Source organism: Ranitomeya imitator, chromosome 1, assembly GCF_032444005.1.
Source record: "Ranitomeya imitator isolate aRanImi1 chromosome 1, aRanImi1.pri, whole genome shotgun sequence".
NCBI classification, from domain to species: Eukaryota; Metazoa; Chordata; class Amphibia; order Anura; family Dendrobatidae; genus Ranitomeya; species Ranitomeya imitator.
The window spans coordinates 640751897-640896075 of NC_091282.1; positions in this window are offsets into that span (position 1 = coordinate 640751897).

Below are 144179 nucleotides of genomic sequence, written 5' to 3' on the forward strand. Positions count from 1 at the left end.
GCGGGAGAGTGGTACCGCCCTTTTTATCTGTAGGTTTCCTGTCCTTGGTGACCGGATCCCCTCTCTCCGTGGTGCCGTCATGGGCTCAGAGAAATACTGTTATCGGTAAGAACCATATTTTTTTCCTTTTTTTAGAGCAGTTCTTCCACTGCGGCAGTGGGTGAGCAGGAGCAGCGGGTTCACGGTCAGGTGGCAAGGCGGCAGCGTGTAAGTATACCTGGCTGACTGTTTACTGTATCCTCACTTTAGTATTCTTGAATCTTCCTTCCTTTACTTTCCTCTTTCTTTACATTTTTCTTCTGGACTCCTTTTTTATCTTGACTTTCATTATTCATGCCATTTCTCAGCCTCTGTTTTCTTTCTTTTCCTTATGTTAATGTACCCAACATTAATATCTTTATTTATTTTTTAGGTTCCAGAACGAGATGAGGACATCATTGAAAATGACCTCCTCATCTCCCTGGTCCATGAGCGAGTCCCGTTGTGGGACACCCGTGTTCCCCAGCACTCGGACAACGTGACGATCCGGCGGCTATGGAATGAGGTGGCCAAAGCGATGTGGGATAGCTGGGACAACACCCCGACTCGGGTCCGAAATGCATTTTGTAAGTATTGCAATGCAGTGTAATGCAGCAGAGACCTTGGCCGTGCTCACTAAACTGTGTGTGATGACAGAAACTCTCAGGAGTTTCTCTCAATCACACACAGTTGTGTGAGCATGGCCAAAAGTTAATTGTCTAACCATTATTTTTTGTTTTTTCAACGGTGTCAAAGTCAAAACACGTTGGCGTTCGATGAAGGACCACTTCAACAAGGACCTGCATCAAGAGAGCCGTGTTCCCAGTGGTTCTGGAGCAAGGATCCGAAAATATAAATACCACCGCATTCTGGCATTTTTAAGACCGGTCCTTGCCCAGAGATCGTAAGTATTTTTTTGGTATATTAGGTTGTGTTGTATTGCCATAATCTGTTTGTTTCTATTCCACAGGAGTTGGCGTTTTGTAAATTTTTGGTATTAATTTTTTTTTCTTTTTTTCACAGCACATGGAGCAGCACTGTTGACCCAGGTTCTGGAGCGGTCCTTCATCAGACAGCCATGGACCCATCCCAGCCATCTAGTAGCGCTGCAGCAAGTGGGCCTGCCACACTAACTGGAGACCAGGAAGCTGGTCCATCAGGTGCTCCCCTTTCCCCTGCCTCTGCCCCTTTTTTTGGGCTCCTCCCGGCAGGGGCAGAGGGCATCGGACAGGTCACTCATGCCCGAGTTTTTGCACTTGAGCTCGGTTTTTCACGATGAACTCAAGGCTTTGGGTGACCGAATGGATACTGCCATTAGCCATATGAATACACGTATCCAGGAGGTCACCAAAAGCCTTGACCAAGTAAAAGCCGACCTCCAGAGGCCAGCACATCATTTTCTTAATCAAATTGAACAGGACATGTTGGAACACCTTACTCCTGATCTCCATCTTAGGCCGGGATCACACACAGCGAGATACGGCCCAGTCTCGCAGGTTAAAACAAAGCTCTGGCACCAGCACTCCAGAGTGGAGCGTGCGGCCACACAGCAATACATGGAGCTGCACGCTCCGCTCCGGAGTGCCGGTGCAAGAGCTTGTTTTTAACCTGCGAGACTCGGCCGTATCTCACTGTAGTGTGACTCCGGCCTTAGTGTCATGCAGGCCTGCAATGCTGCTTACGTGCAGGCTATGAAGCAGAGTCAGTAGTTTCAGCAGACAGTGGCGGCATATCCACCTGTGCCTACACTGTCACGCTTGACCTCAATGCCGACCTCTGCTGCATACCACTGCACGGCCACCTCCATTTCAAGCACTGCCGGACACCACTACAGCACCACCACCATGCCGAGTGCTGTAGGACAGCCCACCGGCACCACCATGACAACTGCTGCTCCTGCTTGGACCTCCTCCACTGACACCACCATGCAGCAGCAGGAACCTGGCATGGCCTTCCGCTCCACCACCACGATGCAGCAGGACCCTCGCATTCCCATCCCCTCAGCCACCACGATGCAGCAGGACCCTGGCATTCCCTTCCGCTCTGCCACCACAATGCAGCAGGACCCTGGCATTCCCTTCCGCTCCGCCACCACGATGCATCAGGACCTTGGCATTCCCTTCCGCTCCGCCACCACGATGCAGCAGGACCCTGGCATGGCCTTCCGCTCCGCCACAACGATGCAGCAGGACCCTGGCATGGCCTTCCAAACTCCTACCGCAACCATGCAGCAGCAGCAGCGGGAAAAAGACAGTGACAGTTTGGCCACTATGACCAGGCCGCAAGAAATGAGCCCGCCGAGGCTCCCCAGACAGCAGCACCGATCCCAAAAAGGAAAAAAAAAGCGGACTATTTTTATTCCTCCCCCTCACCTCCCAATGTGTCTGTTATGTCAGGTTTGTATCACCCTTCCAGTGTGTCTCAGCCCTCTCATGCGTCAAGCACCATCCCCGATCTGCCACACCCCAGTAATTTAATTGCCCCTTCTCCTGCCACCCCTGCGTCATCCACAGTGACTCAAGCTTCACAGCTACATACCCCCGTTTCCAGCACTCTACCCCAAGCAGGCGCAGTTAATTTTTTTTTGTTATAAAAATAAATAATAATGTTTTTTGCCCCCCAAAATGTTTGGTTAATTGTGTATTTCGCTGCATACAATGCAGAACTATACTCAACAGGCCATGTGTCCAAAAACTCATTAGTTAGGACACCTGACCTGGTGAGTACAGAACTGCCTTGTATTTTCTCTTATGCGATGGAAATCTATTTCACACAAAGTGAAGGGACGATGGCGGTCATACAAGGCATATCTCTGCTCACCTGGACATGTGTCAGAAATAGTAAATTCATAAGGCTGTTATATGTGCATCATGAATTCATTATTTCTGACACCTGACTTGATAAGTATAGATCTGTTTTGTATTAAACAGCTATCGTCTCTTCAGTCTGCGTCCAATAGATACTGCAGAACAGAATCAGGATGCAATGACGTCAACAACCTTACCACTAACAACCTAAGTGGTTTGTAGAAGAAATACATAGGAGACACGGTCAAGATACCAAAAATATAAAGTTTATTAACAACAAATATTAGTAACATTTAAAACGTAACTGGTACAGACCCAAACCCAACAGGCCTTTTTACACAATATTGCCCTGCCATGCCACACGTCCAATATCAGAATAAAAAAAGGCAGCAAATTGGTTCCGCATGTGGCCAACTTCAGCAGTTGACCGCAGTGGGTGATGCTGGTAATCTGGCAATGGGTTTGCAACTGGTTCATCCAGTTCAATGTTGGGTCACTCCTTAGCCATTATGTAATTGTGGAGAACCATACAGGCTTTGACCACCTCATCGACTGTCTCCATTTTTAGATTAATGGCTGTTGCAAGAATGCGCCATTTTGAGACTAGAATCCCAAAGGTACACTCTACTGTTCTTCGGGCTGTAGTTAAAGAGCCTTTTAGTGTGGCTCAAGCCCCGACTGAATTATGGCTTCAGTAGGTTTTCACACATCTGAAAGGCCTCATCCCCAACCATAACCAATGGCATCGGTGGACCTTGAGTGTTGGGGAGAGGTCGTGGCCGTGGAAAATTACAATTTTTGCCATACACACGGCGCCCCATATCCGAGTTCTTGAAAGTCTGGGAATCGTTGCCACGGCCAAAAGCTCCAATGTCCACGGCGATGAAGCGACAGTCCGCATCTGCTATTGCCATGAGCACAACAGAAATTTTTTTTTTTTATAGTTGAAGTACTCCGATCCTGTTCTGGCTGGTTTGATAATGCGGATGTGCTTTCTTTCCACCACTCCAAAACAGTTGGGGAAATCACACACACTCCAGAATTTTTCAGCAATTTCAATCCACATGTCCACGGTGGGTATGGGTATAAACTCATCCCGGAGAACATTCCACAAAGCCCGGCAGGTGTCTGCAACTATTCCGGACAGAGTGGAAATTCCAAGCCGGTATTGGAAGTGGAGGGATGATAAACTCTCTCCGGTTGCCAGAAATCTGTAACAAAATAAATAAAAAAAACTTTACAATCAATTCTATTTATGGTGTTGTACTGCTAAAGACATAAATGAAAATACAAAGAATACATGTCAGAACAACCAAACTGGCATTTGTTTAGAATTGTAACGTACCTTAATGTAACCAGCAGACGTTCTTCTGGTGGAATCGCTCTACGGAGCTGGGTGTCCTGTCTCCGGATGGCTCCTTGGACACGATCAAGCAAATCCCGGAAAGAGTCTTGCGACATCCTTGTGTATTCCAGGAATTTGTCCGGGTTGGCATTAAGCTTGACATATAGCGTGTGATAGGCTCCACGGCTCTCACGTAGTTCGATAATGGGGTGTCGCCAAAAACGCCTACGCCGTGTCCTCCATCTTTCGCGATTTCTGTGTTGCTCCCAAGCAAACGCACAGGCAAGAAACAGCTTGATGCTTAAATCCAGGTTGAAATAAAAGCTCTCCATGCGAAGATTCATCATGACACAGGATACAGTAGCACACTGTTAAGATTTCAGCAGTCCTAGGGTCTATATATAGATATCCCATAATACACGCCCTCTGTAGTCCCATTGGCGGTGTCTGGTTATCTAGATTTTTCTCCTGTAAAATTTTCCACCGCACAAAAAAGGCAAACACATGACAAAACGCATAAAGTGTGAAAACGCGGCGTTTTATTAACCGCATGCGTTCCCGCATGTGTCTGAAAACGCTGCGTTTGCACGTGTTTCTATGGATTTTTTCCTGCACTTTGCGGATGCGGATTCGAACGCAGATGTGAAACTAGCCTTAGTCTGGTGCAGACAGTATGGAGGACAGACAGGAAAGGAGCAGAGGAGAGGAACAGGGCTTAGAAGGGAACTGTGACCGGGCACTCTCAGAGCCGAAGCGCAGAAACCGGGTACCGGGAGCCCAAGGCTAGAGTGAAATTACGTCTGTGGCACAGCAGCATCCTGGAGCCTGGAGTCACCGTGTAGAGACCCCAGAAAGTACGGCTCAAGCTGCCTGCCATACAGGTACCTGTCCCAGGACAGGAGAAAGAACTGAAAGAATTAGAACTTTGTTTGGAACACTTCAGGCAGCAAGGGACTTTTGCAAGCGCATAATGGAAGGCTCCTAACCTGACTTGCCAAGGGGATTCCGCTTCTTTCCGGGCTGCCTGGACTCCTATGTACCTGTTGCCGGTGCCGTGGACTGTGGGCTGCCAACTACAGTAAACCAGGTAAATACTTACAACTTGTGTCCTTTACTCATTTACCGGCAACCATCATCACCACCATACACCTTAGGACCCCTGGGGACTTTGCTTCACCTGTGGGAAGTGTACCATCAGTGCTGTAATAACATCCCCAGAGGACTCCTTTAACGCAGCATTGGTCCCACTATTGACCGAACACCACAGGTGGCGTCACGACAGACTTATAAACACTTTTCCCTTAAAAGCCGTCCCCTTAATTGGGCGTCCAGGGCCACGAACCGGGTCGCAGCCACCGTGACTTCCCCTTTAAGACCAGACCCGGTATCGAGTACCCCGCTGCCCTGCCGGGGCGTCCCACTATCTGGGCATTGTCTGGCACTGTGTACCTGTACAATGTATGGCACTATCTGCATTGTCTGTTACTGTGTGTCTGTACACTCTATGGTGCTTTCTGGGCATTGTCTGGCACTTTGTATCTGAGCACTGTATGGTACTATCTGGTCACTGTGTATCTGTACAATGTATGGCGCTATCTGGGCATTGTGTATCTGTACTCTGTATGGCACTATGGCACTATCTGCATTGTCTGTCACTGTGTGTCTGTACACTGTATGGTGCTTTCTGGGCATTGTCTGGCACTTTGTATCTGAGCACTCTATGGCACTATCTGGGCACTGTGTATCTGTACTCTGTATGTGGGCATTGTCTGGCACTTTGTATCTGGGCACTGTATGGCGCTGAGCATTGTCTGTCACTTTGTCTCTGTACACTGTATGGCACTATCTGGGCATTGTCTGGCACTGTGTATCTGTACACTGTATGGCGCTATCATGGCATTGTCTGTCACTTTGTATCTGGACACTGTATTTTCGCTATCTGGGCATTGTCTGTAATTTTTTATCTGTACACTGTATGGCACTATCTGGGCACTGTATGGCACTGTGTATCTGTACACTGTATAGCACTATCTGAACATTGTATGGCGCTGTGTATCTGTACACTGTAAGGCGCTATGTATTTGTGCACTGTATGGTGCTATCTGGGCATTGTATGGCGCTGTGTATCTGTGCACTGTATGGTGCTAACTGGGCATTGTCTGGCACTGTGCATCTGTACACTGTATGGCGCTATCTGAACACTATGTATTTGTACACTGTATGGTGCTATCTGAGCACTGTCTGTCACTGTATCTGTGCACTGTATGACGCTATCTGGGCATTGTCTGTCACTTTGTATCTGTACACTGTATGGCACTATTTGAGCATTGTCTGGCGCTGTGCATCTGTACACTTTATGGCGCTATCTGGGCATTGTATGTCACTGTGTATCTGTTCACTGTATGGCGCTATCTGGGCATAGTCTGTCACTGTATCTGTACACTGTATGGCGCTATCTGGGCACTGTGTATTTGTACACTGTATGGTGCTATCTGGGCATTGTCTGGCACTGTGTATCTGTGCACTGTATGGCGCTATCTGGGCATTGTTTGGCACTTTGTATCTGTACACTGTATGGCGCTATCTTGGCATTGTCTGTCACTTTGTATCTGTACACTGTATGGCACTATCTGGGCACTGTATGGCGCTGTGTATCTGTACACTGTATGGCACTTTCTGGGCACTATCTAGCGCTATGTATATGTGCACTGTATGGCGCTATCTGGGCATTGTATGACGCTGTGTATCTGTGCACTGTATGGTGCTATCTGGGCATTGTCGGGCACTGTGCATCTGTACACTGTATGGCTCTATCAGAACACTATGTATTTGTACACTGTATGACGCTATCGAGGCATTGTCTGGCACTGTGTATCTGTGCATTGTATGGCGCTATCTGGGCATTGTCTGGCACTGCGTATCTGTACACTGTATGGTGCTATCTGAGCACTGTCTGTCACTGTATCTGTACACTGTATGACACTATCTGGGCATTGTCTGGCACTGTGCATCTGTACACTGTATGGTGCTTTCTGGGCATTGTATGTCACTGTGTATCTGTTCACTGTATGGCGCTATCGAGGCATAGTCTGTCATTGCATCTGTACACTGTATGGCGCTATCTGGGCACTGTGTATTTGTAAACTGTATGGTGCTATCTGGGCATTGTTTGGCACTGTGTATCTGTACACTGTATGGCGCTATCTGGGCATTGTTTGGCACTTTGTCTCTGTACACTGTATGGCACTTTCTGGGCATTGTCTGGCACTGTGTATCTGTACACTGTATGGCGCTATCTGGGCATTGTCTGTCACTTTTTATCTGTACACTGTATGGCACTATCTGGGCACTGTATGGCGCTGTGTATCTGTACACTGTATGGCGCTATCTGGACATTGTATGGCGCTGTGTATCTGTACACTGTATGGCGCCTTCTGGGCACTGTCTGGCACTATGTATTTGTGCACTTGTGATGCCCGAGAGACCGGGGTACCCAGCACCGGACCAATGGGGTCTGTCTCTTGAGGGGGATGTCACGGGTGGCTTGACCCGGTGCTGTGGCCTCAGGCAATGCACAGTGTAAAGGGTATCGTGAGGGAACAGGCACTTACTTGATCAGCAGCAGGTTCTCCCAGCGGTGATGATCCCAATCCTGGATAGATGGCTATTGTCCAAATGAAAGACTGAGGCACTGAAACGTTTAACCAGTTTACTTTAACAAAAAAGGATTTACAACCAGTCCTGTCACCGGAGTCTGTATGGGAACTCTGAGTTACTTTGACCCTGCCGGGGTCTTCGCCTCTTATTGTACGCAATATCTGTGTGGCCCTGCTGCTGTATGTGAACTGGCTGCCGGCCCAATCTGTCCCCTCCGGGTCCTGGTTCGACGGGCAACCCGAGTCCTTTTATCGGCTTACCCCCTCCGGGAGTACCACTGAACTCTGTGTCTGTTGCTGCGTCCGGCCCTAGTGAAGCTGATATCACCTCACGTTTTTCCGGTTGCTGTATTATATGTAATGAATACAGCCACGGATCCGGTATCCGTCTTTGCGCCTGTTCTGGGTAGTGATTAATGCTACCCGGTTCTCACAATGTCCTTTTTCTCTATCCCTCTTCTCCTCAGGCCGGTGATTTGGGCCTGGAAACCGTCATAGGGCTGTTAGAAATTCAGCTGTATGACCTCTCACTTTCAGCTCCTTAGCCCAACTGCCAGTTCTTCTCTCAGACCAGAATAGATCAAGGGGAGTCTCTGGAGCTCCCCCTTCTGGCCGGAGGTGGTAGTGCAGTCTTGCTATTTTAGTATTTGTATCCAGTGTCAGTAACTGTTTTTGTGGCAAATACCCCTAGGGGTGCCACATTCCCCCTTAGTTAAGAACAGTACTCCGGGACTGTGGGACGATAACATTTTGAAATAACAATTAATATGTACAGAGTCTTAAAAATGAAAAGTTACAAAAACCACTCAAGGAAACAAAAATAGAGTTCTGTAAAAAGTCACTTCAAATAGCGTCCATGAATACAGTTCTATCCTTGAAGGTACTAGGAAAGGCACTGCACTTTGTGTCCAAGAATTTAGTTCCATTTTTCCAACGGAGTTACCAATATAAAGTCTAAAGAAAGTTCAAAAAGAGCAAAAAGCAAAGTTCAAAAAGCAGTCTTTCCGGAGCTTTGATTTAGTGCCTCCGGGCTGATAAAAAGTTCAAGAATATGCAAGAAGTTCATACAGACAAGTCTCTGTAGGTACTGGGCTTAAACGTTGCAGAATGATAACAATGACTATAGTTTTATAGTTGGTAATCCGCATACCTGGCCGGTAATTGACCCTGGGTACTACGCTGTGATCTACCTAATAGCGGTGTCTCTTCATGTGGTGTACTACTGTCTACTGCGGATGTAGTATCTGCCCACTCTGCTAAAGATAATTCCACGACTATGGAATTGGCAAGTCCACCGTGAATGGGATTACTCTGATCAGGAATCTGTTCTTCCTGACCTGGAACCTCCCGTAGTACGGGGTCAACCTCTTCCTGTCTTGGGACTTCTGGTATTGGGTTCGGTGTTGGGTAAAAGGCCACCATGGGAACCACTACTGCACCATGGTATGTTAGTAGGGTTTTGGGAAAGTCTCCTATACAAGTGTGATACATTTCCTCTTCTTTTTCCTTTACTGGTTGAACCTGTATGGGTTGAATAACTTCTGGTTCTGGCTGGACAACTTCTGGCTCTTTCAATGCTTCCGGACATAATTTAAGATTGTCTCTTGACACTAGTACAGATGTTAAGCCCCCGTTTTTGCTAATGAGGCACATTTTAGGATTATCCATTCTTGTTGGTAAAACTGTGTAGGGTACGGCTTCCCACTGATTGTCTAGTTTATTGGTTCGACGATTTCTCTTGAGCACTTGGTCACCCGGTCTTAATGGGGTCGCTAGAGCATTCTGGTTGAAAGTTCGCTCTTGTCTTTCTCTAGTTTGCTGAAGGCTTCTTTCCACACTCTCTTGCACTTGGCGATACTGCTTTTGCCGTATGATATCCCAATTGGAGTCTTGGACTTCTGCGTCTGGTTTCAGAATTCCCATTTCTAGATCGATTGGTAATTGGCCGGGTCTTGCACGCATAAGGTAAGCTGGGGTGCAATTGGTGGAGCTCACCGGGATATGATTATACAGATCCACCAAGTCAGGCAATTTCTCTGGCCATTGATTCCTTTCTGTCTCAGGTAAAGTCTTTAGTAGTTCTATTACAATATGGTTCATCTTCTCGCATAAACCGTTTGTTTGTGGATGATAGGCCGTCGTCCGGATCTTTTTGCAACCATACATATTACAGAATTCTCTGAAGATCTCTGATTCAAAGGCTGTACCTTGGTCGGTGAGAACCTGTTCCGGATATCCATGGGGTCTACAAAAGTACATTTGGAACGCTTTGGCTGCTGTTTTTGCTGTCAGATCTTTTACGGGTACTACTACCAAGAAGCGTGAATAATGGTCCACGATGGTCAAGGCATAGACATAGCCGGACCGGCTTGGTGTCAACTTCATGTGGTCCATGTCTACAAGTTCAAGTGGTTGTTTGGTGATTATGGGCTGCAGTGGTGCTCTTTGGTTCTTTTGATCGTTTCTTCTGAGGTTGCACGGGCCACAATTTCTGCACCACTGTTCGATTGATTTTCTCATCCCGACCCAATAAAATCTTTCTCTTAGAAGTACTTCTAACTTTTCCAACCGAAGTGACCAGCACCATTATGGTAAGCTTCGAGGACCATCTTGACATCTTGTTTAGGCATGATAATCTGCCAAACCAATTCATGTGTTTTCGGATTGGTGTACCTTCTACAGAGCTTCCCTTGATACAGGAACATTTTGCCTCACTCTTTCCAGAGTTGATGCGTCTCTTCTGGGGCATCCTCATCGGGATATGCACTTTGCTCAGTTAACAGTTCCTTCACCAACTTCACAGCCGGATTGCTTTCTTGGGTGTCAGCCCATCTATGGTGTGCTAACGGATTAAAATTCACCTCTTGTTGTTTCTGATAGGTACTTGACTGATGATGTTTTGCCTTGGGATGATGGAAGGCTGGTAGTTCAATTTCTTCAAGCTCCCCCGTTTCTTCTTCTACATCTCTCAAGTGTGGCATCCGGGATAGGGCATCGACATTTCCATTCTTGCGACCTGCTCGATACTTGATCTTGAAGTTGTAATTAGATAACCGGGCTATCCATCGCTGTTCTAACGCACCTAATTTGGCTGTGTCCAGGTGGGTCAACGGATTGTTGTCAGTATAGACAATAAATTCTGCAGCAGCCAGATAGTGTTTGAAACGTTCAGTCACAGCCCAAACTACTGCCAGTAGTTCCAATTTGAAGGAGCTATAATTTTCTGGATTTCTTTCAGTAGGCCGGAGCTTTCTACTTGCAAAGGCGATGACTTTCTCCCGACCTTCTTGCTTTTGTGACAGCACCGCTCCTAGTCCCACATTACTGGCATCGGTGTAGAGGATGAAAGGTTGATGGTAATCTGGGTATGCCAGAACCTCTTCTCCGGTTAGTGCCTTCTTTAGTTGTTCAAAGGAGTCTTCCCTTTCATCGTTCCACTGAAAAGGAGGGTTTCGGTTTGAAGGTTTCTTCGTCTGCCCTACCAAGGCGTCTTGCAAGGGTGCTGCCAATTTGGTAAATCCTTTTATAAATCTGCGATAGTAACCCACCAATCCCAGGAATTGCCTCACTTCTTTTGCGTTGGTAGGTCTTGGCCAATCCCTTATGGCGCTTATTTTCTCGGGATCCGGTGCTACTCCCTCCGAACTCACGATGTGTCCCAGGTACTGTACCTTTGGCTTGAGAAGGTGACATTTGGATGGCTTGACTTTCATGCCATACCTGGATAAGGCTTCGAACACTTCTGCCAGGTCTATTAAGTGTTGTTCATAAGTCTTTGAGTAGACGATCACATCATCTAGGTACAGGAGGACGGTCTCGAAGTTCTTGTGTCCGAGGCAGCATTCCATCAGCCGCTGGAAGGTACCGGATGCGTTGCAGAGTCCGAATGGCATGCGATTAAATTCACATAGACCCATTGGTGTGGTGAATGCCGTCTTTTCCTTATCTCTCTCAGCCACAGGGACTTGCCAATACCCGCTTGTTAAGTCTAAGGTGGAAAAATAATTAGCAGATTTCAAAGCAGTCAAGGACTCTTCTATCCTAGGCAAGGGGTAGGCGTCTTTATGGGTGATGTTATTAATCCGCCGGTAGTCTACGCACATTCTCATGGTTCCGTCCTTTTTTTTGACAAGCACTAGAGGGGCCGCCCAGGGGCTACAGCTGTCTCTTATTACCCCGGCCTGTTTCATCTCCCTCAGCATATCTTTTGCACATTGATAGTGAGCGGGCGGTATGGGTCTATATCTTTCTTTTATTGGGGGATGGTCACTGGTGGGGATTGTGTGTTCTACCCCTTCTATCCGTCCGAAGTCCAATGGGTGTTTACTGAAGACTTGTTCATATTCCGTCACTAGCCTATACACCCCTTGTTTTTGATGGGTAGGTGTTGAATTTATGCCCACGTGTAGCTGTTGACACCAATCCTCCAATTCTCCGTCTGAGCCGTTGCCTTCCACCTGACAGGTTGGTTCTAAGGGCTCAATGGTTGTGATGGCATTGTTGTCAACAGTATATAGCTTTGGCACTGTAGCATACCTTGGCAAAGTGACCTCTTCCTCTCCACAGTTCAAAAGTCGTACCGGCACTCGTCCCCGGTGTACCTCGACTACCCCTCGTGCTGTGAGTATAGTGGGCCTGCTGTCGGTGTACACTGGTTCTATTAAGGCTTGATAATCTCGTCCCTTAGTACCAATGGCTGCTCTACACCATACCAGCATTTCTGTTTTTGGTGGGATTACAATAGACGTTGGATCACTTACCCTCACACTGCCGATTTCTCCACCTGCAACTTCTACCTGTTGCCTTAACATCAATACTTTTATTTCCCTTTGGAGAACTCTCTGCTGGCAGGATTGGGCAGTTTCAGCAATTTGCTGTAAGACAGAAATAACTTCGGAAAAGCAGTTCTCTAACACATTCATTCCTATCAATACAGTTGGTTCACAGTTCCGCCGGTCAACATCAACAACAATTATACCCTGTTTCTTCAATTCTACTTTACCAATCTTTATGGTCATCTCCCTGAATCCTAGTTTCGGTACCAACTTACCATTACTGGCCCATATATCTAGTTCAACATCAGAGGGCCCTTTATCAATATCTGCATCAGCCCAGTACCTCTTATAAAGGATATACGGTATAGATGAAATCTGGGAACCTGTGTCCAGCAAAGCGTTGAGGGGAATTCCGTCCAGCACGATAGGGATAATGGGTCGTCCTCCGATGTACCTGTCGTGCCAGGGTGTTGGGCCTTGAAAGTTCATTCTTGCGAAGCGGCCCGCATTCACAGGGGATTCCCGTTTAAATCACAATCTCGTGCAAAGTGGCCTGGCTGCTGGCAACGGCGGCAAATGGGCTGTCCATCCGGTTGGTAGCGGTCGCGGGGTCGTCCTCTCCATGTCGGGTATCTCCGGGGTCTCATCCATGGAACATCCTCTCTACGGTTTGCGAACTCTATCTTGGGTCCTCTCATCTCCTGCATGGTTTTAGCCATTGAAGCAAAAACATCAGTTAAAGAGTCAAGCTTTTGTTGAAGAGCCTCATTAGTACTGGGCCCCAGGGGCTTAGCAATGGCCCCGGACATAGCTGATGTCACTGGCACTCCCTGCTGTTGAGGTGCCTCTGCCATAGGTTGCGCAGGATCCTGATCCCGAGGTGCCTCTGCCAGCTGGAGACGTATAGCGCTCTCCTTTAATTGAGCAAATGTCAATTCAGGGTTCTTAAAAACAAGCATGCTCACATGCCCCCGGTGAGAAGGGGTGTAGAGTCATAACATAGTAACATAGTAACATAGTTAGTAAGGCCGAAAAAAGACATTTGTCCATCCAGTTCAGCCTATATTCCATCATAATAAATCCCCAGATCTACGTCCTTCTACAGAACCTAATTGTATGATACAATATTGTTCTGCTCCAGGAAGACATCCAGGCCTCTCTTGAACCCCTCGACTGAGTTCGCCATCACCACCTCCTCAGGCAAGCAATTCCAGATTCTCACTGCCCTAACAGTAAAGAATCCTCTTCTATGTTGGTGGAAAAACCTTCTCTCCTCCAGACGCAAAGAATGCCCCCTTGTGCCCGTCACCTTCCTTGGTATAAACAGATCCTCAGCGAGATATTTGTATTGTCCCCTTATATACTTATACATGGTTATTAGATCGCCCCTCAGTCGTCTTTTTTCTAGACTAAATAATCCTAATTTCGCTAATCTATCTGGGTATTGTAGTTCTCCCATCCCCTTTATTAATTTTGTTGCCCTCCTTTGTACTCTCTCTAGTTCCATTATATCCTTCCTGAGCACCGGTGACCAAAACTGGACACAGTACTCCATGTGCGGTCTAACTAGGGATTTGTACAGAGGCAGTATAATGCTCTCATCATGTGTATCCAGACCTCTTTTAATGCACCCCATGATCCTGTTTGCCTTGGCAGCTGCTGCCTGGCACTGGCTGCTCCAGGTAAGTTTATCATTAACTAGGATCCCCAAGTCCTTCTCCCTGTCAGATTTACCCAGTGGTTTCCCATTCAGTGTGTAATGGTGATATTGATTCCTTCTTCCCATGTGTATAACCTTACATTTATCATTGTTAAACCTCATCTGCCACCTTTCAGCCCAAGTTTCCAACTTATCCAGATCCATCTGTAGCAGAATACTATCTTCTCTTGTATTAACTGCTTTACATAGTTTTGTATCATCTGCAAATATCGATATTTTACTGTGTAAACCTTCTACCAGATCATTAATGAATATGTTGAAGAGAACAGGTCCCAATACTGACCCCTGCGGTACCCCACTGGTCACAGCGACCCAGTTAGAGACTATACCATTTATAACCACCCTCTGCTTTCTATCACTAAGCCAGTTACTAACCCATTTACACACATTTTCCCCCAGACCAAGCATTCTCATTTTGTGTACCAACCTCTTGTGCGGCACGGTATCAAACGCTTTGGAAAAATCGAGATATACCACGTCCAATGACTCACCGTGGTCCAGCCTATAGCTTACCTCTTCATAAAAACTGATTAGATTGGTTTGACAGGAGCGATTTCTCATAAACCCATGCTGATATGGAGTTAAACAGTTATTCTCATTGAGATAATCCAGAATAACATCCCTCAGAAACCCTTCAAATATTTTACCAACAATAGAGGTTAGACTTACTGGCCTATAATTTCCAGGTTCACTTTTAGAGCCCTTTTTGAATATTGGCACCACATTTGCTCTGCGCCAATCCTGTGGAACAGACCCTGTCGCTATAGAGTCCCTAAAAATAAGAAATAATGGTTTATCTATTACATTACTTAGTTCTCTTAGTACTCGTGGGTGTATGCCATCCGGACCCGGAGATTTATCTATTTTAATCTTATTTAGCCGGTTTCGCACCTCTTCTTGGGTTAGATTGGTGACCCTTAATATAGGGTTTTCATTGTTTCTTGGGATTTCACCTAGCATTTCATTTTCCACCGTAAATACCGTGGAGAAGAAGGTGTTTAATATGTTAGCTTTTTCCTCGTCATCTACAACCATTCTTTCCTCACTATTTTTTAAGGGGCCTACATTTTCAGTTTTTATTCTTTTACTATTGATATAGTTGAAGAACAGTTTGGGATTAGTTTTACTCTCCTTAGCAATGTGCTTCTCTGTTTCCTTTTTGGCAGCTTTAATTAGTTTTTTAGATAAAGTATTTTTCTCCCTATAGTTTTTTAGAGCTTCAATGGTGCCATCCTGCTTTAGTAGTGCAAATGCTTTCTTTTTACTGTTAATTGCCTGTCTTACTTCTTTGTTTAGCCACATTGGGTTTTTCCTATTTCTAGTCCTTTTATTCCCACAAGGTATAAACCGCTTACACTGCCTATTTAGGATGTTCTTAAACATTTCCCATTTATTATCTGTATTCTTATTTCTGAGGATATTGTCCCAGTCTACCAGATTAAGGGCATCTCTAAGCTTGTCAAACTTTGCCTTCCTAAAGTTCAGTGTTTTTGTGACTCCCTGACAAGTCCCCCTAGTGAAAGACAGGTGAAACTGTACAATATTGTGGTCGCTATTTCCTAGATGGCCGACCACCTGCAGATTTGTTATTCTGTCAGGTCTATTAGATAGTATTAGGTCTAAAAGTGCTGCTCCTCTGGTTGGATTCTGCACCAATTGTGAAAGATAATTTTTCTTGGTTATTAGCAGAAACCTGTTGCCTTTATGGGTTTCACAGGTTTCTGTTTCCCAGTTAATATCCGGGTAGTTAAAGTCCCCCATAACCAGGACCTCATTATGGGTTGCAGCTTCATCTATCTGCTTTAGAAGTAGACTTTCCATGGTTTCTGTTATATTTGGGGGTTTGTAACAGACCCCAATGAGAATTTTGTTACCATTTTTCCCTCCATGAATTTCGACCCATATGGACTCGACATCCTCATTTCCTTCGCTAATATCCTCCCTTAAAGTGGACTTTAGACAAGACTTTACATAGAGACAAACCCCTCCTCCTCTCCGATTTTTACGATCCTTTCTAAACAGACTGTAACCCTGTAAGTTAACTGCCCAGTCATAGCTTTCATCTAACCATGTCTCGGTTATTCCCACTATGTCAAAGTTACCTGTAGATATTTCTGCTTCTAGTTCTTCCATCTTGTTTGTCAGGCTTCTGGCGTTTGCGAGCATGCAGTTTAGAGGATTTTGTTTTGTTCCAATCTCCTCACTGTGGATTGTTTTAGAAATGTTCTTACCTCCCTTCTGAGTATGTTTTCCTGGATCTTCTTTGTTCAAGTCTAATGTTTTTCTTCCCGTCCCCTCTTCTTCTAGTTTAACGCCCTCCATAAATTGATCTCTTAGCAGTTTATCAGCTCCGGTGTTAAAAATGGGTTCAGCCAGTGTAAGTGATTTAAGGGCTTCCTGCAGGTTTAAGGCAAAGTCTCTCATGCCCTCATTAACTTTTTGTTTGCAATTAAAGAATCGTATTTTAGCTTTGCTGCTGGCAGTGGTTTCAAATGTAGCTTTTCATCCAGCAAATATGCGTTCAACAGTGCCTTTTAGATCAGCTGCCCATGCTGTGACTTCTCGCTTAGCATGGCCACTTAACTGCATCATCAGGAGACTAACACGCTGAACTTCACCCACGGGGAACATGTTAAAATGGGCCAGCATCTTTTCTCTGAAATCGTCAAGGGTATTAGGCTCACCTTCATACATTGGAAGCCACGGGCCACCTGGGGTATATGGCATCAGCACCGGCATGATGGGCGCCACTCCTTGCACCGCTGCACTACCAGACGCTCTATCGACACTCTGTCTTTCAGCTGCATTAGTGCCTTCGGGTGCTGCGGCGTCTCCGTGCTGCGACATACTGTGCCCCCTTAGTTAATCCGGACCCTTCCGGTCCTCCGCTTCCGTCGGGATAGTGTAGATTCGTTCTGCTGTGCAGCAGGATTGGTTTTCCCCTTGCTCTGACGTCAGAGCGCTCAGCTTGGTTTCACCCACAATGACACGCCCCCTGCTGCTCCCGCCCGCCGCGCGCTCTGTAATGGCGGATTCTGAAGTTTTTCAGTTAGACTGGGGCTCAGGTAATGGCATAGCTCAATTAACAGTCTCGCGCCTAACGGTTATGAGGTGATTACCTCAGGGGATGGCGGCCATCTTTACTCCATTATAACCAATGGGGAAAAGTCACTTTCAATAGTTTTTAATGGGAAATGGAATTTTCTTTAATAAAGTCAATTTTCACGATTTTTCATCCAAGTTTTCAAAGTTTTGGGCTCCAATCACGGCACACAATACCCGGTATATGGGCTGGCTCTATCCTGTTCGTGACGCCAAATGTGACGCCCGAGAGACCGGGGTACCCAGCACCGGACCAATGGGGTCTGTCTCTTGAGGGGGATGTCACGGGTGGCTTGACCCGGTGCTGTGGCCTCAGGCAATGCACAGTGTAAAGGGTATCGTGAGGGAACAGGCACTTACTTGATCAGCAGCAGGTTCTCCCAGCGGTGATGATCCCAATCCTGGATAGATGGCTATTGTCCAAATGAAAGACTGAGGCACTGAAACGTTTAACCAGTTTACTTTAACAAAAAGGGATTTACAACCAGTCCTGTCACCGGAGTCTGTATGGGAACTCTGAGTTACTTTGACCCTGCCGGGGTCTTCGCCTCTTATTGTACGCAATATCTGTGTGGCCCTGCTGCTGTATGTGAACTGGCTGCCGGCCCAATCTGTCCCCTCCGGGTCCTGGTTCGACGGGCAACCCGAGTCCTTTTATCGGCTTACCCCCTCCGGGAGTACCCCTGGACTCTGTGTCTGTTGCTGCGTCCGGCCCTAGTGAAGATGATATCACCTCACGTTTTTCCGGTTGCTGTATTATATGTAATGAATACAGCCACGGATCCGGTATCCGTCTTTGCGCCTGTTCTGGGTAGTGATTAATGCTACCCGGTTCTCACAATGTCCTTTTTCTCTATCCCTCTTCTCCTCAGGCCAGTGATTTGGGCCTGGAAACCGTCATAGGGCTGTTAGAAATTCAGCTGTATGACCTCTCACTTTCAGCTCCTTAGCCCAACTGCCAGTTCTTCTCTCAGACCAGAATGGATCAAGGGGAGTCTCTGGAGCTCCCCCTTCTGGCCGGAGGTGGTAGTGCAGTCTTGCTATTTTAGTATTTGTATCCAGTGTCAGTAACTGTTTTTGTGGCAAATACCCCTAGGGGTGCCACACACGTATGGCGCTATCTGGGCATTGTATGGCGCTGTGCATCTGTACACTGTATGGCGCTATCTGAACACTATGTATTTGTACACTGTATGACGCCATCGGGGTATTGTCTGGCACTGTGCATGTGTGCACTGTATGGCGCTATCTGGGCATTGTCTGTCACTTTTTATCTGTACACTGTATGGCACTATCTGGGCATTGTCTGGCACTGTGTATCTGTACACTGTATGGTGCTATCTGAGCAATGTCTGTCACTGTATATGTACACTGTATGACGCTATCTGGCCATTGTCTGTCACTTTGTATCTACACTGTATGGCGCTATCTGGACATTGTCTGGCACTGTGCATCTGCATACTGTGTGGCACTATCTGGGCATTGTCTGGTACTGTGTATCTGTATACTGTATGGCACTACCTATGCACTGTCTGGCACTGTGCATCTGTACACTGTATGGCGCTATCTGGGCATTGTATATCACTGTGTATCTGTACACTATATGGCGCTATCGGGGCACTGTGTATTTGTACACTGTATGGCGCTATCTGGGCATTGTCTGGTACTGTGTATCTGTATACTGTATGGCACTACCTATGCACTGTCTGGCACTGTGCATCTGTACACTGTATGGCGCTATCTGGGCATTGTATATCACTGTGTATCTGTACACTATATGGCGCTATCTGGGCATAGTCTGTAACTGTATCTGTACACTGTTTGGCGCTATCTGGACACTGTGTATTTGTACACTGTATGGTGCTATCGGGGCATTGTTTGGCACTTTGTATCTGTACACTGTATGGCACTTTCTGGGCATTGTCTGACACTGTTTTTTTGGAAGTGCATTGAACAGTAAGGTGGATTGCTGTTAAGGGAACTAGAGAAATTTTTTTTTTATAAATCTTCAGCATAGCGAGTGTGAGCGAGCTGAGTGTGGCCTGAGCGTAAGTGTGGACAGCGGCAAGTGTGACTTGTGATTCAGTGACTTTGGAGTCAGGGAGTTTCTAAGGGAGGAATTACTGAATTGCTGTCTGTTTTTTATTAATACCTTGTATTTATTTATTTTTTTATTATTTAACTTTTCTGTCTGGTGCAATCCCCATTAGGAAATGTGCTCCACTCTTGTTAATGCCATCCAGTGCACATCTTGCCACATGTATGCAGTCCTTGAGCAGCCGGTCGAGGGTGCATACTGCTCTGCGAGATGTCAGCACGTTGTGCATTTGGAAACCCAGATTCTGGATCTAAATGTGCAGCTGGCAACACTGAGATCCATAGATAATATGGAGAGGAGTCTTCTGCTCACGGAGCAGACGCTCAATGGGACAGATGGGGGGGATGGTAGGATGGAGCTGCAGGATGGTCAAATAGCAAGCTGGGTGACAGTTAGGAAGCGGGGTAGAGGGAAGAGTGCCAGGGAGGCTAGTCCTGATCTGGAACACCCCAATAAGTTTGCTAAGTTGGCAGATGAGGGGGGTGCCAGTACAGGGGTAGCACTGCTGCAGCCAGGCATGTCCTCTGAAAGCCAGAGGAGTGACTGCTCCAGTAAGGAGGGGAATAGGAGAGCAGGGCAGGCCAGACAGGTGCTGGTAGTGGGGGACTCAATTATTAGGGGAACAGAGAGGGCAATATCTCACAAAGACAGGGATCGTCGAACGGTGTGCTGCCTACCTGGCGCTCAAGTCCAACACATCGCTGATCGGGTGGACAGATTATTGGGAGGGGCTGGTGAGGACCCAGCGGTCATGGTGCACATTGGCACAAATGACAAAGTTAGAGGTAGGTGGAAGGTCCTTAAAGATGATTTCAGGGAATTAGGCCGCAAGCTGAAAGCAAGGACCTCCAACATGGTATTTTCCGAAATACTGCCTGTACCACGGGCCACGCCAGAGAGGCAACGGGAGATTAGGGAGGTTAATAAGTGGCTCAAGAATTGGTGTAGGAAGGAGGGGTTTGGGTTCCTTCAGAACTGGGCCGACTTCTCAGTTGGCTACAGGCTCTACGCTAGGGACGGGCTGCATCTCAATGGGGAAGGTGCAGCTGTGCTGGGGGAGAAAATGGCTAGAAGGTTGGAGGAGTGTTTAAACTAGGAATTGGGGGGGAGGGTATTCATTTTATAGGAGGGGAAGATAGTGCAGATAGAGACCTGGGCACAAATAAGGAAGTTGGGGGTGGCGGTGGCATGGGGGGTGGGGTTAGAACAGTTAATAATTTAAGAAATAGAGGTGCAGAGAGGAACATCAAGTGCATGTATACTAATGCCAAAATGGACGAATTAGAACTAATGTTGTTGGAGCATAATTATGACATGGTGGGGATATCTGAAACGTGGCTGGATGAGAGCCATGACTGGGCTGTTAACTTGCAGGGCTATAGTCTGTTCAGAAATGACCGTACAGATAAGCGAGGGGGAGGTGTGTGTCTATATGTAAAATCATCCTTAAAACCCATCCTGCGTGATAATATAGGTGAATTTAATGAAAATGTAGAATCCCTGTGGGTGGAGATAAGGGGAGGGGGAAAAAATAATAAATTACTGATAGGGGTTTGTTATAAATCTCCAAAAATAATGGAAGCAATGGAGAATATCCTCATAAAGCAAATAGATGAAGCTGCGACTCAAGGAGAAGTCATTATTATGTGGGACTTCAACTACCCTGAAATAGATTGGGGATCAGAAACCTGCAGTTCCAGCAAAGGTAATCGTTTTTTGACAACTCTGAGAGACAATTACCTTTCACAACTGGTTCAGGACCCAACAAGGAGGGGGGCACTGCTAGACCTAATAATAACCAACAGGCCAGACCGCATATCAAATATAAGGGTTGGGGGTCACTTGGGAAATAGTGATCACAAAATAATAAGTTTTCATGTATCCTTTAAAAAGATGTGTAATAGAGGGGTTACAAGGACACTAAACTTCAGGAGGGCAAATTTCCAACGGATGAGAGATGATCTTGGTGCAATTAACTGGGACGATATCCTGAGACACAAAAATACACAAAGAAAATGGGAGACGTTTATTAGCATCCTGGATAGGACCTGTGCACAGTATATACCGTATGGGAATAAACATACTAGAAATAGGAGGAAACCAATAAGGCCAAATAGAGCTGTAAGGTGCGCAATAAGTGACAAAAAGAAAGCATTTAGAGAATTAAAGGAAGCAGGTAGTGAGGAGGCATTAAATAAATACAAAAAATTTAATAAATTCTGTAAAAAGCAAATCAAGGCAGCAAAGATTGAGACAGAGAGACTCATTGCCAGAGAGAGTAAAAATAATCCTAAAATATTCTTTAACTACATAAATAGTAAGAAACTAAAAAATGATAGTGTTGGCCCCCTTAAAAATAGTCTGGGGGAAATGGTGGATGAGGATGAGGAAAAAGCCAATATGCTAAATGCCTTTTTTTCATCAGTATTTACACAAGAAAATCCCATGGCAGACAAAATGACTAGTGATAAAAATTCCCAATTAAATGTCACCTGCTTAACCCAGCAGGAAGTGCGGCGGCGTCTAAAAATCACTAAAATTGACAAATCTCCGGGCCCGGATGGGATACACCCTCCAGTACTGCAGGAATTAAGTACAGTCATTGATAGACCATTATTTTAACCCCTTCCTGACCCATGACGCCACGTAGGCGTCATGAAAGTTGGTGCCAATGGAAAGATCGCGTCCCTGCAGATCGGGTGAAAGGGTTAACTCCCATTTCACCCGATCTGCAGGGTCAGGGGGAGTGGTAGTTTAGCCCAGGGGGGGTGGCTTCACCCCCCCCCCCCCCCGTGGCTACGATCGCTCTGATTGGCTGTTGAAAGTGAAACTGCCAATCAGAGCGATTTGTAATATTTCACCTATTATAACTGGTGAAATATTACAATCCAGCCATGGCCGATGCTGCAATATCATCGGCCATGGCTGGAAACACTAATGTGCCCCCACCCCACCGATCGCCCCCCCCAGCCCTCCGATCTGTCCGGTACACTGCTCCGGCTCCCCTCTGTCCTGTGCTCCGCTCACCCTGTGCTCCGATCACCCTCCCCGTGCTCCAATCACCCCCCCTGCACTCCGATCCACCCCCCCGTGCTCCGTTCCACCCCCCCATGCTCCGTTCCACCCCCGTGCTCCGATCCACCCCTCCCGCGCTCCGATCCACCCCCCATGCTCCGATCCCCCCCCCCATGCTCCCCCCCACCCCATCATACTTACCGATCCTGCCGGGGTCCGTCCGTCTTCTCCCTGGGCGCCGCCATCTTCCAAAATGGCGGGCGCATGCGCAGTGCGCCCGCCAAATCTGCCGGCCGGCAGATTCGTTCCAAAGTGCATTTTGATCACTGAGATAGATTATATCTCAGTGATCAAAATAAAAAAAATAATAAATGACCCCCCCCCTTTGTCACCCCCATAGGTAGGGACAATAAAAAAATAAAGAATTTTTTTTTTCCACTAATGTTAGAATAGGGTTAGGGTTAGGGCTAGGGTTAGGGGTAGGGTTAGGGTTAGGGATAGGGTTAGGGCTAGGGTTAGGACTAGGGTTAGGGCTAGGGTTAGGGGTAGGGCTAGGGTTAGGGCTAGGGTTAGGGGTATTGGTAGGGTTAGGGCTAGGGTTAGGGTTTCGGTATGTGCACACGTATTCTGGTCCTCTGTGGATTTTTCCGCTGCTGATTTGATAAATCCGCAGTGCTAAACCGTTGCGGATTTATGGCGGATCTACCGCGTTTTTTCTGCGCATTTCACTGCGGTTTTACAACTGCGATTTTCTATTTGAGCAGTTGTAAAACCGCTGCGCAATCCACACAAAGAAGTGACATGCTGCGGAATGTAAACCGCTGTGTTTCCGTGCAGTTTTTCTGCAGCATGTGTACAGCGATTTTTGTTTCCCATAGGTTTACATTGAACTGTAAACTCATGGGAAACTGCTGCGGATCCGCAGCGTTTTCCGCAGCGTGTGCACATACATTTAGAATTAGGCCATGTGCACACGGTGCGGATTTGGCTGAGGATCCGCAGCGGATTGGCCACTGCGGATTCGCAGCAGTGTTCCATCAGGTTTACAGTACCATGTAAACCTATGGAAAACCAAATCCGCTGTGCCCATGGTGCGGAAAATATCGCGCAGAAACGCTGCGTTGTATTTTCCGCAGCATGTCAATTCTTTGTGCGGATTCCGCAGCGTTTTACACCTGTTCCTCAATAGGAATCCGCAGGAGAAATCCGCACAAAAAACACTGGAAATCCGCGGAAAATCCGCAGGTAAAACGCAGTGCCTTTTACCCGCGGATTTTTAAAAAATGATGCTGAAAAATCTCACACGAATCCGCAACGTGGGCACATAGCCTTAGGGTTAGGGTTGGAATTAGGGTTGTGGTTAGGGGTGTGATTAGGGTTATGGCTACAGTTGGGATTAGAGTTATGGGTGTGTTGGGGTTAGTGTTGGAGGTAGAATTGAGGGGTTACCACTGTTTAGGCACATCAGGGGTCTCCAAACGCAACATGGCGCCACCATTGATTCCAGCCAATCTCGTATTCAAAAAGTCAAATGGTGCTCCCTCACTTCCGAGCCCCGACGTGTGCCCAAACAGTGGTTTACCCCCACATATGGGGTACCAGCATACTCAGGATAAACTGCGCAACAATTACTGGGGTCCAATTTCTCCTGTTACCCTTGTGAAAATAAAAAAAATGCTTGCTAAAACATCATTTTTGAGGAAAGAAAAATGATTTTTTATTTTCACGGCTCTGCGTTGTAAATGTCTGTGAAGCACTTGGGGGTTCAAAGTGCTCACCACATATCTAGATAAGTTCCTTGGGGGGTCTAGTTTCTAAAATGGGGTCACTTGTGGGGGGTTTCTACTGTTTAGGCACACCAGGGGCTCTGCAAACGCAACGTGACGCCCGCAGACCATTCCATCAAAGTCTGCATTTCAAAAGTCACTACTTCCCTTCTGAGCCCCGACGTGTGCCCAAACAGTGGTATACCTCCACACATGGGGTATCAGCGTACTCAGGAGAAACTGGACAACAACTTTTGTGGTCCAATTTCTCCTGTAACCCTTGGGAAAATAAAAAATTCTGGGCTAAATAATTATTTTTGAGGAAAGAAAACGTATTTATTATTTTCACGGCTCTGCATTATAAACTTCTATGAAGCACTTGGTGGTTCAAAGTGCTCACCACACATCTAGATAAGTTCCTTTCGGGGTCTAGTTTCCAAAATGGGGTCACTTGTGGGGGGTTTCTACTGTTTAGCCACATCAGGGGCTCTGCAAATGCAACGTGACGCCTGCAGAGCATTCCATCAAAGTCTGCATTTCAAAACGTCACTACTTCAATTCCGAGCCCCGGCATGTGCCCAAACAGTAGTTTATCCCCACATATGGGGTATCACCGTACTCAGGAGAAACTGGACAACAACTATTGGGGTCAAATTTCTCCTGTTACCCTTTCAAAAATAAAAAATTGCAGGCTAAAAGATCATTTTTGAGAAAAAAATTTTTTTTTTTTTTCATGGCTCTGCGTTATAAATTTCCGGGAAGCACTTGGGGGTTCAAAGTCCTCACCACACATCTAGATTAGTTCCTTTGGGGGTCTAGTTTCCAAAAAGGGTCATTTGTAGGGGATCTCCAATGTTTAGGCACACAGGGGCTCTCCAAACGTGACATGGTGTCCGCTAATGATTGGAGCTAATTTTCCATTTAAAAAGCCAAATGGCGTGCCTTCCCTTCCGAGCCCTGCCGTGCGCCCAAACAGTGGTTTACCCCCACATATGGGGTATCAGCGTACTCAGGACAAACTGGACAACAACATTTGGGGTCCAATTTCTCCTATTACCCTTGGCAAAATAGGAAATTCCAGGCTAAAAATCATTTTTGAGGAAAGAAAAATTATTTTTTTATTTTCATGGCTCTACGTTATAAACTTCTGTGAAGCACCTGGGGGTTTAAAGTGCTCATTATGCATCTAGATAAGTTCCTTGGGGGGTCTAGTTTCCAAAATGGGGTCACTTGTGGGGGAGCTCCAATGTTTAGGCACACAGGGGCTCTCCAAACGCGACATGGTGTCCGCTAACAATTGGAGCTAATTTTCCATTCAAAAAGTCAAATGACGCGCCTTCCATTCTGAGCCCTGCCGTGTGCCCAAACAGTGGTTTACCCCCACATATGAGGTATCGGCGTACTCGGGAGAAATTGCCCAACAAATTTTATGATCCATTTTATCCTATTGCCCATGTGAAAATGAAAAAATTGAGGCGAAAAGAATTTTTTTTTGTGAAAAAAAAGTACTTTTTCATTTTAACAGATCAATTTGTGAAGCACCTGAGGGTTTAAAGTGCTCACTAGGCATCTAGATAAGTTCCTTGGGGGGTCTAGTTTCCAAAATGGGGTCACTTGTGGGGGAGCGCCAAAGTTTAGGCACACAGGGGCTCTCCAAACGCGACATGTTGTCCGCTAACGATGGAGATAATTTTTCATTCAAAAAGTCAAATGGCGCTCCTTCCCTTCCGAGCTTTACCATGTGCCCAAACAGTGGTTTACCCCCACATGTGAGGTATTGGTGTACTCAGGAGAAATTGCCCAACAAATTTTAGGATCCATTTTCTCCTGTTGCCCATGTGAAAATGAAAAAATTGAGGCTAAAAGAATTTTTTTGTGAAAAAAAAGTACTTTTTCATTTTTACGGATCAATTTGTGAAGCACCTGGGGGTTCAAAGTGCTCACTATGCATCTAGATAAGTTCCTTGGGGCATCTAGTTTCCAAAATGGGGTCACTTGTGGGGGAGCTCCAATTTTTAGGCACGCGGGGGCTCTCCAAACGTGACATGGTGTCCGCTAAAGAGTGGAGCCAATTTTTCATTCAAAAAGTCAAATGGCGCTCCTTCCCTTCCAAGCCCTGCCGTGCGCCCAAACAGTGGTTTACCCCCACATATGAAGTATCAGCGTACTCAGGACAAATTGGACAACAACTTTCGTGGTTCAGTTTCTCCTTTTACCATTGGGAAAATAAAAAAATTGTTGCTAAAAGATAATTTTTGTGACTAAAAAGTTAAATGTTCATTTTTTCCTTCCATGTTGCTTCTGCTGCTGTGAAGTACCTGAAGGGTTAATAAACTTCTTGAATGTGGTTTTGAGTACCTTGAGGGGTGCATTTTTTAGAATTTGTCACGATCGCCGATACTTACCTGTCCGGCCGGCGCGCTCCCAACGTCCCTTCTTCTTCTGGTCGGCTCGGCTTCTCTGCTTCTCGGCGCATCTGCGGTCCGCGCATGCGCCATAGGGTCTCTTCCGCCGCTCTGCCTGCTGGGAGGTTGTGTCCCGGTGGCTCCGCCTCCAATATGGCGGCGCCCACCGGGTATTTCTGTTCGGCGCTTCCTCAGGTAAGCGCCTGTGTATCTTCGCTGTAGCGTTCCTGCTAGCGCCAGCGTTGTATTTGGGCCCATCCTTTAGGATACCTCTCTGTGTTCCATTTCTTCGGTTTCTCCCTGTTCCTCCGGTTATCCTCTGATCCCTGTTCCTGCTGGTTCCTGGTTCTGCCTTGTCCTAATATTAGTGTTTTTTCCTTTACAGCTCTCCGCCTCGTCTCCCTCTGCGTTCCTGCTCCGCTGCTTCACCCAGTCGTCCCTTTGGCTCCGGCAGTTGCGGTTCCATCCTCCTTGGGCCTGCTCCTAACACTCCCTGTATAGGGGGTGCATCCATCAGGTTTGCTTGCCCTGGGGGGCTCTGGGACCGTGACCCAGAGGGTCCACTATTGGGTTCACTACGTCTCGTCATCTCACCCCCGTGTAGCCATGGATCCCGCTGGAGCCTCGGCTGCTCAGAAAGAATTGCTCTTTCTTCGTGAGAATCAGTCCCGTATGATGGCCTTCATGAAGTCTATGGACTCCCGTTTGTCCTCACTTAGGGCAGCACGGTGGCGCAGTGGTTAGCACAGCAGCCTTGCAGCGCTGGGGTCCTGGGTTCTAATCCCACCTAGGACAACATCTGCAAAGAGTTTGTATGTTCTCTCCGTGTTTGCGTGGGTTTTCCTCCGGGCACTCCGGTTTCCTCCCACATTCCAAAGACATACTGATAGGGATTCTAGATTGTGAGCCCCATCGGGGACAGTGATGATAATGTGTGCAAACTGTAAAGCGCTGCGGAATATGTTAGCGCTATATAAAAATAAAGATTATTATTATTATTACTTCAGTCTTCCGATCCCGGGAATGCGTCTTTGTTGCTTAATTTGCAGCAAGAACTGGCGCAGCAGCACGACACACAAACGCAAATTTTGTCTTATATGGCCGCGATAGATTCTCGCCTCCTCTCTCTGCAGACTTCTGCATCTACACCCGCTCCGGTCCCCGCTTCTCACGCACCACCTCGTCTGTCCAAACCCCCACGTTATAATGGAGACCCCAAATTATGTCGGGGTTTCTTAAATCAGTGCCGTCTCCACTTTGAGCTCTTGCCCTTACAATATCCCACCGATCGGGCTAAGATAGCTTTCATAATTTCTCATCTTGAGGGGGATGCGTTGGCGTGGGTAAATCCTCTCTGGGAGCGTGACGACCATCTGATGTCACACTTAGCCGATTTCTTTGAAACCTTCCGTCGAGTTTTCGATGAACCTGGTCGTCTGGCCTCTACTACCGAGTCTCTATTCAGTTTACAACAGGGGACTCCATCTGTGGGTCAGCACGCTATTCAGTTCCACACGTTATCGTCTGACCTTGGGTGGAATAATGAGGCCTTGGTGGGGGCATTTTGGCGGGGATTGTCCGGACGCATTAAGGATGAGTTGGCGGGTCGAGATACTCCTACCAATTTGGAGGATTTGATATCCCTGGCTACCCGTATAGACCTCCGATTTCAAGAGCGTGAGCGTGAGAGAAGGATTCCTCGTCCTTCCCTGCCATTACGAAGACCACCTAGTCCCAGACCCAGGGCATCTACTATTGTACCAGCGCCTGAGCCTATGCAAGTGGACCGGCTCAAGATGTCTGAGCAATGGCGCCAGGAGAGGCGCACCCAAGGCTTGTGTTTCTACTGTGGTAGTGCTTCCCATCTCCTCCGTGCTTGCCCTGATTGTCCGGAAAACTCCTCCGCCTAGGTCAGGTAAGAGAGGCCTCCCTAGGTGCATGTGATACCTCTCAACCCCTTACGCTTTCCGTCCTACTTCATGTCTCTGGTAAACGCTATTCTTTGCTTGCCTACATTGACTCGGGTGCAGCCGGGAGTTTTATTAGACAAGAGGAGGTTGTTAGATTTTCTGTTCCCGTTAGGACCCTAGAAAGTCCTCTTTTTCTTGCTTCGGTGGACGGCAAACCCTTGCAGGAGACTGTAACCCAAGTCACTCAGGTAGTAGAGCTGCAAGTAGGGGTTTTACATAAGGAGAAAATTGCGTTTTACGTTTTAGCCAATATTTCTCATCCAGTCCTTTTAGGTTTACCCTGGTTGCGGACCCACGAGCCCGCATTTGATTGGCATAATGGCAATATTCTTTGTTGGGGGAATTCCTGTCGGGCTCGGTGTCTGTCGTCAGTACGTCCTGTGGGTGACTCTTCCTCTTCCCTTATTCTTTCTGGTCTGCCTTCTGTCTACTCTTCTTTTTCTGATGTTTTCAATAAGAAGGAAGCGGACAGTCTTCCCCCACATCGATCCTATGACTGTCCCATAGACCTGGTTCCTGGTACCATGACTCCGCGAGGAAGAATCTACCCCCTCTCCCCTGCAGAGACTCAAGCCATGTCGGACTACGTTCAGGAGAACCTTGCCAAAGGTTTCATTCGGATATCCTCTTCGCCAGCAGGAGCCGGTTTCTTTTTCGTCAAGAAAAAGACGGCTCTCTTCGTCCATGTATAGATTACAGAGGTTTGAACAACATAACGGTGAAGAACAAATATCCATTGCCATTAATCTCTGAGCTCTTTGACCGTTTAAGAGGAGCACGAGTGTTCACTAAGCTGGATCTCCGTGGTGCATACAATCTGGTACGAATTCGTGCAGGAGATGAATGGAAGACCGCGTTTAACACTCGAGACGGCCATTATGAGAACTTGGTTATGCCTTTTGGACTCTGTAACGCTCCTGCTGTATTCCAAGAATTCGTAAATGACATCTTCAGAGATTGTCTGTATGTTAGTGTCGTGGTTTATCTAGACGACATTCTCATCTTCTCTCCGAATCTCTCCACTCATCGACGTGACGTCCGTCTAGTTTTACAACGTCTCCGTGAGAATCATCTTTTTGCCAAGATTGAAAAATGTGTTTTCGAACAGTCAAGTGTACCTTTCCTGGGATATATCGTTTCTGATGCCGGTCTGAAAATGGATCCAGCCAAAGTGTCTGCGGTTCTGGATTGGCCACGACCAGTAGGAGTTAAAGCCATTCAACGTTTCCTCGGCTTCGCCAATTACTATAGGCAATTCATCCCACATTTTTCTTCATTAACCAAGCCCATCTCGGCTCTTACTCGCAAAGGAATTGATTCCAACAACTGGTCAACAGTCGCAAAATGCATTTCTAACTTTGAAACAGAGATTTGCTGAAGCTCCGGTGCTTCATCGTCCTGATGTCAACAGACCCTTTGTTCTTGAAGTGGATGCATCTTCCTTGGGAGTCGGAGCAGTCCTCTTACAAAAGTCAGCTTCTGGACGTATTGTCACGTGTGGTTTCTTCTCCAAGTCATTTTCGTCTTCGGAACGAAACTACTCCATCGGAGACAAGGAACTGTCAGCCATTAAGTTGGCCTTAGAGGAGTGGCGTTATCTCCTCGAGGGGGCTGTTCACCCCTTCACTATATTTACGGACCATAAGAATCTAGCCTATGTGCAGTCGGCCCAAAGACTTAATCCTCGACAAGCTAGATGGTCCCTGTTTTTTGGACGTTTTGATTTTGAACTCCATTTTCGTCCTGGTGACAAGAATGTCAGAGCTGATGCTCTCTCACGGTCCTTTCAGCCGTTTGATGAAGTGGAGACTCCTGCACATATTATTGACCCTGCTAGGATCATTTCCGTTACTCCTTTAGAAGTAATCTCTTTACCTCCTGGGAAGACCTTCATGGCAAGCGCGGACAAAAAGAGAGTTCTACTCTGGGGTCATTCTTCCAAATTTGCTGGACATGCTGGAATTAAGAAGACCCTTTCTCTTATTGCTCGCCACTATTGGTGGCCGTCCCTTCGTCAAGATGTCCGAGATTTCATCGCTTCGTGTCCTTCTTGTGCTAAAAACAAGGTTCCCCGGCAATTACCTTCCGGACTCTTACATCCGCTACCAGTACCTTCTACTCCTTGGAGTCATATCGCCATGGACTTTATCACGGATCTCCCTCGCTCCTTTAATTGCTCCGTTATCCTGGTGGTTGTCGATCGATTTTCCAAAATGGCTCACTTCATACCCTTATCTGGTTTGCCATCTGCCCCCGAACTGGCGAAGATCTTCATCCGCCATATCTTCCGACTTCACGGCTTCCCTCTTCATATTGTTTCGGATCGAGGAGTCCAGTTCACGGCTCGATTCTGGAGAGCTCTGTGTGGCTTAATGAAAGTAACTCTAGATTTATCCTCCGCTTATCATCCTCAGTCTAATGGCCAAGTGGAGCGCGTCAATCAAATTCTCACGTCCTATCTACGACATTTCTCCAATGCTCATCATAACGATTGGGTTTCCTTGCTTCCATGGGCGGAATTTGCCTATAACAATCATCCTAATGAATCTTCTTCTAAATCTCCTTTCTTTGTGGTCTTTGGGCAACACCCTGGCATTCCTTTTCCCATTTCCAGCACTACAGGCATACCGGCGGCTGATTCTCTGTCCCTGGAGCTCTCCAAAATTTGGCTAGAGACTAAAGGTACCGTCACACTGGACGATATCGCTAGCGATCTGTGACATTGCAGCGTCCTGGCTAGCGATATCGTCCAGTGTGACACGCAGCAGCGATCAGAATCCTGCTGTGATATCGCTGGTCGGGGCAGAAAGGCCAGGACTTTATTTAGTCGCTGGCTCTCCCGCTGACATCGCTGAATCGGCGTGTGTGACGCCGATTCAGCGATGTCTTCGCTGGTAACCAGGGTAAACATCGGGTTACTAAGCGCAGGGCCGCGCTTAGTAACCCGATGTTTACCCTGGTTACCAGCGTTAAAGTAAAAAAAACAACCACTACATACTTACCTACCGCTGTCTGTCCCCGGCGCTGTGCTTCTCTGCTCTGGCTGTGAGCGCCGGGCAGCCGGAAAGCAGAGCGGTGACGTCACCGCTCTGCTTTCCGGCCACTGTGCTTACACAGGGCAGAGAAGCACAGCGCCGGAGGACAGACAGCGGTAGGTAAGTATGTAGTGGTTGTTTTTTTTACTTTTAGGATGGTAACCACGGTAAACATCGGGTTACTAAGCGCGGCCCTCTGCTTAGTAACCCGATGTTTACCCTGGTTACCGGCATCGTTGGTCGCTGGAGAACTGCCTGTGTGACAGCTCTCCAGCGACCAAACAGCGACGCTGCAGCGATCCGGATCGTTGTCGGTATCGCTGCAGCGTCGCTTAGTGTGACGGTACCTTAAGGAGTCACTTCTAAAGGCTAGTGATCGTATGAAAAGGTTTGCAGATAAGAGACGACTAGATGCTCCTCCATATCTACCGGGGGATAAGGTTTGGCTCTCCTCTCGGTACATTAGGCTAAAAATCCCTTCTCATAAATTAGGTCCTCGCTACATTGGTCCTTTTGAAATTTCTAGCCGAATCAATGAGGTGGCATATAAGTTAAAATTACCGGCTTTTTTGCGTGTGCCTAATGCCTTTCATGTCTCGCTTCTTAAACCTGCTGTATTTAATCGTTTTCACTCTTCGTCATCTTTTGTCCCATCCTTTTCCTCTTCCGACGATCAGTTCGAGGTGAGGGATATTTTAGCTCAAAAGACGGTTAAGGGCCGAACGCTATTTCTAATTGACTGGAAGGGATTTGGTCCTGAAGAGAGATCATGGGAACCTCGAGAGACATCAATGCACCCCATATTTTGAAGAGGTTTCTTTCCAGCTCTAAAAGAAGGGGGAGTAAGAAAGGGAGTACTGTCACAATCGCCGATACTTACCTGTCCGGCCGGCGCGCTCCCAACGTCCCTTCTTCTTCTGGTCGGCTCGGCTTCTCTGCTTCTCGGCGCATCTGCGGTCCGCGCATGCGCCATAGGGTCTCTTCCGCCGCTCTGCCTGCTGGGAGGTTGTGACCCGGTGGCTCCGCCTCCAATATGGCGGCGCCCACCGGGTATTTCTGTTCGGCGCTTCCTCAGGTAAGCGCCTGTGTATCTTCGCTGTAGCGTTCCTGCTAGCGCCAGCGTTGTATTTGGGCCCATCCTTTAGGATACCTCTCTGTGTTCCGTTTCTTCGGTTTCTCCCTGTTCCTCCGGTTATCCTCTGATCCCTGTTCCTGCTGGTTCCTGGTTCTGCCTTGTCCTAATATTAGTGTTTTTTCCTTTACAGCTCTCCGCCTCGTCTCCCTCTGCATTCCTGCTCCGCTGCTTCACCCAGCCGTCCCTTTGGCTCCGGCAGTTGCGGTTCCATCCTCCTTGGGCCTGCTCCTAACACTCCCTGTATAGGGGGTGCATCCATCAGGTTTGCTCGCCCTGGGGGGCTCTGGGACCGTGACCCAGAGGGTCCACTATTGGGTTCACTACGTCTCGTCATCTCACCCCCGTGTAGCGTAATAGTATACACAGGCCATGGATCCCGCTGGAGCCTCGGCTGCTCAGAAAGAATTGCTCTTTCTTCGTGAGAATCAGTCCCGTATGATGGCCTTCATGAAGTCTATGGACTCCCGTTTATCCTCACTTAGGGCAGCACGGTGGCGCAGTGGTTAGCACAGCAGCCTTGCAGCGCTGGGGTCCTGGGTTCTAATCCCACCTAGGACAACATCTGCAAAGAGTTTGTATGTTCTCTCCGTGTTTGCGTGGGTTTTCCTCCGGGCACTCCGGTTTCCTCCCACATTCCAAAGACATACTGATAGGGATTCTAGATTGTGAGCCCCATCGGGGACAGTGATGATAATGTGTGCAAACTGTAAAGCGCTGCGGAATATGTTAGCGCTATATAAAAATAAAGATTATTATTATTATTACTTCAGTCTTCCTATCCCGGGAATGCGTCTTTGTTGCTTAATTTGCAGCAAGAACTGGCGCAGCAGCACGACACACAAACGCAAATTTTGTCTTATATGGCCGCGATAGATTCTCGCCTCCTCTCTCTGCAGACTTCTGCATCTACTCCCGCTCCGGTCCCCGCTTCTCACGCACCACCTCGTCTGTCCAAACCCCCACGTTATAATGGAGACCCCAAATTATGTCGGGGTTTCTTAAATCAGTGCCGTCTCCACTTTGAGCTCTTGCCCTTACAATATCCCACCGATCGGGCTAAGATAGCTTTCATAATTTCTCATCTTGAGGGGGATGCGTTGGCGTGGGTAAATCCTCTCTGGGAGCGTGACGACCATCTGATGTCACACTTAGCCGATTTCTTTGAAACCTTCCGTCGAGTTTTCGACGAACCTGGTCGTCTGGCCTCTACTACCGAGTCTCTATTCAGTTTACAACAGGGGACTCCATCTGTGGGTCAGCACGCTATTCAGTTCCACACGTTATCGTCTGACCTTGGGTGGAATAATGAGGCCTTGGTGGGGGCATTTTGGCGGGGATTGTCCGGACGCATTAAGGATGAGTTGGCGGGTCGAGATACTCCTACCAATTTGGAGGATTTGATATCCCTGGCTACCCGTATAGACCTCCGATTTCAAGAGCGTGCGCGTGAGAGAAGGATTCCTCGTCCTTCCCTGCCATTACGAAGACCACCTAGTCCCAGACCTAGGGCATCTACTATTGTACCAGCGCCTGAGCCTATGCAAGTGGACCGGCTCAAGATGTCTGAGCAATGGCGCCAGGAGAGGCGCACCCAAGGCTTGTGTTTCTACTGTGGTAGTGCTTCCCATCTCCTCCGTGCTTGCCCTGATTGTCCGGAAAACTCCTCCGCCTAGGTCAGGTAAGAGAGGCCTCCCTAGGTGCATGTGATACCTCTCAACCCCTTACGCTTTCCGTCCTACTTCATGTCTCTGGTAAACGCTATTCTTTGCTTGCCTACATTGACTCGGGTGCAGCCGGGAGTTTTATTAGACAAGAGGAGGTTGTTAGATTTTCTGTTCCCGTTAGGACCCTAGAAAGTCCTCTTTTTCTTGCTTCGGTGGACGGCAAACCCTTGCAGGAGACTGTAACCCAAGTCACTCAGGTAGTAGAGCTGCAAGTAGGGGTTTTACATAAGGAGAAAATTGCGTTTTACGTTTTAGCCAATATTTCTCATCCAGTCCTTTTAGGTTTACCCTGGTTGCGGACCCATGAGCCCGCATTTGATTGGCATAATGGCAATATTCTTTGTTGGGGGAATTCCTGTCGGGCTCGGTGTCTGTCGTCAGTACGTCCTGTGGGTGACTCTTCCTCTTCCCTTATTCTTTCTGGTCTGCCTTCTGTCTACTCTTCTTTTTCTGATGTTTTCAATAAGAAGGAAGCGGACAGTCTTCCCCCACATCGATCCTATGACTGTCCCATAGACCTGGTTCCTGGTACCATGACTCCGCGAGGAAGAATCTACCCCCTCTCCCCTGCAGAGACTCAAGCCATGTCGGAGTACGTTCAGGAGAACCTTGCCAAAGGTTTCATTCGGATATCCTCTTCGCCAGCAGGAGCCGGTTTCTTTTTCGTCAAGAAAAAAGACGGCTCTCTTCGTCCATGTATAGATTACAGAGGTTTGAACAACATAACGGTGAAGAACAAATATCCATTGCCATTAATCTCTGAGCTCTTTGACCGTTTAAGAGGAGCACGAGTGTTCACTAAGCTGGATCTCCGTGGTGCATACAATCTGGTACGAATTCGTGCAGGAGATGAATGGAAGACCGCGTTTAACACTCGAGACGGCTATTATGAGTACTTGGTTATGCCTTTTGGACTCTGTAACGCTCCTGCTGTATTCCAAGAATTCGTAAATGACATCTTCAGAGATTGTCTGTATGTTAGTGTCGTGGTTTATCTAGACGACATTCTCATCTTCTCTCCGAATCTCTCCACTCATCGACGTGACGTCCGTCTGGTTTTACAACGTCTCCGTGAGAATCATCTTTTTGCCAAGATTGAAAAATGTGTTTTCGAACAGTCAAGTGTACCTTTCCTGGGATATATCGTTTCTGATGCCGGTCTGAAAATGGATCCAGCCAAAGTGTCTGCGGTTCTGGATTGGCCACGACCAGTAGGAGTTAAAGCCATTCAACGTTTCCTCGGCTTCGCCAATTACTATAGGCAATTCATCCCACATTTTTCTTCATTAACCAAGCCCATCTCGGCTCTTACTCGCAAAGGAATTGATTCCAACAACTGGTCAACAGTCGCAAAATGCATTTCTAACTTTGAAACAGAGATTTGCTGAAGCTCCGGTGCTTCATCGTCCTGATGTCAACAGACCCTTTGTTCTTGAAGTGGATGCATCTTCCTTGGGAGTCGGAGCAGTCCTCTTACAAAAGTCAGCTTCTGGACGTATTGTCACGTGTGGTTTCTTCTCCAAGTCATTTTCGTCTTCGGAACGAAACTACTCCATCGGAGACAAGGAACTGTCAGCCATTAAGTTGGCCTTAGAGGAGTGGCGTTATCTCCTCGAGGGGGCTGTTCACCCCTTCACTATATTTACGGACCATAAGAATCTAGCCTATGTGCAGTCGGCCCAAAGACTTAATCCTCGACAAGCTAGATGGTCCCTGTTTTTTGGACGTTTTGATTTTGAACTCCATTTTCGTCCTGGTGACAAGAATGTCAGAGCTGATGCTCTCTCACGGTCCTTTCAGCCGTTTGATGAAGTGGAGACTCCTGCACATATTATTGACCCTGCTAGGATCATTTCCGTTACTCCTTTAGAAGTAATCTCTTTACCTCCTGGGAAGACCTTCATGGCAAGCGCGGACAAAAAGAGAGTTCTACTCTGGGGTCATTCTTCCAAATTTGCTAGACATGCTGGAATTAAGAAGACCCTTTCTCTTATTGCTCGCCACTATTGGTGGCCGTCCCTTCATCAAGATGTCCGAGATTTCATCGCTTCGTGTCCTTCTTGTGCTAAAAACAAGGTTCCCCGGCAATTACCTTCCGGACTCTTACATCCGCTACCAGTACCTTCTACTCCTTGGAGTCATATCGCCATGGACTTTATCACGGATCTCCCTCGCTCCTTTAATTGCTCCGTTATCCTGGTGGTTGTCGATCGATTTTCCAAAATGGCTCACTTCATACCCTTATCTGGTTTGCCATCTGCCCCCGAACTGGCGAAGATCTTCATCCGCCATATCTTCCGACTTCACGGCTTCCCTCTTCATATTGTTTCTGATCGAGGAGTCCAGTTCACGGCTCGATTCTGGAGAGCTCTGTGTGGCTTAATGAAAGTAACTCTAGATTTATCCTCCGCTTATCATCCTCAGTCTAATGGCCAAGTGGAGCGCGTCAATCAAATTCTCACGTCCTATCTACAACATTTCTCCAATGCTCATCATAACGATTGGGTTTCCTTGCTTCCATGGGCGGAATTTGCCTATAACAATCATCCTAATGAATCTTCTTCTAAATCTCCTTTCTTTGTGGTCTTTGGGCAACACCCTGGCATTCCTTTTCCCATTTCCAGCACTACAGGCATACCGGCGGCTGATTCTCTGTCCCTGGAGCTCTCCAAAATTTGGCTAGAGACTAAAGGTACCGTCACACTGGACGATATCGCTAGCGATCTGTGACATTGCAGCGTCCTGGCTAGCGATATCGTCCAGTGTGACACGCAGCAGCGATCAGAATCCTGCTGTGATATCGCTGGTCGGGGCAGAAAGGCCAGGACTTTATTTAGTCGCTGGCTCTCCCGCTGACATCGCTGAATCGGCGTGTGTGACGCCGATTCAGCGATGTCTTCGCTGGTAACCAGGGTAAACATCGGGTTACTAAGCGCAGGGCCGCGCTTAGTAACCCGATGTTTACCCTGGTTACCAGCGTTAAAGTAAAAAAAACAACCACTACATACTTACCTACCGCTGTCTGTCCCCGGCGCTGTGCTTCTCTGCTCTGGCTGTGAGCGCCGGGCAGCCGGAAAGCAGAGCGGTGACGTCACCGCTCTGCTTTCCGGCCACTGTGCTTACACAGGGCAGAGAAGCACAGCGCCGGAGGACAGACAGCGGTAGGTAAGTATGTAGTGGTTGTTTTTTTTACTTTTAGGATGGTAACCACGGTAAACATCGGGTTACTAAGCGCGGCCCTGCGCTTAGTAACCCGATGTTTACCCTGGTTACCGGCATCGTTGGTCGCTGGAGAACTGTCTGTGTGACAGCTCTCCAGCGACCAAACAGCGACGCTGCAGCGATCCGGATCGTTGTCGGTATCGCTGCAGCGTCGCTTAGTGTGACGGTACCTTAAGGAGTCACTTCTAAAGGCTAGTGATCGTATGAAAAGGTTTGCAGATAAGAGACGACTAGATGCTCCTCCATATCTACCAGGGGATAAGGTTTGGCTCTCCTCTCGGTACATTAGGCTAAAAATCCCTTCTCATAAATTAGGTCCTCGCTACATTGGTCCTTTTGAAATTTCTAGCCGAATCAATGAGGTGGCATATAAGTTAAAATTACCGGCTTTTTTGCGTGTGCCTAATGCCTTTCATGTCTCGCTTCTTAAACCTGCTGTATTTAATCGTTTTCACTCTTCGTCATCTTTTGTCCCATCCTTTTCCTCTTCCGACGATCAGTTCGAGGTGAGGGATATTTTAGCTCAAAAGAGATTTGGTCCTGAAGAGAGATCATGGGAACCTCGAGAGAACATCAATGCACCCCATATTTTGAAGAGGTTTCTTTCCAGCTCTAAAAGAAGGGGGAGTAAGAAAGGGAGTACTGTCACAATCGCCGATACTTACCTGTCCGGCCGGCGCGCTCCCAACGTCCCTTCTTCTTCTGGTCGGCTCGGCTTCTCTGCTTCTCGGCGCATCTGCGGTCCGCGCATGCGCCGTAGGGTCTCTTCCGCCGCTCTGCCTGCTGGGAGGTTGTGACCCGGTGGCTCCGCCTCCAATATGGCGGCGCCCACCAGGTATTTCTGTTCGGCGCTTCCTCAGGTAAGCGCCTGTGTATCTTTGCTGTAGCGTTCCTGCTAGCGCCAGCGTTGTATTTGGGCCCATCCTTTAGGATACCTCTCCGTGTTCCGTTTCTTCGGTTTCTCCCTGTTCCTCTGGTTATCCTCTGATCCCTGTTACTGCTGGTTCCTGGTTCTGCCTTGTCCTAATATTAGTGTTTTTTCCTTTACAGCTCTCCGCCTCGTCTCCCTCTGCGTTCCTGCTCCGCTGCTTCACCCAGTCGTCCATTTGGCTCCGGCAGTTGCGGTTCCATCCTCCTTGGGCCTGCTCCTAACACTCCCTGAATAGGGGGTGCATCCATTAGGTTTGCTCGCCCTGGGGGGCTCTGGGACCGTGACCCAGAGGGTCCACTATTGGGTTCACTACGTCTCGTCATCTCACCCCCGTGTAGCGTAATAGAATGGTGTCACTTTTGGGTATTTTCAGCCATATAGACCCCTCAAACTGACTTCAAATGTGAGGTGGTCCCTAAAAAAAATGGTTTTGTAAATTTTGTTGTAAAAATGAGAAATCGCTGGTCAAATTTTAACCCTTATAACTTCCTAGCAAAAAAAAATTTTGCTTCCAAAATTGTGCTGATGTAAAGTATACATGTGGGAAATGTTATTTATTAACTATTTTGTGTCACATAACTCTCTGGTTTAACAGAATAAAAATTCAAAATGTGAAAATTGCGAAATTTTCAAAATTTTCGCCAAATTTCCGTTTTTATCACAAATAAACGCAGAATTTATTGACCTAAATTTACCACTAACATGCCCAATATGCCACGAAAAAACAATCTCAGAACCGCTAGGATCCGTTGAAGCGTTCCTGAGTTATTACCTCATAAAGGGACACTGGTCAGAATTGCAAAAAACGGCAAGGTCTTTAAGGTCAAAATAGGCTGGGTCATGAAGGGGTTAAATTTTTAAAGACTCCATAATAACAGGGTCTGTACCACAGGACTGGCGTATAGCAAATGTGGTGCTAATATTCAAAAAGGGGACAAAAACTGAACTCGGAAATTATAGGCCAGTAAGCTTAACCTCTCCTGTGTTGGTAAAATACTGGAAGGCATTCTAAGGGATGCTATACTGGAGTATCTGAAGAGGAATAACCTCTTGACCCAGTATCAGCACGGGTTTACTAGGGACCGTTCACATGTCAGACTAATTTGATCAGTTTCTATGAAGAGGTAAGTTCTGGATTGGACCAAGGGAACCCAGTGGACGTAGTGTATATGGACTTTTCAAATGCTTTTGATACGGTGCCACACAAAAGGTTGATACATAAAATGAGAATAATGGGAATAGGGGAAACTATGTGCAAGTGGGTTGAGAGCTGGCTCAGGGATAGGAAACAAAGGGTGGTTATTAATGGAGCACATTCGGACTGGGTAGCGGTTAGCAGTGGGGTACCACAGGCGTCAGTATTGGGCCCTCTTCTTTTTAACATATTTATTAATGACCTTGTAGGGGGCATTCAGGGTAGAATTTCAATATTTGCAGATGACACTATGATGAGAGCATTATACTGCCTCTGTACAAATCCCTAGTTAGACCGCACATGGAGTACTGTGTCCAGTTTTGGGCACCGGTGCTCAGGAAGGATATAATGGAACTAGAGAGAGTACAAAGGAGGGCAACAAAATTAATAAAGGGGATGGGAGAACTACAATACCCAGATAGATTAGCGAAATTAGGATTATTTAGTCTAGAAAAAAGACGACTGAGGGGCGATCTAATAACCATGTATAAGTATATAAGGGGACAATACAAATATCTCGCTGGGGATCTGTTTATACCAAGGAAGGTGACGGGCACAAGGGGGCATTCTTTGCGTCTGGAGGAGAGAAGGTTTTTCCACCAACATAGAAGAGGATTCTTTACTGTTAGGGCAGTGAGAATCTGGAATTGCTTGCCTGAGGAGGTGGTGATGGCGAACTCAGTCGAGGGGTTCAAGAGAGGCCTGGATGTCTTCCTGGAGCAGAACAATATTGTATCATACAATTATTAGGTTCTGTAGAAGGACGTAGATCTGGGTATTTATTATGATGGAATATAGGCTGAACTGGATGGACAAATGTCTTTTTTCGGCCTTACTAACTATGTTACTATGTTACTATGTTAAACTCTGCAGGGTAATCAATACAGAGGAGGACAATTTTTTATTACAGGATGATTTATGTAAACTAGAAGCTTGGGCTGATAAATGGCACATGAGCTTTAATGGGGATAAATGTAAGGTCATGCACTTGGGTAGAAGTAATAAGATGTATAATTATGTGCTTAATTCTAAAACTCTGGGCAAAACCGTCAATGAAAAAGACCTGGGTGTATGGGTAGATGACAAACTCATATTCAGTGGCCAATGTCAGGCAGCTGCTACAAAGGCAAATAAAATAATGGGATGCATTAAAAGAGCAAAAGCACAAAAAGAGGATTCAGAGATCCTCCAAAAATTAGAAAAAACAGCAAAACACGGCAGAGGTTCTTACCTGCCTAGGCCTCCAAACAAATGCACTAACAGGATGCAGTGGACCCATGTGGTAAAATAGAAACACAGGTGCAGCATAACCGATGACACAGCCACTCACCAGCTACCAAACTAATGGAGGGGGTGGCTGCTTGGCACATAGCTGCACATAAAAACTTGTATGTGGCGCTGTTCACACAATGGAGATGCACAGCATCCAGGCAGGCCTAGTAGTGACACCCTTCTATTAGATCAGGCGGGCCTGCCCAGCGCTATCCAAATGCACCCCATGTGCACAGACACCACAGTTTACAAGCAGAAAATGAGCCCAACTGCACCCCGAAAAAAAGTGCAAAAAACACATAAAAAAATATTATGTGAGGTATTGGTTTATATTCTGGCCAAAATACGCAAGCTCCTATCTCTAAACAGCAAAAGCACAAAAAGAGGATTCCACATGGGTCCACTGCATCCTGTTAGTGCATTTGTTTAGAGGCCTAGGCAGGTAAGAACCTCTGCCGTGTTTTGCTGTTTTTTCTAATTTTTGGAGGATCTCTGAATCCTCTTTTTGTGCTTTTGCTGTTTAGAGATAGGACTCATAAGCGTGAGGACTCTTGACGTGGGTTATGAGCTTGCGTATTTTGGCCAGAATATAAACCAATACCTCACATAATATTTTTTTATGTGCTTTTTGCACTTTTTTTCGGGGTGCAGTTGGGCCCATTTTCTGCTTGTAAACTGTGGTGTCTGTGCACATGGGGTGCATTTGGATAGCGCTGGGCAGGCCCACCTGATCTAATAGAAGGGTGTCACTACTAGGCCTGCCTGGATGCTGTGCATCTCCATTGTGTGAACAGCGCCACATACAAGTTTTTATGTGCCAAGCAGCCACCCCCTCCATTAGTTTGGTAGCTGGTGAGTGGCTGCGTCATCGGTTATGCTGCACCTGTGTTTCTATTTTACCACATGGGTCCACTGCATCCTGTTAGTGCATTTGTTTGGAGGCCTAGGCAGGTAAGAACCTCTGCCGTGTTTTGCTGTTTTTTCTAATTTTTCGAGGATCTCTGAATCCTCTTTTTGTGCTTTTGCTGTTTAGAGATAGGACTCATAAGTGTGAGGACCCTTGACGTGGGTTATGAGCTTGCGTATTTTGGCCAGAATATAAACCAATACCTCACATAATATTTTTTTATGTGTTTTTTGCACTTTTTTCGGGATGTAGTTGGGCCCATTTTCAGCTTGTAAACTGTGGTGTCTGTGCACATGGGGTGCATTTGGATAGCGCTGGGCAGGCCCGCCTGATCTAATAGAAGGGTGTCACTACTTGGCCTGCCTGGATGCTGTGCATCTCCATTGTGTGAACAGCGCCACATACAAGTTTTTATGTGCAGCTATGTGCCAAGCAGCCACCCCCTCCATTAGTTTGGTAGCTGGTGAGTGGCTGCGTCATCGGTTATGCTGCACCTGTGTTTCTATTTTACCACATGGGTCCACTGCATCCTGTTAGTGCATTTGTTTGGAGGCCTAGGCAGGTAAGAACCTCTGCCGTGTTTTGCTGTTTTTCTGATGCATTAAAAGAGGCATAGATGCTCATGAGGAGAACATAATTTTACCTCTTGAAGCTCAACAAGAGAATGCCAAGAGTGTGCAAAGCAGTCGTCAAAGCAAAAGGTGGCTACTTTGAAGGAGCTAGAATATAAGACATATTTTCAGTTGTTTCACACTTTTTTGTTAAGTATATAATTCCACATGTGTTAATTCATAGTTTTGATGCCTTCAGTGTGAATGTACAATTTTCATAGTCATGAAAATACAGAAAAATCTTTAAATGAGAAGGTGTGTCCAAACTTTTGGTCTGTACTGTATATACTGTATATTATGAACATACAGATCTCCATGTATGTCACTGGTGATCACTGTATTATCTCTACACTATATACTATATACAGAGCTTTTGTGTATAATGTCACTGGTGATCCCTGTATTACCTGTACACTGACAATATATACAGAGCTCTTGTGTATAATGTCACTGGTCATCAGTGTATTACCTGTACACTGTACACTACATACAGAGCTCATGTGTATAATGTCACTGGTGAACACTGTATTACCTATACACTATATACTATATACAGAGCTCATGTGTATAATGTCACTGGTGATCCCTGACACTATACACTGATACAATGACACTATATACAGAGCTCTTGTGTATAATGTCACTGGTGATCACTGTATTAACTGTACACCATATACAGAGCTCATGTGTATAATGTCACTGGTGATCACTGTATTATTTGTACACTATATACTATATACAGAGCTTCTGTGTATAATGTCTCTTGTGATCCCTGTATTACCTGTACATTATACACTATACTCAGAGCTCCTGTGTATAATGTTACCGGTGATCACTGTATTACCTGTACACTATGCGCTATATACAGAGCTCCTGTGTATAATATCACCGTTGATCACTGTATTACCTGTACACTGACACTATATACAGAGCTCCTGTGTATAATGCCACAGGTGGTCTCTGTATTACCTGGACACTGACACTATATGCAGAGCTCCTGTGTATAATGTCACTGGTGGTCCCTGTATAACCTGTACACTATACACTGTATACAGAGCTCCTGTGTATAATGTCACTGGTGATCCCTGTATTACCTGTATATTATACACCAGGGGTGGGCAATTAATTTTCCCGAGGGGCCACATGAGAGACCATGGCTGTGGTGGAGGGCCGAACTAATAGCTTAAAATTAATTCTACTTAATATTAATTTATTAATATTAATTGTATCACTAATATTGAGCATAATTAAGTATGCTGACACACCCTATATATCTTTGAACCCCCCCCACAGTCCCTTATATATAGCATGAGCCCCACACAGCCTACTACATAGGCGGCATGAGCCCCACACAGCTTCCCTATATAGGGCATGAGCCCCACACAGCCTCCCTATATACAGAATGAGCCCCACACAGCCTCCCTATATACGGCATGAGCCCCACACAGCCTCCCTATATACAGCATGATCCCAACACAGCCTCCCCATGTACAGCATGAACCCCACACAGCCTCTCCATGTACAGCATGAGCCCCACAAAGCCTCCCCATTTGCAGCATGAGCCCACACAAAGCCTCCCCATGTACAGCATGAGCCCCACAAAGCCTTCCCATGTTCACCCTATAGAATCCCCATGTTCACCCTGTTGCAGAGTGCGTCTTCTTGCAGTCACCGCTGTACTTAGGAAAGCTTCAATCAACAAGATATCTTGAGTAAACAGTATTTACTTCATACTGGATAAACATGAGATACAATTCAGTGTCACACAGTCCGTGCACTGAAGACAACACATTCATGAAGAAAAGCAAAACCAAAAGTAAGAAAACAACCAACCACTGAGAGCTTCCCTCCCCACATTACAGCAAGTATATGACTTTACACACTATCGCCATCTGCTGTCTGGTTAGTATAAAGTCCTCCTTTCACTTATAATAAGTCCCAATCTGTTGCATATGCCAACACCCTTTCTTAACAGTAAGGACTTATTCAATCAAACCCAACTTTTTTATTAGTCTCTGATGTTTATCAGCATTCAACGCCTTCGTGAAAATGTCTGCTGTCATTTCTTCAGTAGGACAGTACTCTAACTTCAAGACTCCTTGTTCCTGATGATCTCTCAAGAAATGATATTTCACATCAATATGCTTGGTTCTTGGATTGACTCTTTCCATCTGAGCCAGAACAAGACATCCTTGATTGTCCTCTTTTAGTTTTGTTGGTGCCAACTGTGGTTGTCCTAATTCTGTCAACAATTGTCTTAACCACAGTACTTCTTGACTCGCGTGTGCTGCGGCAACATATTCTGCTTCTGTTGAAGATAGTGTGTTTGACAACTGGAGCAAATGTTTCATCATAGTCTTTTCCAACAGGCAGTTTAGATATTTCTTCCCAAGAAGTAGGCTCATAGATTTTTCTTGTGCTTGTCTTGTATGAGAGACGTTTTGGTGGTTTTCCTTTGTTCTCTCTCATTGAACGTCTTGGTTCTGTGTCTGTTTGTAGTTGTGATTCTTCACTTTTAGTATTTTGTTCTTCATTAATTTCTGCTTCTTTCTCATCAGATATTTCTTCAGTTGTGTCATTATTGGTTTTCACATTTTTTGTTTCAACTGAAATCATAATGTCTTCATTTAAATCTTCAATGAATGTCACACTGTTACTCACCGTAACTCTGTCTGTTTTGGGATCTAGGATTCTGTATCCTTTGCAATTTTCACTATATCCAACAAATATTCCTTCCATGGATCTGTTTTGAAGTTTGGAACGTTTTTCTGTTGGAATGAATATGAAAACTTTACATCCAAAAACTTTTAAATGATTGACACTTGGTTTCATACCTTGCCACAGTTCATATGGAGTTTTCATCAGTTTTCTGGAAAAAAGTCTGTTCTGTAGATAAGTAGCTGTCATTGCTGCCTCACCCCAATATTTCTCTGGTAGTTTGGAATCCGTCAGCATACATCTTATCATCTCTGTTAGAGTTCTGTTTTTCCTTTCTGCTACTCCATTTTGTTCAGGTGTGTATGGAACCGTTTTCTGGTGTTCTATCCCATTTTGTCTGAAGTAGTCTTCTATTCTGTGACCTGTAAATTCACCTCCATTATCACTTCTGATGACAATTGGCTTCCTTTGAAATTTGTTACTTGATCTTGTTACATAGTCTACAAGTTTATCAAAAACTTCACTTTTGTTTTTAATTAAGTATGTGACTGTGTATCTTGAGTAATCGTCTATAAAAGTCAACATGTATCTATTGCCTCCTGATGTAGTCACTTTCATGGGTCCACATACGTCAGTGTGCACCAAATCAAGTGGTCTTTCGCTTTTCATCTCACTTTCTTTTGGAATAGATATCCTTGTGGCTTTGGATTTTATACAACAATCACATCTTATGGTAATTGAGCAATCTGATATCTTTAAATCTTTTGTCAATTCTTTTCTCTGTAGTTCCCTTATACTGTCAGGGTGTCTATGTCCTAGACGTCTATGCCACATGTGAATACAGTTTTTGTGATCATGTGTACATACCTTCATCTGTTCCTTTGGTGTGTCAAAATGATATAATTGTTCATCTGCCTTGACTTTGGTTATCACCTTGTTTCCTGCAATAATTGCACACTCATTGTCTTTGAATTTCACTGTAAAGGCCCCTTCACATTAAGCGACGCTGCAGCGATACCGACAACGATCCGGATCGCTGCAGCGTCGCTGTTTGGTCGCTGGAGAGCTGTCACACAGACAGCTCTCCAGCGACCAACGATGCCGGTAACCAGGGTAAACATCGGGTAACTAAGCGCAGGGCCGCGCTTAGTAACCCGATGTTTACCCTGGTTACCATGCTAAAAGTAAAAAAAAACAAACACTACATACTTACCTACCACTGTCTGTCCTCCAGCGCTGCGCTCTGCTTCTCTGCTCTCCTCCTGTACTGTCTGGGAGCCGGAAAGCAGAGCGGTGACGTCACCGCTCTGCTTTCCGGCTCACAGACAGTACAGGAGGAGAGCAGAGCACAGCGCTGGAGGACAGACAGCGGTAGGTTAGTATGTAGTGTTTGTTTTTTTTTTACTTTTAGCATGGTAACCAGGGTAAACATCGGGTTACTAAGCGCGGCCCTGCGCTTAGTTACCCGATGTTTACCCTGGTTACCAGTGAAGACATCGCTGGATCGGTGTCACACACGCCGATCCAGCGATGTCAGCAGGAGTCCAGCGACGAAATAAAGTTCTGGACTTTGTTCAGCGACCAACGATCTCCCAGCAGGGGCCTGATCGTTGGTCGCTGTAACACAGAACGATTTCATTAACGATATCGTTGCTACGTCACAAATAGCAACGATATCGTTAACGATATCGTTATGTGTGAAGGTACCTTAAGTCCTTTTGCTGTTAAACGTTTCACAGATAATAATCCGCCTTCCAATTTTGGAACATACAACACATCTTGTACAAGTATCTTTGAATCTTGCCCGAACTTGTTTGAACAATTTAGCATACCTTGTCCGATACCTTCTGCGGTTATTTTGCTTCCATCTGCGAGATAAATGGCTTCTTTTTTATCTAAATCAAGATCAGTAAAGAAATTCTTGTCACTTGTCATATGACTCGTTGCTCCTGAATCAATAAACCAACCAAGTGATGATTTCTTGTCTGTTACTTTAAATGTGCCATTCCAATTATTCTCACATGAATCGGAAATTGTGTTTTTTACTTTCTCTGTATGCTTATTATGTTGTAATTTTTGTTGTTCTGCTTTCCATATGGTACAGTCTTTCTTTAAATGACCTTTTTTCTTACATCTGAAGCATTCTCTTGTCTCTTTATTATAGGGTTTTTGGAATGCTGTAGCTTTAAGAGCGCTTTCACTGTCCTTTTCAGTAGAAGAATCATTTCTTTGTTCTTTTCTTCTCTGATATTCATCTATTAGTCTTGTTTTCACAAAATCTAATGTAATGTCAGTTTCTGGTCTCGTCTCAAGGGCATTTATCAAGGCTGTATACGAATCTGGTAAACTGCACAACAATATAGCTGCTACATGACTTTCTTTAACATCTTCACCAATAGATCTTAGCTGTGATATCACTTCCATCATTGAGAATATGTGCTTCTGCATATCGTCATTTGCACTCAATCTCATACTGTACAGCTTTCTTAATAAAAATAACTTGTGATTCAAGCTAGGTCTTTCATACAGTTTTCTTAATGCTTCCCACATTCCCTTAGCTGTTTCTTCATTTCTTATATGTATTAATTGAGCATCATCCACTAATAAGCTAATGGTGGCTCTAGCTTTTATATCCTTCTTATCCCATGTCTGATTATCTTGATCTGGTCTTGCTGTAACAATTACTTCCCATAGATCATCCTTAGATAACAACATCTCTACTTTGAATTTCCATAACTGATAATTTTCACTATTCAGTTTAGCTACTGTAAATTTCAGTTCTGTGTTACTCATCATCTTTATATAGTCTTACTTGTTTAGAGAGTTGTACTGAAGATATTCTCCTGTATGTCCTGTGAATTCTCTGCAATTATATCCAGCTCCTGTGATGCTGAATTCCTCTGTCACTCTGTATCTGGATTTAGTTCCTTCTGTTTACAGAGCTTATCTGTGTGCTCCGTTATCTGGGCTATAAACCAGGATCCTTCTGCCTGAGCTTGTAGTGCAGACCTGTAGTGTCTGGGGTGCCTGGGGTTATCTGGGATGCCTGGGGTGCCTGGGCCCATAACCTGTTGCAGAGTGCGTCTTCTTGCAGTCACCGCTGTACTTAAGGTACCTTCACACATAACGATATTGTTAACGATATCGTTGCTATTTGTGACGTAGCAACGATATCGTTAATGAAATCGTTATGTGTGACAGCGACCAACGATCAGGCCCCTGCTGGGAGATCGTTGGTCGCTGAAGAAAGTCCAGAACTTTATTTCGTCGCTGGACTCCTGCTGACATCGCTGGATCGGCGTGTGTGACACCGATCCAGCGATGTCTTCACTGGTAACCAGGGTAAACATCGGGTAACTAAGCGCAGGGCCGCGCTTAGTAACCCGATGTTTACCCTGGTTACCATGCTAAAAGTAAAAAAAAACAAACACTAGATACTTACCTACCGCCGTCTGTCCTCCAGCGCTGCGCTCTGCTCTCCTCCTGTACTGGCTGTGAGCCGGAAAGCAGAGCGGTGACGTCACCGCTCTGCTTTCCGGCTCACAGACAGTACAGGAGGAGAGCAGAGAAGCAGAGCGCAGCGCTGGAGGACAGACAGCGGTAGGTAAGTATCTAGTGTTTTTTTTTTTTTACTTTTAGCATGGTAACCAGGGTAAACATCGGGTTACTAAGCGCGGCCCTGCGCTTAGTTACCCGATGTTTACCCTGGTTACCGGCATCGTTGGTCGCTGGAGAGCGGTCTGTGTGACAGCTCTCCAGCGACCAAACAGCGACGCTGCAGCGATCCGGATCGTTGTCGGTATCGCTGCAGCGTCGCTTAATGTGAAGGGGCCTTTAGGAAAGCTTCAATCAGCAAGATATCTTGAGTAAACAGTATTTACTTCATACTGGATAAACATGAGATACAATTCAGTGTCACACAGTCCGTGCACTGAAGACAACACATTCATGAAGAAAAGCAAAACCGAAAGTAAGAAAACAACCAACCACTGAGAGCTTCCCTCCCCACATTACAGCAAGTATATGACTTTACACACTATCGCCATCTGCTGTCTGGTTAGTATAAAGTCCTCCTTTCACTTATAATAAGTCCCAATCTGTTGCATATGCCAACACACCCCCATAGAATCCCCATGTTCACTCCCATAGAATCCCCATGTTCACTCCCATAGAATCCCCATGTTCACCCCCATAGAGTCCCCATGTTCACCCCATAGAATCCCCATGTTCACTCCCATAGAATCCCCATGTTCACCCTCATAGAATCCCCATGTTCACCCCCATAGAATCCCCATGTTCATACATATGGAAAAAAAACACATACTCACCTCGGTCCCGTTCCCAGGCACCCTACATTTGTTTCTGTTACGGTCTCCAATGCGTTGACTCTCTGGTGGTACACAGCTGACGTGATGACATGACGTCATTGCACATGCTGATTGGTGCAGGAAGTGGCCAGAGGCCCCTCCTCCACCAATGCTGACTGTGGGAAACAGCGAGCGGGCGTGCACAGTGTGGCCCGCGAACCTCAGGTTTTCAGCCCCATGCCTGTCTCGGTCCGTGGGCTGGACTAAAACAGCCAGAGGGCCAGATGTGGCCCACGGGCCGTACTTTGCCCGGTCTGCTATACACTATATACAGCACCCCTGTGTGTAATGTCACTGGTGATCCCTGTATTTCCTGTATACAATAGACTGAATACAAAGCTCCTATGTATAATGTCACTTGTGATCCCTGTATTACCTGTACACTATACACTATATACAGAGCTCCTGTGTATAATGTCTATGGTGAATCACTCTATTGTCTGTACACTGACACTATATACAGAGATCCTGTGTATAATATAACTGTTGATCACTGTATTACCTGTACACTGCTAACATAGAATTTAAAAAAAAACACACATACCATAAAATACGGCCTTCCTAAAATACTGTTTGATGACAAATGCACATCTAGCAGGATGCAGCAGGCCTCCACTGATAAAAGCAAGGGACAGCACAGGTGCAAACTATTGATAAAACATCCACCCCCACCTACTAGATTATGGAGGAGTTGGCTGCCTAGCAGAAAAAATTGCACATTAATATGGCTTGCATAGGACGTCAGTCACACAAGTAAGAGTATTGCAAAATGTCTGGCTTGCAGCCTATTAATGATGCTCTTGAATAAACAGGCGAACTGCCCAGCACTATAATATGCAACACACAGGGTCAGGCACCCTAATTGACCAAGCCAGCAAAAAGAGGCCAAGCTATATCCTGCAAAAAATGATATGATAAAAAGTGCAAAAAATGTATGCATATGATAAATACATTAACTGAGGTATTGGTTAATATTTTGGCCAAAATAGATAAGTTCGCAACCCATTCTTGCGAGTCCTACCACTAATATAAAAAACAGCTAATATAAAAAAAAACACATACCATAAGATACGGCCTTCCCAAAACCCTGTCTTATGACAAATGCTGCCCTTGCTTTTATCAGTGGAGGCCTGCTGTATCCTGCTAGATGTGCATTTGTCATTACCTGTAGACTGACACTATATACAGAGCTCCTATGTATATTTACAGTTGTGGCCAAAAGTATTGACACCCCTGCAATTCTACTCAGTTTCTTCCTGAAAATGATTGCAAACACAAATTCTTTGTTATTATTATCTTCATTTAATTTGTCTTAAATGAAAAAACACAAAAATAATTGTCCTGAAGCAAAATTGGATATAATTCCACACCAAACATAAAAAAGGGGGTGGACAAAAGTAATGGCACTGTTCGAAAAATCATGTGATGCTTCTCTAATTTGTGTAATTAACCGCACCTGAAACTTACCTGTGGCACCTAACAGGTGTTGGCAATAACTACAGTTGTGGCCAAAAGTATTGACACCCCTGCAATTCTGTCAGATAATACTCAGTTTCTTCCTTAAAATGATTGCAAACACAAATTCTTTGTTATTATTAGCTTCATTTAATTTGTCTTAAATCAAAAAACACAAAAAGAATTGTCCTAAAGCCAAATTGGATATAATTCCACACCAAACATAAAAAAGGGGGTGGACAAAAGTATTGGCACTGTTCGAAAAATCATGTGATGCTTCTCTAATTTGTGTAATTAACAGCACCTGTAACTTACCTGTGGCACCTAACAGGTGTTGGCAATAACTAAATCACACTTGCAGCCAGTTGACATGGATTAAAGTTGACTCAACCTCTGTCCTGTGTCCTTGTGTGTACCACATTGAGCATGGAGACGCAGGAAGACCCCACTTCTTACCCCGAGACATAAAAAAGCCAAGCTGGAGTTTGCCAAAACTTACCTGAAAAAGCCTAAAACGTTTTGGAAGAATGTTCTCTGGTCAGATGAGACAAAAGTAGAGCTTTTTGGGCAAAGGCATCAACATAGAGTTTAGAGGAGAAAAAAAGAGGCATTCAAAGAAAAGAACACGGTCCCTACAGTCAAACATGGCGGAGGTTCCCTGATGTTTTAGGGTTGCTTTTCTGTCTCTGGCACTGGACTGCTTGACTGTGTGCATGGCATTATGAAGTCTGAAGACTACCAACAAATTTTGCAGCATAATGTAGGGCACAGTGTGAGAAAGCTGGGTCTCCCTCAGAGGTCATGGGTCTTCCAGCAGGACAATGACCCAAAACACACTTCAAAAAGCACTAGAAAATGGTTTGAGAGAAAGCACTGGAGACTTCTAAGGTGGCCAGCAATGAGACCAGACCTGAATCCCATAGAACACCTGTGGAGAGATCTAAAAATGGCAGTTTGGAGAAGGCACCCTTCAAATATCAGGGACCTGGAGCAGTTTGCCAAAGAAGAATGGTCTAAAATTCCAGCAGAGCATTGTAAGAAACTCATTGATGGTTACCGGAAGCGGTTGGTCGCAGTTATTTTGGCTAAAGGTTGTGCAACCAAGTATTAGGCTGAGGGTGCCAATACTTTTGTCTGGCCCATTTTTGGAGTTTTGTGTGAAATGATCAATGTTTTGCTTTTTGCTTCATTCTCTTTTGTGTTCTTTTTTTCATTTAAGACAAATTAAATGAAGATAATAATGCCAAATAATTTGTGATCGCAATCATTTTCAGGAAGAAACTGAATATTATCTGACAGAATTGCAGGGGTGTCAATACTTTTGGCCACAACTGTATCTCTATGCTACATGGCACTATCTGGGCATATGCTGCACTATATATTTGTACACTGTATGGCACTATCTGTGTCACTTTTTGGATTAGCCATGTATTCAAGATGTATTGCTCCATGTTTGCCAGGAGTCTTGGAAAGCTGGGCATTAACCCTTTGTTAGCAGCAATGGCCGACATATTGGTTATCACCCAGCTTTACAAGTTACATGTATTATAGAAGGTGTCTCCGACTTGCAGTTACCATTGTCATTTCTTTGATAACATGGCCGACTCCACCACCTGTAGGTGTCCGCGACACTCTAAATCAGTTTCATCTGTATTATAACTCATTTGGATTTTCTCAGCATTTAAAAGGTTACATAGGGAAAAAAAAGACCTTGAAAAACATTTCCGTGGCAGAACTGCTAAAATGTTTATACAATCCCTCTTCTCGCCATTATTAAATTTCATCTCGTGAAGCTGGTTCTTATTTGCTTCTTCTTCTGATTTGCCAAGTCCTTAATGAGATAAGATTCTTCCGGAGATTTCTAAATTATTTTTCCTTTTTTTTTTTGTGTCAAACAATAGAAGAGCGTAGCAAACCTGTTACAGATGATGCTCCCAAAAATCTGCCCATTTCTTCTCGCCAAACAAGACGTAAGGAAGCTTGGGGGAAAAAAAATGAGAAAGAAACTCCAAAGTAGGTAAAATGGTGAAAAAAAACCAGCAAATCTGCCATTGATTTTTGGGTTTCGTTTTTACAAATGACATGGTAACGTGATTTTCAAGTTCAGGGTGATTGCAGTGATAGAAGTCTAAACTGGATTCTCCCATATTCATAGATGGATGTTTTAGCAATCTACTGCTTATTAACCCTTTCACATGTGAAAAAACACCGTGAGCACAGCTACAGAGTGGTGCTAAAGTTAGGCTCCCACGCCAAACAATGTGTACATATAACCTAGCACTCAACTTAAGGATGCTTGAACCGAAGAGTTTATTTTACAGTATACACAAAACATTTTGGTTCTTACGAACCTTCTTCAGTTACAACAAAATGTAATAAACATAAACACAACATAAATATAAAATATAGAATAAATCAAAGTATATACAAAAGGGGGAAAAAATCGGTCAAACATGAGTCAATCCTATATGGTGAGCAATAGTGGCTAGAAGCGGCAGAGAATAGCAGCCAAAGTCTACGCACAATCCAATGTGGGTGAGAGTAGGAAGGAAAGAGTGGAAACAAATGGTAAACACATGTCTGAGTGGCAAGAGGTATCTCAAAAAATGCATAGAACATACCGTTTACAATTGTGCATATAATGCAACGTACCTGGATGTAAGCGGGCTTAATGAAATCTATGAGCAAAACTAAAAAAAGGAGACGGGGTCACCGGAGGTTCGAAGGACAAGCGGGAAGGGTATAGTGGTTTGTTACTTACTATGAGAACCGTAGTATGCGGAAAAGAGTACTATAAAGAAAAATAATAGTAATGAGTGGGTTAATTGCGGGAGAGATCGCCCTCTACCCAGAGAGGAGGTAATTACCTTTTATAGATCCATGATGTGGGTGAGCGTGCTGCCAGACGCGGAGTCCACCGCTAGTCTGGGGACGCAGGATCCAGGGAAAGACTAAATAGAGGAAGAGGCGGGGCTAGTCGGCCGGCAGCCAATGGGTGGAAGGATCAGGCCGGAAATGACGTATAGCTACTAAGCAGCGTAGCGTTCAGCTAGTGTAAGCACCGCCTAATGGGTTGCTATGGGGAGGTTTCTAAAAGTAAGTCACGGTCCCACTCAGACACTTAAGCTGAATCATGGTAATGCCGGATAAAAGAAGGAATGTAACTCTGAACCACGTAATGGGAAAAATTGAGATAAAGGATAATTTGAGATAAAGGATCCGGGAAGATAGGTGAGATAAGGAGGGGGTAACAGGAAGGAACGGTGAGCGAATGTATCTTTACAACATACTCTTCTCTGGTAGCTGTGTCCAACATGTGTAGCAGGATCAGTGCTCATAATCTGCTACCAAGTGAACTAAGGTGAAAGCTAGTATCCAGGTACTGGAAAGAAGTGGATGTGATTGATTCTGAAGACGTGCAGGAGAAATTCGTAATGGTGACTTCCGATCCACAAACATTAGTATAAGCGGCTCTAGTGGGAAATAGAACAATACGTTAGTACAGGGACTACTCGAACGGCACCGACATAATATAAGACATATAACAATTCATAACACTCCATTCAAAAAATTGCATCACATTAGATGAACGCCGATATTTCATATTCCCTATTTAGGCCTTTAGGACTCATAGTGTCAAGGGTGTGGATCCAAAAGGCCTCACGTCTCTTTAAGGTCAGGACCTGTTGCTGCCTCGACGCAGGGGTGGTACATGTTCAATAATTTGATATCTGAGCTGGGAAATATTATGTCCCTTGGTGATGAAGTGGTATGGGATAGGGAGGAGCAGATTCTTACATCTAATGGTGCTTTTGTGTTTAGAGATTCTGTCTCGAATGGGTTGAGACATCTCTTGCTGTGAATTCTGCTCTTGGGCTCCATCCGGTGGTTATGAGTGGTAGTGCTGCGGTAGTTGGATCGCAGCATTTATCAGGTGTATCTATTTTTTTGCAATTTGGGCTGGGTTATATAGCCTTGCTTGATCTTTTAGTCAGTACCAGTTGTCCATTGTTTTTGGAGGATTCACATCCCTTCTGGTCTCTCCTGTTTGCTGTGCTTTTCTTCAAAGATAAGTCCTGGCTTTGTTTTTGCTGTCCACCTGCTGTGGACCTTATAGTTCTGTGCATTTTCATGTTTTTGTCTTGTCCAGCTTAGTCTGTGAAGGATTTTTTGCAGCCTAGCTATTTCTCTGGAGATGCAGATATACCCTCCATGTCTTTAGTCAGATGTGGTGTTTTGTATTTTCTGTGGTGGATATTTTCTAGTGTTTTAATACTGACCGCATAGTACTCTGTCCTATTCTTTCTTTTTAGCTTGTATGGCCTCCTATGCTAAATCTTGATTTCATTTCTGCGTATGTTATTTCCCTCTCCTCTCACAGTCAATATTTGTGGGGGGCTGTCTTTCCTTTGGGGATTTTCTCTGAGGCAAGATAGGTTTCCTGTTTCTGTCTTTAGGGGTAGTTAGCTCTTAGGCTATGTCGAGGGGTCTAGGGAGTGTTAGGTACCCCCACGGCTACTTCTAGTTGCGCTGTTAAGTTCAGGGTTTGCAAACAGTACAGGTTCCACCTTCTCCAGAGTATGTATCATGCCACCAGATCATGACAGTACAACTGGCCAACAATGAGTTAATTGCATCTCAGAAGAAGGGAGGAAAGATTTTGAGCCATTTTTTTTTTCCTTAGCCTGTTTGGTCTGTTCCTCCCTCTTAATCTCTGGATGGCTGCGGAACCTAGTAATAACATGAGTGTTCAGGAGTTAGTTTCTCGTGTGGATCAGCTTGCTGCTAGGGTACAGGGTATTTCAGATTATATTGTTCAGACTCCTGCCTTAGAACCTAGGATTCCCACTCCTGATTTATTCTTTGGTGACAGATCCAAATTTTTGAGTTTCAAAAATAACTGTAAACTGTTTTTTTGCATTGAGACCCCGGTCTTCTGGTGTTCCCATTCAGCAGGTTAAAATCATCATATCCCTGCTGCGTGGTGACCCACAGGATTGGGCATTTTCCCTGGAAACTGGCAATCCTGCTTTGCTTAATGTTGATTCTTTCTTTCAAGCATTGGGGTTATTGTATGATGAGCCTAATTCTGTGGATCAAGCTGAGAAAATCTTGCTGGACCTGTGTCAAGGTCAAGAAGCGGCAGAATCGTATTGCCAGAAATTTAGAAAATGGTCTGTACAGACTAAATGGAATGAGGATGCCTTGGCGGCAATTTTCAGAAAGGGTCTTTCTGAATCCGTTAAAGATGTTATGGTGGGGTTCCCCATGCCTGCTGGTCTGAGTGATTCTATGTCTCTGGCCATTCAGATTGATCGGTGCTTGCGCGAGCGCAGAGTTGTGCACACTGTGGCGTTGTCCTCTGAGCGGAGCCCTGAGCCTATGCAGTGTGATAGGATTTTGTCTAAAGCTGAACGTCAAAGATTCAGGCGTCAGAATAGGTTGTGTTTTTACTGCGGCGATACTGCTCATATTATTTCTGATTGCCCTAAGCGTACAAAGAGAATCGCTAGTTCTGTTACCATCAGTACTGTACAACCTAAATTTCTGTTATCTGTGACCTTGATCTGCTCATTATCATCATTTTCTGTTATAGCATTTGTGGATTCAGGCGCCGATCTGAATTTAATGGACTTAGAATTTGCCAGACGTTGTGGTTTCCCCTTGCAGCCTTTGCAGAACCCTATTCATTTAAGGGGCATTGATGCTACACCGCTGGCTAAAAATAAACCTCAGTTTCGGACACAGCTGACCATGCGCATGGCGCCAGCCCATCAGGAAGATTGTCGTTTTCTGGTGTTGCATAATTTGCATGATGATATTGTGTTGGGTTTTCCATGGTTACAGCTACATAATCCGGTGTTAGATTGGAAATCTATGTCTGTGACTAGTTGGGGTTGTCAGGGGGTTCATGGTCATGTTCCTTTGATGTCAATTTCCTCTTCCCCCTCTTCTGAAATTCCTGAGTTTTTGTCAGATTTCCAGGATGTATTTGATGAGCCCAAATCCAGTTCCCTTCCACCACATAGGGACTGTGATTGTGCTATTGACTTGATTCCAGGTTGTAAGTTCCCTAAGGGCCGACTTTTCAACCTGTCTGTGCCAGAACATGCCGCCATGCGGAGCTATATTAAGGAGTCTTTGGAGAAGGGGCATATTCGGCCATCTTCTTCACCATTGGGAGCAGGTTTTTTTTTGTTGCCAAGAAGGATGGCTCCTTGAGACCCTGTATTGATTATGGCCTCTTGAATAACATCACGGTCAAATTTCAATACCCGTTGCCTTTACTTACTGATTTGTTTGCTGGGATTAAGGGTGCTAGCTGGATAACTAAGATTGACCTTCGAGGGGCATATAATCTTATTCGTATTAAGCAGGGTGACGAATGGAAAACGGCATTTAATACACCCGAAGGCCATTTTGAATACCTTGTGATGCCATTCGGACTCTATAATGCTCCATCTGTGCTCCAATCCTTCATCCATGATATCTTTCGGAGTTATCTTGATAAATTCATGGTTGTATATTTGGATGATATTTTGATTTTTTCCGATGATTGGGAGTCTCATGTGAAACAGGTCAGGATGGTATTTCAGATCCTCCGTAATAATGCTTTATTTGTGAAGGGGTCAAAGTGCCTCTTTGGAGTGCAGAAGGTTTCTTTTTTGGGCTTCATTTTTTCTCCCGCATCTATAGAAATGGATCCGGTTAAGGTTCAGGCCATTCATGATTGGATTCAGCCCACATCTGTGAAGAGCCTTCAGAAATTCTTGGGCTTTGCTAATTTTTATCGTCGTTTCATTGCCAACTTCTCCAGTGTGGTTAAACCTCTGACCGATTTGACGAAGAAAGGCGCTGATGTGACGAATTGGTCCTCTGCGGCTGTTTCTGCCTTTCAGGAGCTTAAACGCCGATTTACTTCTGCCCCTGTGTTGCGTCAGCCGGATGTTTCTCTTCCATTTCAGGTTGAGGTTGACGCGTCTGAGATTGGGGCAGGGGCCGTTTTGTCTCAGAGGAATTCTGATGGTTCCTTGATGAAACCGTGTGCCTTCTTTTCTCGGAAGTTTTCGCCTGTGGAACGCAATTATGATGTCGGTAATCGGGAGTTGTTGGCTATGAAGTGGGCATTTGAGGAGTGGTGACATTGGCTTGAGGGGGCCAAGCACCGTATTGTGGTCCTGACCGATCATAAGAATCTGATTTACCTCGAGTCTGCCAAACGGCTGAATCCTAGACAGGCTCGATGGTCACTGTTTTTCTCCCGTTTTGATTTTGTGGTCTCGTACATTCCTGGTACTAAGAATGTTAAGGCGGATGCCCTCTCTAGGAGTTTTTTTCCTGATTCCCCTGGGGTTCTTGAGCCGGTCGGCATTCTGAAGGAAGGGGTGATTCTTTCTGCCATCTCCCCTGATTTACGACGGGTTCTTCAGGAGTTTCAGGCTGATAAACCTGACCGCTGTCCAGTGGGGAAACTGTTTGTTCCTGATAGATGGATTAGTAAAGTGATTTCTGAGGTTCATTGTTCTGTGTTGGCTTGCCATCCTGGGATTTTTGGTACCAGAGATTTGGTTGGTAGGTCCTTTTGGTGGCCTTCTTTGTCGCGGGATGTGCATTCTTTTGTGCAGTCCTGTGGGATTTGTGCGCGGGCTTAGCCTTGCTGTTCCCGCGCTAGTGGGTTGCTTTTGCCTTTGCCGGTCCCTGAGAGTCATTGGATGCATATTTCTATGGATTTTATTTCAGATCTTCCGGTTTCCCAGAGGATGTCGGTTATCTGGGTGGTTTGTGACTGGTTTTCTAAGATGGTTTATTTGGTACCTTTGCCTAAATTGTCTTCCTCTTCTGATTTGGTTCCGTTGTTTTTTCAGCATGTGGTTCGTTTGCATGGCATTCCGGAAAATATTGTGTCCGATAGCGGTTCCCAGTTTGTTTCTAGGTTTTGGCGGGTCTTTTGTGCTAGGCTGGGCATTGATTTGTCTTTTTCTTCCGCATTTCATCCTCAGACAAATGGCCAGACCGAGCAAACTAATCAGACTTTGGAAACCTATTTGAGATGCTTTGTGTCTGCTGATCAGGATGATTGGGTGGCTTTCTTGCCATTGGCCGAGTTTGCCCTTAATAATCGGGCTAGTTCTGCTACCTTGGTTTCGCCTTTTTTTTGTAATTTTGGTTTTCATCCTTGTTTTTCTTCAGGGCAGGTTGAGCCTTCTGATTGTCCTGGTGTGGATTCTGTGGTTGACAGGCTGCAGCAGATTTGGGCTCATGTGGTGGACAATTTGGTGTTGTCTCAGGAGGAGGCTCAACGTTTTGCTAACCGTCGTCGGTGTGTTGGTTCCCGGCTTCGGGTTGGGGATTTGGTCTGGTTGTCTTCCCGTCATGTTCCTATGAAGGTTTCTTCCCCTAAGTTCAAGCCTCGGTTTATTGGTTCTTATAGGATTTCTGAGATTATCAATCCAGTGTCTTTTCGTTTGGCCCTTCCAGCCTCTTTTTCCATCCATAATGTGTTCCATAGATCTTTGTTGCGGAAGTATGTAGCGCCCGTTGCTCCCTCTAGTGATCCTCCGGCCCCGGTGTTGATTGATGGGGAGTTGGAGTATGTGGTTGAGAAGATTTTGGATTCTCGTTTTTCGAGGCGGAGGCTTCAGTATCTGGTCAAATGGAAGGGTTACGGCCAGGAGGATAATTCTTGGGTTGTTGCCTCCGATGTTCATGCTGACGATTTGGTTCGTGCCTTTCATTTGGCTCGTCCTGATCGGCCTGGGGGCTCTGGTGAGGGTTCGGTGACCCCTCCTCAAGGTGGGGGTACTGTCTTCTCTTGGGCTCCCTCCGGTGGTTATGAGTGGTAGTGCTGCGGTAGTTGGATCGCAGCATTTATCAGGTGTATCTATTTTTTTGCAATTTGGGCTGGGCTATATAGCCTTGCTTGATCCTTTAGTCAGTGCCAGTTGTCCATTGTTTTTGGAGGATTCACATCCCTTCTGGTCTCTCCTGTTTGCTGTGCTTTTCTTCAAAGATAAGTCCTGGCGTTGTTTTTGCTGTCCACCTGCTGTGGACCTTATAGTTCTGTGCATTTTCATGTTTTTGTCTTGTCCAGCTTAGTCTGTGAAGGATTTTTTGCAGCCTAGCTATTTCTCTGGAGATGCAGATATACCCTCCATGTCTTTAGTCAGATGTGGTGTTTTGTATTTTCTGTGGTGGATATTTTCTAGTGTTTTAATACTGACCGCATAGTACTCTGTCCTATTCTTTCTTTTTAGCTAGTATGGCCTCCTATGCTAAATCCTGATTTCATTTCTGCATATGTTATTTCCCTCTCCTCTCACAGTCAATATTTGTGGGGGGCTGCCTTTCCTTTGGGGATTTTCTCTGAGGCAAGATAGGTTTCCTGTTTCTGTCTTTAGGGGTAGTGTTATGACCTGGTGGTCAGGACAATAATGGACCTGGTGGTTAAGAGCACACGGAATGACCTGATAGTTACTGATAATAAAGGACGAGCTCTGGGACGTGGGAACTCTGCTGACCGCAATCCCTAATCCTATCAAACACATTAGAAATAGCCGTGGATTGCGCCTAACGCTCCCTATGCAACTCGGCACAGCCTAAGGAACTAGCTAGCCCTGAAGATAGAAAAATAAAGCCTACCTTGCCTCAGAGAAATTCCCCAAAGGAAAAGGCAGCCCCCCACATATAATGACTGTGAGTAAAGATGAAAATACAAACACAGAGATGAAATAGATTTAGCAAAGTGAGGCCCGACTTACTGAACGGACCGAGGATAGGAAAGGTTGCTTTGCGGTCAGCACAAAAACCTACAAAAAGACCACGCAGAGGGCGCAAAAGACCCTCCGCACCGACTCACGGTGCGGAGGCGCTCCCTTTGCGTCCCAGAGCTTCCAGCAAGCAAGACAACAATAAAAATAGCAAGCTGGACAGAAAAATAGCAAACCAAAGAAATACAAGCTGGAACTTAGCTTCTGCTGGGAAGACAGGTCACAAGAACGATCCAGGAGTGAACTAGACCAATACTGGAACATTGACAGGTGGCATGGAGCAAAGATCTAAGTGGAGTTAAATAGAGCAGCCAGCTAACGAATTAACCTCGTCACCTGTGGAAGGAAACTCAGAAACACCCACCAGAGGAAGTCCATGGACAGAACCAGTACCATTCATGACCACAGGAGGGAGCCCGACAACAGAATTCACAACAGTACCCCCCCCCTTGAGGAGGGGTCACCGAACCCTCACCAGAGCCCCCAGGCCGACCAGGATGAGCCAAATAAAAGGCACGAACCAGATCGGCAGCATGAACATCAGAGGCAAAAACCCAGGAATTATCTTCCTGACCATAACCCTTCCACTTGACCAGGTACTGGAGTTTCCGTCTCGAAACACGAGAATCCAAAATCTTCTCCACCACATACTCCAACTCCCCCTCAACCAACACCGGGGCAGGAGGATCAACGGATGGAACCACAGGCGCCACGTATCTCCGCAATAACGACCTATGGAACACATTATGGATGGCAAAAGAAGCAGGAAGGGCCAAACGAAATGACACAGGATTGATAACCTCAGAAATCTTATACGGACCAATGAAACGAGGCTTAAACTTAGGAGAGGAAACCTTCATAGGAACATAACGAGACGACAACCAAACCAAATCCCCAACACGAAGTCGGGGACCCACACAGCGCCGGCGGTTAGCGAAACGCTGAGCCTTCTCCTGGGACAATGTCAAATTGTCCACCACATGAGTCCAAAATCTGCTGCAACCTATCCACCACAGTATCTACACCAGGACAGTCCGAAGACTCAACCTGCCCTGAAGAGAAACGAGGATGGAAACCAGAATTGCAGAAAAACGGCGAAACCAAAGTAGCCGAGCTGGCCCGATTATTAAGGGCGAACTCAGCCAACGGCAAAAAGGACACCCAATCATCCTGATCAGCAGAAACAAAGCATCTCAGATATGTTTCCAAAGTTTGATTAGTTCGTTCGGTTTGGCCCTTTGTCTGAGGATGGAAAGCCGAGGAAAAAGACAAATCAATGCCCATCCTTGCACAAAAGGATCGCCAAAACCTCCAAACAAACTGGGAACCTCTGTCAGAAACGATGTTCTCCGGGATACCATGAAAACGAACCACATGCTGGAAAAATAATGGCACCAAATCAGAGGAGGAAGGCAATTTAGACAAAGGTACCAAATGGACCATCTTAGAAAAGCGATCACAAACCACCCAAATGACCGACATCTTTTGAGAGACGGGGAGATCCGAAATAAAATCCATAGAAATATGCGTCCAGGGCCTCTTCGGGACCGGCAAGGGCAAAAGCAACCCACTGGCACGAGAACAGCAGGGCTTAGCCCGAGCACAAGTCCCACAGGACTGCACAAAAGAACGCACATCCCGTAACAAAGACGGCCACCAAAAGGATCTAGCCACCAAATCTCTGGTACCAAAGATTCCAGGATGCCCAGCCAACACTGAACAATGAATCTCAGAGATAACTCTACTAGTCCATCTATCAGGGACAAACCGTTTCTCCGCTGGGCAACGGTCAGGTCTATCAGCCTGAAATTTTTGCTGCACCCGCCGCAAATCAGGGGAGATGGCAGACAAATTTACCCCCTCTTTGAGAATACCCGCCGGCTTAGGAACACCCGGAGAGTCAGGCACAAAACTCCTTGACAGGGCATCAGCCTTCACATTCCTAGAGCCCGGAAGGTACGAAACCACAAAATCAAAACGGGAGAAAAATAACGACCATCGAGCCTGTCTTGGATTTAACCATTTGGCAGACTCAAGATAAGTCAAATTCTTGTGATCCGTCAAGACCACCACGCGATGCTTGGCTCCTTCAAGCCAATGACGCCACTCCTCGAATGCCCACTTCATGGCCAACAACTCACGATTACCAACATCATAATTACGTTCAGCAGGCGAAAATTTTCTAGAAAAGAAAGCATATGGCTTCATCACCGAGCCATCAGAACTTCTTTGCGACAAAACAGCCCCTGCTCCAATCTCAGAAGCATCAACCTCAACCTGAAACGGGAGCGAAACATCTGGCTGGCACAACACAGGGGCAGAAGAAAAACGACGCTTCAAATCCTGAAAAGCCTCTACAGCTGCAGAAGACCAATTGACCACATCAGCACCCTTCTTGGTCAAATCAGTCAACGGTTTAGCAACAGTAGAAAAATTAACGATGAAGCGCCGATAAAAATTAGCAAAGCCCAGGAACTTTTGCAGGCTCTTCACAGATGTCGGCTGAGTCCAATCGTAAATGGCCTGGACTTTAACAGGGCCCATCTCGATAGTAGAAGGGGAAAAAATGAACCCCAAAAATGAAACCTTCTGAACTCCAAAGAGACACTTTGACCCCTTCACAAACAAGGAATTCGCACGAAGGACCTGGAACACCATTCTGACCTGCTTCACATGAGACTCCCAATCATCCGAAAAGACCAAAATATCATCCAAAAACACAATCAGGAATTTATCCAGGTACTCTCGGAAGATGTCATGCATAAAGGACTGAAATACTGATGGAGCATTGGAAAGCCCGAATGGCATAACCAGGTACTCAAAATGGCCCTCGGGCGTATTAAATGCTGTTTTCCATTCATTGCCTTGTTTAATACGCACAAGATTATACGCCCCTCGAAGATCTATCTTGGTGAACCAACTAGCCCCTTTAATACGAGCAAACAAATCAGACAGCAACGGCAAAGGATACTGAAATTTGACTGTAATTTTATTAAGAAGGCGGTAATCAATACAAGGTCTCAAAGAACCATCCTTGTTGGCCACAAAAAAGAACCCTGCTCCTAACGATGATGACGACGGGCGAATATGACCCTTCTCCAAGGATTCCTTTATATAACTCCGCATAGCGGCGTGTTCTGGCACAGATAAATTGAACAATCGGCCCTTAGGAAACTTACTACCAGGAATCAAATTAATTGCACAATCGCAATCCCTATGAGGAGGTAGGGCACTGGCTTTGGGCTCATCAAATACATCCCGATAATCCGACAAAAACTCTGGAACTTCAGAAGGAGTGGAAGACGAAATAGACAAAAATGGAACATCACCATGTACCCCCTGGCAACCCCAGCTGGACACAGACATAGATTTCCAGTCCAATACTGGATTATGAACCTGTAGCCATGGCAACCCCAAAACGACCACATCATGCAGATTATGCAACACCAGAAAGCGGATATCCTCCTGATGTGCAGGAGCCATGCACATGGTCAATTGGGTCCAGTACTGAGGCTTATTCTTGGCCAAAGGCGTAGCATCAATTCCTCTCAATGGAATAGGATACTGCAAGGGCTCCAAGAAAAAACCACAGCGCCTAGCATACTCCAAGTCCATCAAATTCAGGGCAGCGCCTGAATCCACAAATGCCATAACAGAATAGGATGACAAAGAGCAAATCAGAGTAACGGACAATAGAAATTTAGACTGTACCGTACCAATGGTGGCAGACCTAGCGAACCGCTTAGTGCGCTTAGGACAATCGGAGATAGCATGAGTGGAATCACCACAGTTAAAACATAGCCCATTCCGACATCTGTGTTCTTGCCGTTCAGCTCTGGTCAAAGTCCTATCACATTGCATAGGCTCAGGCCCATGCTCAGATAGTACCGCCAAATGGTGCACAGCTTTACGCTCACGTAAGCGTCGATCGATCTGAATGGCCAAGGACATAGACTCATTCAGACCAGCAGGCATGGGAAATCCCACCATGACATCCTTAAGGGCTTTAGAGAGACCCTTTCTGAAGATTGCTGCCAGGGCACATTCATTCCACTGAGTGAGCACAGACCACTTTCTAAACTTCTGACAATATATCTCCGCTTCATCCTGACCCTGACACAGAGCCAGCAAGATTTTCTCTGCCTGATCCACTGAATTAGGTTCGTCATAAAGCAATCCAAGCGCCAGAAAAAACGCATCAACATCACGCAATGCCGGATCTCCTGGCGCAAGGGAAAATGCCCAGTCTTGAGGGTCACCACGTAACAAGGAAATAATGATCTTTACTTGTTGAACAGGGTCACCTGAGGAGCGAGGTTTCAAGGCAAGAAACAATTTACAATTATTTTTGAAATTCAAGAACTTAGATCTATCACCAAAAAACAAATCAGGAATTGGAATCCTAGGCTCTGACATCGGATTATGAACCACTAAATCTTGAATGTTTTGTACCCTTGTAGTGAGATTATCCATCCAAGAGGACAGACCTTGAATGTCCATGTTTACACCTGTGTCCTGAACCACCCAGAGGTAAAGGGGAAAAGAGAGACAAAACACAGTGCAAAGAAAAAAAAATGGTCTCAGAACTTCTCTTATCCCTCTATTGAGATGCATTAGTACTTTGGGCCACCTGTACTGTTATGACCTGGTGGTCAGGACAATAATGGACCTGGTGGTTAAGAGCACACGGAATGACCTGATAGTTACTGATAATAAAGGACGAGCTCTGGGACGTGGGAACTCTGCTGACCGCAATCCCTAATCCTATCAAACACACTAGAAATAGCCGTGGATTGCGCCTAACGCTCCCTATGCAACTCGGCACAGCCTAAGGAACTAGCTAGCCCTGAAGAAAGAAAAATAAAGCCTACCTTGCCTCAGAGAAATTCCCCAAAGGAAAAGGCAGCCCCCCACATATGACTGTGAGTAAAGATGAAAAATACAAACACAGAGATTAAATAGATTTAGCAAAGTGAGGCCCGACTTACTGAACAGACCGAGGATAGGAAAGGTGACTTTGCGGTCAGCACAAAAACCTACAAAAAGACCACGCAGAGGGCGCAAAAAGACCCTCCGCACCGACTCACGGTGCGGAGGCGCTCCCTTTGCGTCCCAGAGCTTCCAGCAAGCAAGACAACAACAAAAATAGCAAGCTGGACAGAAAAATAGCAAACCAAAGAAATACAAGCTGGAACTTAGCTTCTGCTGGGAAGACAGGTCACAAGAACGATCCAGGAGTGAACTAGACCAATACTGGAACATTGACAGGTGGCATGGAGCAAAGATCTAAGTGGAGTTAAATAAAGCAGCCTGCTAACGAATTAACCTCGTCACCTGTGGAAGGAAACTCAGAAACACCCACCAGAGGAAGTCCATGGACAGAACCAGCCGAAGTACCATTCATGACCACAGGAGGGAGCCCGACAACAGAATTCACAACATGTACCACCCTTATCGGCCAGTTTTATGATTATCGAATTGTCGTCCTGTAGGGCCGTTAGAGAATGTCTTTCCCCTAATGTAAGGTTGGATAGAACAGGGCACCTCTTTCGATATCATGTCTCAACGTTTGAAATGAGTAGGGTTGAGCGAAACGGATCGGACAAATTAAAAAATTGCCGACTTTCGGCAAAGTCGGGTTTCATGAAACCCGACCCGATCCTAGTGTGGGATCGGCCATGAGGTCGGTGATCTGCGCGCAAATGTCGCGTTTCGTATGACGCTTTCAGCACCATTTTTCAGCCAATGAAGGAGCACGCAGAGTGTGGACAGCGTGATGACATAGGTCTCGGTCCCCACCATCTTAGAGAAGGGCATGACAGTGATTACCTTGCTTTCTGCGGCATCACAGGGGCTATAAAGGGGCATGCACACTGGTCACCATCTTACTTCTGCCGATCTTAGCATAGGGAGAGGTTGCTGCAGCTTCATCAGAAGAAGGGATATAGTTAGGGATGGAAGATTAACCCCCAAACTGCTTGTGCTGTAGCGATTTCCACTGTCCAACACCACCATTTTTTTGCAGGGACAGTGGAGGCTATATTTTTGTGCATCATCTCTGTAGCTTATTAGGCTGTCTTATAAGGCTCCCTGATAGCTGCATTGCTGTTTGCACGCTGCTGTGCAAACCAACTGCTTTTTTAAAAGCAAAAATCCTGTTGCTCCTTTCTGCACAGTTATCTTGTTTATTTGTCCACACTTTTGTGTGCAGAAGTCCTTTTTATTGCTGCCATACTTTTCCTGAGATCATTGTAGGGAGATTGAAATTGTACTACAGTCCTTGTATTTTTTCATATATCTTCCAGCCACTTTCTGCCACTTACATTGTGTTGTTTTATACACTGGGCCTGAGTCAAAAGCACAATAGCACCTAAGGCTGGAGGTGTTGAGCCAGCGTCATCGTCTGGCTACACAAGGCCTCGAAGGCTACCTTATCTCGGAGCTTTTAAAGCCAGAGCAGCAGGAAAAAGTTTTGGCTTTCCTTGCTGACTCAGCCTCTAGCTCTTTCGCCTCCTCTTCAGAAAGTTCCAAATATAAAAGCAGCAAGTCGTCAGTGGATGCTCAGGAACAAGACATTTCCTTGTGTCCTTCACCCAAACCAAAAGTGAAGGATGCGTCAGGCGACACTACAGTTTACTCCATGCAGCTCTTTACACATACCGTGCCTGGGTTAGAAAGGGAAATTGTTAACTGCCCATTACAAGATGAATCGGATATGGAGTGCACTGATGGACAGCCACAGCTAGATTAATATGCTGTTCCATTGACTCAGATCACTACATTGCCCTCGCAGTGTACTGAGCCAGAATCTGACCCTGCTGAGACTATGGTGCCCCATCCCGAACGCTATAGCACCTTACACGGTGACACAGAGGAAGGTGCACATGACATTGAAGAGGAGGTGATAGATGAACCAGTTGTTGACCCAGATTGGCAGCCATTAGGGGAAGAGGGTGCCGCTGTCAGTAGCTCAGAAGCGGAGGAGGATGATCCGCAGCAGCCATCTACATCGCAACAGCTGTCATCTGGCAGGTCCGTATCAGGCCAAAAACGTTTGTCAAAAACAAAAACAGTTTTAGGACAGCGTGGCCATCCGGTGAAAGTAGCACAGCGTGCAATGCCTGAAAAGGTATTCCATAGTAGGAAGAGTGTAGTATGGCAATTTTTTTACCAAGATCCAAATGATTAGTCAAAAGTTATCTGTAAGAAATGCTCAAAGACCTTTAGCAGAGGGAAGAATCTTCAAAATTTAATTACAACGTGCATGCTTAGACATTTAACCAGCATGCACTTGCAAGCCTGGACTAACTACCAAACGTCCCGTACCATTGGTGCACCTGCTCAGAATGAAGGTAGTCAGCAACGCTACATTGCTTCCCTCACTGTAAGGCCACCGGTTAGGACACCACCAGCAGCAAATATGGAGGTATCGTCGCAAGGCCAAAGCAGTCAGGGAATCACAAGGTTATTGGTAGGAATCACTGTATGTAGGCCAGCATCAAGAATACCATCACCAACCCTCTCTCAATCCGCCATGTCCACCACCACCACCGCTAGTTCCACCATATGCAGCTCTCCAGTCCAGCTTACCCTACAAGAGACTCTCATTAGGAAAAGAAAGTACTCATCCTCTCATCCGCGTACACAGGGTTTGAACGCCCACATTGCTATACTAATCTCATTAGAGATGATGCCCTACCGGTTGGTTGAAAGCGAAGCTTTCAAAGACCTGATGACCTATGCAGTACCACGCTATGACCTACCCAGTCGGCACTTCTTTGCGAGAAAAGCCATCCCAGCCCTCCACCAGCATGTCAAAGACCACATTGTCCATGCACTGAGGCAATATGTCAGTGGAAAGGTGCACCTCACAACAGATGCATGGACCAGTAGGCATGGCCAGGAACGTTACGTGTCCATCACGGCGCACTGGGTTAATGTGGTGGATGCAGTGTCCACAGGGGACAGCCATAGTGGAACAGTTCTGCCTAGCCCACGGTCTAGGAAACAGTTGGCTGTAGGCGTTCGCCACCCCACCTCCTCCTCCTCTTCCAGAAGCGAAAGCTCGTCCACAGAACGCAGTCGCACGACCACTTCATCCGCAGCTTCCAGTGTTGCACACGAGGTGTCCCATTATCGAACAGCTAGTGGTAAGCGTCAGCAGGCTGTGTTACAAATGAAGTGTTTGGGCGACAACAGACACACCGCGGAAGTACTGGCCGAGTACTTGCAGCAACAAACTCAGTCATGGCTGGGCAGTGTACATCTTGAGGCAGGCAAGGTAGTCAGTGATAACGGAAGGAATTTTATGGCTGCCATAGCCCTTTCAGAACTTAAACACATACCTTGCCTGGCTCACACCTTGAACCTGGTGGTGCAGTGCGTCCTCAAAAATTATCCGGAGTTACCAGCCCTGCTCGTGAAGGTGCAAAGACTTTGCTCGCACATCGCCTGTACACTCCAGCCGTATGCTGGACCATCAGCGATCGCTGAATCTTTCCCATCACTGCCTAATAATCGACGTTGCAACAAGGTGGAACTCCACACTGCACATGGTTCAGAGGCTGTGCGAACAGAGGCATGATGTAATTAAATTGTGGGAGGATACACATACACGGGCATGCACTTGAATGGCAGACATGGAGTTGTCTGGTGTGCAGTGGTTGAAGCTACAAGACCTCTGTCAAGTCCTTCAGTGTTTTGAGGAATGCACATGGCGGGTAGGTGCAGACGATGCCATCATAAACATGAGCATCCCACTAATGCGTCTGCTGATGCAAAGTTTGACGCACATTAAGGAGCTGGTGTCTGCAGCCGAGGAGGAGGGAAGCCTTGATGACAGTCAGCCATTGTCTGCTCAGGGAGCTCTCCTGGACGAGGTGGCGGACGAAGAGGAGGAGGATGATGGGGATGAATATTTATGGGAGGAGGATGCTTCTCAGGGGGCATTACAAACTGGTGGCGTTGCAAGGTAAGGTACAGGGTTTTTGCGGGACACAAGTGATGTTGATTTGCAAGAAAGTGCTCCTCAACCCAGCACAAGCAGTGATTTGACACCTGGAACATTGGCCCACATGGCTGAGTATGCCTTGCGTATCCTAAAAAGGGACCCCCGCATTATCAAAATGATGACTGATGACGATTACTGGTTGGCCTGCCTCCTCGATCCACGATATAAAGGAAAATTACAAAATATCATGCCACATGAGAACCTTGAGCAAATATTGGCTACCAAACAAGCAACTCTTGTAGACCGTTTGGTTCAGGCATTCCCAGCACATAGCGGCGGAGATGGTTCTCACACGAGCTGTAGGGAGCAATATGGCAGAGGTGTTAGAGGTGCACAAATCCGAAGTGGCGTTGGACAGAGGGGTTTTATGACCAGTTTGTGGAGTGATTTCTTAATGACCGCTGACATGATAGGTACTGCTGCATCGATTCAAAGTGACAGGAGACAGCTTTTGTCCAGTATGGTTACAAACTACTTTTCCTCCCTTATCGATGTTCTCCCTCACAGGTCATTCCCCTTTGATTACTGGGCATCTAAAATAGACACCTGGCCAGAATTGGCAGAATATGCATTACAGGAGCTCGCTTGCCCTGCTGCTAGTGTGCTATCAGAAAGAGTCTTCAGTGCTGCTGGTTCAATACTGACCGAAAAAAGGACACATCTGGCTACCCAGAATGTTGATGATCTAACCTTCATTAAAATGAACCAATCATGGATTGCAAATTATTTTGCCCCACCTTCCCCTGCTGACATGTAGCTTGCCGGAAAAATGTCTTGCTTTTGGCCTCCTCTTACTGACTTCTTTAATTCCTCCATTTGCAGCTGCTGAATGTACACCATAGGCCATTTTTATACCTCCCTAAATGGGCTGACTCCCTCCACAGGGCCGTGGTCACCATATGGCGCAAGCACCTGTGCGAGTGCCGTTTTTCTGGACAGGTGGGTGTGCCCACTCTTGGGCAACGGCACTGGCACAGGATCCCTCATAGTACAATGAAGTGTCTCTGACGGTGGTGGTGCACAACCAACGTCAGACACAACGTCATAATATGAGGGGCCCTGTGCCAGTACCGCCGCCCACGAGAGAGTGTTCCCCCCCAGCTCGAACAGTGCTCTACCACTTGCAATACTTACCTCCACCACTGTGTAGTCTGTGCTGTTAAATCCTTCAATGGCACTGCCAATACAAATTTGTTGAAATGATAAAGGATAGTTAAAATATACAGGGGCCCTTTCCTCCATTTAGACCAGTTAATACTTTGCGCCTACTACTACTGTCTGCTACTCAGCAGAGGAGCCCACCCCTGAACCTAGCTATGCCACCTGTTTTGTCCTGTTACCAATTTTGAACTGCATTTAGCCTACTTTATTATTTGGGCCTATTAACTGTGTCTGCCACTCATTACAGTTGTCCTCCACTGAACAAAGCAATGCCGCCCGTTTAGTCCTGTTAACAATTTTGAACTGTATTTAGCCTACTTTAGTATTTGGGCCTACTAACTGTGTCTGCCACTCATTACAGTTGTCCTCCACTGAACAAAGCAATGCTGCCCGTTTAGTCCTGTTAACAATTTTGAACTGCATTTAGCCTACTTTAGTATTTGGGCCTACTAACTGTGTCTGCCACTCATTACAGTTGTCCTCCACTGAACAAAGCAATGCCGCCCGTTTAGTCCTGTTAACAATTTTGAACTGCATTTAGCCTACTTTAGTATTTGGGCCTACTAACTGTGTCTGCCACTCATTACAGTTGTCCTCCACTGAACAAAGCAATGCCGCCCGTTTAGTCCTGTTACCAATTTTGAACTGCATTTAGCCTATGTTAGTATTTGGGCCTACTAACTGTGTCTGACACTCATTACAGTTGTCCTCCACTGAACAATGCAATGCCGCCTGTTTAGTTCTGTTACCAATTTTGAACTGCATTTAGTCTACTTGATTATTTGGGCCTATATCTGTGTCTCCTCCTCATCCTGCCCATTGCCCAGCCACTGCTAGATGAGTCTGCTGGTACATTGACCCAGACCACTACATTCCCCTTGCACTCTACACAGCCAGAATCTGACCCTGCTGAAAGTCAGGTTCTCCTTCCCGCATACTATACCACCTTACACGGGGGCAAAGAGGAAGGTGCAGATGAAAGTGCAGGTTCCTTCATCAGGTGGGGGGGCATACTCGTTGGCGATGTCACTGGCACAGGGCCCCTCATAGTACCCAAAAGTGTCTCTGCCAGTGGGAGGCTCCACTTGCCGTCAAACACACTGCCGTACTATGAGGGGCCCTGTGCCAGTGCCAACGAGTGGGCCCCCCCTGCTAGCTCTGGATCACAGCACTTGCAAAATTGAAATACTTACCTTTCCCTGCTCCACCGCCGTGACGTATTCTGCGTGTAACACCTGCACTGGGAACTGTTAGGGCAGCTACTGGTATACTGGGATTTACAGACACTAAGAAGAGCTTTGCAGCTGCTGTTATACCAGGACCTACAGACATTAGCAGATTTTCCTCTGAGCTGCAGTGGACTACAATTCCCAAGGACCCTTGGACTACAATTCCCAGGGATCCTTGTTTGAGTCAGATGACACAGCTTGGATTGGAGGAGGAGGGACTTGGAGGCAGGAGCTGGGGAGAAAGTGAAACTAAGAAGACACAGGAAGAAAAGAGCGTGGTATCTTGTTGGGAGAGACGGAGCACGGGGGACTTGCCTGGCCCCATGCTGCAGGGTTGCTGTCCTCCCGGATATACTCGTGTTGCTGGAGAGAGTGCGACTTTGTGTTACCCTCTGGAGCAAGTTGTATCAAGAACTTGGAGATTTCTGCCTGCACTCCCACCGTATAAAGGACTGAATCCGGCCGCTCCCAGCTGGTGTCCAGAGAACCATCCGACCGTTAGAGACGTGCCGTGAGTGACTTTCTGAGACTTGTGGTCCTACCAGCGTTATTTACAGTGAGTACATTACAGCTCAGACTATTGCCAGTTATATTCGTCTAAGTGCACCAACTGTTTTAATTTGCGCGCCTGCATCCGCGGCAACTGGGCCCCAACGTTTGGACTGAGTTAAACTAGAAGAAACAAACAAAAAACCCTACTACGTTATACTTGCTTGAAGTATATACATTATACTTGCTTGAAGGGTTGAAGTAGAATTAGAGTGAGATGTGTATATGACCTTGACAGAGCACAGTTATTTGTATTTCATGTTATTCTTTTAAATCCATCTAATTTATGCTGCATAGCAATAAACCTGTTAAACTGTTTTACTCCTGATCCCTGTGAGTGTGTACTGAGAGTGGCAGGGGCTTCCCGAATCAGCCCCTGGCAGAAGATAATAGCCCTTCTGCAGTCCCAGAGAGAGAACTCCAATCAAGATTCGGGTGGAGGCACTGCGCCCTGGAGAGGTGAGACCCCCCATAACACCCAGTGTACCGTGGTAGCCCTAAAGGGGTGTTACAGTGGAGGCACTGCTGAGATCTAGAACTAACACAGGAGTATTTACTATGGAGACTTTAACAGAACAAGAAGTGTATTTATGGTGTGAAGAGATGGATGTTCCCGCCAAACAAAGCTTTGCAGTGAGTGGTGAGCTCTGTGATGCGTCTGATGAAGAGATACTGGAAATAGTTAACCGACTCACTGAACTTGCCCACCCTAAAGTGGTTGATCGCCGGAAGGAAAAGGGGGGACAGTTACCCACAGCCCTGATTTCAACCGGGCAGATCTTGAGGAAAGAATACTTCCCCTCTATGGTAGTTGTGTCTTCAGAGTATGGTCGACAATGGCAGATCACTTGGCCTACTGAGTCCGAAGTTGAGACCCGGCAACAGGAATCAACCACTCAGCCTAGAAAGACTAGTATATCTCCACCTTCTACTCCACGTAGATTCCGTCCTGAAGAGACAGCGGCCCCTGCTGATGTGCTTATGACAGCTTTGGAAAAGTTAGTCAGTCAGTTTGCCAAGATGCAGCCAGAAGGGAACTACCGTCGTCTAAGAATTTTCTCGGGTGCCCTCCCTACCCCTACTGGAGAAGAAGGATATGATACTTGGAGGGATGTCACTTTACAGTGCCTAGAAGAGTGGCAGTGCACTGATGCTGTAAAGAGGCAGAGAATAGTAGAGAGCTTGAAGGGTACTGCTATGGAGGTAGTGCAGGCTGCTTGGCGGAGCAAGCCTCTGGCAACTTATCAAGATTATATGAATGCTTTAGAAGATGCTTTTGGATCCCCTGAAGATGCTACTGATCTACTCTTTAAACTCCGTACCACCTACCAACAGCCAGATGAGAAGATGTCCGACTATTTATACCGACTAGATAAGCTGGTTCATAGAATAGTAGCTAAAGGTGGCATCAGCCCTCAAGAAGTTGATCAGTGTCGCCTGGAACAAGTACTCAGAGGAGCTCTCACTCATGATCCAATTGCCCAGCGGATGAGGTCTTGTGATAGAGAGAAGATTCCTGGATCTTTTCATGAGTCTCTCAGATAACTCTCTTCTCGACCCTCTTCAATCTGGCTTCCGCTCTTTACACTCTACTGAAACTGCCCTCACTAAAGTCTCTAATGACCTACTAACAGCTAAATCTAATGGTCACTACTCCATGCTAATTCTCTTGGATCTCTCTGCAGCATTCGACACTGTGGATCATCAGCTCCTCCTCACTATGCTCCGCTCCATCGGCCTCAAGGACACCGTTCTCTCCTGGTTCTCCTCGTATCTCTCTGACCGATCCTTCACTGTATGTTTTGCTGGTTCCTCCTCCTCTCACCTTCCCCTTACTGTTGGGGTTCCTCAAGGATCAGTCCTAGGCCCCCTACTCTTCTCGTTGTATACTGCCCCTATTGGACAAACAATCAGTAGATTTGGTTTCCAGTACCATCTCTATGCTGACGACACCCAATTATACACTTCTGCTCCTGATATCACACCGACCTTTTTAGAAAACACCAGTGATTGTCTTACCGCTGTCTCTAACATCATGTCCTCCCTCTATCTGAAACTAAACCTGTCAAAAACTGAACTCCTCGTGTTCTCTCCCTCTACTAACCTACCTTTGCCTGACATTGCCATCTCCGTGTGCGGTTCCACCATTACTCCAAAGCAACATGCCCGCTGCCTTGGGGTCATCCTTGATTCTGACCTTTCATTCACCCCCTACATCCGATCACTGGCTCGCTCTTCTTACCTGCATTTCAAAAACATTTCTAGAATTCGCCCTTTTCTTACTTTCGACTCTGCAAAAACTCTGACTGTTTCACTTATTCATTCTCGTCTGGACTATTGTAACTCTCTACTAATCGGCCTCCCTCTTGCAAAACTCTCCCCGCTCCAATCTGTCCTGAATGCTGCAGCCAGGATCATATTCCTCACCAACCGTTACACCGATGCCTCTACCCTGTGCCAGTCATTACACTGGCTACCCATCCACTCCAGAATCCAGTACAAAACTACTACCCTCATCCACAAAGCACTCCATGGCTCAGCACCACCCTACATCTCCTCCCTGGTATCAGTCTACCACCCTACCCATGCCCTCCGCTCCGCTAATGACCTCAGGTTAGCATCCTCAATAATCAGAACCTCCCACTCCCGTCTCCAAGACTTTACACGTGCTGCGCCGATTCTTTGGAATGCACTACCTAGGTTAATACGATTAATCCCCAATCCCCACAGTTTTAAGCGTGCCCTAAAAACTCATTTGTTCAGACTGGCCTACCGCCTCAATGCATTAACCTAACGATCCCTGTGTGGCCTATTTATAATAAAAAAAAAAAAAAAAGGTTCCTCGCATCATGTTCTCATACACTTTATGCAGTATTAGCCCTCTGTGTCTGTACTGCTACATACTTAGGCAGTTAACTGGTTCATGCAGCTTTACATGAACACCTGAGCCTTACACTATAGCTGGTCCGAATAACTAAAGCGATTGTTACCATCCACGTCTCGTGTCTCCCCTTTTCCCCATAGTTTGTAAGTTTGCGAGCAGGGCCCTCACTCCTCCTGGTATCTGTTTTGAACTGTTTTTCTGTTATGCTGTTATGTCTATTGTCTGTACAAGTCCCCTCTATAATTTGTAAAGCGCTGCGGAATATGTTGGCGCTATATAAATAAAAATTATTATTATTATTATGAGTTGCTTAAGGAAGTTCGGAAGGAGGAGGTTATTTTGGCTGCAAGAGAGAAGGCATCCCCTCGGGTGACTACTGTTGCCTTGAAGCCAGAAGCCGAATGCCGACACATTGAACTGTTGAAAGTCATCGAGAAACAGGGGGAGCAGATTACACAACTGTTAAGTGCTCAGGCCAAGACAATACAGCGACTTCAAAGTGTTGCGGAGGTAGCCGAGCAGAAAACACTGGTTTCAGGAAGAGAGAAAGAAGATCTCGGTAGAGTGGAGAGTAGGAAACCAGAAGGGTGCTTCGTCTGTGGGAGTCCAGGCCATATAGCTCGTCAGTGTCCAAAGAGGTGGAGCTCAAAGAACTCTTCACAGCTTCCCCATCACCCTCAGAGGCAGTCGGGAAACGGGAAAGGGGGCCAGTAGAACCCCATACTGAGCCCCCATCAGCAACTAGGACCTACTCTACCGCCCCATCTAATAGTGCATCATCGAAAACCCTGCCTGAAGGTTTAGTGGGACCATCCCCACATGTCCCCGCATATATCAATGGTCAACCTTGCACAGTATTACTGGATAGCGGGTCTCAAGTATCTATCATCTTTGAAGGATGGTATAAGAGATATTTATCCAAAGTGCCTCTGAAACCGTTGTCTGGACTCGTGGTGTGGGGACTGAGTGAGCACAGCTACCCCTACAGAGGATACGTGTCCGTGACGCTACGATTCTCAGAGACTGTTGTTGGAGTGGATAAAGAGATACCCATCATAGCGTTAATCTGCCCAGAGGCCGAGGCAGATGAGAGACAAACACCTGTCATAGTGGGAACAAATGCCAACATCTTCCGTACGTTAGCTCAGTGGTGTCGGGAAGTTGGGGGAGAAAATTACTCGCAGACCCTATCCATCCACCCAGTCTGCCTGGAGGCCTATGTGAGAACGGAGGAGGAGAAGAGGGAACTACGGCCTGAAAGCTTTGACCCTTGTTTTGAAGGAAGCGAGCTAAAAGGAGAAGAGAGGGGGTTGGTCATTGATGGCCTGATGATGCGAGGTGCAGTTTTTTCTCTAGGTGAATGGGACATGGGCCTCGCTCATGGAGTGGAGCATCGCATTCGGTTGAAGGATCAAAAGCCTTTAAGAGAGAGGTCCCGAAGATTGGCTCCAGCAGATATCGAAGATGTCAGGCAGCATCTACGCGGTATGTTAGACACAGGAGTCATCATAGAATCTAGTAGCCCTTATGCTTCCCCCATTGTGATAGCTCGAAAGAAAAATGGAGCTATTCGGATGTGTGTGGATTATCGAACCTTGAATAAGCGTACGATCCCCGACCAGTACACTGTGCCCAGAATCGATGAAGCTTTGGATTGCTTGCAAGGGAGCCAATGGTTTTCTGTGTTAGATCTCCGGAGTGGCTACTATCAGATACCCATGTCAAAAGAAGATCAAGAGAAGACTGCTTTTATCTGCCCCATTGGGTTCTTCGAGTTTCAGAGACTGCCTCAAGGACTGACAGGTGCTCCGGCCACTTTTCAGAGATGTATGGACAAAGTAGTGGGGGACATGCACTTATGTGAGGTCCTGGTTTATCTCGATGATCTAATTGTTTTTGGGAAGACTTTGGAAGAACACAACCAGCGGTTGTTCACGGTGCTGGATCGGTTGAAGGAGGCTGGGTTGAAGTTGTCCCTTGATAAGTGCCGGATTTGCCAGACGACTGTGAAATATGTGGGGCACATAGTCAGCAGAGAAGGAATTTCCACCGACCCCGCCAAAGTGGAGGCTGTTGTAAACTGGCCAAAACCCACCAAACTGAAGGAGCTTAGGTCCTTTTTAGGATTTTGCGGATACTACCGAAGATTTGTACCCCAGTACTCTCGGATTGCAAAGCCATTAACTGCCCTTACTCAGGGGTATCCCCCTTCCGGGAGGACAGTCCATTCCTCAAGGTCAGGAAAGAAGGTCTACTTCAAAGTTAACGAACTTTTTGGGGATAGATGGACACCGGCATGCGATGAGGCATTCGAGAAATTGAAGTTATGCTTGACCCAAACCCCAGTGTTGGCCTATGCAGACCCCAGCAAACCATATGTGTTACATGTAGATGCTTCTCTTGACGGGCTAGGAGGGATTCTTTATCAAGACCATGAAGGCTGTCTGCGTCCCGTCTACTACATTAGTCGAGGATTGACTCCCAGTGAACGCAACTACCCAGCCCACAAACTGGAGTTTCTGGCCTTGAAATGGGCTGTAGTGGACACGCTGCATGACTACCTCTATGGGGTACCCTTTGTGGTTCATACCGACAACAATCCATTAACCTACGTGAGAGCCACGGCAAAACTGGATGCCACGGGGTACCGGTGCCTTGCCGCACTCTCTTTGTACGATTTCAGCTTAAAATATCGACCGGGGATCAGTAACATCGATGCAGACACACTCTCTCGCCTGCCTAGGGAACCCTTAAATGAAGAAGAAGGAGGATGGATAGAGGTCCCTGCCCCTGAGGTGAAGACTCTGTGCCATAGACATCAAACTAATGCTCTCCCTATGCAGGGTTGTGCTGAATTCCTAGGAGTATCCAGTGAAGCGCTCCCATTGTTGTACTGCCAAGTGACAAATGTAACCCCAGACTTTCTCCCTCAACTGACTCGTAATCAAGTCCAAAAGGCGCAGCAGGAGGATCGATCAGTGGGGGTGGTCCGATGGTGGGTTAAGAGGGGCTGGAGGCCCGAAAAGAATGCATTACGAACAGAGGAATCTGTCCTGCTGACGCGGCAGCTAGAGTCTCTGGTAGTAAGAAATGGACTACTATACCGGGAGGCAAAGCGCCAGAAGGAAGGAGTCCACCGACAGCTGGTGTTACCCACCCGATTCCGGAGGATGGTCATGAAGTCCCTGCATGATGACCATGGACATCTTGGCATCAAAAAGACCACGAGTCTTGTGGCTGACCGATTTTACTGGCCTCGGATGGAAGCGGATATTGAAGACTACTGCAAATCATGCTCCCGATGTGTGTTGAGAAAAACCTTGCCTTTGAGAACAGCCCCCCTTGTGAACATTACCAGTGATGGCCCACTTGAGCTAGTGTGCATTGATTTCCTCTCCATCGAGCCTGATGAAAGCAATGTCAGTAATGTGTTAGTGGTCACTGACCATTTCACCCGATATGCCCAAGCCTACCCCACCAAAGATCAAAGGGCAACTACTGTAGCAAAAACACTATGGGAAAAGTTCTTCGTGCATTATGGGCTGCCTGCCCGCATCCATACCGATCAAGGAAGAGATTTTGAAAGTAGACTAATCAAGGAGCTATGCGCTATCTGTGGGATCAAGAAATCCAGAACCACCCCGTATCACCCCCAAGGGGACCCTCAACCTGAGAGGTTCAACCGTACCCTTCTGAACATGTTAGGCACTTTGGATCCCAGGAAGAAGGGACAATGGAGCAGGCATGTGAGTCAGTTGGTTCATGCCTACAATTGCACCACAAATGAGTCAACGGGATACTCGCCCTATTTTCTCATGTTTGGAAGAAAAGCTCGGCTACCAGTGGATATTAGTTTTGGGACATCCTTTGAAAATTCTAATGGGAAGACCTATTTAAAATATGTGTCCCAGCTAAAAGAAGATTTGGAAAAAGCGTACAGATTGGCAGAGCAGGCCTCTGGTCGGTCAGGGAAGTGCAATAAGACTCGCTACGACTGTAGAGTTCGGGAACAAGTTTTACTGCCTGGAGATAGAGTTCTTATCCAACTTCTAGGTCTTACTGGGAAGCATAAGCTTGCTGATCGGTGGTGTACTGACCCTTATGTGGTGATGGAGAAGCTGCCTGGTGTCCCGGCCTACAGAGTGAAGCCCGAGAAAGGGAGTGGAGCTGTGAAAACCTATCATCGACACCATTTGTTGCCTGTGGGAAAAAACATCCTGTTACCGCCATTGCCAACCCAAGGAGGTCATACAAACCTTCCATGCAATAGGAGAAGTCGTAGGTGTCAACAACCACCCCAGCCTGGAGTTGCTTCAGGAGGAAGTGACAGCGAGTCTGGGGATGAATGGGGATCTGAAGGTCAATGGAGCTACAGGTGGACTGAGGACCCATGCCCCAAAGGGGGGGGGCCCTGAAAACCAGACCTGGAGGAGCCCGTTATTGACCGACAAGAGTCGGGAGCTGAGGAGGGGGCCCCCTCAGTACACACTCGTCCCAAACGGGACACTAGGCCACCCATGATGCTGACCTATGATAGAATGGGACATACCACTGAGGTCCCCCGGCTGATACACTTTAATTCAAAATCTGTTTGGCCTTATTTCCCAGTATCTCCTATGTGTCCAGGAGGTGGTTTGCGTGCATGTAAATTTGGTGTTAGTCAGGATGCTTTAACCCCCATTCATGTTTCAGGTGGTGAGTCCTCATGTCGTGATGGGACACTTTCAATGACTCACCAGGGGGAGAGTGTAACACCTGCACTGGGAACTGTTAGGGCAGCTACTGGTATACTGGGATTTACAGACACTAAGAAGAGCTTTGCAGCTGCTGTTATACCAGGACCTACAGACATTAGCAGATTTTCCTCTGAGCTGCAGTGGACTACAATTCCCAAGGACACCTGGACTACAATTCCCAGGGATCCTTGTTTGAGTCAGATGACACAGCTTGGATTGGAGGAGGAGGGACTTGGAGGCAGGAGCTGGGGAGAAAGTGAAACTAAGAAGACACAGGAAGAAAAGAGCGTGGTATCTTGTTGGGAGAGACGGAGCACGGGGGACTTGCCTGGCCCCATGCTGCAGGGTTGCTGTCCTCCCGGATATACTCGTGTTGCTGGAGAGAGTGCGACTTTGTGTTACCCTCTGGAGCAAGTTGTATCAAGAACTTGGAGATTTCTGCCTGCACTCCCACCGTATAAAGGACTGAATCCGGCCGCCCCCAGCTGGTGTCCAGAGAACCATCCGACCGTTAGAGACGTGCCGTGAGTGACTTTCTGAGACTTGTGGTCCTACCAGCGTTATTTACAGTGAGTACATTACAGCTCAGACAATTGCCAGTTATATTCGTCTAAGTGCACCAACTGTTTTAATTTGCGCGCCTGCATCCGCGGCAACTGGGCCCCAACGTTTGGACTGAGTTAAACTAGAAGAAACAAACAAAAAACCCTACTACGTTATACTTGCAGGGTTGAAGTAGAATTAGAGTGAGATGTGTATATGACCTTGACAGAGCACAGTTATTTGTATTTCATGTTATTCTTTTAAATCCATCTAATTTATGCTGCATAGCAATAAACCTGTTAAACTGTTTTATTCCTGATCCCTGTGAGTGTGTACTGAGAGTGGCAGGGGCTTCCCGAATCAGCCCCTGGCAGAAGATAATAGCCCTTCTGCAGTCCCAGAGAGAGAACTCCAATCAAGATTCGGGTGGAGGCACTGCGCCCTGGAGAGGTGAGACCCCCCATAACACCCAGTGTACCGTGGTAGCCCTAAAGGGGTGTTACATGCGTTTCCTTGGCCCATGAAAATCTTGAGCCAGCCCTACCCCCCCACAACTTTAGCCAAATGACTCCCAGTTTTCAATGCCTAACTATTATTATAAAGTAAATTAAGATTGACAAGCTTAAGTAATAAGAATTGATGTTTTTGGCATTAAAATGGGCCTCCACTCACTGCCGACTTTGATTCCCCATTGACTTGCATTGGGTTTCGTGTTTCAGTCGGCCCCTGACTTTTCGCAATAATCGGCCGATTTCACCCAACCTGACTTTTGACAATGTCAGGTTTCGCGAAACCCGACGCGATCCAAAAAAAGTAAAAGTCGCTCAACTCTAGCCTCAATCACACCCATCCTCAAAAAGCCCTCTCTTGACCCATCCTCTGTATCTAGCTATCACCCTATATCACTTCTTCCGTATGCCGCAAAACTACTGGAACAACACGTCCATCTTGAAGTGTCCTCCCACCTCTCTTCTTGCTCCCTCTTTGACTACTTACAATCTGGCTTCCGGTCACAGCACTCCACTGAAACAGCCCTAACTAAGGTCACCAATGACATATTAACCGCCAAGGCCAAGCGACACTACTGTCCTCCTCCTCCTGGACCTGTCCTCTGCCTTTGACACAGTGGACCATTCCCTATTATTACAGACCCGCTCATCTCTTGGCATCACTGACTTGACCCTATCTTGGATCGCGTCATACCTAACAAACCGGACATTCACCATCTCCCACTCACTCACCAGCTTCTCACCTCGTCCCCTATCTATTGAAGTCCCACAAGGTTCAGTCCTAGGGCCCATGCTCTTCTCCATTTACACCTTTGGCCTTTGGCATAGCATCTCACAGCTTTCAGTATCATCTCTATGCTGAAGACACACAGATCTACATCTCTGGACCAGATATCACCACCCTACTAACCAGAATCCCACAATGTCTGTCTGCTATTTCATCCTTCTTCTCCGCTAGATTTCTAAAACTTAATATGGACAAAACAGAATTTATCATCTTCCCCCATCTCACTTGACTCCCCCAACAGAACTATCCATTAAAGTAAATGGCTGCCCACTCTTCCCAGTCCCTCAAGCTCGCCACCTCGGTGTAATCCTTGACCCTGATCTCTCCATCAAACCACATATCCAAGCCTTTTCAACTTCCTGCCGACTTCAACTCAAAAATATTTCTCGGACCCATACATTCCTCAACCAAGAATTTGTAAAAACCCTAGTCCATGCCCTCATCATCTCCTGCCTTGACTACTGCAACCTCCTGCTCTGTGGCCTCCACTCTAACACACTTCTAAACTCTGTTGCCCGACTAATCCACTTGTCCCCCGCTATTCCCCAGCCTCTCTCCTCTGTCAGTCCCTGCACTGGCTCCCCATTACCCAAAGACTCCAGTTCAAAACCCTAACCATGGCACACAAAGCCATCCACAACCTGTCTCCTCCATACATCTGTGACCTCGTCTCCCGCTACTTACCTGCGCGCAACCTCTGATCCACACAAAATCTTCTTCTATATTCCCCTATTACCTTCTCTTCCCACAATCGCATACAAGATTTCTCACAACGCATCCCCAATAGTCTGGAACTCTCTACTCCCACATATCAGACTCTCGCCTACCTTGGAAACCTTCAAAAAGAACCTGAAGACCTACCTCTTCTGACAAGCCTACAATGTGCAGTAACCACCGATAGACCAAACTACTGCACAACCAGCTCTACCATCGCCTACTTTCACACTTGCGTAGTGCACTGCACGTCGCCATGCGTTGTTTAGGAGAAAAAACGCATCCTGCAAAATTGCTTGCAGGGTGCGTTTTTTCTCCATTGACTAACATTAGCGACGCATTGCGACGCTTTGCCACACGTCGCAACCGTCGTGCGACGGTTGCGCCGTGTTGTGGTGGACCATCGGCAGCAAAAAACGTTACATGTAACGTTTTTTGCTGCGTTGTGTCCGCCATTTCCGACCACACATGCGCGGCTGGAACTCCGCCCCCACCTCCCCGCAACTCACAATGGGGCAGCGGATGCGCTGGAAAAATGCATCCGCTGCCCCCGTTGTGCGGCGCTTGCAGAGTATGCGTTGGTACGTCGGGCCGACGCAGCGCGACGTCCCCGTACCGACGCTAATGTGAAAGTAGCCTTATAGTTCGGTCACAGACGTTGACTCCAGTTTTCCACCCATTCGCTCCTCATTTGTTTTGTTGTGCATTTCCTGTTTTGGAGACATATTGCATTAAGTTTCCGGTCTTGACGCTTTGATGTCTTCCTTGGTCTACCAGTATGTTTGCCTTTGACAACCTTCCCATGTTGTTTGTATTTGGTCCAGATTTTAGACACAGCTGACTGAACAACCAACATTTTTTGCAAAATTGCATGATGATTTACCCTCTTTTAATCCTCTTCTTTGTTTCAATTGACATCTCTCGTGTTGGAGCCATGATTCATGCAGTCCACTTGGTGCAACAGCTCTCCAAGGTGTGATCACTCCTTTTTACATGCAGACTTAGAAGCAGATCTAATTTGATGCAGGTATTAGTTTTGGGAATGAAAATTTACAGGGTGATTCCATAATTTTTTCCTCAGAATTGAGTGACTCCATAATTTTTACCCTATGCTTGGTTACAAAAGTCTTAGTTGCTTACCGATAACGGTATTTTTCGGAGCCCATGACAGCACCACCGAAGGAGGGGATCCGTCCTTCAGGAACAGGAAACCTACAGATACAAAAGGGCGGCACCTCTCCCTACACATCAGTTGGATTACAGAGCTCAAGAGGACCTCCATGGTTAATGGCATAAATTATGTACAACATTTTAACACTAAATATTTCTTACACGTGAACCTTATAAGAGAAAGAAGTGCACACCCTAGAGAGAGGAGGGAGGGAATATAAAAGTGCTGCCATGGGCTCCGAAAAATACCGCTATCGGTAAGTAACTAAGACTTTATTCAATCGCCCATGACAGCACCACTGAGAGAATTACAGAGAGTAATAACTACTTAGAGAGGGACTACAGCTTGCAGCACCCTTATACCAAAGGAAAGGTCTGAGGAAGCTCCCAAGTTTAAGCTATAATAATTAAAACGTGCTCGGAGAGGACCAAGTGGCAGCCTTACATATTTGGTCAATGGAGACTTCTGACCTCTCCGCCCACAAGGGTTGCCATGGATCGGGTGGAATGTGCTCTCAGCTTTTCAGGTGCCGGCCTGCCACTTGATGTGTATGCCAGCGAAATAGCTTCCCTAATCCATCTAGCCAATGTGCTTTTGGACACCCTAAGGCCCTTCCTGGTTCCTTGAAAGGAGACAAACAAGGCATTGTCCCTCTTCCAGGAATTAGTAACTGATAAGTATTCTAAGAGTCATCTTCTAACATCTAGGGTATGGAGCCTCATCTCTTTCTGGTTGGCCAGGTGGAGGAGGAAGGATGAAAGAACTATTTCCTGTGTCCTATGGAAAGTGGAAGCTAATTTAGGTAAGTATGCTGGATCAGGCCTAAGTATTACCCTATCATCCTGGAACTGTGTATAAGGAAGGAGTCTAGATGGTGCTTGGAACCCTCTAAGGTGACGTCAGTGCTACCAAGAAGGCTACTTTGAGGGACAGTATTTTCACCAAGGCTGATGAAATGGGCTCAAATGGGGCTTCAATCATGGGCGTGAGAACTAGGTTTAAATCCCATGGCATAACCCTATCCCTAACTATTGGCCTGGACCTACCTGCTGCTTTAATAAATTTACTAACCCAGTAGTTACCGGTGATATCGTAGTTAAAAAGGGCCCCCAGGGCTGAAACCTGAATCTTCAGGGTACTGGTGGAGAGACCCATATCTAAATCCTTCTGAAGAAACACTAGGATCTGGGCTTTTGGGACCCCTTTCCCAGCTTCCACCCCTGAGTTTTGTAAAAAAAAAATTCCAGGTCCTGGCATAGCTTCTGGTTGTAATTTCTTTCCTGCTTTTAAGAAGGGTATTTTTCAGGGCTGGAGAAAAACCCTTGCTTTTTAGCAACGACCGTGCCTCAGATGAAGGCCAGCCACCTGAGGATGGTAGACTGGACCCTGGGATAAGAGATCTGGTACCTCTGGCAGTACCCAAGGGTCGGACACAGACATGTTCCTGAGGCATGAGAACCATGCCCTCCTGGGCCAAAATGGAGCAATTACTATTACCCTTGCTTTGTCCTTCTTGATTTTCCTCATCACTAGGGGTAGTAGAGATAAGGGAGGGAAGGCATAGGCTAGACTGAAGTCCCATTTTATGAGGAAGGCATCCACTGCTAGCGGGTTTTCTTTGGGATCTAGAGAACAGAACTGCCTCACTTTCCTGTTCTTCTTGGTGGCAAAGCGATCTATGTCCAGTTGACCCCACTTCCGCACAATCAGATTGAAAATGGCAGTCTTCAGAGACCATTCGCCTTGTCTCAGAAGGTTATTGCTTAAAAAGTTTGCTGCGGTATTGTCTTTCCCTCTTATATGCAGAGCTATTAAAGATAGAAAATGTAGTTCTAAAAGTTGGAACAGGCATTCTGTTACTTCCATCAGATGTTTGAAACGAAACCCGCCCATGTGGTTGATATAAGCCACTGTTACCTGATTGTCGGAGAGAACTCGCACGTGATGACCCTGCAGATATACAAGAAGTTCTTTGACAGATCGCTCTACTGCTGTTAATTCCCTCTGGTTAGAAGACGCCTCTACCTCATGATGTTCCCATAAGCCCTGGACCATAACCTCACTCATATGAGCCCCCCAACCTGTAGGGCTAGCATCCATAGTGACTACTAGGGTGATATTATTCTCCAAGGGAACCCCTTTAGAAAGATTTCTCTGGTCAAACTACCACTCAAGATATTTTACAGCGGTCTGGGATAAAGTCAGTTGACCTTCTAAATGACCGCCAAGATTTCTGTCATTCAACAAAACATCCTTTTGTAGTGATCTCATATGAAACTGCCCATTGGATCGTGGGGATGCAGGATGAGAGAGAGCCCAACAGGAATATAGCTTTCCTAAGGGACATGGAGTTATTAGAGGCGTTCACGAACTGATAATGCAGGCGAATTAACTTGTCGGGCGGTAAACGGCACTCCTGACTCTGCGAGTCTAAAATTAGGCTCAAAAACTGTTGTACTCTTAGGGGCTGTAGGCATGATTTCTTTATATTTAGTATCCACCCTAAACATTCCAGGATGGACATTGCAGTTTGTAGCTGCTCCAAACAATGGTCCGCTGATTTGCCTACAATAAGGAAGTAGTCAAGGTAAGGGACAACAAGGATATTGGATTCACGAAGGTGGGCCATGACCTTGGCTACAACCTTAGTGAATACACGAGCAGCAACTGCAAGGCCAAAGGGAAGGGCACAATACTGGAAGTGCCGAACTGATCCTTCTAAGAGAACTGCCACTCTAAGGAAACGCTGATGGTTTACATGAATGGGTATATGATAATAAGCATCTTTTAGATCTAACCACCATGAAAGTTTTCAAACAATAACTTTATTGTTGAACTGATGGTTTCCATTTTAAATGGACGTATTACCAGATATTTATTGAGGGCTCTTAGATTAATTATGGTTCTGAAGGAAACGTCTATTTTTAGTCCGAAAACCAGAGGAGAGTAGAAACCTCCACCCCTCTCCGTTTCCGGTACCTCCACCAGGACCTTTTTAAGACATAGATCATGGATTTCTGATTCCAGGGCAGCTTGTTCTAATGAAGAGGATCTGAGAGGAGTTAACTTGAACCTATTCTGAGGCACAGATGAGAATTCTAACTGGAGTACTGATATTAGACTTAGAATCCATTTGCTGTTAGAGGTCAGGGACCAGGCCGGGTAAAATGCCGCCAGCCTACCTCCCACGGGTACCGCTAGTCATTGGAAAGACTTCTTATGGTCCCTGGAGGGGTCTCCAAACATAAATCCCATGCCTTTCCTCTTTCTATCATCCTATTTAGCATGCTCCCTGGAAGGCCTCCTACGACTGAACCTTCTCCTTCTGAAAGGCCGTTGGTAGGAAGAGGGTAGTAGACTAGGGAACTTCTTTTTGTCATCCTCTGCTCTCTCTAAAAGTTTGTCCAGGACTGAACCAAAAAGGTACTCTCCTTCACAATGGATGGAGCAGAGTCAGGATCTGGCCTGGATATCACCAGGCCAACATTTCAGCCATAGCCTTTCGAGCCGCATTTGACAGTCCTGCTGCTCTAGCCGCCATCCTTACAGAGTCCGCTGAGGTGTAGGCTAGGAAGGCTGCAGCCCACTGAATTATAGGCAAGGCCTTTAAGATGGACTCTCTTGGGGCTCCATCCTTTAACTGGGATTCTAGTTCATCCAGCCAGACCATCATGGATCTGGCTGTACAGGTGAAGGCTACTGCTGGTCTCAGGGAGCCGGCTAACATCTCCCAGGTCACTTTAAGGAAGGAGTCTGCCTTTCTGTCTAAAGGGTCTTTTAAGGAGCCCATGTCCTCAAAGGGCAGGGAAGATTTTTTAGAGGCTTTAGCCACCGCAGCATTTAGTTTCGGGGCTTTGTCCCATCTATCTACCACAGGATCCTCAAAGGGATATCTATGTTTAAATGCCGAAGGCAGGGACCCCTTTTTTTCTGGCCTCTTCCATTCTCTGCCTACCAAGCTTTGAATTTTACTATTAAGTGGAAAATACCTGCGTTTTTTAGGATCTAATCCGCCAAACATTACGTCTTTTACAGAAGGTTCTGGCCTAGAATCTGCCACCCCCATGGTGGACTTCACCGGTTTAATCAATTTTTCCATGAGGTCCAAAGGAAAACAGAAACGGCTAGAGTCCTCCTCTGAAGATGATGATGAAGAAGCAGAAGACCCCCCAGAATCCTCATCCCTTCTAAGGTCTGTCGAGGAATACGAATCTATAAATTTTATTTTACCACCACTCCCTTTCTTCTTAGAACTCTCCTGAGATAGGGACTTTAGAGACTCCTTCACCTCCGTCTTAATAATCTCCCTTAGGCTTGTAGTGAAGTCGGGGGTTTCCTCTGCTACCTGTAGAAGGGGGAAATATAAGGCACTGCATTCTAGCTAAAGACTAATCCTCCCCCTCTTTGCACCCTACCGTCTGCTGTACACAAGGCTGACATAATCTTTTTGGGTAGGCATCTGGCAAGGGACAGCTGCAAAGGGCACATTCCCTGTGCCTCGATTTTCCAGAACACTTCTTCCCCAAGCAGGATAGAGAAAAATAAGGGGAAGACAGCATCACCGAGTGGACTTTCACAAAGTCCTCTTACCCGTGTTGCAGATTAGTAGGTACCGGATAACGAGGGGGACATTTCTCTGCCAATGCTGCGCAATCCTCCACTCTGGAGAAGCTCCTGCGGCTGGACAGAACAATTGCCCGACCACTACCGTTTCCCAGGCCTTATGTCAGGATTTTATACAGGGCTTCATGGAAGCATGCTGCTCTGCAATCGGATGCTGCATGTCCTCCTGCTGCTCCAAGGAAGCTTCTGCCACATCCATTATGGTAATGGCTCAGAAGCACTGTCTGCAGGCGTCCAGGACCCACTATGGTGCCTCCCTCCCGGATATCCAGGTCAGCAGGTCTCTGGCCAGGGGTATCGTCCTCCCCTCTGGACCCAACACACCTCCTACTCCATGCCCTCTCCGCCTAGGGTCCGGCGCCCCCGGTCTCCGGGCACCATCCCTCTGCGAGCCGCGCGCACGAGTCCCAGCAGTACACTGGGCAAAAAGCCATCCGGCACCCAACTTCCAGGATGGACTTTCTGGCCCCGCCCCCCAACGTACTACCGGCGCAACCACCAATGAGGTCGCAGGAAAAGAGGGTAGGGGACCCCCGCTAACTAAAACCAACCGGTCGGGCCTGGGATCCTCCAGGTACCTTGTAGGAATCCCATACTCTTCAGGAACAGGAAACCAACTGATAAGTAGGGAGAGGTCCTGCCCTTTTGTATCTGTAGGTTTCCTGTTCCTGAAGGGCGGATCCCCTCTCTCGGTGGTTCTGTCATGCGCGATCGAATAAAGTAACCATTACTGACTACCACATTTTTTGTTCTTGATTTCTTTTACAGTTTCTTAAAGCCAGAAAGTTGCCATTTGAAATGACTTTAATTTTGTGCAATGTCTGTGATATGCTTTTTTTCTACAAAATTGAACAACTGAATGAACATCCTCCAAGGCCGGTGATTACATAATTTTTGCCAAAGGTTGTAGGAGAGGAGAGGACTGAGGGGCTGATATGGTTGGAGTGTAAAGAGTTAATGCAAGGATGTGAGTGAATGCAGTAGCCAAGATATAAATTATACAAATGCATATGGTGAATATTTGTTGCAGTCCAAACGTACTGGGAATAGTTTTGTTTAAATGTCTTACCCGTCCCTTATATTACCCCTATGTACAAGAATATAACTACTGTAATAATGGTCCTATGTACAAGAATATAATTACTATAATATTGTTCCTACACTGTGTGCAGAATTATTAGGCAAGTTGTATTTTAGAGGATTATTTTTATTATTAATGACCAACTATGTTCTCAGTCAACCCAAAAGACTCATCATAAATATCAAAGCTTAATATTTTTGGAAGTTGGAGTGGGGTTATTTTTAGATTTGGCTATCTTAGGAGGATAACTGTTTGTGCAGGTAACTATTACTGTGCAGAATTATTAGGCAACGTAATAAAAACCAAATATATTCCCATCTCACTTGTTTATTTTCACCAGGTAAACCAATATAGCGGCACAAAATTTAGAAATAAACATTTCTGACATGCAAAAACAAACCCCCAAAATTAGTGACCAATATAGCCACCTTTCTTTATGATGACACTCAACGTCCTTCCATCCATAGAGTCTGTCAGTTGCTTGACCTGTTTATGATCAACATTGCATGCAGCAGCCACCACAGCCTCCAGACACTGTTCCGAGAGGTGGACTGTTTTCCCTCCCTGTAGATCTCACATTTTATGAGGGACCACAGGTTCTCTATGGGGTTCAGATCAGGTGAACAAGGGAGCCATGTCATTATTTTTTCTTCTTTGAGACCTTTACTGGCCAGCCACGCTGTGAAGTAGTTGGAGGCATGTGATGGAGCATTGTCCTGCATGAAAATCATGTTTTTCTTGAATGATACTGAGTTCTTCCTGTACCACTGCTTGAAGAAGTTGTCTTCCAGAAACTGGCAGTAGGTCTGGGAGTTGAGCTTCACTCCATCCTCAACCCGAAAAGGTCCCACAAGTTCATCTTTGATGATACCAGCCCATACCAGTATCCCACCTCCACCTTGCTGGTGTCTGTGTCGGAGTGGAGCTCTCTGCCCTTTACTGATCCAGCCTCTAGCCCATCCATCTGGCCCATCAAGAGTCACTCTCATTTCATCAGTCCATAAAACCTTTGAAAAGTCAGTCTTAAAGGGAACCTGTCACCCCCAAAATGGAAGTTGAGCTAAGCCCACCGGCATCAGGGGCTTATCTACAGCATTCTGGAATGCTGTAGATAAGCCCCCCGATGGATCCTGAAAGATGAGAAAAAGAGGTTATATTATACTCCCCCAGGGGCGGTCCGGTCCGATGGGTGTCGCGGTCCTGTCCGGGGCCACCCATCTTCATAGGATGACGTCCTCTTCTTGTCTTCACGCCGCAGCTCCGGCGCAGGCATACTTTGTCTGCCCTGTTGAGGGCAGAGCAAAGTACTGCAGTGCACAGGGAAAGGTCAGAGAGGCCCAGCGCCTGCGCACTGCAGTACTTTGCTCTGCCCTCAGCAGGGCAGACAAAATACGCCTGCACCGGAGCCGTAGCATGAAGACAAGAAGAGGACGTCATCCTATGAAGATGGGAGGCCCCGGACCGCGACACCCATCGGACCGGACAGCCCCTGGGTGAGTATAATATAACCTCTTTCCAGAATGCTGTAGATAAGCCCCTGATGCCGGTGGGCTTAGCTCAACTTCCATTTTGGGGGTGACAGGTTCCCTTTAAGATATTTCTTGGCCCAGTCTTGACGTTTTATCTTATGTTTCTTGTTCAAAGGTGGTCGTTTTTCAGCCTTCTTTACCTTGGCCATGTCCCTGAGTATCGCACACCTTGTGCTTTTTGTTACTCCAGTAACATTGCAGCTCTGAAAGATGGCAAAACTGGTGGCAAATGGCATCTTGGCAACTTCACGCTTGATTTTCCTCAATTCATGGGCAGTTATTTTGCGTTTTTTTGCCCATCACCCTTTTTGCGACCCTGTTGGCTATTTGCCAGAAAATGCTTGGTTGTTCGGTGATCACACTTCAAAAGTTTGGCAATTTCAAGACTGCTGCATCCCTCTGCAAGACATCTCACAATTTTGGACTTTTCAGAGCCCATCAAATCTCTCATCTGACCCATTTTGCCAAAGGAAAGGAAGTTGCCTAATAATTAAGCACACCTTAAGGCTATGTGGACACGTATTCTTGATGTCTGTGGATTTTTCCACAGCGGATTTGAGAAATCCGCAGGTAAAAGGCACTGCGCTATACCTGCGGATTTACCGCAGAATTTATGCGGATTTTGTGCAGATTCCAACTGCGGTTTTACACTTGCGGATTCCTATAGAGGAGCAGGTGTAAACCGCTGCGGAATCCGAACAAAGAATTGACATGCTGCGGAATGTAAACCGCAGCGTTTCCGAGCGTTTTTTTCTGCAGCATGGGCACAGTGGTTTCTGTTTTCCATAAGTTTACATGGTACTGTAAACTCATGAAAAACTGCTGTGGACCCGCAGCTGCCGATCCGCTGCGGATCCGCAGCAAAATCCGCAACGTGTTCACATAGCCTCAATAGGGTTTTAATGTCATTAGACAACACCCCTCCTCATTACAGAGATGCACATCACCTGATTTACCTAATTGGTAGTTGGCTCTCAAGCCTGAACAGCTTGGAGTAGGACAACATGTATAAAAAGTATCATGTGATCAAAATACAACTTGCCTAATAATTCTGCACACAGTGTATGTGCAAGAATATAACTACTATAATACTGCCCCTATGAAGAAGAATATAACTACTATAATACTGCTCCTATGTACAAGAATATAACTACTATAATACTGCCACTATGTATAAGAACATAACTACTATAATACTGCTCCTATGTACATGAATATAACTACTATAATACTGTCTCCTATGTACATGAATATAACTACTATAATACTGCTCCTATGTATAAGAATATAACTACTATAATACCGCTCCTATGTACAAGAATATAACTACTATAATACTGTTCCTATGTACAAGAATATAAGTACCATAAACTGCTCCTATGTACAAGTATATTACTATTATAATACTGCCCCTATGTACAAGAATATAACTACTATAATACTGCCCCTATGTACAAGAATATAACTACTATAATATCTATGGAAAGGTAAATGGGGCGGCACAGCCTTCAAAATCTCAAGCCAAGTGGTAAATTCACACTTCAGTGCTTAAATGGGTTAACCTTTGCTGCCACATCGCACACCTCGGGTGCTCCTCGCATATGAAACAAGTCCAACTATGCAGTCCAAAAAGAAAAAGGAATAACGAGGGCACTCACCAGTCTTCTTATTGTGCTCTACGGGACCCGTAGAAGCGCAAGCACAGCGCGAAACGGCCGTCGTCTCCACTCCCCCCTGCTCACCTGAGCTTCGGCTCCATCGGTAGCCCGACCTTGAATTTTTAGATGTCACACTAATAAAGTAAGCAATTATTGCACAATAAGAAGACTGGTGAGTGCCCTCGTTATTCCTTTTTCTTTTTGGACTGCATAACTACTATAATACTGCCCCTATGTACAAGAATATAACTACTATAATACTGCCCCCATGTACAAGAATATAACTACTATAATACTGCCCCTATGTACAAGAATATAACTACTATAATACTGCTCCTATGTACAAGAATATAAGTACTATAATACTGCCCCATGTACAAGAATATAACTACTATAATACTGCCCCTATGTACAAGTATATAACTATTATAATACTGCCCCTATGTACAAGAATATAATTACTATAATACTGTTCCTATGTACAAGAATATAAGTACTATAATACTGCCCCTATGTACAAGAATATAAGTACTATAATACTGCCCCCATGTACAAGAATATAACTACTATAATACTGTTCCTATGTACAAGAATATAACTACTATAATACTGCCCCTATGTACAAGAATATAACTACTATAATACTGCCCCTATGTACAAGAATATAAGTACTATACTACTGTTCCTATGTACAAGAATATAAGTACTACTAGATTGTGGCCCGATTCTAACGCATCGGGTATTCTAGAATATGCATGTCCCCGTAGTATATGGACAATGATGATTCCAGAATTCGCGGCACACTGTGCCCGTCGCTGATTGGTCGAGGCAACCTTTATGACATCATCGTCGCCATGGCAACCATTATGACATCATCGTTGCTGTGCCCGTTGCTGATTGGTCGAGGCCTGGCGGCCTCGACCAATCAGACGCAGGATGTCTACGTCCTTTATGACATCATCGTCGCTGTGCCCGTTGCTGATTGGTCGAGGCCTGGCGGCCTCGACCAATCAGAGACGCGGGATTTCTACGTCGATGCTGTGCCGGTCTCTGATTGGTCGAGGCCTGGCGGCCTCGACCAATCAGAGAGCAGGGATTTCCAGGACAGACAGACAGACAGAAAAACCCTTAGACAATTATATATATAGATAATACTGCCCCTATGTACAAGAATATAAGTACTATAATACTGCCCCCATGTACAAGAATATAACTACTATAATACTGTCCCTATGTACAAGAATATAAGTACTATAATACTGCCCCTATGTACAAGAATATAACTACTATAATACTGTTCCTATGTACAAGAATATAAGTACTATAATACTGCCCCCATGTACAAGAATATAGCTACTATAATACTGCCCCTATGTACAAGAATATAACTACTATAATACTGCCCCATGTACAGGAATATAACTACTATAATACTGCTCCTATGTACAAGAATATAACTACTATAATACAGCCCCTATGTACAAGAATATAACTACTATAATACTGCCCCTATGTACAAGAATATAACTACTATAATACTGCTCCTATGTACAAGAATATAAGTACTATAATACTGCCCCATGTACAAGAATATAACTACTATAATACTGCCCCTATGTACAAGTATATAACTATTATAATACTGCCCCTATGTACAAGAATATAATTACTATAATACTGTTCCTATGTACAAGAATATAAGTACTATAATACTGCCCCTATGTACAAGAATATAAGTACTATAATACTGCCCCCATGTACAAGAATATAACTACTATAATACTGTTCCTATGTACAAGAATATAACTACTATAATACTGCCCCTATGTACAAGAATATAACTACTATAATACTGCCCCTATGTACAAGAATATAAGTACTATACTACTGTTCCTATGTACAAGAATATAAGTACTACTAGATTGTGGCCCGATTCTAACGCATCGGGTATTCTAGAATATGCATGTCCCCGTAGTATATGGACAATGATGATTCCAGAATTCGCGGCACACTGTGCCCGTCGCTGATTGGTCGAGGCAACCTTTATGACATCATCGTCGCCATGGCAACCATTATGACATCATCGTTGCTGTGCCCGTTGCTGATTGGTCGAGGCCTGGCGGCCTCGACCAATCAGACGCAGGATGTCTACGTCCTTTATGACATCATCGTCGCTGTGCCCGTTGCTGATTGGTCGAGGCCTGGCGGCCTCGACCAATCAGAGACGCGGGATTTCTACGTCGATGCTGTGCCGGTCTCTGATTGGTCGAGGCCTGGCGGCCTCGACCAATCAGAGAGCAGGGATTTCCAGGACAGACAGACAGACAGAAAAACCCTTAGACAATTATATATATAGATAATACTGCCCCTATGTACAAGAATATAAGTACTATAATACTGCCCCCATGTACAAGAATATAACTACTATAATACTGTCCCTATGTACAAGAATATAAGTACTATAATACTGCCCCTATGTACAAGAATATAACTACTATAATACTGTTCCTATGTACAAGAATATAAGTACTATAATACTGCCCCCATGTACAAGAATATAGCTACTATAATACTGCCCCTATGTACAAGAATATAACTACTATAATACTGCCCCATGTACAGGAATATAACTCCTATAATACTGCTCCTATGTACAAGAATATAACTACTATAATACAGCCCCTATGTACAAGAATATAACTACTATAATACTGTTCCTATGTACAAGAATATAACTACTATAATACTGCCCCCATGTACAAGAATATAAGTACTATAATACTGCCCCCATGTACAAGAATATAACTACTATAATACTGCCCCTGTGTACAAGAATATAACTACTATAATACTGCCCCTATGTACAAGAATATAACTACTATAATTCTGCCCTTATGTACAAGAATATAACTACTATAATACAGCCCCTATGTACAAGAATATAACTACTATAATACTGTTCCTATGTACAAGAATATAAGTACTATAATACTGCCTCTTTCTTATTAGGAAAAAAATCAATACATGTATGTCCTCCACTGAAAAAAAATCTCATATATCCCTTTAGCATAACAAAATTTATGTTGAATTCGTTTTGGTCTACCCAACATCCTTTTTAACTTAAAACATGTTTGAGTTCACAGTGGGGAAATTTTCCCACACAAAGATGAAACGATGCACTAAGCCTTTCAAAATGATTCACATATGGAGGCCTCCAGGAAATTGGTTCCTGCAAGAGCCAAACCTGCTACTATAGGAAAGGTGATGGTGCGGTGGAAAACAATATTGCAGAAGATTAAAAAGAGGATAGCCAAGGGAAATAACAAAAAATAACCTCAGGAAAGTTCTGGATAATATTCTGCTGAATTGAAACTGCTATTCAAGTTATGTATGTAAATTCCCCTGCCTATAAAAATCCTTATCTTTGGGCAGTATTATCGTCACTACACTTTAAGAATTACTATAGTATTATATTTTGTATAAAGTGGACAGTAGGATAGTAGTTACTGTATATTCTTGTACATAGGAGAGGTATTATAGTAGTTATATTCTTCTCAATAGGGGCAGTATTATAGTAGTTATATTCCTGTACATAGGAGCAGTATTATAGTAGTTATATTCTTGTACATAGGCGTAGTATTATAGTAGTTATATTCTTGTACATAGGATCAGTATTATAGTAGTTATATTCTTGTACATAGGCATAGTATTATAGTAGTTATATTCTTGTACTTAGGGGCAGTATTATAATAATTATATTCTTGCACATAGGAGCAGTATTATAGTAGTTATATTCTTGTACATAGAGGCAGTATGATAGTAGTTATATCCTAGTACATAGGAGCAGTATTATGACAGTTATATTCTTGTACATAGGGGCAGTAGTATAGTATTGATATTCTTGTACATAGGGAGCAGTATTATATTAGATATATTCTTTACATAGGGGCAGTATTATAGTAGTTGTATTCTTGTACATAGGGGGCAGTACTATAGTAGTTATATTCTGGTACATAGGAGCAGTATTATATTATACATATTCTTGTACATAGGGGCAGTATTATAGTAGTTATATTCTTGTACATAGGAGGCAGTATTATAGTAGTTATATTCTTGTACATAGGAGGCAGTACTATAACACAGTAGTTATATTGTTGTACATAGGGGACAGTATTATAGTAGTTATATTCTTGTCCACAGGGGCAGTATTATAGTAGTTGTATTCTTGTACATAGGGGGCAGCATTAGGCTATGTGCACAGGTCAGGATTTCTTGCAGAAATTTCCTGAACAAAACCGGACATTTTCTGCAAGAAATCCGCATGCGTTTTTTCACGTTTTTGCGCCTTTTTTGCGGATTTTTTGTGTTTTTTCCCGGAGGTTCCCAATGCAATAATATAGTGGGAAATCCACAAAAAATCCGCAAAATTAATGAACACCGACGCTGTCGCTAGTACCTTTGGCTTGCCTGTTGTGAATCTGTGATCCCTTCAGCCCTGTCGACCGCTGAGGCGCCACTGGCACTTCCGCATCAGTGAAATGCCAGCAGCGGTGACGTCACTCTTCACAGACACAGCAGGGCAAGCGAAGCACAGGCGCTGCGTTGCGGTGTTGTTGGACGGTGGTAAGTGTGCACCAGCTCCAGACCGCGGGGACCGGCCGGATAATGGAGCTGAAGACACCTACCGAACTTAGAATCAGATAATGTTTGATATTTAGGGGGGCTGGTTGGGTTGGGGGGTCGGTCGGCTATATGGAGCCTGAAGCCTGACATGATAGGAAGGGTGCAGGGGCCAGGGGCAACGGTCGGTAGTAAATTGTGTGTGTGTATATATAGAGGTGAGAGGTGCTGTGTGTGTGTTGTGCATGTGTGTATATAGGTGAGAGGTGCTGTGTGTGTGTGTGTTGTGTGTGCATGCATGCGTAGCGCTGCGGGTGAATGTGCAGAGACGTAAATGATTTTGTGTGTGTGTGTACGGGGAGGAGAGGTGAGGGCAATGATGGGGCTGACGGGGAGAGGGCAATAATTGGGATGGAGGGGGAGGAGGAAATGATGGATGTGGTGGAATGGGCAATGATGGAGGTGGCAATGATGGAGGTGGAATGGGCAATGATGGGGGTGGGGGGCGGAAATGATGGAGGTGGTGGAATGGGCAATGATGTGGTGGGGGGAGGCAATGATGGAGGTGGAAATTGTAATGGGCAAAGATGGTGGTGGGGGGAGAATGCAATGATGATGGGGGAGGAGGAAATCATTTAGGTGGTGGAAAGGGCAATAATGAGGGGGGGAATGATGGAGGTGGTAGGATGGACAAGGATGGTGGTGGTGGAAGGCAGACTGATGATATTGGAGGGGGAGAAAATGATGGAGGTGGCGGAATGGGCAAGTATGGTGATGGCGGCGGAAAGGACAATGATGATGGTGGTGGAAAGGGCAATGATGGGGATGGTGGGGGAAGAGAAAATGATGGATACGGTGAAATAGGCAAAGGAGGAAATGATGGAGGTGGTGGAATGGGCAATGATGGGAGTGCTGGGGAAGGAGGAAATGATGGAGGTTGTGGAATGGGCAATTATGGGGTGGTGGGGGAGAAAGCAATGATAGTGGTGGTGGAGAAAGCAAAGATGGAGGTGGTGAAGAGAGCAATGATGGGGTGGGGTAAAGGAAAATAATGGGTATATATGAGGAAACAGTACAGGAGAATGGGGGCATGTATGAGGAAACAGTACGGGGGATTTGGGGGCATGTATGAGGAAACAGTACTGGGGAATAGGGTCATGTATGAGGAAACAGTACTGGGGAATGGGGGGCATATCTGAGGAAACAGTATGGGGAATGGGTGCAGACAGTATGAGGAGCGACGGGGGAATGTATGTGGACACAGTATGAGTAGCGATGTGAAAAATGAATGTGGACAGAGTACAGGGAGTGAGGGTGATGGGATGTGTGCAGACACAATATGGGGAGCCAGGTGAGCAGGCAGTATAGAAAGTGAGGGGGTAAATATATGAGGAGACAGTATGGTGAACAGGGGGATGTGAGAGGAGACAGTATGAGGAGGGAGGGGAATAGTGTGAGGAGACAGTATGGGGGGAGAAAAGTGAGTGGGCACAGAATAGAAACTGAGTAGTGGGGGCATAGCATGGGGGAACAGTGTAAGGGCACAGCCAGGAGGGGACAATATACCAAGGAGGGGAAGTGTGATGAGAGTACAGTATAAGAACTGAGCCCTATAGGGGGACACAGTATGAGAGGACAGTGTGAAGAGGGGGCCAGTATGGAAAGGAGAGGTCAGTGTGAAGAGCATGTACCATAAGAGGGACAGTGTGGGGGTCATAGTTTGTGCAGGCAATATAGTGAGGGGCAATTTTTTATAAAGGAGCATTATAATGACATTTATATGTTTAAAGGCATCATGTGGAGATTTTCTGCAAAAGAGCAGGGAAGATGGAAGTCTGCAGAGACGAGCTGTGGATGAGAAAACTCATCATGGGGTCTGGACAAGATGAAGAAAAGGAAAATGACTCCAGAGGAGACATCAACTATAAGGTACCTGGATGTAAATGTTATTTGTGATACTAACTCTCATGTTTTTATTTATGTTAGGATCATTAAAGGGGATGTCCAGGCTTGTGATGAGTCTGCAGTTATTCTTTGAGACTGCAGACTTCTGACTTCTCACAATGCACACTGCACGCTGTCAGGATTCTCTCGTGCTGGTGATTTACATACATACGGTCATGTGCTGACTAGATATGTGTGGCCCCACTCAATGAAAATGAACTGAGTGAGGCCGGGCACGTCTAGTCAGAATGTGGTCAGAAGTATACAAATCACATGCTTGTGCTGACATGACCGTCCACCGGCAAGGGAGAATCCTAAAAGTGTGCAGTGCATTCGTTGTGAGAATTCAGAAGCTGCGATGTCAGGATTCAGCTCTGCAGGTTCCAGTAGTCGTCACATGGACACTTCACTCATACGTGACTTTCATACTTGTGGTCCTGTCACAACGAGCTTCTCTTCTGCTTCTCTCAGTTTTTCACTGAATATTGAGAGCATTAGGGAGAGGAGCTCGTCGGTACATGACTAAGTGTGAAAATCGCATATGTCCTGGGGGAAGGGGCACCAAAATGAATTTTTGCCCCGGGTGCCAGAAACCCTAGATACACCTCTGTTTGTTTGTATAGTGAAGCCGTTATTCTGACAATATGGCAAGTGTTTATTTTTTTGAGAGGGAATAGATCTCAGTCTCTGAAATAATTATAGGTTCTTGGCCCAGATTCAATAATGTTACCGGAGTCGAGGTGTTATCCCCATTGTGTGCAGGTTGTTTAAATCCCCCTAGGAAGCTTTTCCTCCGTGCAAGAGTTCTTGGCTTTTCATCCTCTTGTTCAGCTCCAGATGTTGAACATAATATGGAAGGGCCACCTACAATAGGCTTATAAAGGCATTTAAAGGGGAAACATACTGTTTTGTATTTTTACATTACTGTTTTATAGCAGTGCAGTGAAACATATGGACACAATTTCATATTTTTTATACAAACCTAATATAGTTTACAATGATAACATGTACTTTATTCAAAAACTTTAAGCAGTGCCCCCTAATGGCCAAATCATCATGATTTTTGTTTATTTAAGTGGGAGTGCCAGCCCTAGTCTTTAAAATTGTATAATGACTAGTGTTGAGCGATACCGTCCGATACTTGAAAGTATCGGTATCGGATAGTATCGGCCGATACCCGAAAAGTATCGGATATCGCCGATACCGATATCCGATACCAATACAAGTCAATGGGACACCAAGTATCGGAAGGTATCCTGATGGTTCCCAGGGTCTGAAGGAGAGGAAACTCTCCTTCAGGCCCTGGGATCCATATTAATGTGTAAAATAAAGAATTAAAATAAAAAATATTGATATATTCACCTCTCCGGCGGCCCCTGGACATCACGCTGGTAACCGGCAGGCTTCTTTGTTTAAAATGAGCGCGTTTAGGACCTGAGGAATGACGTCGCGGCTTCTGATTGGTCGCGTGCCGCCCATGTGACCGCCACGCGACCAATCAGAAGCCGCGACGTCATTCCTCAGGTCCTAAATTCCTAGAATGAGGAGTTTAGTGCCTGAAAATGACGTCGCGGCTTCTGATTGGTCGCGTGGCGGTCACATGGGCGGCACGCGACCAATCAGAAGCCGCGACGTCATTCCTCAGGTCCTAAACGCGCTCATTCTAGGAATTTAGGACCTGAGGAATTACGTCGCGGCTTCTGATTGGTCGCGTGGTGGTCACATGGGCGGCACGCGACCAATCAGAAGCCGCAACGTCATTCCTCAGGTCCTAAACGTGCTCATTTTAAACAAAGAAGCCTGCCGGTTACCAGCGTGATGTCCAGGGGCCGCCGGAGAGGTGAATATATCAATATTTTTTATTTTAATTCTTTATTTTACACCTCACTATGGATCCGATACCGATACCCGATACCACAAAAGTATTGGATCTCGGTATCGGAATTCCCGATACCGCAAGTATCGTCCGATACCCGATACTTGCGGTATCGGAATGCTCAACACTAATAATGACTATTTTAGGTTTAGGGTTTACTAAGATTAAACTGTTTCCACTCCACAGCAATTATCTCATATATCAAAATACAAGTACCTTGCAAGTAAGAGATGTAAAATATGTTCCGTGGGCAGCAGAAAATAAATAGTACTTCTACCCCTTTAAGAAAAGCAGGCTGACACCTGATGTTTTTTTTCTATCAGGTCACTTGTATATATTTCAGCTGAGTTCTTTCTATGAATGCAACTGCTCTTTCTCACCCTCTCACAGCAGGAAATCACAGGACATTTTAACAAATTAGAAGATGAATTTCAACCAGTAAGGAAGCTCCATTGGTTGGAAATAATGCCTCATAATTTGTTTATAGGAGGAGACTAGCTCCCGCAATATCACTGACATTGTATGATATTTGTCATCTCATAAATCAGTCTTTATCCATTGCTTACTACTAGGTTCCAGGGGCTTATAGGGACTTTAAGGGATAGATGATTTGTGAGTGGGGGCGCTATTGTCGTATTTTAGTGATCAGTGACCTTATTACCTTATTACCCCTTATCTGCTGCCCCCTTCTTTTGGTTCCAGGGACTTGAAGGGATTTTAGATGCCATTGCCGTACTATATCTAGGGTGCCAACCCCCGCGGTCAAGAAGGGTCATCATAGGGGGATACTAGGAGGAAATCATTTCCCAGTTCTGTCATCTTATTACCCCTTACCTGTTGCCACCTACTTTTGGTTCCAAGGATTTTAAGGGATAGATGCCATTGTCATGCTATATCTAGTGTGCTAATCTCCACGGTCAGGAAGGGGGTCATAGAGAACAATAGAAGGAGACTAGTTCCCAATTATTTATTACTAGATGGTAGCCCGATTCTAATGCATCGGGTATTCTAGAATATGTATGTAGTTTATTTATGAAGATTTTAGAATAATACATGAATACACAGGATTCGGCCGGCAGCGACCAATTAGCGAAGAGTGATTCATATCCCGCGCCAATTCGCAGCCAGACTGCGCCTGTAGCTGATTGTTCGCGGCCGGCCACGTAGTATATAGTACAGCCACGTAGTATATAACAGCCCACGTAGTATATTGCACAGCCACATAGTATATTGCACAGCCACATAGTATATAGCACAGCCCACGTAGTATATAGCACAGCCCACGGAGTATATAGCACAGCCCATGGAGTATATAGCACAACCACGTAGTATATAACACAGCCCACGGAGTATATAGCACAGCCATGTAGTATATAGCACAGCCACGAAGTGTATAACAGCCCACATAGCATATAACACAGCCACGTAGTATATAACAGCCCACGCACGCAGTATATAACACAGGCCACGTAATGTATAACACAGCCCACGTAGTGTATAACACAGCCCACGTAGTGTATAGCACAGCCCATGTAGTGTATTGCACAGCCACACAGTATATTGCACAGCCCACGTAGTATATTGCACAGCCCACGTAGTATATTGCACAGCCCATGTAGTATATTGCACAGCCACGCAGTATATTGCACAGCCCACGTAGTATATTGCACAGCCCACATAGTATATTGCACAGCCCACGTAGTGTATAGCACAGCCCACGTTTTGTATAGCACAGCCCACGTAGTGTATAACACAGCCCACGTAGTATATTACACAGCTCACATAGGATATTGCCCAGCCCACGTAGTATATTGCACAGCCCACGTAGTGTATAGCACAGCCCATGTAGTGTATAGCACAGCCCGCGTAGTGTATAGCACAGCCCACGTAGTGTATAGCACAGCCCACGTAGTGTATAACACAGCCCACGTAGTATATTGCACAGCCCACATAGGATATTGCCCAGCCCACGTAGTATATTGCACAGCCCACGTAGTGTATAGCACAGCCCACGTAGTGTATATCACAGCCCGTGTAGTGTATAGCACAGCCCACGTAGTGTATAGCACAGCTCACGTAGTATATTGCACAGCCCACGTAGTGTATAGCACAGCCCACGTAGTGTATAGCACAGCCCACATAGTATATTGCACAGCCCACGTAGTATATAGCAATGTGGGCATCATATCCCTGTTAAAAAAAAGAATTAAAATAAAAAATAGTTATATACTCACCTTCCCTTGGCCCCCGGATCGAAGCGGTTACCGACGCTCCTCGCGCGCTCCGGTGTGAAGAGTGCATTGCGGTCTCACGAGATGATGATGTAAAGGTCTCGCGAGACCGCTACGTCATCATCTTGCGAGATCGCAATGCATGGAGCAGTTAACGGAGCATCGCGAGGAGCGGGAAAGGCGTGTTCTGGATCCGAGGGGCCGACGGACGGTGAGTATATACCAATTTTTAATTTTTTTAATTATTTTTAACATTAGATCTTTTTACTATTGATGCTGTATAGGCAAAAGTTGGTCACACAGGGTTAATAGCTGCGTTAATGGAGTGTGTTACACCGCGGTCCATTAACGCTGGCATTAACCCTGTGTGAGGGCTGACTGGAGGGGAGTATGGAGCGGGCACTGACTGCGGGGAAGAAGGAGCGGCTATTTCGCCGGCGAACTGTGCCCGTCGCTGATTGGTCGTGGGCGTTTTGCCACGACCAATCAGCGACTTGGATTTCCATGACAGACAGAGGCTGCGACCAATGAATATCCGTGACAGACAGAAGGACAGACAGACAGAAAGACGGAAGTAACCCTTAGACAATTATATAGTAGATACATCATCCACTTATTTGTCTTTTTATATATCACCAGTTTCACTCTTATTTGTGGGATATTTGTTTACAGTATATGGACAATTTTAACTATCCTTAATAAAGGTCATATTTTTAGGGTTCTCTATGTTAATGAACTGCAGTTCTACCAAGAATCCATGCTCATACATTACACCATACGTAAAGGGAATCTGTCAGAAACAATAACCTACCCAAATCATTTATATGACATTGTGGGGTCAATATCAAGAGAGTACGTAGACAGCCAAAGGATAAGACGAAGGCGTAAGGCAGGTCACAGTCCATAGTCAATAACAAGAGACATACCTCCCAACTTTTGAAGAAGGCAAAGAGGGACAAGGGTAGCGGCGTGCGCAGCGCACAGCGGCAAATTTTAGGCCATGCCCTGACCACACCCATTTCACAACTAGTCACACCCATATCTACACCCCAACCACACCCATTTGGCACTGCTGATCACACTGTTTCATAAACAATAATTATAAACAGAAAAAAATATGACCACAGTGCTCCATACTGTATAATGGCCACACATGATGCTCAATACTGTATAATGGCTACACATGATGCTCCATACTGTATAATGGCCCCACATGATGCTCCATACTGTATAATGGCCCTACATGATGCTCCATACTGTATAATGGCCCCACATGATGCTGGATAATGGCCACACATGATGCTCAATACTGTATAATGGCCCCACATGATGTTCCATACTGTATAATGGCCCCACACGATGCTCAATACTGTATAATGGCCCCACATGATGCTCAATACTGTATAAAGGCTACACATGATGCTCCATACTGTATAATGGCCCCACATGATGCTCCATACTGTATAATGGCCCCACATGATGCTCCATACTGTATAATGGCCCCACATGATGCTGTATAATGGCCACACATGATGCTCAATACTGTATTATGGCCCCACATGATGCTCCATACTGTATAATGGCCCCACATGATGCTCAATACTGTATAATGGCCCCACATGATGCTCCATACTGTATAATAGCCCCTGTTATGATCTGGTGGCCTAGGAGCAGCATGTGACGTACTCTGGAGAAGGTGGTACCTGTACTGACCGCAGACCCTGAACTTAGCAACGCAACTAGAAGTAGCCATGAGATGTACCTAACACTCCCTAGACACCTCAACACAGCCTAAGGACTACCTTCCCCTAAAGATAGAAACGGGAAAACTATCTTGCCTCAGAGAAAATCCTCAAGGGATAGACAGCCCCCCACAAATATTGACTGTGAGAGGAGAGGGAAATGACATACGCAGACTGAAATCAGGATTTAGCAAAGGAGGCCTTTCTAGCTAAAAAGAAAGAATAGGACAGAGTACTATGCGGTCAGTATTAAAACACTAGAAAATATCCACCACAGAAAATACAAAATCTCCACATCTGACTAAAGACATGGAGAGTATATCTGCATCCCCAGAGATACAGCTTGGCTGCAAAAAATCCTTACACAGACAAAGCTGGAGAAGACAAAACATAAAAATGCACAGAACTATAAGGCCCACAGCATGTGGACAGCAAAAACAAAGCTAGAACTTATCTTTGTTGAAAAGAACAGCAAAACAGGAGAGACCAGTCAGGGATGTGAATCCTCCAAAAACAATGGACAACTGGCACTGACTAAAGGATCAAGCAAGACTAAATAGCCCAGTCCAAACTGCAATAAATGGACACCTGATAAATGCTGCGATCCAAAGACAGCAGCACTACCACTCGTAACCACCGGAGGGAGCCCAAGAGCAGAATTCACAACAGGCCCCACATTATGCTGTATAATGGCCACACATGATGCTCAATACTGTATAATGGCCCCACATTATGCTGTGTACAGTATAATGGTCCCACATGATGCTCAATACTTTATAATTGACCCACATGATGCTGAATACTGTATAATGGCCCCATATGATGCTGTATAATGGCCCCACATGATGCTGTGTACAGTATAATGACCACACATGATGTTCAATACTGTATAATGGCCACACATGATGCTCCATACTGTATAATGGCCACACATGATGCTCCATACTGTATAATGGCCACACATGATGCTCAATACTGTATAATGGCCACACATGATGCTCACTACTGTATAATCTCCACACATGATGCTGCGTACAGTATAATGGCCACACATGATGCTGCCTACAGTATAATGGCCACACAGTGCTCCATACTGTATAATGGCTACAAAGTGCTCCATACTGTATATTGACCACACATGATGCTGCGTACAGTATAATGGCCACACATGATGCTCCATACTGTATAAGCGACCTGCTGCAGCTTGCAATGTGCACATAGATGGACCTGCTGCAGCTTGCAGTGTGTATATAGATGGAGCTGCTGCAGCTTGCAATGTGTATATAGATGGACCTGCTGCAGCTTGCAGTGTGTATATAGGCAGACTTGCTGCAGCTTTTTGGAGGAGATGCGTCCCTGTTCTGGGGTCTGTGATGCTCTGGGGGGTCTGTGATGCTCTGGGGGGTCTGTGATGCTCTGGGGGTCTGTGATGCTCTGGGGGTGTGTGAGGCTCTGGGGGGTCTGTGATGCTCTGGGGGTCTGTGATGCTCTGGGGGGGTGTGATGCTCTGGGGGGGTCTGTGATGCTCTGGGGGACTGTGGTCCCCTCGGGGTCTGTGATGCTCTGGGGGTCTGTGATGCCCAGGGTGTAGCCCCAGGCTGCTGGCTGATGTCGATGAGCATGGCAGGTAAGAAGTGCCGCTTATTGCTAGATATGTTGGTAATTGGGGACAGTAGGTCTGTTGCAGCACCAGGGTAATTACGGTAATGCAGGAGCCGAGGCTGCAGAGTGTGTGAGCCCAGGCACACTGGCACACGGACACTGCCATCTGAGCAGTAAAGTTGCTGGTGTGCTTTCGGCCAGGGCATGGTGAGCTGTCAGCTGTGATGGAGCGCAGACAGTGCACTTAACGTTCCAGCAGCAGCAGCAGCGTGTGCTGAGTGCAGGAGCCTCCCCTCTCGCCTCCCTTGTAACTTACCCTCCTCATCCTCCCTCCCGTTATCTACCATCGAGGAAATAAATCAGAAAGGAAGCGGAGAGAGGGGGACTGGAGCGGAGATCTCTTCCCAAAGTGTCTCTGATGGCGGCTGATTAGCCCTGGCTGCGAGAGTAGCTGTGCTCAGCCTCTGCACGGTCACTGCTTGGAGTTTATTCTTCGCTGCTTCCATCCCATCCCTGCCTAATACAAGGGGGCGTGTTGGCTGCTTCTCCTGCTGTGTGCGGGAGAAGCAGAGTCCTGTGCGGGACTGCGGGGCACAGCCTCAAAATCGGGACAGTCCCGCACTATGAGGGACGGTTGGGAGCTATGCAAGAGACAGTGGATCAAAAGCCAAAAGGACAAAATAAAGGGATAGTCAAAATACGGTCTAAAAGGTCAGGCAGCAGAAGATCAGAACCTAGAGCAACAGAATCAGGCTAACACTCAACAAGAAGTACAAATTTTGTCTGGCAGGGTTCAAGAGCAGACAGCTCATTTAAGTAGCTGGGAAATTACCAAAGCACCGAACATCTGTAGAAAGTCATGCACCTCCCAGTCACAGATTGAACAGCTGAGCTGTCAGTCAAAGCACCAAAAGCCCATCAAGCCCATCACAGGATTGGAAATCCAAGCTGTCAAACAAGATGCAGACAACTCAGCAAGACAGTTTTCATAGAACAGCAAAGCAATCACTCACTGAGTGGAGGAATCTTCTAGGGGGCCAACGGAACACCAGGTTTCCCAGGAAAGCTGTGATGGAAGGCCCTGACCAGATGATTGGCATTGACAGCTCGAGCAGGGACCCAAAATTTATCTTCTGGGCTGTAACCTCTCCAATGAATGAAGTACTGGAGGAAATTACGGACCTTCCAGGAATCAAAAATCTTTGTACTTCAAAGTCCAAAGTGTCATTGACAGAAACCGGTGGAGGTGAAAAAGACAAAACGGAAGAGACAAACTCTTTTAGCAGTGATTTATGGAATACATTTGGAATGCGAAAAGATGAAGGTAGTTTAAATCTGAAAGCCACTGGGTTAACTACCTCCAAAATCTCATATGGAGGAAACCCAGACCTTATCACCAACTTTGAATATGGGACCCCCTTAAAGTTTCCTATCTGCCTTCCATTTCTGGCGATGCTGGGCCACCCCAATATTCCTCTGAACCTCTCTACAGACATCCCCCAGTATTTGTATAACAACCTCTACTCCGGGGCAACCAGTGTTGGCAGATATGCAACAAATATAGACTTATTTGTGTGCAGCAGAAGTTTACACTTTTCTGACAATAGATGGTGATGCTGTTACTGTTATATGCTTAGTTTAATGTAATGCATATACTTGTTGTACTTTGGTTTCACTTTCTCTCTGGTAAAAAGTCCTTCAGACTTCCTGTTATGCTGTATTAAGAAGCAGATGCATGTACCTCATGTTCTGTGTAGATAAAAGTTGAATTACCCCATATAATCTACTCTCACAAGTTTCTTCTGTGATCAAACTATGCAAAAGGTTATGGGCCCAGCATAGAAGACAAAAAGGACTTGGTGAATGCAAAAGAATACTTCAGAGCAATTCTCTCCAAACAAGTAAGACAAATAAGTTAAAGATGAGCAGCAGTTCAGAGCTAAGGGTACCGTCACACTGAAACGACGCTGCAGCGATACGACAACGATGTCGATCGCTGCAGCGTCGCTGTTTGGTCGCTGGAGAGCTGTCACACAGACAGCTCTCCAGCGACCAACGATCCCGAAGTCCCTTGGTAACCAGGGTAAACATCGGGTTACTAAGCGCAGGGCCGCGCTTAGTAACCCGATGTTTACCCTGGTTACCAGCGCAAACGTAAAAAAACCAAACATTACATATTTACATTCTGTCTGTCCTCCGGCGCTCTGCTTTCCTCTGCACTGTCAGCGCTGGTCAGCCGTAAAGCAGAGCGGTGACGTCACGTCACCGTTTCTGGTAACCAGGGTAAACATCGGGTTACTAAGCGCGGCCCTGCGCTTAGTAACCCGATGTTTACCCTGGTTACCAGTGAAGACATCGCTGAATCGGCGTCACACACACCGATTCAGCGATGTCAGCGGGAAATCCAGCGACGAAAGAAAGTTTCAGACTATCTGCTACGATGTACGATTCTCAGCGGGGTCCCAGATCGCAGTAGCGCGTCAGACACAGCGAGATCGTAACGATATCGCTGGAACGTCACGGATCGTGCCGTCCTAGCGATCAAAGTGCCACTGTGTGACGGTACCCTAAAGGTACCGTCACACTAAGCGACGCTGCAGCGATACCGACAATGATCCGGATCGCTGCAGCGTCACTGTTTGGTCGCTGGAGAGCTGTCACACAGACAGCTCTCCAGCGACCAACGATGCCGTTAACCAGGGTAAACATCGGGTTACTAAGCGCAGGGCCGCGCTTAGTAACCCGATGTTTACCCTGGTTACCATCGTTAAAGTAAAAAAAACAACCACTACATACTTACCTACCGCTGTCTGTCCCCGGCGCTGTGCTTCTCTGCTCTGGCTGTGAGCGTCGGTCAGCCGGAAAGCAGAGCGGTGACGTCACCGCTCTGCTTTCCGGCCGCTGTGCTCACAGCCAGTACAGGAGGAGTGCAGAGAAGCAGAGCGCCGGGGACAGAAAGCGGTAGGTAAGTATGTAGTGGTTGTTTTTTTTACTTTAACGATGGTAACCAGGGTAAACATCAGGTTACTAAGCGCGGCCCTGCACTTAGTAACCCAATGTTTACCCTGATTACCAACGAAGACATCGCTGAATCGGCGTCACACACGCCGATTCAGCGATGTCAGCGGGAGATCCAGCGACGAAACAAAGTTCTGGACTTTCTTCCCCGACCAGCGACATCACAGCAGGGGCCTGATCGCTGCTGCGTGTCACACTGGACGATATCGCTAGCCAGGACGCTGCAACGTCACGGATCGCTAGCGATATCGTCTAGTGTGACGGTACCTTAAGACTCACAGTTGCTAAATAGAACTATGAGAACTATCAGTTATGGAAGTTCAAAGTGGAGATGTTATTGTCTAAAGATGATTTATGGGAGGTAATCACTACAGACAGACCCAATGATAATCAGACATGGGATAAGAAAAACAGACGAGCAAGAGCTACTATCAGCTTATTAGTGGGGGATGATCAGTTAATCCACATAAGGAAAGAGAGTACAGCAAAGGGAATGTGGGAAGCATTGAGAAAGCTACATGAAAGATCCAGCTTGAGTCACAAACTATTTCTGCTAAGAAAACTTTACAAGATGATATTAAGTGCAAGGAAAGACATGCAGGAGCATATAAACTTCATTATGAAGTTGGTAACACAGCTGAGATCAGTCGGTGAAGACATTAAGGAAAGCCATATAGCAGCAATATTATTGCGCAGTTTATCAAATTCATACATTGCTCTGATAAATGCATTAGAGACCAAACCTGAAGCAGACATTACACTAGAGTTTGTAGAGACCAGACTTATAGATGAATATCATAGAAGGAAAGAACAAACAAACGATTCCACTGAAAGGGATAGTGATAATGCTCTTAAAGCAACAGACAAGAAGCCCCATAATAATAATAATATTTATTTTTTTATATAGCGCTAACATATTCCACAGCGCTTTACAGTTTGCACACATTATCATCGCTGTCCCCAATGGGGCTCACCATAATACAGAGACAAGAGAATGTTTCGTATGTAAGAAAAAGGGACTTTTAAAGAAAAACTGTACTATATGGAAAGCAGAGCAACAGAAATTACACCAAAAGGAGAATAAATAGAAAGTAAAAGGCCGCTGTGCTGTGCTTTCACTTTACGGCCGGCAGTCAGTGAGTGCGGGAAGCAGACGGCAAGGGACAGACACCGGAATGTAAGTATGTACTTTTTTTTTTTTACATTTACGCTGGTAACCAGGGTAAACATCAGGTTACTAAGCGCGGTCCTGCGCTTAGTAACCCGATGTTTACCCTGGTTACCCGGGGACTTCGGCATCGTTGGTCGCTGGAGAGCTGTCTGTGTGACAGCTCTCCAGCGACCACACTACGACTTACCAACGATCACGGCCAGGTCGTATCGCTGGTCGTGATCGTTGGTAAATCGTATAGTGTGACGGTACCCTTACTGTAAAATTCAAAGATGATAATCATACAATCCTAACGGGAGAAAAGATAATAATTCATGTCAAAGCAGGTGAACATTTATACTATCTAGACACATTAAAGGAACAGATGAAGTTATGTACACATGATTACAAGAATTGTATTCACACGTGGCATAGACATCTAGGACACAGACATCCTGTGGCATTACAAAAGAAGAATTTGACAAAAGACCTATTGATATCTGATTGCTCAATTACCGTAAAATGTGAATGCCGTATAAAATCTAGAGCTACAAGAGTATCTGTACCTAAAGAGAGTGAGACAAAAAGCACAAGACCACTTGACTTGGTACACACCGATGCATGTGGACCAATGAAAGTGACCACATCAGGAGGTATTAGATATAAGGTGACCTTCATAGATGATTACTCAAGATACACAATCATGTACTTGATAAAGAACAAAAGTGAAGTTTTTGAAAAATTAGAAGACTATGTGACAAAGTCAAATAACAAGTTTCAGAGGAAGCCAATCATCATAAGAAGTGATAATGGAGGTGAATTAGCAGGATACCAAATAGAAAACTACTTAAGACAGAATGGAATAGAGCATCAAAATGTTGCATACACACCTGAACAGAAAGGGGTAGCAGAAACAAAAATCAGAACTCTGACTGAAATGATAAGATGTATGCTAACAGACTCCAAACTACCAGAGAAATACTGGGGTGAAGCAGCAATGACAGCAACTTATCTGCAAAACAGACTTTTTACAAGAAAACTGAAAAAAAAACCGATATGAACTGTGGCAAGGTAAGAAACCAAGTGTGAATCATTTGAGTTTTTGGTTGCAAAGTTTTTGTGTTTATTCCAGAAGGGTAATCCATTATTTGAAAGGGACTAGCAGCGTTAAACTGAAACTAACTGCAAGTGAGAAATGCATTTTAAACGGATACGTTGATGCAGATTGGGCTGGAGATCCAATTGACAGGAAATCTACCAGTGGCTACCTTCTCTTGCTCTCAGGCGGACCAATTAGTTGGACTAGTAAGAAACAATCTATAATAACACTGTCATCGACAGAAGCAGAATATGTTGCTGTAGCATATGCCAGTCAAGAAGTTCTATGGTTAAGACAACTGCTAACAGACTTAGGACAACAACAACTGGGACCAACAAAGATGTATGAGGACAATCAAGGATGTCTAGTTCTTGCTCAGATGGAAATAATAATAATATTAATTTTTATTTATATAGCGCAAACATATTCCGCAGCACTTTACAATTAAGCGGGGACACGTACAGACAATAAATTCAGTACAAGTTAAGACAATTTAAACAGTGACATTAGGAGTGAGGTCCCTGCTCGCAAGCTTACAATCTACAAGGAAATGGGGGAATACAAGAAGTGAAAAGTGCTTGTTATTTCAGGTCTGGCAATTATAGTAAATAGGGACTTTCATATAAAGCTGCATGATCTGGTCATCAACCCGTGTGTTTAAGTGCAATAGTCAAGTATCAAGTGCAGTTATCGTGTGCATGGAGGGTGTGGAGATAGATGAATAGTAGGGTGCAGATTCACATGAAGATAATATTTGGAAGGAGGGAACAGGGCAAAGTTAGTTTACTGAGTAGTTGATGTGGTAGGCTTGTTTGAAGAGATGGGTTTTCAAAGCGTGCTTGAATAGGTCGGGGCTAGGTATCAACCTGATCGTCTGGGGAAGTGCATTCCAGAGAGCTGGTGCAGCACGAGAGAAGTCTTGGGTGTCATCAGCATAGAGATGATAATGGAACCCAAATCTGCTGATTGTTTGTCCAATAGTGGCAGTGTATAGAGTGAAGAGGAGGGGGCCTAGGACTGAGCCCTGCAGAACCCCGAGAGTAAGGGGACGAGGAGAGGAAGAGGAGCCGGCAAAAGATACAGTGAAGGAGTGGAAAGAGTTAATCCAAGAACTAAACACATTGATGTGAAATTTCACTTCTTGAGAGATCACCAGAAACAAGGAATCCTAAATTTAGAGTACTGCCTAACTGAATATATGACAACAGATATGTTCACAAAGGCATTGAATGCTGAAAGATATCAGAGACTGATGAAGAAATTAGGCTTAACTGAATAAGTTCTTACCGTTGAGAAAGAGTGTTGGCAGATATGCAACAGATACAGACTTATTTGTCTGCAGGAGAAGTTTACACCTTTCTCTGGTGAAAAGGTCTTTTACACTTCCTGTTATGCTGTATTAAGAAGTTGATGCCTGTACCTCATGTTATGTGAAGATAAGTTGAATTACCCCATATAATTCTACTCTCACAAGTTTCTTCTGTGACAAAAGCTATGCAACAACCAGAACTCATCCTTGAGAATTCACCAAAATGAGGATGAAAACTATAATTACAAAAAAGGCGAGGTTCTGGTAGACTGGTTAATAAGTCCTCCTGCTGAGCAGCAACAAAACATCTTAGAATTTGCTCCAAGGACTGATTTGTCCTCTCTGTCTGTTGGTTTCAGAATGGTATGCAGAGGAAAACGACAGGTCAATCCCCAATCTCTTACAAAACGCTCTCCAGAATTGAGACAAACTGCACCCCCCTATCAGATACAATGTTCAAAGGAACTTCATGCAATCTCACTACATGATTGATGAATAACCTGGAAACATCTCATTAGGCAACCCTGATAACGGAACAAAGTGAGCTTGTTTACTGAATTAATCAACCACCACCAATATAATTTTTTTGCAATAGACAAAGGCAAATTAGTGTTGAAATCCATGGACAAATGAGTCCACGGTCTTTCGGGAATAGGCAATAAAGCCAATTCTCCGGCTGGCCATTTATAACAAACTTTAGCACATGCGCAAACTTCACAAGCAGATACAAAACCTTTAATGCGGTTAAGCATGGATGCCCACCAAAAAAGTCTTCATGTGTAGCAGTGACCTCGGGGTAACCACTCAAGATAGTCATGAAACTCTTGCAACAGACGTAATCTTAGCTACACTGGCACAAATAATTTAGATCCAGGAGTAGCAGGAGGAGCCAAACACTGGATTTGGCGAATCTCAGCTTCCAACTCTTTGGACACCAAAGAAATTACTATACCCTGAGGAAGAATGAAGGAAGGATTTTTTAGAGGAGAAACTGAATCAAGGCTGCGTGACTAAGCGTCAGTCCTTACATTCTTAGACCCTGGCCTGAACGTGATGGAAAAATTGAATCTAGAAAAAAAAATAAGGACCACCTGGCCTGTCTAGGGGTTAAACGTTTAGCAGATTCAATACAAGCTAAATTTTTATGATCTGTCACAACCGTGACCTGATGAGTAGCTCCCTCCAAAAAATGCCTCCATTCCTCAAATGATAACTTGACAGTAAGCAGCTCAAGATTTCCAACATCATAATTTCTCTCAGCAGATGAAAATTTCCTAGAAAAAAATTCATATGGCCGTAAGTTCGTCACGGTTTTAGGACCTTGAGACAAAACAGCCCAACCTCTGAGGCATTCACCTCTACGATAAACGGATCAGGTTGGATCAAAACTGGAGCAGACATGAAGCACTCTTTTAGTTTATTAGGCCATGTTCGCACGTTGCAGATTTTACCACGGAGCCACAGCGTTTTTGACGCTGCGGATCTGCAGCAGTTGTCTATGCGGTTTACAGTACCATGTAAACCTATGGAAAACCCAATCCGCTGTGCACATGCTGCGGAAAAAAATGCGCGAAAACGCAGCATTGCTTTTTCTGCAGCATGTAAATTCTTAGTTCGGATCTGCAGCGTTTCTGCACCAATAGACTTGCATTGAGTCGGGCACATCCGCAGCAAAACTGCAGATGTAAAAAAGATCTGCGGTTTAGCTGCAGGGGAAATGCTGCAGATCGGGAGGAAGGAAGTGTGTGGGTGGAGACTGTGCGTGTATGTGTGTGTGGGCGGGGTCTGCGGGCTGTCCGTGCGTCTGCCGGGGCTGTTGGGGGTCTGTGCGGGGTTGTCAGGGGTCTGTGTGGGGCTGCTGGGGGTCTGTGCGGGGCTGTCGGGGGTCTGCCGGGGCTGTCGGGGGTCTGCCGGGGCTGTCGGGCGTCTGTGCGGGGCTGTCGGGGCTCTGTGTGGGGCTGTCGGGGCTCTGTGCAGGGCTGTCGGGGTCTGCCGGGGCTGTCGGGGGTCTGTCGGGACTGTCGGGGGTCAGTGTGGGGCTGTCGGGGGTCTGTCGGGGCTGTCGGGGGTCTGTGCGGGGCTGTCGGGGCTCTGTGTGGGGCTGTCGGGAGTCTGTGCAGGGCTGTCGGGGGTCTGTGCAGGGCTGTCGGGGGTCTGCCGAGACTGTCGGGGGTCAGTGTGGGGCTTTCGGGAGTCTGCTGGAGCTGTCGGGGATCTGTGCGGGGGTCTGCCGGGGCTGTCGGGGATCTGTGCGGGGGTCTACTGGGGCTGTCTGGGGTCTACCAGGGGTCTGTGCGGGGTTGTTGGGGGTTTATGCGGGGCTGCCGGGGGTCTATGCAAGGCTGCCGAGGGGTCTGTGGGGCTGTGCAGGGGTCTTTGTGTGTGTGCGTGCAGGCATCGTCCGATGGGGCTACAAGTCCCATCGGGCTATGCCTGCTACAGTGACAGTGAATGACACATTAGCCAATGATGGGACAGTAGTAGTTCCATCATTCGGGTAATGTGTTGAATATAAAAAAACCAAAAAATATACACACATATATGGAGCGCCCCCAGACACAGGGCCACGAGTTCTCGGTACCGGGCCTCTCTGGTTCGGTTCTGAGGCTGTCACGGTGGCTAGACCCGGTCCATGACCCTGCTAAGGGGCGTCCAGTAAAGGGATTTGTACAGTCTGTCAATGGTTCGTGACGCCACCTGTGGTGCTCGGTCAGGGCGATCGACGCTGCTGTGGGGTCCGCTGGGGTGATGGAATGGCAGCTGGATGGTATACCTTCCCACAGGTGAAGTATGTCCCCAGGGCTTCCCAGTAAGGTGGATGGTGATGGTGTAAGGCGCAGTCAATAACGAGGACACAAGGTTGCAGTCTCTTTACCTCTTTACTGAAGGCTTCAGGATCCTCAGTCCAGAGCACGTTCAACCAGGCTATCAGAGACCGGCCGGTCCGATGGGCACATCCAGAGTTTCCTTCGCAGATGGAAATCGTTGCCTACCAATAGCGCCTGTGTGTTGTAGTCCTACCCTGCTGAGCATTCGGAATAGTCCTCACAACTGCTGTTCTCGTTAGTTCGTTCTCTACAGCTTTCTCTCTCTCTCTCTCGTTCTTTGGTTCCAGATGTTGCTAGTTTCTAACGTCCCCCAGATATGTTATGGCTAGGACGCCACGCGTTTGACGGGAAGGCTTGGAGGTCTTCTGGGACCCTAGAGACGCCCCTCTCCCAAGGTTGCCCCCTATGTCTTCGTAGGTGTAGAAGGTAGACAGCCAACCTATAATCAACTGTCCAGCGGAATTTGAAGTAAGGCCTGAAGTCAGTTACTCCTACGGTGATCCGGCCACCGACTACGCACCTCAGTAAGATGTTGCCTTCCTCTCTCGGCACGACTCTTACTGGCTCTCCTTTGTGCTGATCTCGTTTACACTGTTCCACAATATTCTTCCCCTCTTGTCTCCTTCTTAGGATACCGCCGCAAGGTGTGCAGGCGCGGTTCCGTTACGTTCTGTTCTGTTCGCTAGGCACCTGCCAGGTTCCCACGCCTGACAGGGACCCCCCTGTGTCTTCTCCCTGCAACACCCCCTGCCACGGGATGTTGCCTTGTTCCAACCCAGTCAGCTTCTGACTAACTTCCTCCCCAGTCCCTAGTTTTACCAGTGTGAGGAGTGGCCCAATAAATAAAGCCTTTTGCTCCCCCTAGTGGCCGGAGTGTGAAGTGTAATGTGTTCTGGAGATACCTGGTCAGGAGAACTCTTTAGTGCCATCGGACGTACCGCTACTCGCCTTGGGGCCATACTGCAACGACCAGGTCTCTGGGGCGCTGCACAACCCCCCCCCCCCCCCCCGGTTAAATCCAGTACTCCTGGACTGGGAAGAAGAACAACAATATAATGCAGTGAAAGACATACAAAATTTTGAATGCTAAGAACAAGTAAGTAGAAAAGGTGCTTTCCTTTATGGGAGGTAAGGACACTTGAACGTTACAAACAAAAAGAACAGTTAAATATTTTTAAATAACACTATGACTATAAATAACTCTCAGTACCCAGCCGGGTATTCTACTAAGTGCAAATTTTTGAACAATAAACTAACTCTTCCTTTAAGGGCGTATAAGCTGAACCCACTAAAGGCCTACTATCAGGTACTACAACAACTCAACTTTCTTTTCCGTTCTCAGTTCACCAATGCAGGACCGCCTAGCTCCCTGGCTGAGCCTACTGCCATTGTGCCGACCATCTTTCTACATCTCTCAGGAGGACTCTATCTCTAACCCCTACGGGTTCACTTCAAACTTTCCTGTCCTCAATCTTTATTAACATTATTAAACTATCTAAATTCTTCAACATTATTAACGTTTCAACCTTTGTCAAAGTAGTCATCAAACATTCCCTTTAAGAGGGACCCAAGTCTCTGGTGCAGATTCTCTTTCAGCAAGCAAGTTCACAGCAAGCAAGTTCTTCTGCATCATGTCTTCGCAAAGTCTTCTTTGGCTTATAAAACCAGTAAGGGAGCACCTTTAAGAAGGTGCAAACTATATACAAAACAGTTCTGAATCATTCACCGTCCATGATCCGGCAGTCTTTAAACAATGATGAACTTGTACAAAAGTAGAAAAAAAGGAATGGAAGACAATAGGGATCCCGGGTAAACAAAGGGATCCCTAGGAGTTAACCCTGGACGGGTTGAAGATAGCAGCAGGTAACAGTTAACTATGTACAATTCTCAGGTCTTCGAGGTTTAGTTCTGGGAAGGTTGTGGTCTCACCTCACAGACCACTCCTCTCTGTTGAGCACGGGTGGGATCCACAGTCACACGCGGGGCCTGGCTCTCTTGGTGGTCCGCAACAGGGACCCCTTCGTCGGGAGCTCCAGCTTCAACCTGTAGGGCTGCGCATCGCTGGACACCCCTGGCTACCCAGCCGGCCTCCCTCCGCCACCGGGTATAGGTTACAGCATCCCCAGGTCTCAGATCGCGGATCTCCTCACTCATTCCATAGCGGCGTTCCACCTCGCTCCGATCTACACGGACCTGCAGGGGCTCTCCGATCTCTTGGATCACCCCCCTCTTTTCCTTGGGGTTGTAGAAAACCACCACTCCCCAGTGCGACGGCGGAACCTTTTCCTCTGCGGTGAGGTCTATCACAGCCGCAGGCTGAGGCTGCTTCCTCCAAGCCGCCACTAGACGTCGCTGGTGTTCCGTCACCGGCAAGATTCTTAAGTCCCACTCCTGCGGGGCGCAACTCCCTGGTCGGGTGCAAAGTTCCGACGCAGCCGGAGCGGGCAGAGGAGGGGACATGGGGGAGAGATGGATCTCCGTTGGGTGGCCCAACCGGGAACTCACCCGGGCTTCCAGGCAGCGCGCCAGCCGCCGAGCCTCAGCGGTAGCCACCCAGCCGTCAGACATCCGGCCTCCGGGCTTTCCTTCAGGCAGCTCCACAGCAGTCAATCCTGGCAGCAGCGGTGACTCCGGGGCCGCTGCGGGCGGTACAGGCCTGCGCCTGGCCGGGTTGTCTCCATGCAGTTGCCTGGGAGTCGCCATCTTTGTCCCTTCCTCTGTGTCCTCTTCCCGGGCTCTTTTTCGGGGGCGGCTCCATCCCCACCCTCCATAGAGGATGAGAAGGCGGACCTCAGCGGCTGACGGGCCCGCCCTCAGGATACAACAATACTTAGACTGGGCGGCCATTATCGTTCGCGCTCTTCAGTTCTTTCACACCCACTTCCACCCCTTTCTTCTTCTCTGGCGCTCCTCGTGGCGCGACAATGGCGGCAGTTTTGGCGGGAATCTTGCGTCAATAGCAATGCACAGTCCTTGCAGTAAATCACAATTCCAACACGTCTCAATCACAGTTCCAAGGCACGCATGACCCAATTCTTCAGGCTTAAGTAGGATCCTGTTCGTGACGCCAAGTTGGAGCGCCCCCAGACACAGGGCCACGAGTTCTCGGTACCGGGCCTCTCTGGTTTGGTTCTGAGGCTGTCATGGTGGCTAGACCCGGTCCGTGACCCTGCTAAGGGGTGTCAAGTAAAGGGATTTGTACAGTCTGTCAATGGTTCGTGACGCCACCTGTGGTGTTCGGTCAGGGTGACCGACGCTGCTGTGGGGTCCGCTGGGGTGATGGAATGGCAGCTGGATGGTATACCTTCCCACAGGTGAAGTATGTCCCCAGGGCTTCCCAGTAAGGTGGATGGTGATGGTGTAAGGCGCAGTCAATAATGAGGACACAAGGTTGCAGTCTCTTTACTTCTTTACTGAAGGCTTCAGGATCCTCAGTCCAGAGCACGTTCAACCAGGCTATCAGAGACCGGCCGGTCCGATGGGCACATCCAGAGTTTCCTTCGCAGATGGAAATCGTTGCCTACCAATAGCGCCTGTGTGTTGTAGTCCTACCCTGCTGAGCATTCGGAATAGTCCTCACAACTGCTGTTCTCGTTAGTTCGTTCTCTACAGCTTTCTCTCTCTCTCTCTCGTTCTTTGGTTCCAGATATTGCTAGTTTCTAACGTCCCCCAGATATGTTATGGCTAGGACGCCACGCGTTTGACGGGAAGGCTTGGAGGTCTTCTGGGACCCTAGAGACGCCCCTCTCCCAATGTTGCCCCCTATGTCTTCGTAGGTGTAGAAGGTAGACAGCCAACCTATAATCAACTGTCCAGCGGAATTTGAAGTAAGGCCTGAAGTCAGTTACTCCTACGGTGATCTGGCCACCGACTACGCGCCTCAGTAAGATGTTGCCTTCCTCTCTCGGCATGACTCTTACTGGCTCTCCTTTGTGCTGATCTCGTTTACACTGTTCCACAATATTCTTCCCCTCTTGTCTCTCTCTTAGGATACCGCCGCAAGGTGTGCAGGCGTGGTTCCGTTATGTTCTGTTCGCTAGGCACCTGCCAGGTTCCCACGCCTGACAGGGACCCCCCTGTGTCTTCTTCCTGCAACACCCCCTGCCACGGGATGTTGCCTGGTTCCAACCCAGTCAGCTTCTGACTAACTTCCTCCCCAGCCCCTAGTTTTACCAGTGTGAGGAGTGGCCCAATAAATAAAGCCTTTTGCTCCCCCTAGTGGCCGGAGTGTGAAGTGTAATGTGTTCTGGTGATACCTGGTCAGGAGAACTCTTTCGTGCCATCGGACATACCGCTACTCGCCTTGGGGCCATACTGCAACGACCAGGTCTCTGGGGCGCTGCATATACACTATGGGGCGCCTGGGGGCTGGTATTTGTAGCTGGGAAGGGGCAAATATCCATGGCCCCTCACTAGGCTATGAATATCAGCCTGCAGCTGTCTGCGTAGCCTTTCTGGCTATAAAATATAGGGGGACCCCACATCAACTGCGGGCTGATATTCATAGCCTGGGAAGGGGCCATGGGTATTACCCCCTTCCCAGGCTACAAATGTTGGCCCCCGGGAGTCAGCTTTCCCCCTTTGGTGCATAAAATTGCGTGGGAGCCCTCGCCATTTTTGTTTCCGTTTTTTTTATTAAACATGTTCATTAATCAATATCAGCCTTGCTATTATATATCTATGGATATATCTATAGATACAGTACAGACCAAAAGTTTGGACACACCTTCTCATTTAAAGATTTTTCTGTATTTTCATGACTATGAAAATTGTACATTCACACTGAAGGCATCAAAACTATGAATTAACACATGAGGAATTATATACTTAAAGGGAACCTGTCACCCCCAAAATCGCAGGTGAGGTAAGCCCACCGGCATCAGGGGCTTATCTACAGCACTCTGGAATGCTGTAGATAAGCCCCTGATGTATCCTAAAAGATGAGAAAAAGACGTTAGATTATACTCACCCAGGGGTATTCCCGCTGTTGGTCCGGGTCCGGCGCCTCCCATCGTCATCAGATGACGTCTTCTTCTGGTCTTCATGCTGCGGCTCCAGCGCAGGCGTACTTTGTCTGCCCTGTTGAGGGCAGAGCAAAGTACTGCAGTGCGCAGGCGCCTGCCGGGATAGGGATGATGCATGCATATGCAGCACCCCAGGGTCCTGGTCGTTGCAGTAATATCATTCTCCTCTAGGGGGGAGTGATACTATGTTTGGAGGCAATAAAGGAGATATCTTTACCAGGTACCACAAACATACAACACATTTCCTACTCCAGTCCACCAGGGGGAGCAAAACTCCTATTTATTAGGGCACTCTTCACACTTAGGTAAAACTGGTGGCCTGGAGAGGAAGTTAGGCAGTTGCTGGCTGAGCTTCGGCTCAGGTATTTGGTCCCTGACAGGGGTGGGATCCTGTCAGAGGCCTAGACAGAAGGTCACGGAGCTGCACCTGCCCCTCGTGCGGCAGTTCCTAAGAACGGACACGAACAGAGAACTGTATTGTAGAGAGTGAGAAGAAGTCATAGCAAAAGGAGTGGAAACCAGAAGGAGTTCTGCCTCCTTCTGAGGCGCAGGATCTGGTAGCCGGAACCCCGAGGGAGCAACAGTCCTTTATGCCTTGCTCCAAAGACCGGCAGGACAGCTAATTTCACGTTACTGATCCGCCCCATACCCAGGAGGCAAGGTGGCACCCACGAGAGGCCGGGGCGTGTTATAGTCCCTGTAAAAGCCTCAGGCCACCGGTCACACGGGTTGTCCTATCCATCTGGGGGACAGAGAGAGACATAACATCTAGAACATCTACAACAGTTGTGAGGACCTTATGAGAGGCTCAGCAATAAGGTACTACAACACTCAGGTGCTAGAGGAAGGTTACTGATTCCACCTAGGGGACTCTGGATTTGCCTCCAAACCGGCCGGACTCTGCCTGCCCTGTGATCTGGTGCTCTGGACTGTGGATGCTGAAGTCTACAGTAAAATGGTAAAGAGACTGCAACCTTGTGTCCTCGTTCTTCACTGCGCCTCACACCATCATAGGGATGATGAGCCATGCATACAAGGATAAGGATAAGGAACCATGCATACAAGGATGGGGATGGGGGCCAATCATACAAGGTTATGGATGAGGAGCTGTTCAGATCAGAATAGGGATGAGGAGCTATGGATACAAGGATAGGGATTAAGAATCATGAATACAAGGATAGGGATGAAGAGCCATGCATACCAGGATAGGAATGAGGAGACATGCATACAAGGATGGGGATGAGAAGCCATGCCCACAAGGATGGGGATGAGGAGCCATGCCTACCTGGATAGGGATGAGGAGCCATGCATACCAAGATAGGGATGAGGAGCCATGCATACCAAGATAGGGATGAGGAATCATGCAGACCTGGATAGGGATGAAGAGCCATGCATACCAGGAGAAGAATGAGGAGCCATGCATACAAGGATAGGGATGAGGAGCCATGAATACAAGGATAGGGATGAAGAGCTATGCATACCAGGATAGGAATGAGGAGCCATGCATACCAAGATAGGGATGAGGAGTCATGCAGACCAGGATAGGGATGAGGAGCCATGCATACAAGGATGGGGATGAGGAGCCATGTACACAAGGATGGGGATGAGGAGCCATGCAGACCCGGATAGGGATGAGGAGTTATGCATACAATAATTGGGATGAGTAGCCATGCATACAAGGATAGGGATGAGGAGCCATGCATACAAAGATGGGGATGATGAGCCATGCATACATGGATAGGGATAAGGAACCATGCATACAAGGATGGGGATGAGGGCCAATCATACAAGGTTATGGATGAGGAGCTGTTCAGATCAGAATAGGGATGAGGAGCCATGTATACAAGGATAGGGATTAAGAATCATGAATACAAGGATAGGGATGAGGAGCCATGCGTACAAGGATAGGGATGAGGAGCCATGCAGACCAGGATAGGGATGAGCCATGCATACAAGGATGGGGATGAGGAGCCATGTACACAAGGATGGGGATGAGGAGCCATGCAGACCCGGATAGGGATGGGGAGTTATGCATACAATGATTGGGATGAGTAGCCATGCATACAAGGATAGGGATGAGGAGCCATGCATACAAAGATGGGGATGATGAGCCATGCATACATGGATAGGGATAAGGAACCATGCATACAAGGATGGGGATGAGGGCCAATCATACAAGGTTATGGATGAGGAGCTGTTCAGATCAGAATAGGGATGAGGAGCCATGTATACAAGGATAGGGATTAAGAATCATGAATACAAGGATAGGGATGAAGAGCCATGCATACAAGGAGAGGAATGAGGAGCCATGCATACAAGGATAGGGATGAGGAGCCATGCATACAAGGATAGGGATGAGGAGCTATGCATGCTAAGCTAAGGATGAGGAGCCATGCATACCAGTATAGGGATGAGGAGCCATGCATACAAGGATAGGGATGAGGAGCCATGCATATAAGGATAGGGATGAGGAGCCATGCATGACAAGATAGGGATGAGGAGCCATGCAGACCAGGATAGGGATGAGGAGCCATGTACAAACACCAGGATAGGGATGATGAGCCATGCATACAAGGATAGGGATGAGGAGCCATGCAGACCAGGATAGGGATGAGGAGAAATGCATACAAGGATGGGGATGAGGAGCCATGCACACAAGGATGGGGATAAGGAGCCATGCAGACCCGGATAGGGATGAGGAGCCATGCATATAAGGATAGGGATGAGTAGCCATGTATACAAGGATAGGGATGAGGAGCCATGCATACATGGATAGGGATAAGGAGCCATGCGTACAAGGATGGGGATGAGGGCCAATCATACAATTTTATGGATGAGGAGCTGTTCAGATCAGAATAGGGATGAGGAGCCATGTATACAAGGATAGGGATTAAGAATCATGAATACAAGGATAGGGATGAAGAGCCATGCATACCAGGATAGGAATGAGGAGCCATGCATACAAGGATGGGGATGAGGAGACATGCAGACCAGGATAGGGATGAGATGAGGAGCCATGCATACAATGATAGGGATGAGGAGCCATGCATACAAGGGTAGGGATGAGGAGCTATGCATACAAGGATGGGGTTGAGGAGATATGCATACAAGGATAGGGATGAGGAGCTATGCATAAATGGATAGGGATGATGAGCCATGCATACAAAGATAGGGATGAGGAGCCATGCATACCAAGATTGGGATGAGGAGCCATGCATACCAGGATAGGGATGAGGAGCCAATACAAGGATAGGGATGAGGAGCCATGCATACAAGGATAAGGATGAGGTGCTATGCATGCTAAGATAAGGATGAGGAACCATGCATACCAAGATAGGAATGAGGAGCCATGAATACCAGGATAGGGATGAGGAGCCATGCATACCAGGATAGGAATGAGTAGCCATGCATACCAGGATAAGAATGAGGAGCCATGCATACAAGGATGGGGTTGAGGAGATATGCATACAAGGATAGGGATGAGGAGCTATGCATAAATGGATAGGGATGATGAGCCATGCATACAAAGATAGGGATGAGGAGCCATGCATACCAGGGTAGAGATGAGGAGCCATGCATGCAAGGATAGGGATGAGTAGCCATGCATAAAATGATAGGGATGAGGAGCCATGCATGCTAAGATACTGTAAGGATGAGGAGCCATGCATACCAACATAGGGATGAGGAGGTATGCATACCAGGATAGAGATGAGGAGCCATGCATACCAGGATAGGGATGAGTAGCCATGCATACAAGGATAGGGATGAGGAGCCATTCATACAAGGATAAGGATGAGGTGTTATGCATGCTAAGATAAGGATGAGGAGCCATGCATACCAAGATAGGGATGAGGAGCCATGCGTACAAGGATGGGGATGAGGGCCAATCATACAATTTTATGAATGAGGAGCTGTTCAGATCAGAATAGGGATGAGGAGCCATGTATACAAGGATAGGGATTAAGAATCATGAATACAAGGATAGGGATGAAGAGCCATGCATACCAGGATAGGAATGAGGAGCCATGCATACAAGGATGGGGATGAGGAGACATGCAGACCAGGATAGGGATGAGATGAGGAGCCATGCATACAATGATAGGGATGAGGAGCCATGCATACAAGGGTAGGGATGAGGAGCTATGCATGCTAAGATAAAGATGAGGAGCCATGCATACCAAGATTGGGATGAGGAGCCATGCATACCAGGATAGGGATGAGGAGCCAATACAAGGATAGGGATGAGGAGCCATGCATACAAGGATAAGGATGAGGTGCTATGCATGCTAAGATAAGGATGAGGAACCATGCATACCAAGATAGGAATGAGGAGCCATGAATACCAGGATAGGGATGAGGAGCCATGCATACCAGGATAGGAATGAGTAGCCATGCATACCAGGATAAGAATGAGGAGCCATGCATACAAGGATGGGGTTGAGGAGATATGCATACAAGGATAGGGATGAGGAGCTATGCATAAATGGATAGGGATGATGAGCCATGCATACAAAGATAGGGATGAGGAGCCATGCATACCAGGGTAGAGATGAGGAGCCATGCATGCAAGGATAGGGATGAGTAGCCATGCATAAAATGATAGGGATGAGGAGCCATGCATGCTAAGATACTGTAAGGATGAGGAGCCATGCATACCAACATAGGGATGAGGAGGTATGCATACCAGGATAGAGATGAGGAGCCATGCATACCAGGATAGGGATGAGTAGCCATGCATACAAGGATAGGGATGAGGAGCCATTCATACAAGGATAAGGATGAGGTGTTATGCATGCTAAGATAAGGATGAGGAGCCATGCATACCAAGATAGGGATGAGGAGCTATGCATATCAAGATAGGGATGAGGAGCTATGCATACCAAGATAGGGATGAGGAGCCATGCATACCAGGATAGGGATGAGGAGCCATGCATACCAGGATAGGGATGAGGAGCCATGCATACCAGGATAGGGATGAGGAGCCATGCATACCAGGATAGGGATGAGGAGCCATGCATACCAGGATAGGGATGTGGAGCCATGCATACCAGGATAGGGATGAGAAGCCATGCATACCATGATAGGGATGAGGTGCCATGCATACCAGGATAGGGATGAGTAGCCATGCATACAAGGATAAGGATGAGGAGCCATGCATACCAGGATGGGGTTGAGGAGCCATGCATACCAGGATAGGGAATAGTAGTCATGCATACCATGATAGAGATGAGGAGATATGAATACCACAATAGGGATGAGGAGTGTTGCATGTAAGAATAGTGATGAGGAGTTATGCATGCAAGAATAGGTATGAGGAGTCAATGCATATCCGGCTTATCCTCGAGACAATACATTTCACCATTTTTTTGTGGTAAAATTAGGTGCCTCGGCTTATACTCGGGTCAGCTTATACTCAAGTATATACAGTATATGCCCCTCTAAGATCAAGTTTAGAAAACCCTTTGACCCCAGTAAGCTGATTATATAGGTCGGAGATGAGTGGAAGTGGGTAAGTATTTTTAACAGTAATTTTGTTTAGTTCACTGACACCGGAGAGCAGCATCGTTCCATAGAACCTCAGACGACAATTGCCAGAACCCTGAACTATAATCCTCAGAGATGCGGACCCTCTGCGTCATGTTCATGATCTTAGCCTCTGCGGCCTGGACCCTATCAGCTTAGACATAAATCATCCCTAAAACGTTAAAAAAGGTGTCAGCAGAAGAGCATTCTGGTGCCAGTGGGAACAAAGAGAATGTCCAAGTCTGAAGACCCCCACGCAGTAGGAACATGATAATACCCACCCGCTGGGACTCATCTCCAGAAGACCGGGGTCCTAGAGTAAAAAATAATTTACAGCTCTCCCTAAATACCTTAAATTAATTTCTCCCCCCAAAAATATGTCAGGAAGTTCTACAACTGGTTCAGGGGCAGTCAACTCTGTTAGCATTGGCTAGATACTGAACCATTTGGGTCAGATTCGTCACCTGAACACAGAGTGCACAAACTGGATGCGTTGTTCAGGAAAAAAACGTATATGGCAAGATGTAATGGCAGGCACGATACTGATTAAGGAACGTGCCTCTGACTGCGGAGCCCATAGGGTTAAAGCGAGTAGGAAACACTGTGCAGTGCCCAATTCCCCCCTCCCACTGCTCCCGCAGGTGATGCACTAATCTAGATGCCCAACTGATCAATGGGAATAAAGGTGAAGGGGCGTCCAGCCACACCTAAATGGGTTAAATGCAGGACCTGGGGTATTTCTTTCTTCCTGGCTGACCCCTAGAAGCTGTTCTGAGGACCCCTGAGCCTGCTGCCATGTCTGACCTTATGATTGAGGCCCTGTAGCAGAGAGCAGCACAGGAAGGTGAGCAATGGTTACATGCCCTTATAACTGGCCTCGGTGCTCACCTCCCTGAGCCCTCTCATGGACCCCTAATCATGCGGCAGGCGTCCTCATCATCCCCCGGGGGCACAATCTTCTTCTGCCCCTCGTTGCCTCACCTCCCATGACCCACCTCAGTCGTCGTGCCAGTTCTTGCCCTCCGGTCCACCCATGGCGCCCTCTGTCTCTGTCGGTGCCAAGCGGCGGCTTCCCATGTCAGGGCCTTGGCACACCTCAGGTTTTGGGTCCCTGTGCATTGTCCCTCTCCAGCCGGTGCTCCAGCGTCTGACCACCCGATGCAATGAGCGGGGTCCATGCGGCACCCCCGCCATCGGGATAGCGACGCCTCTCCCTCCTCTGTGGCGGTGCCTCCGCCATTCCCCGTTGTACCGGCAGCGCAGGGGGCAGGTGGTCTGCGCGGTTGCCCCACCCCCTGGAGCGGCTCTGGGTTGGGTGGCGATGCAGCGCCGCCATCGCACAGCTTCCGGCTGCGTGACTCTACGTGCCGAGCCCCACCTCCCACTGGCTCCTCTCTGCTTTCGGAGTGCCCTGGCCAAGCTCTGCCCACTCACTTCCGATCCCCGCTGATATAATGCAGTGGTAGCCCAGGTCCGGTCTCCATTATTTTCCCTGCAGGCGAAACTTCGCTGCCTGCAAGGGGGAACTTGGAGACCGGCCCGAGATCACTTAACACATAGTAAGAGAACGCTGATCGGTTAAACCCAAACGAGCAGCGCACTCGCCATCAACAAATGACTCCAATTTTAAACATAAACGTTCTAGAACCAAGCACCAACATGTCCCTCTGCCCCCCTTTGCACAGCCCACAATATTGTACATGGTTGCCCAATAACATCGCTAATGCTAACAAGTACAGCGTTTCCTGCTATGGCGTGTAACCCACTCCTTACTGCGGACGCTGATGCCCCTCACACCCGCCATAGCTACAGCGGACGCAGGCATAGACGCCACATGTCCTCCCAATCCTCCGGCAACTTCCACCTCCAGTCACGCAGCCCCTCTAAAAAAAGTTCCTCCTGGTACCATTACAGACACAGGTCACATAGGAGCCGCCACAGATTTCGGTCCTCTAAAGGGCGCTCCACATCAACATCGGGGCGTTCCAACGCATCTGAGAGCCCCGAAAACCAGCCACGTGCACACGACATGCACAAGCGGTCACGTGCTCCATCAATGGTTCACAGCCAGGGAGTCCCATCCACACCTCCCAGGGCTTCCAGCCAAGTCACCCACCTGTCCATTGCCAAAGAGGGAGCCAGAGTTAAGCCATCACTGGGTTTCACTCAGGCTTGAGTGCACGTTAATCACTTGCAGCCATGCGCTCCAACTTTGGCTTCCGGCCAGGGAGACGCTACTCAATCTCTCTGCGCTTATGGCCAATACATTCACCAGACCGGAGTTCCTCCATCATCGGATGTCACTCCTCCTGCTCGAGCGCATAGCACTTGCCTGAAGCCATGCGCTCCAATGCTGGCCAACAGGCAGGGAGACGCTTCTCAATCTCCCTGGGCCTCCGGCCAATGCTATAACCATACCATCACCCTAGCGGGAGTCGGAGTTCCTCTATCATCGGATATCACTCCTCCTGCGACACACAATGGGGAGCTTTGCAAAATCAATAATGAATCAATGCCGAATGAGGCAATTACTTGAATCAATGCCGAACGAGGCAGTTACTACAAATAAGATGAATTAATGATGAGTCAATGCTGAATGAGGCTTTTACTACAAAGAAGAATGAGCTACACAGGAGCCGGAGTTCCTCCATCAACTGGAGACACTCGGCCAAAATCATATAATGGTGAGTGTTTTCATTCTAGCGTAGCAGACGGTGGAACACGGGTCCCTGAGGTGGACTCAGGGGACGGTGGAATATGAGTTCCCGAAGCAGATTCAACAGACAGTGGTGGGCTTGACATATTTCTATCCAAAATACAGCCGTCAGTTAAACCCCGGATTTACATATGTTTTTTAGATCCCCTGCCAATTCATTCAAACACTAAAAATATCCAGTAACCTTAAATCTGCATGCTAATTCACCAAAATATTATATCAAAAGATCTAACAATAGGTTGAACTAGGTAGAATGTTGGCCCCTTTTCAATCATTGCCGCTCAAAAATATTAAGAATCTCGCCGTTAGGCAGAATTCCTAAAAAAGAACCCAAAAAGTATAGGCTAACCATAAGGCGAATCGGCTAACCATAAGGCGAATCGGCTAACGACGCAATCCCCCCAGACGAAGCTTCTGTGACGTATGCGTCTCTTAGCAAGGCGGTAGAATTAGTATACAAAGCTGGGCTCAGTGCCCCGCTGGCCTAACCATAGTCAGGTTGTAAGGTGGACCAGCACTATTATTTTGATATCTGCCTGCCTACTATTCAGTACTTCCCTGGACTGGGTAGTCCGTTATTAAACTGCAGCAATGCTCTGATTCACTACCTCGATGAATTTTTGGTTTGTCGGACTCCCCCCCAAAAAAAATTCTAAACTCTGCTCCTTCCCCCTCGAAAAATTTATATCTCAGCACTTCCGCGTGCCGCTATCACCTACAAAAAGACAGTCAGCCCATGTAACATGCTGCCTCTCTTAAGCATCGAAATAGAAAACAATTTTGCTTACCATCAGAAAAAATACAGAAAACACTGCTAGTGGTGGAAAGCCTCGGTGAAGTTAAAAAATCCACCCTCCAACAGCTGCAGTCCTTACTGGGTTTGCTGACATTTGCCACGTAATGCCGGTCGGCAGAGCCTTCTCTCACTGATTATCACTGGCAACGAAGGGCATTGCCCAGACAGGCCATATAATTAGAATCACTTGCTCCTTGAAAGCAGACTTACTAGTCTGGAAAACGTTCCTACAATGGTTTCCTTCAATCCTACATTGGCCATACCTGCGTCATAGCACAAGAGATGCCACGCAAGGACCTAGGACTCACGGTAGGGGGTTGTATCAAAAGCGGTTTTGCAGCAATCTACAAAAACCAACAGCACAAAGGCAGCTAGCTGTAATTATGGACAACAGCAAGCTGGGGCCGTGATCCAGCCCTGTTAGAAATTTTTGCAATAGTATCTTCAGTGGAGCTATGGGGTACTCTGTTAGAAGACACAAGCATCGGATTTCAACAAAAGGTCCGGGAACCTAAAACACCTTAAGCAATATGATTTCTGCATCACCACCATTATTTGCTGTTTGACGCTGACTAGCACTACTATGCTTCAATAACAGCATCTGGTGTCGAGCCAGAGTAACGTCAGACGTAGACGATAATCTTGTTAACTCAAATGTATCTTCCGATTAACAGGCCTTCAAAGTCCTTCTCCCAAGGGCACAACTATCGGGTGTCCAGTTTCTTCCATCCCTATGGGACACAGTGGTCAATCACTGATGCCCTTAATCTGCGCTTTGGTTACATTGGCTACCTGGCAGGTCTACGGTAAAGCGTGGGAAGAGTGGTGCTCTCTAATTCAAGGTAGGCCGATCGATAAGTGCGATCTAGCGAGACACGAGGCGTGCACAGAATATTTGAATCAGCTCAGGGAAAGAGGTGGATCGGGTACATCGGCGCAATGGCATTTATCGGGAATAGCCTTTTTATTTCAATTAATGGGGCTGGGCTGACGTTACTAAATTCCCTTTTATCAAACAAGCTGTTAAAGGCTGGAGAAGGCTTCAACCAAGTCAGGAATGCCGGCGCCCTATATCATTGAGACTATTGCACGATATTATCACAATCTCCATATCAGTGGCAAGTCGCAACATCAGTCGATCCTCATATCAGCTGCCCTCGCTATCACTTGAATTGTTAAAGCAGTCAAAAACTGCGTCGGAAGGCGGTTTAAACAATGAGGACTTAGTCATTTGCAGCAACGATCTGCGCATTCACGTACGTAAATCCAAATGCGATCCCACCGGTAGTAGAGGTGCCTGGGTCCTGGTTAACTCATCCGATGCACCAATATGCCCACTAAAAATAGTCAAACGATATGCGGTAATATACATACAAGCAGAGTTTTCTCTCACATACAGGTCCCTTCTTACCAAGTATCAATTTCAAGCAAACTTATAAACAGTTCCAAAAAAAAAAAACGACGCTAATCCAAAGGAATACGGGACACATTCATTCCTAATAAAAGCAGCCACCGAAGCTATCGGAGGCCGAAGTGCAGACAATGGGCTGCTGTAAATCCACATTATTCGCCAGAGATATGACCTGATTTGCTTGAGTAACACATCTTGTCTCTTACAGGTGTCTGTAATCCCGCAGTTTGGGTATTAAGACACTCTTATTTCTACTGGGCGAGCAAAAGAGCCGAACTTCGTCTGGGTGGAAAAGATCTAGGCTCCCTGGGACTAGCGTTCAACTGGAGAGGTATCAGAGGTCTCCAATGGCAACATGTGTTCCCGGTAATAGTCAACATCGCTAAGAGGGCCGAACGGCCTGTGATATTAATGTTACATGCCGGAGGCAATGATCTGGGTAAGTGAAAAGGTGCTGAGCTCTGTAAAAGGTGCTGAGCTCTGTCAACACACATAGAGCATTTTTTCTGTCTGTTACCGGATATGGTGTTGGTGTGGTCAGAGATGGTGCCACGAGCTGTCCGGCATGGAGCTAAGGATGCAAAAGCCATAGAGAAATCAAGAAAAAAGATCAACACAAGGATGGTGAAACTTGTAAAGGGAAAAAATATGTCATTGTAGTTCGCCACCACCAGCTGGAAGGAGATAACTCGGCACTATTGAGACCAGATGGAATTCACATCACGGACATTGGTCTCCACATATTTCTGTCAGGTTTGCAGGATGGCGTTGAACAGGCCTTAATGCTAATGGGTGGGAGTCGGAGTCCTGTGTAGGTTATACACATGATCCTCCATGGCAGAAGTGTAGAGAGGGGCAAAGGTTCGTAACCACTCATTAGCCGGTTCGCCTGACGGTCGCAGACAGGGCCTTCGGCAATGAGCCCGTTATGACATGTAATTGCACTTCTCTGCTTATGTAATTAATAAACTGTGACCGACCTGTTCAACCCATGTAGGCCTGTCTGTGTTTTCATTACGGAATCAGTGGGAGGGGGAAAGGCATTGTTTACGATACACGGGTCTCCGCAGTCTGTAGGCAGAAGAGTCAGCGGTTTCGGGGTCAATACCAAGAGAGTATGTAGATAGCCAAGGGAATAGACGAAGGCGTCAATCAGGTCACATTCCAGGGTCAATAACAAGAGATAGTGGAACAAAATCCAAAGGACAAGACAAAGTGACAGAGCATGGTCAAAGGGTCAGGCAGCAGAAGATAAGAACTCAGAGCAACAGAATCAGGATAAAACTCACCAAGAAGCACAAACTATGTCTGGCAGGGATCAGGGGCAGACAGCTCAGTTAAGTAGCTGGGCAATCACCAGAACACTGAACACCTGTAGAAAGTCCTGCACATCCCAATTACAGATTGAACAGCTGAGCTTTCAATCAAAGCACCGACAGCCCATCAAGCCAATCACAGGATTGGACAGCCAAGCTGCCAATCAAGACAAAGACAACTCAGCAAAACAGTTTCCATAGAACAGCACAGCCATCACTCACTGATCAGAGGAATCGTGACAATGTGAGTGTGTAACAAGATGGCACGGGGTGGTAGTCATAGCCGAGTTCACTAGGTCACAGTCAGTGAGCACCCCGGCCCCATGCACATGAAATGGCAGTTCTAGTCCCAGGTGATGAAGAAAGGAAGGTACAATTCCTGATCTGTCCCTATCTCCAGCAATGGCTGCAGCAGTCGCTGTCTGACTGTCCACTGGCAGCTCTGTTTCCCTCCAGGGTTATCACCAGCTCCCAGCAGGGGAGCACACCTGACCACAGGCAAGCCTGGCTGGGCACTGACCTGCAGACAGAAACTTCCTGTCTGCTTGGAAGCTGGTAGCCCAGCCTCCTGTGTTAACCCCTTCTGTCCCTGCCTCTAACGTGAAAGGCAAACATAGCACACTACAGTACATGTTAATAACAATGCAAAACATAAGGAACATAACAGCACATACATTACAATGATACAGCAAAAAGACATCACAAACACAGTTCATCACATGATTATAGCATTAATGCATTAATAAACGGTTACACCGTCCGGGTACCGCATAAGGGGCACGGGCCCAGCACACGGGAGAGAGGGGGCAGACGAGGGTACCCGCCACCTCCTTACACCACTCAACCCTAAAACACTGCCGTCCCCTGCCAAGACGACCCCTACAGGGTTTAAAACAGCACATATATAACAAAAATCAGTACAACAAACTTCAAGTAACATCAGTAGCAGAGTCCCAGTCTCTCGCTCAAAGAGGGTCTGCCTGACCCTGGTCCCCTTGTTCCTGGGTCCGGTAAAACAGTCATCCTGGCCCGATGACCAACTTATCACACCGTCTTGATTTGGCTCGGTCCTCGGGTCCTTCTGGTCAAACTCTCCCCCTCCCCCCTTTGACCAGGTCACGGGCTTAGCAGCAAATTGGTGCGCTGTGCTTAACAGGGGGCCAGTTCAAGGTAAAAAGGGGACAAAGTTCCTGGTTAAGAGAATATAGTCCTTACTCAGTGACCGTGGTGGCCACTCCTGATGCCTCCATTGATGCCATGCATGGCTCACTGCCCTCTTAAGGGATGCGGAACAGTCCATTCACACTATACAGGTGCTACCAGCACAACTCACATTTTTCCTTAAAGGGGCCATGTCAACCAATGCACGGCCGCTGGTTACTGTAATGGGCCACATGTGGACCCTGTACCACAATATAGGTGTGAGATGAGGATCCGCTTGAGGAGGAGTCGCCACTGTTCATTCTGCTCCGCACACGTCAGTCCCACAGCTCTCAGAGTTTTCGGCTCTGTTGTTACATTTGCGGCCACCTCACTGCGTCTAGGCACCGCTCTCTCCTGCACATCTGCCGAGACTGTGGCCGCGGCAACCGGCTGCTCATCAGGTGGAGCCCTCTGTGGTATGTTGTCCTCCTGGTTGGAGGCCTTCTGCACAGCCACCTCATATGGCCCTCGGGGTCCCTGCTCTTCAACAAAAGTAACGTGGAGCTGAAGGGCACCTCTGGAGACCACGGACCCAGCATTCACGTAGACCTTTTTTCCTGTCTGGGTCTCCTGAATTAATCCATATCCTTTGGCCAGGTCAAGGTGCTCGCCACTCCACTGGTCATCCGGCCAGCTGCAGCTCCCCCCGCGCTTCAATGCTCTGACAATGCGGCGTTCCTCGCTCTCCACTGGCCGCTTGAAAGGATGCCACTCTCTCGGCTCCTCCAACTTCCAGGCCTCGAAATGGAGGCCCATCTCCACCCGGGTCACGGATCGTCTCCAGTCCTGGTGGCCGATGCCACCGTGGAAAGCTGTGCTGCGCCTTTCCATATCAGCAGGTAATGGCATCTCTCTTGCAAACATGCTGTCTGGTCTCTTTGGGTTCCACCCATTCGTGGGTGGGGACACTTCCTGCGGCTCCACCCATTTCTCCAGAACCTGCTCCAGGGGCGGGAGCTCTCTCTGCGCCCGCATCCAATTCGGGCGGGCATCCATCACAGTGGGGTGCGGCCTTCTTTGGCGCCAATTTTCTCGCATGACTCCCACGAAAGGCAGCACCCTCCTGCACTTTTGCGTCACTGACCTCCATTTTCTGGCCAGTGTTCGGCGATATCTTGCAATCACTGTCTGCTGCCATCTTTAATTCCTTCATGGCGGGCAACAAATCACAATTCTCGGGCTCAAAGTCACTGTCAGCCGCCATCTCCAATTCTTTCACGGTGGTCAACAATGCACATATCTCAGGCATTTCCTCCATCAGTCTCAGGATTGCAGGGCCGCTGGGGTCGATCATGCCGACTACACCAAATGTAACAAGGTGGCAAGGGGTTGGTAGTCATAGCTGAGTCCACTAGGTCACAGTCAGTGAGCACCCCGGCCACTTGCACATGAAATGACAGTTCTAGTCCCAGCCCAGGGTCACAGTGGGTTACCTCAGACATCTGGCTCCTGTCCATGCTGGATCGAATGCACCACGCATCACACATTGTAGGGCCCAACAGTGGCAACTTGTATTTAATAAAGGTGATGAAGAAAGGAAGGTACAATTCCTGAGCTGTCCCTATCTCCAGCAATGGCTGCAGCAGCAGAGGCAGTAGCTCCAGACAAATTACAGGAGCTGCAAGTCTCTTGGGTAACTCCCAGGCAGATCCCAGAAGCTGCAAGTCTCTTGTGGGGCACACACACAGTCCCTGTGCCTGTTGCCTGACAGTCCACTGGCAGCTCTGTTTCCCACCAGGGGTATGGCCAGCTCCCAGCAGGTGAGCACACCCGGCCACAGGCAAGCCTGCCTGGGCACTGACCTGCAGACAGGGACTTCCTGTCTGCTTTGAAGCTGCTAGCCCAGCCTCCTGGGTTAACGCCTTCTGTCCCTACCTCTAACATGTGCATGGCAAATACAGCACACTACAGTACATGTTAATAACAATACAAAACATATAAAATAAATAAAAAACCTGCGCTGTCTGCTATATATACAGAAATCAAACAATCACAGTACGAAATTACCTGTCAGATGAGGAACATTAATCGTATTGAAATGTATACATCTACTCAAACTCAGATAGATGCAATTAGTAGCTATAATAGAAAAAAGGAAAAGAAAAAAGGAGAGCAATATTAGTAAATGATTCCTATTTTTAAAAGGATGAGGATACTACTATAATGTGTATCCTTATTATCGGGAATGCATAAGTAATATTCCCGAAAATACCAGGATAGTAAAAAAGAGACTAAAAATATAATAAAATAATATAATATACTCCTGTGGTTTAAACGTTGTTAATAAAGCACCCGTTCCTGCCTGGAAATGGAGTTAATATAGTAGCAAACAAGTACTCGTATATAAATCAATGGAGGCGCCGTAATTGCGCACACAGTCTCAGTGCAGTACCTGTAATGTAGATAGGCGCTTTAAGAACCTCCGTGGTTACTGTAGATGAATGCTGCTAAATAATCAGCTGATGGATGCGGGCGTTACAATCTTCCAAGCCACTTATGCGAGCGCTGTCCCGGCCGGTGACAGACGCCTATGCGGCCGCTGCTTGAACGTCCTAGTACGATGCTTCGCAGGACCTGCAGTGACGTTCGGGTCACGTGTTCTTGAGTCACGTGGTGCCCCTGGAGACACTACGGATCGCAGTGGGAGCCAAAAACAATACAAAACACAAGGAACATCACAGCACATACAGCAATGATACAGCATAAATATGTCACAAACACAGTACATCACATGAACATAGCATTAATGCATTAATAAACAGGTACACCGTCAGACTAACGCATAAGGGACACAGGCCCAGCACAAGGGAGAGAGGGGCAGATGAGGGTCCCCACCACCTCCTTACAAGTGTGTAGTCCTTTCAAAGATAGACAAGCTGATCCCTTTATAACCCAAAGCAATGAGAAAGCATGTTTTGAAGTTGTATCTATGAGTGCATTGACACATGAGAATTGGCGCAAGTTCTAGCTTCTACTGAGCAGCACCCCCTCTGGCTGATTGACAGATCACTGGTCATGTACCAGAGCAAATAAACTGTCAATCAACAGGGAAGGATGCTGCTAGATAGTTGCTCTTTTACAAGCTGCTTTGAACTGCTGCTGTAAAAGACAATCCATAGTCAAACATTAGTTACACACTCTCTCTATGCTGGCTTCTCTGCTCCAATCCTCCCTACTCAGACAAGAGTGTTTGTAAATACTGTATGAGATTTCTGCTCAAGGCAGCTGAAATAAAAGCATGGACTAGGCAGATAAGGCTACTTTCACACTAGCATCGGACTCGGCCCATCGCAGTGCGTCGGGACGACGTACCGACGCTAGCAGTGAATGTGCCGCACAACGGGGGCAGCGGATGCATTTTTCCAGCGCATCCGCTGCCCCATTGTGAGGTGCGGGGAGGTGGGGGCGGAGTTCCGGCCGCGCATACGCGGTCGGAAATGGCGGACCGTCGGCAGCAAAAAACGTTACATGTAACGTTTTTTGCTCCCGGCGGTCCGCCACAACACGGCGCAACCGTCGCACGACGGTTGCGACGTGTGTCAATGCGTCGCAATGCATCGCTAATGTTAGTCTACGGGGCAAAAATGCATCCTGCAGACAACTTTGCAGGATGCGTTTTTTCCCATAAACGACGCATTGCGACGTATTGAAAAAAACGCTAGTGTGAAAGTAGCCTAAACCAGCACATTCAGAAATGTGTTGGAGATTGAAGGAAGCAAAATACTGTAATTGAGTATATTACAAAGATTTATGTTCTTGTAAATGCTGAGCAATGATTAAGAAAAACGTTTAGTTACTTTCTAAGTTCCAAACAAATGAAGCAGAGGTGAGGAGGAAAGATGCAGTTTTGACTGACCACTAAAAAGCCAAATAATCTCTAAATGATGGACTGTTGCCAGTCTTTGGTGTCCTCATTATTCTCAGCAGTTTATCTCACACCTGGAGATAATATTTTACATATACAATATTTCAGAATTTATTTTTTATAGCCTTCAGATCAAAGTCCAGGATGCAGGATGAGAACTGTCTAGACAATATGGAATACCTGACACAGCAACTACAGGCACAGAAACCGCTGCCGCTATGGAAATGATTCATGAAATGTTCCTTCATTCCATCAGCGTAGGTCAACCCACTATAAAGTTATCAAAGTTTAGAAAATTAAAGGAAACTCGTATCTGCCGCTAACTGCAGGAATGTATATAGGGTATTATGTGTACTGGTCTCACCAGACAACACTGTTATATCACAGGTAGAAATAGCTTAGTGGCTCTGATTAATGATCTGTGTATCCCATATCCATCCATCCATGTATGTCCAGGGGTGTAACGATTATGCTCGTGCAGCGCCCCAGGGTCCTGGTCGTTGCAGTAATGTCATTCTTCCACCAGGGGGAGTGATGTTATGTCTGAAGGCAATAAAGGAGATCACTTTACCAGGTATCACAAACCATTCAACACAATTCACACTCCAGTCCACCAGGGGGAGCTATGCTCCTATTTAGTAGGGCACTCTTCACAATTAGGAAAAACTGGTGGTCTGGATAGGAAGTTAGTCAGAAGCTGACTGGGCTTCACCCAGGCAGCACCTGTCGGGCAGCCAGTGGGAAAGGAGGAACATCTAACAGCTGCAGACAGGAGGGTCCCAGACAGGGGTGGGATCCTGTCAGAGGCCTAGACGGAAGGCCACGGAGCTGCGTCGGCCCAGCGTGCGGCAGCATCCTAAGGAAGGACACGAAAGAGAATTGTAGAGGGTGAGAAACGAAGTCATAGCTAAAGGAGAGGAAACCAGAAGGAGTTCTGCCCTGTAAAAGGCTGCCTCCTTCTGAGGCGCAGGATTCAGTGGCCGGAACACCGAGGGAGCAATCGTCTCCATGCCTTGCTCCAGAGACCGGCAGGCAGGGCCGTATTTAGAGTTTCTGCTGCCCCAGGCACTTTTAGTGCTGCCTCCCCTTTGGTGAGTATGACACTATCGGCAGTGACTTTGTCAAGAATCGCTGTTGTGAAAGTAGCCTTTTGCAGCAGATCGGGCAGTTTTTCCGCATCTGCCGCGTAACGGATCACTTACGGCAACACTGCGTTTGGCTTCATTCATTCCCTATGGAATTTGCGGCACTTGCTGTGATTTGGCAAATGCGGTATCATACCTCCCAACTTTTGAAGAAGGGAAAGAGGTCTAAAGGTTGCGGCGCACGTAGTGCACCGTGGCAAATTTTAGGCCACGCTTCTGACCACACCCATTTCAACTAGTCACACCCATATCCAAGTCCCAACCATACCCATTTAGCACTGCTGATCACAATGTTTCATATACAATAATTATAACCAAAAAAAAATATGGCCACACAATGCTCCATACTGTATAATGGCCACACATGATGCTCAATACTGTATAATGGCCACACATGATGCTCCATACTGTATAATGGCCACACATGATGCTCAATACTGTATAATGGCCACACATGATGCTCCATACTGTATAATGGCTATGCAGTGCTCCACATATTGTATAATGGCCCTACATGATGCTCCATACTGTATAATGGCCACACAGTGCTCCATACTGCATATTGGCCACACATGATGCTCCATACTTTATAATGGCCACACATGATGCTCAATACTGTATAATGGCCACACATGATGCTCAATACTGTATAATGGCCATTGGCCACACATGATGCTCCATACTGTATAATGACCACACATGATGTTCAATACTGTATAATGGACCCACATGATGCTCAATACTGTATAATGGCCACACATGATGCTCTATACTGTATAATGGCCACACATGATGCTCCATACTGTATAATGGCCACACATGATGCTCAATACTGTATAATGACCCCACATGATGCTCCATACTGTATAATGGCTATGCAGTGCTCCACATACTGTATAATGGCCCTACATGATGCTCCATACTGTATAATGTCCACACAGTGCTCCATACTGTATAATGACCCCACTTGATGCTCAATAGTGTATAATGCCCCCCTCCCATCTTGTATGCATGGCTCATCTTCCTCCTATCCCATATGCATGGCTCATATTCCCCCTTCCTTCTGTATGCATGGCTCATATTCCCCCGCTTCCTGTTTGCATGGCTCATATCCCCCCTCCTGTATGCATGGCTCATATCCCCCCTTCCTGTATGCATGGCTTATAATTCCCCCCCTGTATGCATGGCTCATAATTCCCCCTGTATGCATGGCTCATAATTCCCCCCACCTCCTGTATGCATGGCTCATATTCCACCACCACCCCCTCCTGTATGCATGGCTTATAATTTTCCCCTGTATGCATGGGTCATATCCCCCCCTTCCTCTATGCATGGCTCATGATTCCCCCCCCCCCCCGTATGCATGGCTCATATCCCCCCCACCTCTTGTATGCATGGCTCATATTCCCCCGTACGCATGGCTCATCTCTCCACCCCCCTGCTCCTTCTCCCATCTTGCATGGCGCAGGCGGCTTACCATCCTCCTTTATCCCCCCTGTCCCTCATACTCACCTGTCAGCTGTCCCACGGCCGCACCACGCGGCTGCGCCGACATCCCTCTGGCTCTGTCCTGACTCCCGACGCAGCACCTTCTTCCTGAGTGAGCGGTCATGTGGTACCGCTCATTAAGGTCATGAATATGCGCATATTCATGACCATAATGAACAGCACCATGTGACCGCTCACTCAGGACGCGCTACAGATGCTGAGACCAGGCATCGCTGGAGCAGGGTTAGGGTGAGTATTGTCTGAATCTTCAAGGAGGGTGGGTAGGAGGTGGGGGGGCGGGCGAAGGTGGGGGCGATTGGTCGGGAGGTGAAAAAAAAACCCTTGCTCACTTGCTCAGGTGCCGCCCCCCGCATCGTCCCCGCCCTAGGCACGTGCCCTCGAGTGCCTAGTGGCAAATACGGCCCTGCCGGCAGGACAGATAATTCCACGTTACCTGCTCGACCCATACCCAGGAGGCACAGTGGAAACTTGTGGGGGCTGGGGCGTGCTAGAGTCCCTGTAAAAAGCGTCAAGCCATCAGTCATACGGGTTGTTCCTATCTGGTGCTCTGGACTGTGGACGCTGAAGTCTTCAGTGAAGGTAAAGAGACTGCAACCTTGCGTCCTCGTTATTCACTGCGCCTTACATCATCCACCATCTACACACTGGGAACCAACTAGCTGCCATAACATCACCCCAGCGGACCCCTAAGCAGCGTCGGTCACCCCGACCGAATACCACAGGTGGCGTCACGAACATTATTCCTTTAAAGACCTTTCACCATTTACAACGGACGTCCCTAGGGCCACGGACCGGGTCAGCCACCGTGACATCTTCCTTGAGAACCGAAGGACCCGGTACCGAGTACCCCACTGCTCTACTGGGGGCGATCCACTCGCAAAGGGTGCACTTGCGACCAGTCCGGTGCAGGAAGTGGGCCCGTCAACACCAGTGCCTACTACAGCTGGATGTCCATCTGAGGATGCACAGTCAGATAAAATGTATTGTGTGGCAGAAACCTGCACCGCAATACACGCCGCCAACCAATCAGAGGTCGACATCTGAAGCTGGCAGGTGGCGCATGGCAGTGACGTCATACATTGCCCATAGCAGGCATACAGATGTCAGCTGCCTGCCTTTGAGCCGGCTACATAAGAAGACACCGCACGTCATGGGAGCGAAGGAAGGTGAGTACATTTTGTTATATGTGTCATGCCTTTATACAAATGCATATAATCAGTTTTGCTATGCTTGTATTGAACTGTGGTGTATTGTGATAACTTATCCAACAGCGCCATCTATTGACAATGTTCTAATTATATTTTACTTTCTGTTTCATTGCTTACTGTGCAATTTAATATTTAAGGCTTCCGTAGTTTCCCATTAGCCTCTGCATTAGCCTTGACCCCCTTCTTCTCCAGCAGCAATGTTGGCCTCATGGATACTGACGTGCTGATTATGTCTCCCTGATTTTCAGCCCATCTGGTTGTTTACCTCCACATAGCACAGTCGGTGAGTTATTTTCCCCTTGTTAGAGCTCACCATATTGTATTATGTAGCTACTCTGTTCCATATGTTTTATTTCAGAGTAGTCTTTTGTCATTATAGATGTTTATACTACCACCATGTTGTGCAATTACACTATGAATGTCCTGTACCATGCATACTGCTATGTGTTTAGATATGCTGTATGCCTTGTACTGAGTACTTTCATTTTTTTCTCATAGTTTTACACTATCCTCTCAATAAAAGTTGTAAAGGATCCCCTGCGTCTACCTCAATGCATCGATAGGAAAGAGTTTAGCTGTCAACTTGCTTTTCTTAAGCACAAAGTTGAGGGTGCCAGAACAATATGTTAGAGGCACATATATACCGGGATGGAAGACATAGATGAAAGGCAGGATCCCAAGAGGGGGGCATATATACCAAGAATGGGCCCAGGATGAGGGACATATATACTAGGATGGAGAACATATATAAAAGGGAGGAACACAGGATGGAAGGCATATATACCATAATGGGGGACATATATCACTGACCCAGGTTGGGGGTCATATTTACCAAAAAGGGGCACAGGATGAGGCACATATATAGCAGGATGGAGGACATATATAAAAGGGAGGAACACAGGATGGGAGGCATATATACCAGGGTGGGGGACATAGATCAAAAGGAAGGAACCCAAAATTTGGGGCAGGGCCGGCGTCAGCACCTGGCGCAGAAAGTGCCGGGGCCCTGAGCAGGCGAGGGATCCACTCGCCGTCAGGGACACCGGCGTGCGCAGTGGACTCTCCATGAGACTGTCTGAGATCGGGCTCTGAGCTCGCCGTGAGACGGCACAGACACGAGTGGGACTGTGTGGGCACCGTGAGACGGAAGCTGAATGACGGACATAGGGCTCTGAGCGCCCCATAAGATGGCAGAGGGGCTGGCAGCGGCTGGAGGAGCAGTTCATGCCAGGCTGTGGCTGCTGCAGTCTGTGAGGGTGGAGCCGCGGAGCTCAGGCTCATACACCCGGCGACGCCGCTCTTCTCACCCAGCGGCTGGGGGCTTCTTACAAGAAATGCGCCCGCAGCAACACAGAGCTCTGGGGATGCCCGGTCTGCACTCCGGCGTGTGAAGCAGATGGAGGAACTGGGGTCGGCATGGGAGTGTCGAGCTGCCCCGGGCTCAGCTCCCTGCTGTTGCCCCTTTTGCACCTGGCACTGGGTAAGTGTCCCCCACCACAGGGCATTATTTGCACCCAGCACTTACTAACTTGCGCTGCCACTGATGTCTCTGCTGTAAATAGTGACCCCAAACAGCACCATATATGTGCTGCGACTCCCAATTGTCTGCACCCCTATATCGTGTGTGATCCTGTAAGTGGGAGCAGACATGGTGTCTGTGTGCACCCCCATATATCTATATACACCCTTATACGCCTGTCCTATGTGTCTAGGTGCACCCCCATATATCTATTTGTATCCTTGTATCCCTATACACCTGTCCAATGTGCCTGTGTGCACCCCCATATATCTATATGCACCCCTATACGCCTGTCCTATGTGTCTGGGTGCACCCCCATATATCTATTTGTATCCTTGTATCCCTATACGCCTGTCCAATGTGATGGTTTGCACCCCCATATATC